General features: G+C 36.6%; 3 protein-coding genes and 3 long non-coding RNA genes across 11 annotated transcripts in view; 4 read left to right on the top strand and 2 right to left on the bottom strand.

Annotated features, from left to right (window-relative positions):
* The window catches only part of LOC125677473 (uncharacterized), a 14,694-nt gene extending 6,617 nt beyond the window's left edge, over positions 1–8,077 (top strand). For 2 of the 4 annotated variants that reach the window (XR_007371153.2, XR_007371152.2), the window contains 4 exons: positions 88–212; positions 1,545–1,622; positions 1,713–1,748; positions 7,139–7,235. This is a non-coding gene — a long non-coding RNA (uncharacterized LOC125677473). Of the gene's footprint in view, positions 1–87; positions 213–1,544; positions 1,623–1,712; positions 1,749–7,138; positions 7,236–7,999 lie in introns of those variants that run through there. The other 2 variants (XR_008801708.1, XR_008801707.1) reach the window with 1 other exon arrangement.
* A 15,560-nt stretch (positions 8,078–23,637) lies between these two features.
* LOC125675725 (ubiquitin carboxyl-terminal hydrolase 16-like) lies at positions 23,638–73,904 on the top strand. Its single transcript, XM_048913510.2, has 11 exons — positions 23,638–23,782; positions 23,895–23,942; positions 24,149–24,276; positions 24,370–24,463; positions 37,936–37,960; positions 38,054–38,142; positions 44,406–44,477; positions 44,797–44,929; positions 70,178–70,260; positions 70,395–70,484; positions 72,218–73,904. Exons 2-11 carry the CDS (start codon positions 23,919–23,921, stop codon positions 72,563–72,565), a joined length of 1,086 nt encoding a protein of 361 aa, XP_048769467.2. The 5' UTR covers positions 23,638–23,782; positions 23,895–23,918; the 3' UTR covers positions 72,566–73,904.
* Positions 73,905–76,980: 3,076 nt separating this feature from the next.
* LOC125677254 (uncharacterized) lies at positions 76,981–83,407 on the bottom strand. 3 transcript variants are annotated; one of them, XM_048915257.2, is made up of 9 exons: positions 82,953–83,407; positions 82,268–82,434; positions 82,094–82,161; positions 81,905–81,970; positions 80,994–81,192; positions 80,588–80,791; positions 79,484–79,676; positions 78,781–78,915; positions 76,981–78,628 (listed from the first exon to the last, which is right to left on the bottom strand). In XM_048915257.2, the coding sequence occupies exons 7-9, from the start codon at positions 79,524–79,526 to the stop codon at positions 77,808–77,810; spliced, it is 999 nt and encodes a 332-aa protein (XP_048771214.2). In that variant the 5' UTR covers positions 79,527–79,676; positions 80,588–80,791; positions 80,994–81,192; positions 81,905–81,970; positions 82,094–82,161; positions 82,268–82,434; positions 82,953–83,407; the 3' UTR covers positions 76,981–77,807. The 3 variants fall into 3 exon arrangements, with proteins under 3 accessions (XP_048771214.2, XP_056015872.1, XP_048771215.2); XM_056159897.1 differs by having other exon boundaries at positions 80,588–80,803; positions 82,953–83,401; XM_048915258.2 differs by lacking the exon at positions 82,953–83,407 and having other exon boundaries at positions 82,268–82,571.
* Positions 83,408–120,446: 37,039 nt separating this feature from the next.
* On the top strand, positions 120,447–130,174 carry LOC125674918 (uncharacterized). Its single transcript, XR_007370292.2, has 2 exons — positions 120,447–121,293; positions 127,400–130,174. It is a non-coding gene; the product is annotated as an uncharacterized LOC125674918 (long non-coding RNA).
* On the bottom strand, positions 126,389–129,443 carry LOC130053198 (uncharacterized). The gene is made up of 2 exons (XR_008801709.1): positions 129,317–129,443; positions 126,389–126,647 (listed from the first exon to the last, which is right to left on the bottom strand). It is a non-coding gene; the product is annotated as an uncharacterized LOC130053198 (long non-coding RNA).
* A 4,596-nt stretch (positions 130,175–134,770) lies between the features above and the next one.
* LOC125677672 (uncharacterized) overlaps positions 134,771–138,760 on the top strand; it is a 17,037-nt gene continuing 13,047 nt past the window's right edge. Inside the window, exons 1-2 of the mRNA XM_048915791.2 lie at positions 134,771–134,861; positions 134,947–135,006. Coding sequence (XP_048771748.2) covers positions 134,810–134,861; positions 134,947–135,006 — 112 coding nt within the window. The 5' untranslated portion in view covers positions 134,771–134,809. The remainder of the gene's footprint in view (positions 134,862–134,946; positions 135,007–138,760) is intronic.

Genomic DNA, 138,760 nt, shown 5'->3' with positions numbered 1-138,760 from the left:
CTATCCTTTACACTAGTATCGCAAATCATACTCCATACACCCATAATTCATCTTCTAGTATCATTGTTTGAAATGTATCAATTTCAGAAAGTCCCAGTTGCAGATAGGTGTGCACATATCTTAGGTGATACCTTGAAACATCCATTCTGTAATCTGACTTTGTGAAAACCATGGATCAACTGATCATAATACTGCAATGTACATGTATATTGGTAAGTATTCGTAATTTTTTACTTTAATGAGGTATTCATCTTCGCTATCAATCCAAATAAATGTGTGCGAAAAGTAAAGATATAACGTAAAGTTGTCAATCTCATAATTCCTAGAAAGAAAATTAGCAGTTCTCATAAGACAGTAATACCCACACGCAGGTGTTTTCCTTTAGATATACTCTCCGTGGTAGTTTTTTAACTCGTAAATATTTTATAATTCACTTGACTATACATGAAATTGCCAGAAATTACATTTCTCATTTCAATTTCAGATGTTGTACTGTATACATCCAGAAGGCGTTGCATATCGGTAGCCGTAATGTATACTGTTTAGACAGGGTAATGAGTATGCGGCGGTGATTTGGAAAACATAGCACCCATTTCGTAATTTCATGCAACTCGGCCTCTTTAGTTAGCATTTCATGTAGTTAATTCATAATTTAATAAAGAATAAATTCATAACTTAAATGATCATGTTTGAAAAGGAGTTGTGGAAGAGTATTTTGGTTTTTGAAAAACTTCCTACCACCATCACAAATATATTCTTGTTGCACATGACACAATGCGCTGATATTTGCCAACTCAAGATGAAAACAAAAATTCCGAAAACTTAAAGCATATATAAAGAACACCACCAATGATATCCCAAAAGATGATTTTGCGACTGCCTAAAGTGTAAGAGATGTTCTGGGAATCAAGTTTCTGTACAGAAAAAACTTCATTTTTCAAACAAAAATCGGTCCCAGGGAGAAAATAAAGATTCTGAAATCTTATTGCACATTTATATCAGACCACAAATCTGCTTCTACAAAATAATGTCGTTACTGCAATTCTAAGATGAGCTCTGGATGTTGCTTTTTTAAATATCGTTGTCGTCCCTCCCATGTAAGTCCAAGGGGAAAATGCAATTTCCGAAACCTTCTTGCAAATTTAAAAGACACCACTAACCAAATGTTTAAGGAGGTCTGGAATCATTTTTCATAATAGCGATATCATTCAATGATATAACTTGTAGGAATTATGAGATTGATCACTGTTCGTTATTTTCACTTTTCATAATAAAAAGAAATTATTCGTTTTAAGAGTTTGATTTAGGGTAGTATTTTTTTGGTTTCAATTCGCGCGAGACAATACCTTTGATGGAAAGCATTTAAAGCATAGACGTTTCTTTCTTCTAGATGCATGTACATGAATGTTAGATATACATTTCAATCGATGGTTGTTCATGCATAGACATACAAGTGCAACTTTACTGTTGATTATAGTTTGCTCGACGCTTTAGATTATATAATGACAATCTCAGATACCGTAGTGTTTTTATGATATTTACAGGTTGTCTTCCTAATTTCCCTGGCTGTGTGTATTCTTTGTATCGTAAGGAGACGGAAAAAGACGCGGAAAACAAAAACTGTAAGATCTGATTTATGCAGTTATCACATCATGCTTCTTCCTCAATGCAATGTGTTGATCTGTATACGGAGAATATAATTTTGTTTGTAGAATAAATCAAGGGGAAATAGGCACGACGTCGTGTTGGTAAGCATTGTGTGCTTTTAATGCAATTGTGTTCCTTTTTATCCAATATATTCCTTGCCAAACGCGTTGCAAATAATGCAATATTTTTTTTTTTCGACTTGTATGATGTTATCATTTACAGTCAAATATTGTTCGCATTTAAAGTAATAGAAGGTCATGGTCTAGGAAGGGGCATGTACCGCAACTCGAGTCATCACATGTAGAAACTGTATTTTTCAGGCGTTGAATTGTGAAATTTGGCTTTTCTTAATAATTCCGTCAAGTTAGACGATTGTCTTTGGCTGTGTAGTAGGTCAGATTTGGGAATAGTTTTCTAAAGGTCTAGGTCACGCTCTATGATTTCAAAATCCTTATCTTTGTAAGAGATATTTATGATTTCGGTTGTAAGTTGTCATAAATGATATTTATATATCTCAACTGATAGTGCTTGTTCTGCGTATAGTCAGTTTTTAAATCGAGGCAAGCTACTGACAAACAAGTTGATGGTACAGGAGTTTCAGCAGTATCGATTGAAGTCAGTATTTTGTAAATTCCATGGTCGTTATAACGATGTAGTCCGTCAATACAACCTACCATTGGGTCAAATGCTGATGTGTTTCATACCGATTGTTAAGTCGTTCTTGGCACACTGATTTTGGCTATGGATAACCTCGTTTATCCGATCGGGATATATAGTTCACGGCGGGTGTGACCGATCGACAGGGGATGCTTACTTCTCCTAGGCATCTGATCCCACCTCTGGTGTGTCCAGCGGACCTGCTTGCCCAACTATCTATTTTGTATTGCTTATGGGAGTTATGTTCGTTATTTTCACCTTTCATTAGGAAAGGATCTTTTTTCTTGTTGTTGTATATATCCATTGTACCCCATTACGTTTAAAAGTATATTATGATGCTCTTAATATCTATTTGTACAATGCAAAATGCTAATTTAGAAAAGCACATGCTTTGGAATCTTAGCTTCATTTATGGCTGAAAGAAAGAGTGTTTATAGAAAATTCTGTATATAAAGAAATATTATCTATTCCACTGGTCTTTTGTCTTTAATATTTTCATCTTTAATAATAGTGCAAATCCTTCTGGTCAAATTGTTCGGGATATTCCTTTGAGTGTGTGTAGTTTGACATGATTTGAAATTCAAATACTAGCGTGTTACTGTTATTTTGTAAAAATGCCAGTTAGGATGTTGGTTTCATGTTGTATTACTTTGACGTGCAAAGATGTAATCAACTATCGCGGTATTCCATGGTGACCTAGATTAAAGGTGAAGATAACGAGCAGTAATCAATCTCCTAACTCCAATAAGCAATGTAAAATAGAGAGTTGGACAAACACGGACTACTCGATACACCAGAGATGGGATCAGATGTCTAGGTCTAGTAAGCATCCCGCGCCGACCGGTTAAACTCGCCGCGAACCTTATATATGTATCAGGTAAGCACAGTTATCCGTAGTCAAAATCAATGTGCCATGAACTGCCTAACATTGGTATTAAACTCATCAGACAGCATTTTACTTAATGAAAGGTTGCATTGGCAAACTAGATCCTTAAAAGGACAATATGATTTGCGAAATGCTGACTTTAAACGAGATTGATTTACTATCAATATTCCAAAATTCGTGGAAATTTTTTATGTGCAATCATCTTCAGGAAGACAGAGAAGAAATCTTAAATGTGATAAACAATTAACACAAAAACCTAACATGAATTACAAATTTGAAAAGGTAACATAGTGCATAACCTGCCCTAGTGGTAATGAAAACTACATCGAACAAACCAATAAACGGAACGCCCGTGTGCGCGTCCATAAGCTGCAGATTATCGATCCAAGTATCAGAAATTTATTATATTTAGAAAATTTTGCTATCTGTTATCATGGCATTTTCAACATATTTCCATTTTATGAAATATATAATGACTGCGAAATTACCAGAGTTACAAAGGAGGACTATTATATAAAATTATTTAATCCAAGACTTGATAGAAATTAACTTTTTTTAAAAAGTGAAACGTTGTTTAACCGAAATCTATTATTTATTTGACAGTGTTGTCTTGTATTATGTGCATCACATATATCGTTGACGTTTTGTGTATCAACAATAATAGCTTTCATTCATATGTCGATTTGATATATCCCTGTGAGGTCGAAATGAAGGACACCACATAGTCGTCCACTTCTGCTTCATACTTAGATATTTTATTGAAAGTAGATATTAACGGCAAACTGACAACTCAACTGTATGACAAACGGGATGATTTCAGCTTCTCCATCGTCAACTTCCCATATTTATGTAGCAATATTTCATTATCACTTGCATATGGTGTTTATATATCTCAACTGATTCGATATGCAAGATGCTTGTTCTGCGTATTCAGCATTCCGTAAATTATCTGGTCGGTATAGTGATTTGTTTGCTAATAGTTAATAGAAAAAACGTCCTCGATATATCTAAATGTCGAATTGAAGACCACAGTAAGAATTTTTTTCTTCTCACGTAACAGTTTCTGAATACATTCTGCTTCATATGAATATAAAACAGATCAACTTACAAACCAGTGAACTTCGTAACATTGGCAATTCCAACGTAAGTTTGGGAGACCTGATCAATGAGGAAGTGTAACATATGTTTCTATTTCAACTTCGAGATACTTGTGTATGGAATCAGAGTGGTGTTTAACACGGTAAATGTTTGGATGACTGGTCACTAGTTACGAATATGTCCGTTTGCTGTATCAAATGCGGAATTTTTTCTACAACATAATTCAACATATAAGAACAATAATAATAATAATAATTTTATCATCTTATATCCTAGCTGTTTATATGTTTTTGGCAGTTTCAATAGGAAAACCAACAATGTGAAAGGCAACGTGAATATGAGTTAAGTTGTTTTTTTTTGTCCAGGCCATTAAAAGATGTAAATGAGTTAATATTTTATCCTTTTCGACAGATTTCGAAACCAAATGCAGAAAACATATATTAATTACTTCTTAAAAGCTGACTGTCGTGATGGATAGAGGGGGTTGTTGTTTTACGAATGTCATAAATCCTAGAATTATTCGTAAGACATACTTCGCTTAGGATATACGGCTGTTTGACGAGATTTGCAAGTTACGACGAAATTCGAGAGCACGTCTATGACCACTCGAGACGTTCATATTTTTTAAGCAAGTGCTCCATAAAATCTCCGTTACTATGATTATCTAAACCATTCAACATCACTGCATTTCTAATGTTCGATTTCATAAATTATCTCATAAAGCCTGTGCGTTGTAGGTGCTTCGCGATAGCAATAAGTTGTTGGTGTACCTCAATGTTGACGTAGCCTAGAGGTATCGTTTGCCCAGGTGGTTCTTATGCGATGTAATAGATTTAGTACGGGAAGATGTAAAACATCCGACTAATAGAAACAATTTTAATGATGTACATGGTGTTCTCAAGTACATACATTGATTTATTGTTTTCTTCATAAATAATATATGGTTATTAACGTACTTGTATACTTCCAACGACCGTGGGAATGAATGGAATGTATGGGCAGTACAGCTATTGAATAAAATTCAGTGTTCATTGTTTTACATTAGGAGATCAAAGACTTTTCAAGAGTGGCTTCAGATTGTTAAAGAATATATGTAAATATTGGCTGTAGTAGATCTGAGTATGATTTTATCGCAGGTCGCAGCTATGTTTGCAGAAAAGGGTTTCGCGCCTTAAGTCCATATGTATGATACACATAACCTGGAAATCCTTATCTAATTTCAAAGAAAGCAGCCCTCTTGTCTCGCTGATGATTTATTTATTATGTGCAATTATATGCCTGATTATCGCGGGGAAGGGGTGATGGGACCTATTCGCTCCTACTTTTGAAAGGGAGATAAGCGAATATCATTGTATCCATCTTTGTATCCATTTCACGTTTGTTTGGATGCATATACATGTATATGCCTGAGCCTCACCCTAACTCCCTTTACTCTCTCAAAGTTGTGACTATGCCCCTGAATGGCGATACACCAGTCTAGGAAATTGAATAATGCGTGTGTTGCTTGCTAGAGAACCTATATACTCGCCTATAAGTCGGATTTTTGTGAGTCAATTTTTGGCCCAAAACTCTATGTCCGACTTATAGGCGCGTCCTAAGAAGATTGGTATTTTTCTGGGCGGCGTAATGTAGTGTTATTAAACAACTCCGATGATTATCATGAACTACCACACAAATGATTATTGTTCACAAATGTCTAGACATATTGTATCGTTTTATGTATTTTAAAATTGTGTATCAAGTACAAGTATTTACATATTTTTATCTAGTTACTGTAACCAATACTTTCAATTTAATTAATCTATCGTTTATCAGTAAAATTGAACTACGAACCCGATTTAATATACGTTGTTTTTGATTTTGCTTTAATGTCTTTCCAAAATCTGGTTCCGTTTTCATTTTTCTATTGACATATAATAAACTGAATCTGCCTCATAACGTAGACGAAGTTGAAAATGGCATCGACAAAAAACAATTCAACTGATTTTTCTCGCAATTATATCATACACAACATGTACTTAGATATTTTATTGAAAGTAGACATTAACGGCAAACTGATAACTCAACTGTATGACAAACGGGATGATGGCAGCTTCTCCATCGTCAGCTTCCCATATTTATATAGCAATATTCCATTCTCACCTGCATATGGTGTTTATATCTCTCAACTGATTTGATATGCAACAGCTTGTTCTGCGTATAGTCAGTTTTTAAATCGAGGCAAGCTACTGAAAACATGTTGATGGTACAGGGGTTTCAACGGTCTCGATTGCAGTCAGCATTTCGCAAATTATCTGGTCGTTATAACGATGTAGTTCGTCAATACAACCTATTATTGGGTCAAATGCTGTCTGACGTGTTTCATACCGTTTGTTAAGCCGTTCTTGGCACACTGAGTTTGACTGCGGATAACTCCGTTTACCTGATCAGGATCTAGGGCTCACGGCGGGTATGACCGGTCGACAGGGGATTATTATTCCTCCTTGGCACATGATCCCATCTCTGGTGTGTTCAGGGGTCCGTGTTTGCCCAACTATTTATTTTAAATCGCTTCTAAGAGTTATGAGATTGATCATTGTTCGTTGTCTTCACCTTTCATCTTCAATTATTTCAGTTTTCTCGCAGTATATAGGGTATCTCTTTACTCCCGTGATAGATTTCTACTCGGACTTATGTCTTCAATTTATGACTTGCGACTTATGACTTACTGCTACGACATGCTTGATAAAACGGTTAAGAAAAATAAAGATTTCGACATTTTTGGAAAACAATGTCCTGGATGGTTAACTAGTTTCGGATGGTGCATATAGCTTAGATTTTATTATTTCCTATGTTATAGTATTTTTCCAGTTGCAGGATATGGAAGGAAATAAAGCAGTTGCTCAAGTAACGTCTTCGACTTTAGAAGGTTTTCCTAAAGAGAATGAGGCGAGCCATTATGTAAAAATTGAAACACAATTAACCTTCTATACTAAATATTGTTTTATCATCTTTGTCTTATATACATATGTTGTTGTTATATCTCAACTGATTAGATATGCAAGAGCTCGTTCTGTGTATTGTCAGCTTTTGATTCGAAGGAAGCTACTGACAAACAAGCTGATGGTACATGGGTTTCAACAGTCTCGATCTAAGTCAGCATTTCGCAAATTTTCTGGTCGTTATAACGATGTAGTTCGTCAATACAACCTATTATTGGGTCAAATGCTGTCTGACGTGTTTCATACCGTTTGTTAAGCCGTTCTTGTCATACTGATTTTGACTCCGGATAACTCCGTTTACCTGATCAGGATTTAGGGCTCACGACGGGTATGACTGGTCAACAGGGAATGATTATTCCTCCTAAGCACATGATACCACCACTGGTGTGTCCAGGGGTCCGTGTTTGCCCAACTATTTATTTTGAATCGCTTCTAAGAGTTATGAGATTGATCATTGTTCTTTGTCTTCACCTTTCATCTTCAATAACTTCAGTTTTTTCGCAGTATATAGGGTATCTCTTTACTCCCGTGATATATTTCTACTCGGACTTATGTCTTCAATTTATGACTTACGACTTATGCATTACTGCTACGACATGCTTGATAAAACGGTTAAGAAAAATAAAGATTTCGACATTTTTGGAAAACATTGTCCTGGATGGTTAACTAGTTTCGACTGGTGCATATAGCTTAGATTTTATCATTTCTTATGTTATAATGTTTTTTCCAGTTGCAGGATATGGAAGGAAATAAAGCAGTTGTTCAAGTAACGTCTTCGACTTTAGAAGGTTGTCCTAAAGAGAATGAGGCGAGTCATTATGTAAAAAATTGAAACACAATTAACCTTCTATACTAAATATTGTTTTATCATCTTTGTCTTATATAAGTATGCTGTTGTTATCTTTCAACTGATTCGATATGCAAGAGGTCGTTCTGCGTATGGTCAGCTTTTGATTCGAGGCAAGCTACTGACAAACAAGTTGATAGTACAAGGGTTTCAACAGTCTCGATTTAAGTCAGCACTTCGCAAATTTTCTGGTCGTTTTAGCAATGTAGTTCGTCAATAAAACCCGCCATTTGGTAAAATGCTGTCTGACATATTTCATACCGATTGTTAGGCCTTTCTTGACACACTGACCCCACCTTTGGTGTGTCCGGGAGTCCGTGTTTGCCCAACTATCTACATTGTATTGCTTATAAGAGTCATGAGATTGATCACTGTTCGTTATCTTCACATTTCATCTGCGCATCAATGACTTCAGTTTTCTCGCAGTAGATAGGGTATTTCTTTACTCCCGTGCTCGATTTCTACTCGGTCTTATGACTTCAATTTATGACTTGCAACATATGACTTACGGCTAGGATATGTTTGATAAAACGGTTAAGAAAAATAAAGCTTTTGATTTTTTGTAAAACACTGTCCTGGATGATTGACTAGTTTCGACTGGTGCATATAGCTTAGATTTTATTATTTGCTATGTTATTATGATTTTTTCCAGCTGCAGGATATGGACGGAAATATTGCAGTTCTCCCAGTAACTTCGTCGACTTTAGAAGGTTCTCCTTATGAGAAAAAGGCGAGTAATTATGTAAAAAAAAAAAACAACTTAACCTTGTATACTAAATAATGTTTTATCATCTTTGTCTTATATACATAAGTTGATTTCATTTCTCAACTGATTCGATATGCAAGAGCTCGTTCTGTGTAAGGTCAGCTTTTGGTTCGAGGCGAGCTACTGCCAAACAAGTTCATGGTACAGGGGTTTCAACAGTCTCGATTGAAGTCAACATTTCGCAAATTTTCTGATCGTTATAACGATGTAGTTCGTCAATACAACCTATCATTGTGTCAAATGCTGTCTGACGTGTTTCATACCGTTTGTTAAGCCGTTCGTGGCACACTGATTTTGACTGCTGATAACGCCGTTTAGCTAATCAGGATATAGAGCTCACGGCGGGTGTGACCGGTCGACAGGGGAAGAATGTTCCTCCTATGGTGTGTCCAGGGGTCCGTGTTTGCCCAACTATTTATTTTGTATTGCTAGTAGGCGTTGTGAGATTGATCATTGTTCGTTGTCTTCACCTCTCATCTGCGCAGCAATGACTTCGGTTTTCTCGCAGTATATAGGGTATCTATTTACTCCCGTGATAGATTTCTACTCGGACTTCTGACTTCAATTTATGACTTGCAACGTATGACTTACGACTACAACATGCTTGATAAAACGGTAAAGAAAAATAAAGATTTCGACATTTTTGGAAAACACTGTCCTGGATGGTTAACTAGTTTCGACTGGTGCATGCAAGGTGAAAATAACGAACAGTGATCAATTTCACAACTCCTACAAGCAATACAAAACAGATAGTTGGGCAAACACGGATCCCTGGACACAGCAAAGGTGGGATCAGGTGCCTAGGAAAAGTAAGCATCCCCTGTTGACCGGTCACACCGGCCTTCAGCCCAATATCCTGATCAGGTAAACGGAGTTATCCGCAGTCAAAATCAGTGTGCAAAGAACGGATTAACAATCGGTATGAAACACGTCAGACAGCATTTGACGCAATGCTTAAATTTTATTATTTCCTATGTTGAGTATCACTGAAGAGACATTATTTGTCGAAATGCGAATCTGGTGCATCAGAATTGATACCGTATAAGTTTTACATTATGACCCCTGGGTCGTGGCCTCTGCTGGTGGACTGTTAGTCCCCGAGGGTCTCTACAGCCCAGTACCTAAGTACTTCGTTACTACCTTGAAAATACGGATGTATATTTAATTGCTGTTATAAAATTTAGAAATTCATTTCAAAATTAAGGATTATCTCCCTTATACATAGCTCTTATCCTTGGACGAATTTGGCTCCACTTTTTGGTACGCTGTTTTTGGCTTTATTTGGCTCTAAAACTTCATAGTTATTTCGGATTTCAAACATTTCCGTTGAGCATCACTGAGGAGACATTATTTGTCGAAATGCACATCTGGTGCATCAAAATTGGTACCGTATAAATTTTACATGATAATGTTTTTTTCAGTTGCAGGATATGGTAGGAAATAAAGCAGTTGTTCAAGTAACGTCTTCGATTTTAGAAGGTTGTCCTAAAGAGAATGAGGCGAGTCATAATGTAAAAAATGAAACACAATTAACCTTATATACTATATATTGTTTTATCATCTTTGTCTTATATACATATGTTGTTATCTCTCAACTGATTCGATATGCAAGAGGTTGATCTGCGTATGGTCTGCTTTTGATTCGAGGCAAGCTACTGATAAACAAGTTGATAGTACAGGGGTTTCAACAGTCTCGATTGAAGTTAGCATTTTGCAAATTATCTGGTCGTTAAACCGAGTAGTTCGTAAATACAACCTATCATTGGGTCAAATGTTGTCTGACGTGTTTTATACCGTTTGTTAAGCTGTTCTTGGCACACTGATTTTGACTGCGGATAACGCCATTTAGCTGATCAGGATATAGAGCTCAAGGCGGGTGTGACCGGTCGACAGGGGATGATTAATCCTCATAGATATATGAACCCACCTCTGGTGTGTCCAGGGGTCGATGTTTGCTCAACTATTTATTTTGTATTGCTTGTAGGAGTTACCGGTATGCGATTAATCACTGTTTGTTATCTTCACCTTTCATCTGCGCATCAATGACTTCAGTTATATCGCAGTATATAGGGTATCTTTTTACTCCCGTGATAGATTTCTACTCGGACTTATGCCTTCAATTTATAACTAGCGATCTATAACTTACGGCTACGCCATGCTTGATAAAACAGTTAAGAAAAATAAAACTTTTGGCTTTTTGTAAAACACTGTCCTGGATGGTTAACTAGTTTCGACTGGTGCATATAGCTTAGATTTTATTATTTCCTATGTTATAATCATACTGATTGTTAGGCCTTTCTTAGAACACTGCTCCCACCCGCAGTTGTGTTAAGTAGGGCCATAGAAATATATCAGGAAAAAAGCATTAATAAACAGATCAATTTGTGACAAATTCTGTAAACACAGCCCTTTTATACAAAAACAATATGTATATATCATTAAGTGCATATTGACCTCTTACACATTTTTCACCAGATCGACAGCCTCAACATCAACTCTCTATCACGTGATCAAATATCAAGATAAAAACGTATCATGTATGTATAAATCGTAGAATTGGCACGATATCCAGATATCAATGCAAGTTGAAGTTAAAATAACTTCAAAGCATATTAATTTCTTAATTTGAAAAGTGCTGAGAGCAAGTTTATTGTGACTTGCAACATGTCTAATTTTTGCATTGAATATGCAAGATGCAGCGATTTTTGCACATACAAAGTTGAATCTAGCCTGAAAAACATATTTTCTGTTGAAGCCAGAACTTGCTCCCCTAACTTTCCTTTGGCACTGAAGTTCACATGTCACATAAATGAAACATCTTTCACTTAAAAACCTCGGGGTGTCGTGCCAATGATGATTTTTTTATGTACGGAAACCCTGTTTATGCAAATGAGTCCATTGTGAACGTAACTATACATGTAGATTAGGGGCGATATCAATATCACAATATAATATGGATATTACTTTGGCATGTATGCTAGATAAAGAAGAAATTGAAACTTTTTCAATATCAAAGAGAATTAATATAACCCATTTGACAGAAACTTTTACGCGATTGCAGTTTACCGTTTGACAGCGGTGGTAAATAACGAAACAATATTTTGACATTTCCAACCACAAAAGGACTGTAGATATGTACGTCATGACCTTCGTCATGACGTAATTTTCATTGTGACGTCGTGCAATGTGCCAGTGTGGTAAAGTATATTTATGTACAGCACTGGTATTAAAGATTTTATGGGGAAAGCCTTAACTCAACCGCGCACCTCTGGTTTGTCCGGGGTTCGCGTTAGCCCAACTATCTACTTTGTATTGCTGATAGGAGTTATAAGATTGATCGCTGTTCGTTATCTTCACCTTTCATATATATATATATATATATATATATATATATATATATATATATATATATGTGTGTGTGTGTGTGTGTGTGTGCGTGTGTGTGTGCGTGGGTGGTAAAATTGCCCAAAATGTCCATGGTATAGGTAATAAGGAGAAAAAATATATCGAAAGATGGCTAAGTACACATGATCCACATTTATATATATAAAGCACTAAATAATCACAACTAGGTACTGAAAATTTTCGCCCCAGCCCGGGGTCCAACCAGCGACGTAAGGTTGGGTGTTATAATTGTTTGTTTGTGCTTTATATATATATATATATATATATATATATATATATATATATACTCCTTGAATATGTTTTATCAAATCGTATGCTAGCTGTTTTAATGTTTTTCGCAGTTTCAATCTGAAAAGCAACACTGTAAAAGGCAAAGTGATGATGAGGTTAACATTTTTTATTCCTGCCATTTAAAGTTGTAAAATTTATCATTTTAATCTCTTCGACAGATACATAAAATATATACTAATTACTTCTGAAAAGCAGGTTGATTGGAGGGGTGCTTGTTTTACAAAAATCGTAAATCCTAGAGTTAAAGGTCATATAAAACGATATCCTGAAAAAATGAGTTATGTATGGAAATTCATTAATCAAGGTTTATTAAACAATAATTCATTTTTATTTTTTTATACAATTCATTATAACGTCATACATGTAACACCTGATCGAATGTACTCGATAACGAAAATTATTTTTGATGATCGCGGCTGATCTCCCTTGCTGATGACGTAAAAAGACCTACTGTGATGTAAACAACTAGGCTTATAACATAATATAACTAAATATTAACTGCATGGCTTTGAGATAAGCCACAGTGTGTTACATTTAATTGTAGTACATGTGTTAGGTCGTAGAAGAGGGTGCATATGTACCTCTTCCTAAGGGATACCAGATTTAGAAGGAAAAAGTATAGGGGTATACAAAATCTCCGACGCGATGGAGTTGTTGCCATGAACACTGCACTTCAGTACATTCGTCGGTACTAGACAAACAATGTACACACAAATAGATCAATTTAAAATCAGACGCTGTGCCAATCATTTTTTTAATTTTCCAAAGACTAAGTTAAATCAAAGTCAACCGCTTAGTCAACGCGAAGACACTGGTTCAGTATGTATTAAATACTAAATTACACAAAGCTTAAGGTTGGTTATCATTCTAATGGTAATAATCACAAAAACACATTCCATCAATGAACATGAACTTTGAATAAATCTACTCAAAATTATATTCTATTTTCATATTTCGTTTATGATTACAAACTCTATCAGTCAACGATATTCATATAGTTTCATGTTTATTAGGCCTATATACGTGTAATATAGCTAGACCTACACTTATCCCAAAAGTGTTTAATTTTCATTTTCTTATTATTAATTGTAACATTCAGTTGAATTAAAATTGTTAATAAATCTTTCATTCTGAAATTCAAAGAAGAAAATCATATAGTATTATTCAGGAATTATATAATTTATATTCCATATACTATATCACTACAGATAATTAAACATGCTTATCAAAAAAAAAATGAAATAATTTTTTTTCATTCAAATAATATTTGAACAGCGGGGATGTAAAGTGGGAAAGTAAATACCTGCTATAGAATATTAAACGCACTGAACAACTTTTACATATGTATATATGATTTACGATTGAAAAATACAGAAGCGCCCCCCCCCCCCCCCCTGCCCAGTATAACAGATAACATCCATGATGCATTTGCCACAGCTAGGGTACTCTACACCTACAAGAACATTTTAGCGCTATTTCAATATGGTGGTTATTCGTATCCCGTGGAGATCCGAGTTAGAATAGGTCCTCAGTGACAGTATCTTTTGTTTGTCGAAAGCAAAAACCGAGGTCCATGTCCAAGCAGGTGTGGCACGATATATATACCTCCCTGCTCAATGCCCATAAGCGCCGAGCATCTAGGGCTAAATTTCACAGCCCTTAACTGGCAGTGGTGACGCCTCCATTTGAGTGAAATATTCTCGGGAGGGGCGTAAAACAATTTCAATCAATCAATCAATCAATCTTATTAAAAGGAAAATGATGAGATTACCATTACCGATTTTTAAACTATTTTATTACGATAATTCATAAATGAAATGTTCATACGCCTTCTAATCTTTTTAAAATGATAGTTAAACATCGGTATCTTATGGGGCCTGAAATCCACAGGCATCTGAGGTATGGACTGGGAGCCCCTCTCCCCCCTTCTGATTTTTTTTTGCGGCGATAATCTCTCCAAAATATGTGGATTCTCTGTCTAACCCATCCCAATTTCGATTTATGTTTGACTTTCTCACTTTTTGTAAGATTTAGAGATTGGCCGTCTACCGGTTTTATTATTATTGGTAGAAGGCCAGTCTCTAAAGCTTACAAAAAGTGGGAGAGGATTACATAAATCGAAATTTACATGGTATAAACAAGGAATCCATACGGTTTGGAGGAGAAATTATCTCCGAAAAAAAATCAGAAAAGGAGGGGTAGTAATGACCATACTTCAGGTACCTGTACAGTGTCAGTTGACTTCTGAAGTCAATACCATCCTCTGTTGAAGAACTTAATTATTCGCTTCCCGTGCATCATTCCTGACTGGTTTAAACTGATATGGTTGAACCACAAAATCGGGCAGTTCATAAGAAAACAGAAATTAGTTCATATCTATTAAATCCAGTGAGATATTTCGTTGAATAAAACTATTTCCATTGTGGTGTTTACATCGATCGGTCATTGTGGCGTCACGAGCACACGGAATCAAGAACGATAAGTGGGTAACAAATGCATTCTATGTACAAGTTTATAGCTTTATTTCTTATCAATACAAAGACAATTATGTTTTATTAAACGCTATTTTACCTTCATTCATACCCATCTTTATGTTTTTAAAGTAAAATATCAATGTAAGAAATCGTTGCATATGACGTTTAATAGTAAGACATAATTGACTTATGATGTACCACCCTTTGAAGAAGAATTAGGATGCTCAAATCAAATCTTTGTTATTGTGGTTATCTAAATCATTCAACGTGGCTGCAGTTCTAACGTCCGATTTAATAAATCATTTCTTTACCCCCGTGAGAGGTGTCTACTCCGACTTATGACTTCGATTTAAGACATGCTACAACATGCTTGATAGAACGATCGTACTGTTTATCGTACGTTAAAATAGATAAGGCGTTAGCGTTACGCTCTCCTGGATGGTGTACTAGTTTCGACTGGTGCATTAAGTTTATATTTTATTATTTCCTATGTTGAAATGTTTTGTTTTCAGCCGCAGAGTATGGTACTAAACGAATCAGTTGCCCCAGTAACGTCGTCGACTTTAGAAGGTTCTCCTAAAGAGAATGGGGTGAGTCTTTATGTAAAAAACCACAACTTAACCTTCTATGCTAAATATCATTTTATCATCTTTGTCGTGTATAGGAAAGTTCACAAGAAGACCAACAGAATGGTAGTAGAATCAACATTGATGAATAATTCTTATCTCTAGAGTTCATATTAAGCTATATTTAAACCACTGCAGGTCATGCATGATAATCCTTCTTAATCATATTCCAAAACCAAAACAAAAACAACATTACCTTGCATTATCAAGACTTATATAGCGCCCTAATCAATTAAAATATCTAAAGCGCCAGATTGATCACTGTTCGTTATCTTCACCTTTCAGATATTCAGAACAGATATATGCCATTTAAAAAAAATAATGGCATAGATAATGAAAAACGTGTATCTGATGAATATACACATTTAAAGATTATAGCAACATCAGCTTTTTTTTTTCTCAGCCTAAGAATGATTATAAGTTCCACACTAAAAGATGAATAATAGTTGTCATGTTTTCTGATAACATCACTTGATTTCTGGAACTTTAAAAACGTCATCATCAAAATAATGTGTTCAAAATCAGTAACCATCAAACATTTTGTGAAAAATATGGAAAGTAGCATGAAATAGATATGGATGATACTTATATAAAATGTTAATGATGTATAGTCTAATAAACATATTCAACGAAAATATTTTTCTCATTGTTACAATGGAATTAAAACATGATTGTGACGTAAACCTTTTGTTTGAATTGTCCATTCTATAGGTTATTGTTGTACTAACTCCATAAACAGTCCATTAAATTACCTATAAGTGTCTATTCTTTTTTAATGAATGTCCATTCTTTTAAGAATGGACAGTTTTTTTCCCATTCAGAATGGAAAGTTACAACAAACAGAATGGACAGTGCCAGGTAAAGATTGGAATGTACCCAGGGGGAAAACAACAAATACATTAAATGCAACTTTTCATTTACGTGTTTTCAAAACTTGAACTCGAAGGAAACATTGCCAGATTTGATTTTGATTTCACTAGTGGTATTTCCAGTCCCTGATACTTTCACTTGTTTCTCTTCATCTGCATTTTGAGTGTCACTACTTTTAACATTCCCGTGAATACCGTAATCTTGCTGATGTCTCATTTATTTTCGAAATATCTTCTTGTAATGTAAATCCAAATGAATTCTATCAAAATATATTTTTCCTGTTTTGCTGCCAAGTTTCAAACAATGATATAACCCACCTCACCTTTCCTTATGTTTTCTTTGATAATCGTTTCTTTAGTAACTCGTCTAATTCCTCTTGATTTGAACAGCGGTTTAGGAAAGCGCTCAATATTTTCAATATCCTGGCCAGCATTTTAAGTTCCTCATCAGAAATATCCGAAAATAAAACCACCTTCAGGTCGAAGTTTGCCTCATTTTGTGTTTTACTATTTTCCGGTTCTACGTCCAAAATTTCACTTAATGTACCATCAGTATTTTGCGTAACTTCAGTTTCCTTGAATTTTGACTGAGTTAAAAAAAACACTTTCCCCATTATAGGAAGACATGCTTATCTTACATAGGAGAACTTTCAATTGATTCAGAAACATCACATACTTGTATAAATATTTACCAAATCCCACCTGTACGTGTCCATAGACAAAAGTTTTTGTTATGTAGCATAATGTAACACAATATACATTAAACAAAATGCTGATCACCCTTAACTTACCTGTGACTGTCTATTCTGTAAACAATGGACTTACTATTGCATGTATGTTACCTGGAACAATTCATTCTGAATACAAGTTTTCTACATGTTCTTTATTTGATTCCACCAACAAAAAGAAAATCATGTTTTAAGTAGGAGAAAGGCCTCAAACTGTCCATTCTGTGAGAGAAAGAACTAATCTAGAGCATACGGCTCTCGATCAGTTCTTTCTCTCACAGAATGGACAATTTCCGGCCTTTCTTCTTTACATAGCATACCTTTAAGAAATTGTTCTATATATTTAAGTATGACACTAGAATTTGTTTTACGTAAACACACGTATGTATTATCGTTTATCGTGAACCTCATTTGATTGGATTTTTAATTTGAAAATACACTAGTTTATTGTAATCAACATTTATAATTGAAATTCATCTAACCCGTTCATAATCATACTGATGTACTACAGTTAATTTTTCTTTTAAATTGAATATATTTTTTTAAAAATCTACAACCATATCAAGATCTATTAGCATATTTTACTTATGATATGGCGTTTATTCCACACTTATTAAGAAAAAAAGCATGGTAAGATTCACGTTTGTAAATGAAGTACAGTGTATTCCAGTGATATGTTGCCAGTTTTACTGTCAAATTACCTCCCTTGAAAGCTCTGTAGATCCAGGGGGTAAAACAGCATTGCTTACAATTTCTATATGTTCACAAAGAAGAAGGCTATATACCACCGAGATTGTTTTCATTTTTTCACCTTTCATACCATGCTTAATTACTCTTTTTATTTACACAACTAGGATGTTCTTCTAATCCCACCCTTACATTAAAATGACATAATATTTAATTATGAAGTCATGAATATACGCTAAAGATGAGTAGTTTAGTGTAATGTGTTGATTTAAAATAAAATATGAATAACCTTTAGCAAAAAACAAACAATTTTGCATGCAACAACCAGCTTTATATTTTGCATGTTTAATTATCCATTGATATTCTTCTTTCAATATCATTATGGTGTCGGTTGTTGGCCGAAAATAATATGGATTTTAAAAAAGAATGAATGCGGAAATCGGCTGTTTTCGATACGCAAAGTCAATATTTTGCATGTTATAGAACTGAAGCAAACTGTTCCTTCACTTAATATCATAAACATTTATTTACTTTGCGATCTAATATGTATATCCAGTCAAACAATTAATGTTTTCCAAGTTTACCATAAAAATATGCACACAATAAAGGCAGACGATATCTGCCTTTTGAGTCATGGAGGCGGATCAAAACTCCACCGCATGATGAATGGGGATTACTTTACTTTCGTTTTAAAGGTCACGGGAATATAGTTTTCAAAACAAAATTATTTAAAGATTAAATTGAATAAAAATTCAAATCATAGACATGCATAGACCTTTAACAACCCGAATTTATTTTCGTTTTGCACAAATCGGATCAAAATTCGTTCATATTCGTCAAAAATGGGTACTGATACGTTTAGAGTTAGGTAGTTGGGATGTTTGTTGCTTTTTTCGTTAAACTATCTTCAACACAAGTATATCAAATATAAAAAAAAAACGTATTGCTAATAATATTGACGTTGATGCGTTTAAAAAAAAAGCATTTTTCTTACATCAATTTTAACATATATATATATGATACATGTTGAAATTAGATATTACTATATCAATAATAAGACATTATTAACGGCAAACTGACAACTCAACTGTATGACAAACGGGATAATTTCAGCTTCTCCATCGTCAACTTCCCATATTTATGTAGCAATATTCCATTATCACCTGCATATGGTGTTTATGTATCACAACTGATTTGATATGCAACAGCGTGTTCTACATAGAGTCAGTTTTAAATCGAGGTAAACTAATGACAAACAAGTTGATGGTACAGGGGTTTCAACAGTCTCGATTGAAGTCAGCATTTCGCAAATTCTATGGTCGTTATAACGATCTAGTTCGTCAATACAACCTTGTATTGGGTCAAATGCTGTCTGACGTGTTTCATACCGTTCTTGGCACACTGATTTTGACTACGGATAACTCCGTTTACCTGATCAGGATATAGAGCTCACGGCGGATGTGACCTGTCAACAGGGGATGCTTACTCCTCCTAGGCACCTGATACATACACACACACACATATATATATATATATATATATATATATATATATATATATATATACTTAATCTTCCTAGGCACATGATAGCACATCTGGTATGTCCAGGGCCGGTGCTTACCCAACTGTCTCTTTTTTTATTGATTATAGGAGTTATGAAATTGATCACTGTTCGTTATGTTCATATTGCATATATATGTTTATATTTTTTCCTAGAATATCAGGAAAAGAAGGAAAACAAGGCCCAACGAAGATCTGAAAGAACCTAAGGTTATTTAATGACATTGGTTTAGATATTTTGAACTAACGTTTGTTGTACACATTTGATGGTTACTTTAGAGATTATTGAATATAATTGAGTTCAATTCTCGAAATTGGAATTTATCTTTTATAATTATATTATCATGTGATAAATCAATGGTTGCAATTTAAGCATTTTTCTCCTTTTCTTTCTGGTTGCAATTTAAGTATAATATTATTCTTTAGGGATGAGCGTTTAGTGCTTATATGAATTTTGAGATTGATCACTGTTCAGTATCTTCACCTTTCATGTGATAAACATGTAATGGTGTCTGAAATATTCGTCTCAGAAAGATGTAAAACTTAAACGGTACCAATTTGAAAGACATGTATGAAAAGGGCATATAGTGTATATTCAGTTCACTTAATTTAGCTGCGATTATATTGATTACTATATGACGCAGTTGTGTTAAGTAGGGCCATAGAAATATGTCAGGAAAAAAGCGTTAATAAACAGATCAATTTGTGACAAATTCTGTAAACACAACCCTTTTATACAAAAACAATATGTATATATCATTAAGTGCATATTGACCTCTTATACATTTTTCACCAGACCGACAGTCTCTACATCAACTCTGTATCACGTGATCAAACAACAAGATGAAAACGTATCGTGTATGTATAAATCGTTGAATTGGCACAATATCCAGATATCAATGCAAGTTGAAGTTAATATAACTTCAAAACATATTAATTTCTTAATTTGAAAAGTGCTGAGAGCAAGTTTATTGTGACTTGTAACATGTCTAATATGTGTATTGAATATGCAAGATGCAGCGATTTTTGCACATACAAAGTTGAATCTAGCCTGAAAAACATATTTTCTGTTGAAGCCAGAACTTGCTCTCCTAACTTTCCATTGGCACTGAAGTTCACATGTCACATAAATCAAACATCTTTCACTTAAAAACCTCGGGGTGTCGTGACAATAATGAATTTTGTATGTACGGAAACCCTGTTTATGCAAATGAGTCCATTGTGAAAGTAACTATACATGTAGATTAGGGGCGATATCAAGATCACAATATGATATGGATATTACTTTAGCGTGTATGCTATATAAAGAAGAAATCGAAACTTTTTCAATATCAAAGAGAATTAATATAACCCATTTGACAGAAACTTTTACGCGATTGCAGTTTACCGTTTGACAGCGGTGGTAAATAACGAAACAATATTTTGACATTTCCAACCATAAAAGGACTGTAGATATGTATGTCATGACCTTCGTCATGACGTAATTTTCATTGTGACGTCGTGCAATATGCCAGTGCGGTAAAGTATATTTATGTAAAGCACTGGTATTAAAACTTTTATGGAGAAAGCCTTAACTCAACCGCGGAGTGGGTTTTTTCAGTCACAGACTTTGACAAGAAATAGAGCAGTTGTTACAGAAACGTCGTCGAGTTTACAGCGATCTTGAAAGGCGAAGATTGCCAACAGTGATCAATCTCAAAACTCCAATAAGCACTAAACGATAATTCCTGAAGAACAATATTATGTTTAAATTGCAACTAGAAAGGAAAAAGAAAGAGGTTGATTTCAGTATCAAATTTTCATTTTAGTCGCGACGATCATTATTTTTTAAAACTCCAAACTTTCTATGTCAATGACTATTTACCATCTATGTCTTATATAGAAAAGTTCACAAACAAATACACATAATATTAACCCAATGAATAATTTTACTCAGACTGTATATGGTGTAAAAACACCAACGTGCAGACGGAGGAGGCAATGCATAATTGTATTTAGACAATATTGATGAAAATGTGAATACAATTGATTTTTTTATACCAAAAAGATAGTTGACGTTATAGGAAATTAATCTTAGACAACGGTTGACCCATTCGAATTGTTTGATAAATAATTCTTATCTCTAGTGAAAACAAATATACGTCATACATTCATAATGTTTATGTTGTTCTAGAGTAAAGGGAAAAGAAGAAGGAAAACATCTGATGCAAGACATACCGTTGGTGTAAGAGAAGCTAAAACTGCATAGTGACATCATAGTTTAGATATTTTGAACTTAAATTTATTTTGCACACTTGATAATACATGGCTATATGACTGATGCATGTTCTTTTAACCCTTTAAAGGAGTGGGCATTGAATAGCGTGGAATTCAGTCATCCGAAGGCAAGTTATTTTTTTCTTTCATAATGATTGAATGATGTGTTATGTAAATGGTTGCAATTCATGCTTAATAGTATCATTCAGTAATGATGAATTGATGTATATAAAGGATATCTAATAATGTTTGGGAAAGAGACATTTTCAAGAAATATATAAAAAAAAAATATAGTGTACTTATACGTGCTTCTTTATTTCGTCCCCTACAATTACCTTGAATTATTTAGAACAAACTTTACTTCAACTTCAAGAAGGATATATTCCGAACTAATACATGTCATTTAAACAAGATAACAATGCAGGTCCTTGGATGAATTTGGTTCCAGTTCTTGGCACTCTATTTTTCCTTTTAGCTCTTACAAGTTTTTCGTCATTTCGAATTTCCGAACTTTCGGCATGAGCATTACTAAAGAGATATTATTTGTCGAAATTCGCAGTTGGTGCATCAAAATTGGTACCGTATAAGTTTTATATATAGCATAAATATACACATGGAAAAACTGTACCAACATCAGCTTTTTCCTTAGCCTACGAGCAATGGTGCAATTTCCAATCTGTTTTTTTTTTAATTGGTGTACCTCCACTCAACGAAAAAATAATAAATTAATTTGCTAATTCACATGCTTCTAAATATTTCAATTCACAAAACATTATGAATTCAATGATACATGTGGCATTTATAATGAATTATCGACGACGTTTTGTCTATTATCAACAATAACTACAACATTCCATAATCCATTACTATTGACGTCGAATAACGTCAATTTTAGTACACCTGAGAGACACTGGTATTCGAACTTGAATTAACAAAGTTAATAACGCGTGTGGTCACGATTTGCATTCACGCATTCTTGACAACGGTGCCTCATTGATGCCACTAAAGTGTTCTAAACTGCTTGGGGATGTTGTTCCAGACGTTGTTTAAAGCCTGGCCTAAATCAGTCAAAGTCACCAGCTGATTTGACAAACGGCGTAGACGTCGTTCCACTTCATCCCAGACGTGCTCAATCGGCGATAAATCAGAGAAACAGCTCGTCAAGACAAGCCATCGACATTCTGTTGAACAAAAAAGTATCTGACTGCATGTGCATTATGTGGACTTGCGTTGTCTTGCTGCAGAGTGATGCGATTTTGCTGTCTCTGTATGAAGGGTATCACATGGAGCTGAATATTTTCGTCTTGATAACGTACGCCGGTGAGATTTCCATTGACAATTTGAAGAGGGGCCTTCCACGTACTATTATTCCAACTCACACCATAACGCTACCTCCACCGAATCATTGACGTTGCAACACTAGCGTCCTGGTATCGCTCCTGAACGCGACGATACACTTTACAACTGCCGTCACCGCTATCCGAATGAAATCTGGAATCATCAGTATTCTAACAATATCGGGTACTATCCGATATTGTTAAAAAAACAGCACTTTTATCGATTGTTTAGATTTTAAAAATATAAACAATAAATATAGAAGAACTCTACTAAATTGTATAATGCACAGTTTCTTTTTCCCGCTAGTATACATATATGATGGATATGTCTCAATATGGATAACATTCTCAGAGGGACATAAGAAAGATCAACACATACACAGATTGTCGAACTTCCCTTACAACATGCTATGCACTATAACTAAGGGAAAATCGTCGTGTTAAACAAATCCAATAATACAAGTTTTGATATTAGTTCTGTTCTTTATGATATTAGAGGCAATATGTATGACCAAAGGAAAAACGAAAACAAAATACAGAAGACAAATTGCAGAGACTGTTATAGTAAGAGTTGTTCCGCGTCTTGGAATTCTCTCATAAGATTTTCTTGCATCTTTAGGGAAATGAAAATCTTGGGAACACTTGTTTTTTCAACTCCGCATTGCAGGTAATGTAAGCTATCTTTATATTCATGTTTTAAACATGGTTGTTTTGCATACTAATACTCTACATGCATCTATTAATGTAGTTATTGATCCTATGTTATCAATCTTTACTAGGCGTTGTATTTCACAAAATCGTTCATGGAAACTCTTCTCTGCCTGGAGGTAATACATTTGTACACATATATTATAAGGGATTGTGAATGTTTTTGACGAAAACTGACATCAAATGTACTATAGACCTGAGTTCACGTGTATATAGTTGAATACTTTTTTTTAAAAATGATATCAAGTTAAGTTACACATTTTGTACTATGAAATATTGTATCAATGTGATTGATTTAAAGTTGTCTTTATATATCTTATTAAAGCGACCATCGGCATATTTTGATAGTATGGAATTAACGAAGAAGGTATTGGAACTCCTTAAAAAGCAACGTATCCAGCATGGAAGCCATACTAGTGAACTTAGAGGCGTTTTAAATGCTGTAACACGCATGTAAGTATGATACTGAAAACAGGAAAAGAATGTAAAAAAAAAATGAGTGCATAGGATTATCCAAAAATTCTGATTTCGAATTCCTTGCTTCAGAAATAATCAGTTTGGTCATGGAACACAAGAAGACAGTTACGAGTTGTTAAATACTCTGCTCGGGGGAATATTTGATGAGCTTAAATCATATGATGTGAGTACTACATGGATTGCTTTTTTGATGGTGATTTACATAACAGGTACCACTTGATCTTATGTCTCGTTGACACGAAGAATTTAATTCGCATTAAACATACGTTAATTAGAATTAAATCTGAACCGCGTTTACACGGAAAATGAAATGCACATTAATTTGCTTCGTGTTGCATTTTACGTCGCGATTTAATGCGAATTAAATCTACTTCGAATTAGCTCCGTGTGAACGCAAAGCGAAGCTAATTCGTATCAAATATAAGCATATGTATAATGGAAAATTTGGGTCATATGCATAATACCTGTGATCAGCTATATGTGTTTATTTTATGTTTGAGCGAAAAACTAATTAAATTGATAATAATGAATTTGAAAACATACACAAACAGATAAAGTCGGGGATAAATATGTGCTCTGCATAGTAACTGGTACAAACTTAATCGATGGAAGTAATTTATTTTTTTTAAAAAGAGGACAATGTATTCCTGTTACGTTTTTTTTTTTTTTTTTTTTTTTTTTTTTTTTTTTTGACAAAAATACCGCTCTTTTGTTAAATGTTGTACTGCCTGACGTCATCGTAGACTTACAATACGCAATTCGTAAAATAATACATAATGACGTTAGTTGGCGTAATGCCGAAAGAGAGGATAAGAGGGATAAACTGGTCGTATGAAGAAAATGTTGCTCTCCTAGAATGCTGGTCATCAGCGGAAGTAGCGAGCGATTTTGCAGTGACTCGTAGGAACAAACATATCTACGTGAAAATTGCCATTGGTATGCATTTTCAAATTTAATCTAGAAGTGTTTTAAGAATGCCTAACATACATTAATCCATACACTTATATGTATATGACCATAAGTAACTTTTACTGTATACCGGTATTCCTTAAACGAAAAAGGTTTTTAACATTTATACTGTGGTCAGTTTATTCCGTCCTCCGAACTTTCTTTAATTAATCATACAAAAGAACAAGGTACGTTTTTGGATGAAATATGCCGTGTTTTAAACCCCACAAAACTTTACTGGGTTAAAAACCTAAGATCTGCTCCATTCAATGGTATAGCGTCATTTTTTCTAACGAGGCATTATAAACTGAGTGGCCAAAAGTATTGCAGCAAACATGGCTGACGTCATCACAATGTAAATATCAGCTACATGGAAAAGGAACAACTTTAAATGAAATAAACATTATGTACTTACCATTTTTTTGTATTTTGTTGCAATACCTTTCTGGATGATATATTACTTGTCGTAGTCTTGAAGATATCGAAACACGGATGTTTAAGAGAGGGCATTCCAAATTCTTGTCACCGCAGCCACTAGGTCATCCCGGTTTTTAATATCATCAATTACATGGGACAGTTTGATTTTGATACAACGCCAGACATTTTCAATGACATTAAGGTCTGTAAACTGTACAGACCAGTTGAATTTTGGAATACCGTTTCCGTGTTTCCCAGTATTGGTCTGTCTAGAGGAGTGGGATATGGCATTATTGCTGATTACCAAAAACTTTGACAACAACAGGCCATAAGTGATTATTCAACAATTCAATATACTTTGCAGAGTTTAGATTCCCATTAACAGGTAAAAGAACACCAATACCATCATAGGTAATACACCCCTTAAAACATACAACTTACTCTCAGGGGCGTTTTGTGTTGGTTCAGACACTAAGGTTTTCACTTCTCGGACGATTTTGTTCACAAACGTACAAAGTTATTTTGTCCAATAACTATCTATGCTTCGTCTGAGAAAATAACATTCTGCCACTGTTCAGGTTTTCAATGTCTTTGCCGTCGGCACCACATAATTCGGCTTTGTCTGTTGACTATAGCTACTGTAAGCGTTTTCTGAATGTTGCCCCTCCTGTATCATTCCTGGTGTAACTTACGACGAACAGTTCTCCTTAACACATTTGCACTTTCATTCCTATTAAAAGTTTATGTAATGTCTTGAAGAGACTGTCTTTTATTAGTTTTCAGATTGCGATAAAGTTTCCGATAAAATAAAATAGATCATATAGACTCACGACAATAATTTATACAACATTGCTTAAAGCGGATTTTCTTGAAAAGTCTGATTTATCTTGGAGCTAAAACAGAAGAAAAAGAAAAGAACTTTCGACAACATTTTTTCTGTTTATCCTGAACTAATGAAGGTTGAAGCATTACTACTATAAATTTTACAATTATTATTATATCCCTTTAAGAGACGTGGCCAGGCATAGACTTGTGTAAAATCCTGCAATATGTGCATTTCCTGGCACTTCCTTTTTACTTTCAAATTGTCTATTTACTAAACCAAAATTATATGTTAGATACTCGTATACTTTTTAAGAATTCTTAATTGAATCTTGTATGTGATGAAAATATCGTAAATATATATCAGTGGCCTTATTTATCCTAGAATTAAACGATATACTGGTGTTGATAAAGTTTGATTAATGTAACTCGTTAAAATTGAATAACTCTTAAACTGAGGGGGGGGGGGGGGGGGTCGGACCCCCTGCACCTCCTCCCTTTGGATCCGCCCTTGTATATATTTTTAAACGTAATCAAAATGCATGTTATTGAAGTTTGCATCTTCATTTTCTCGTAAGCGAACATGAATAACCCTTTGGCCATCTAGTTCAATTAAAGTATTTAACACAGAGCAGACTGTGATAGCATCTACAAAAAAACGGTAGTTTTCCATCAAAGTATTTAATAAGTTTTCTCCATGTAGATTCTAATCGTGCAAAGGTATTTTCAATCACCATTCGTGCACTTGAATGTTTGTAATCGTAACGAGCTTGTACTTGATTAAGATTTACTTTAAACGTAGTTATCAGAAAATGAGATAGTGGGTATGCAACATCCCCAATTAGATATAAAAGTAAGTTCACAGCATTGACAAAAGTTGTAAGTTGCGGTAAATAATTTGATAATCTGTTACAAATAGAAGAATGTTTGAATATTTTAGCATCATGAGACTTTCCATTTCAATCAATATGCACGTCAAGAAATCTGTATTGAGTATCTGAAATATCCTGTAAAACAATTGAATAGAAACCCGCGCGATTGTAGACCAGCAGAATTTGCAAATGAGTATCATCAACGGCGCCTATTGTTTGAGGGAAACCTCTGTGATCAAAACCATGAACTATACGTGTCTCCTTTTCTTCGGTTCTGAGGAATCGAATAATTTTTGAAGACATATTTTTCTCACATTATCACCAGTGTGAGATCGACTTTACTCATGTGAGATTTTTCTGTCTCACACTGCTGAGACGTCATTTGATTGTGACGTCATATATTTTCTATGATTTACGTTACACGGTGAAGATTTACGTTACACGGTGAAGTAAAATTATTGTGCTTTGTTATCTTTAAATTTTAATGTGTATAGCTTTCTGTTGGACAGCCTTGGGTTTTTTAGTTTACACTTAAAGTGTAAACCATTTTCGGGTATGCTCTTTCTGTCTATCTAATTAATTTTTGCATCGAAGTTGAAATGAGGATTTTGATAATTTAGAATTTTCTCAAAGCTCCCAAATTTATGCACTAAACTGTAGGAAAATGTGAGAAAAATAATCCTTCATTATTTACTCGTGTGGAATAGGGAAATTCCACCTCTGGAACAAGATTCGCTGTCTAGGACTCGGCAAAGCCTCGTCCTAGACTGCGAATCTTGTCCCCTCGGTGGAATTTCCCTATCCCACACTCGTACTAATGAAGGATTCTATTATTCTCACATTATCATCAGTGTGAGATAGACTTTACCCATGTGAGACAACCATGTGAGATTTTTCTGTCTCACACTGCTGTGACGTCATTTGATTGTGACGTCATATATTGTCTATGATTTACGTTACACGGTGAAGATTTACGTTACACGGTGAAGCAAAAATGCTTTGTATTGTTATTTGTAAATTTTAATGTATATAGCTTTATGTTGGACAACTCTAGGTTTTTTAGTTTACACTTAAAGTGTAAACCATTTTCGAGTATGCTCTTTCTGCCTATCTAATTAGTTTTTGCATCGAAGTTCAAATGAGGATTTTGATAATTTAGAATTTTCTCAAAGATCCTAAATTTATGCACTAAACTGTAGGTAAAATGTGAGAAAAATAATCCTTCATTATTTACTCGTGTGGAATAGGGAAATTCCACCTCTGGAACAAAATTCGCTGTCTAGGACTCGGCAAAGCCTCGTCCTAGACTGCGAATCTTGCCCCCTCGGTGGAATTTCCCTATCCCACACTCGTACTAATGAAGGATTCTATTATTCAACCCAGAAACTACGTTATGTATGTGTTGATTTCCCACATGTAAAGGTGACCGAGAGTGCTCGTAAATCAATAGGTGACACAAGGTACCACAAGACGATCAATGTTTTCTTTCGCAATGGAGGCATATTTGTGTCTTTTGTTTTAATATTGTCTAATTCTTAAACAATGTGATTAAAGGCATGTTGATACATCCTTAAATGACTTTTGAATTCGATGTCGTTCCAAAGCAATGAATCTGCATATAGATCACTGTGTCTATTTAATTTCCAGGTAGATCTTTTCATCTAATGTTTGTTGTACCAATCGAAAATAAAACAAATAAGCAAGAAAATGATTCGTTTACGATTTCTGTGATATCCTTTTAGACGTTCCCATCTTGAATTTTTGCTTCATCCTCAAGTGTCTCCGTTTTCTTAGTTGATTAATAATCTGATGATGCAATGATAAGAGTTGGAAAAAGTAAAGTAGAAGAAGGGAACATTTTCAAAGCGTTGTTATCTCCATTTTTATTACTTTAAAAGTGACGTAATCTTAAGAATGACGTCATAATGACGTTAGAATTGAATGTCATAAAAATAAACGTCTACTTTCAACGTAGGTCGCAGGTTTGCTTACGTCGTCGTTTTCGGGTACGCAAATTCTACGACTCGACGTCTTTCTACTTGCACATTCAATACGGAAGTTCCGAGTTCTGCGAGAGTTACTTTCGTAAATGCGACTCGCACGTTTGGAGGCGAATAAGTGTAGCGTCATTTACTACGGTGGGTACAATTTACGTCTGCTGACCGTCTGTAACAATGCCATACTTTAGCTGTTGTGTACCAGGATGTACCTTGTCAAAACAAAAATTACATCAACTGGAGAAATATGCTTGGATGACAGGTGTTACATTCATTTCGTTGTTTGACAAACGTAAACACAAATGAGAATATTTGAAGTGGTTGAGGCTCTTCCGACATGAAGGCAGTTGGAAGACAACGAAATATACAAGAATTTGTTCCCTTCATTTCGCCAAATGTAAAAGTGTGCCCACTCTTTTTCCATATAACAACTTTAAAACATGTGGAGTAAGGTAATCATTACGTGTTTATTTATTTTTTGATTTATTTATTTTGTTGGATTTGGGTACGGGTTTCAATCAACAAGTCATTGCATTGTGTTATAAATATGTTTGAATATAATAATTATTAAATAATTACAATTACCTAAGTATGATAACTTGATAGATATATATAGATATATATATATATCATATATTTCCCAGGAATGCTACACTGAATTGAGTATTTTATCCTCTCAAAGGTAGTACCTAGGGTACATGTCCTAGATTACTAAAAGCGTGAAAGTTGTCTATGAATTTAGTAACAAAACCTATTCAAAAGTATGCATGTATGAATCGGAGTTCAGTAATCACTTGTAAGCACGCATGAATATAGGGAATGAACATGTACACATTTATGATTTATATAGGACAGTATTACCAGTTATGCATAACAAAAATATATTTCAAGTTTGTTTTTAAAATATGCTGCTAACAATAGTGGAAATATATCTTTAACAATTGATTTGATCTTTTATCACAGATCCACAACAAATTCTGTTAGTGACTTTAGCTATGTCAACATAACCTCCAAACAACACTGTCAGAAAATGTTGTTTATAACCATTTATATGAAGAGGACAATGTGACATATTTGGTTGGTGAAGTTGATGCACAGGAAATAGATCCAAGTCTGCCAGTTTAGTTAATCATGTCACTATATACAGGTATGGGATAATTTAAAAATGTAATTGTAATTAGCTGCATTTAAATTCATTTTTATAAAGTAATAGGATGTATTTGTAATTGATTTTGCTTTCAATTACAAGTAATTGAATAAATACATTTTAAAAAAGTCAAGTATTTTCAATTACATTGCAATTACATTATTCAAACTTAAATGTTTGAAAATGAGGGAATGAAAGTGTCTGATAATAATGGTGGTATACAGTTTCACTCTTTGTCAACGGGGTGTTTATGCAATCAAAGCAGACTTCGTGGTCAAGTCTCCCAAGACATTTTGAAATAAACTTCAATTAAATAATTGAAATGTATTTAATTACATTCTTCAATTAAAAGTAATTAATTAGATTGGTTAAAATCAATGTAATTGTAATTGCAAGTAAGTGACAAAATCACCAATGTAATTGATACTATTTAATTACCTTTTCAACGTAATTGATCCCATCCCTGACTATATATTATGTATTTTTCATATTATTCTTCAATAATTAACATTTTACATCTATAAGTCACTGAACACTTTCAGAAACAAAATAATCAAGACATTGTAAGTCTGAATAGCAATTTTAAGTCCAATGAAAATTTAGAATTATATTTAATTCATTACAGACACACACGGGACTCCTCAGATGCTGAATGGTACTGACTACTGGGTGGCTCTTGAAGACCATCAATACTGTGACGCTGGAAGTAAATAGCCGGTCACCATTTCTACTGATTGTCAAACCGACATTCCCATGAACCAGGTGGATTACATGGAGAGATGTGTAAATGACAAAGATTCATTTTTCAGAGAGGTGTTCGTGGAGAAGGTCACAAGGTATGATGCATTAGTGAGGCATTATTGTTTGGTCTGTTTAATATTATCTATTCAAAATGTACAGACTTGAAATATTGGAATGGTCCCAAGAGTGCAGATGAAAAAAAATATCAGCAAGGAGCTAAGAAAAAACCTGGACCTGCTCGTAAATTAACCATGTTTCATGAATTTATACTGACACTTTACGTTTAAGACTAGGCATATTAAGATTTGTTTTATCTGGTATATTTGGAGAAGCAACTTCACGTGTTTCACAAATTTGTTATGACGGATAACGTTTCTTTCTAGATGTTTTAAGATGTTGATGAAATGACCCAGTAGAAACCAAGTGCAGAAGTATATGCCAAAATCATTTAGTAGTCTCTATCTCAGACCTAGTGTGATAATTGATTGTACAGAGTTTTTCTTTTTTCAACGACCAAGATCCCCTTCTGCCCAGTCTGATACATACAGTACTTATAAAGCTAAAAACACTGGTAAATGTTTGCTTGTGATTTCACCTTCAGGTACTTTTACTTTTGTTTCAGATGTCTATGGTGGTAATGTTTCTGACAGGTATATTACAGAACATTCTAATTTTCTTGAATTTGTTGAGGAAGGAGATGATGTCATGGCTGATAGGGGGTATACAATCAGAGATTTGTTAACAAAAAAGAAAGCCACTTTTAATATGCCTCCATTTACTAGAAAATGTACATGGGGTAAAAAGAAAAGATTAAATGTGAATGAAATAAAGCAGACCAGGACAATTGCAAAGCTGTGAATACATATTGAGCGAGCTATTCAACGCTTAAAACAGTTCAAGCTTTTGGGTACAACAATACCATGGCATCTGAAACCAGTTGTAAATCAGATTATAAAAGTTGGTGTGTTTTTTGTGTAACTTGATGCCAAAATTAGTTCGAAAATGAATAAATTCATGGCTGCATCATTAATTTACATGTTGAAATGACTGAAAAGTTATAAGACAGTTTTACATTTTCTGAATCGTTTTTATTACTAGTACATGTTTTTGTATACATGTACATGTAAATCAAACATCAATGACACCATGAATCAAAGCAATTATCAAAATTAGACATGTCAGAGTTTAATAACTGGATAAACTACTTGTGATATTTACAAACTTCAATGCACATGCACACATTACAAATGCACAAATCTGTAAATCATATCATGTACAAAATCTGCTATAGCATATATTGATTTATTGTTTAACAAATGTGCTTTTAAAACCAACTGCATTGACATCATTTTCACACTTGTTGATTGACAATCAAGTTATCAAAAATCATATTAGATAGTGAATTACTTTGATATGTATTTTGTGAATTTTAGGTATAGAAATTTAAAAGAAGATCAAGATTGAATAGTATGATCAATAAAAACAATACAATTCAACTGCATCAAAAATGTGTTTTTTCCTCTGTTCTATTCTGAGAATAGTCTTGGGATCACAAGTTTCTCATAAAAAGATTTAATATCTTCCAAACATTTCTCCCTGAACTCTCTATCAAATTCATTTCTTTCAACATGAATATGGCGTTTACGAGCTACCATGCCCTCTAAGTACATCACAAAATTACAATGTAACAAATCTGCAACAGCTAATTGACACTGAATTTGAAAATACCAAGGAGAGGAGTGCTTAAGCCTCATTTCATTATTTGAATCTAAATAAATATGATAATTTTCCTTACAAATTTGATCCACAGTGCAATATCTATACTTATAAGGGTATTTGATTTCTAACAATATGTCTTTACAATACTTGCAAGTAACAACACCATCTGGGCTTGCAGCAATATGAGGAAATGTTGGGTTTATTAAAAGACCCGGCATTTTCAAAGTGTGTCTCTCATGCTCCATTTTACAATGAATATCAAACAATTTTCTAGCTAAGGATTCTCTCTTTTTCCCATATAAAATGGCAGGAGTTGAAAGATCTACTTTGTCAGCAATTTTTTTTAACAATAGAATTATTCTCACAGTCTCCTCTGTATTTTACAACACTATGCACAACTGATGCTGTAGCCCTGCCTACTCTATATTTATACCAGTTGACATTATCACTCTGACCCTTGGTTAAAGTGTTAATCTCGTCACAATCTGACTTTCTAACACTGGTTTGCATAAATTTGACAAATGGTATATTACATTTGCTTTGTTTGTATAATAAAGCAAGCGATGCTACAGTAGGAGGTTCATTATTGTTTGTACAAGCTTCGTCTAAAACTTCAATTATTTGTGTGTCATGATTGTTAACAAGCTCATAAATCTCAATCTCAAACTCATTATTTACGATATTGTTCTCATACACAGGATGAAAGTTATGGGTGTAAGGCTGTATCCTACTAGTGTCAGATTTACTTATTTCATCCAGTTTCCTTGGCTTCGACTCCCTTCGTGGCCTGTCCCACAAACATTGGACATCGGTGCATGCTGATGTGTTTCGGTCTGTGTGCCTCTCACACCACTCTAATAAACTGAACAGGAGAGGGACCACGTGTTTACAACCACCATCATCCCTAAAACATTGAGACTCACTGTAGATTTTGCATTTGGAATATATATACACATGTGCAAATTAACTTTTATATATGAGTAAATCTACTCCTGATCAGTATAATTTTAGTACCCAGGACTCAAAATAATTGATGGTCTGGGGTAGTGAATTATGGATTTAAGAGCATGTGCCCTTGTCAATTTGAATATATATCAGAATTCTTCAATGATCAATCTAGTAAATTAGATGCGTGTGCATCCAGGTTTTTATCGAATACAAAATATTTTTCAATCATTTTTTTAAAGTGACCAGTGTTTAAAAATGATAATTTTTAATCCTGAGTACTCTTGCTCAGTGGTATATTTTTAACCAAGTGAATGCATAGCAAAATTTACACATGTGATGACAAAAATTATGCGTAGTGACCTTCTGCTGTGTCAGTAATTAAGTTCAAATACAAGACCGCTAGGGCATGTTAAGGCATTGAAGAATACATAATATTATAATTACATACTAGGAGTAAAATTTGCATGTAAAATGTGTACACCTATGAGTAAAACAGTGAATGTAAGTGCATGGGGCTTAAGTTTCATGTCTAGAATACAGAATTAAAATAAACAAATAAAAAACTACATACGCTGTGCATTCACATCCTGCTGATCTGATTGAGCCATTGTTGTCTGTCATACACCAAACCAGATATGGTTTCTCACTTTGAACAGTTTCCCGAATACACTTAGCTCGGATATATATGTGTTCCTCAGGTAATGGATGATATTGTACTGCACTGACGTGATGACACTTAAATAGCATATATCTCCGATCTTGTTTATAACACTGCAGATGATCTGCTGACCACTGGGCATTAGAAAGTAAATGAGCAAATACATATGCACAAATGATATCCGGTAAATTCCACAAATTGCCTGTCCACCTCTTTAAACTTTCATCACTAACAAATGGAAAGTTTATCCTTCGATATATCACAACAATCGTTGTTCGCTTCTTGAGTGACTCTTTACTGTCATATCGCGCCGATATTACCGGTAACTTCATTTCGAATGCTTTGATGGTCAGTTCCATTGTAGTCGGTCACCGTGATTCCTCTCGCTAAAAGGAAGGACCTAAGTTCAGGTTTAATCATGTTTTTAATACCGGTTACGTCTGCTGTTTCCGCCATTGTCGTTAGATTCTGTACCAACCGACGCGTTGACAACGGTATTAAATTTGCCTTCTTTCGTAGAGAGCGGGTATCTCGGAACATCTGTATTGTGGCGTAACAGTTGTCTGAATAAAGTACACATGGGTCATTGACTGAATATAAAGAACGTAATACTTTACCGATATCACATAAATATTACCAACAATTATTATCAAAGTAGAACATGTTTCGTTTGATTTTGTTAAGTCTTCCTTTCGTTTCCGGTACAAACTTTCGGCTATTAATATGTTTTATATTGTTACTGTATAAAATTTAGCAGCGGACAGCTTGGGGAGGTGAGACAGCTGGCGATGTTGGGAATGCTTTTATAAGCGTTTTTAGAACCCGAGAAAAATTGGACGGGAGTTTCCTAGTTAATGAAAGTTTTATTCAGAGATTTGACGCGTTTATGGCGGACATTTGAAAATGGGGAGTTCATAATTTTATTCCTACCCCACCATACGTGAAGATCGGACAGCATTGAATAATTAAAAGCGTTGGGCAGAGATATCCTATAAAGAAATGTTTCCAGAGCCCTGAAAAAAATTGAGTAAGAGTTGCCTATAAGCGTACAAGAGAGAGAGAGAGAGAGAGAGAGAGAGAGAGAGAGAGAGAGAGAGATTTGATCGTATTTACAAATGAATACCGGTATTGGAGAACAGCAAACTAGCAATACATGTATTCTAGCAAAGTTGAACCTTACAACTACCCACCTCAAGGAGTGTTTGAAACTCGCTGTAAAATTACATAGACATGCTGACTGCTTGTAAAAATTGTTAGCCCTGCCAAAGACATATTTGTCCTGCATGTTTTTGAATTACTTTTTAATACATGTGTTACTACATGTATCTATCTTCTAATGAAGTACAATGGACCTAATTCGTTTCTAGTACATTATTTTGTATTGATTTTTTTTATATACGGTAGGATATGCAGTAAAATGTACTAAAATGACGAGGTCTGTCCATTTAGTTACAGGTACAATAATGAAGTTGATTCATCTAAAGTTTATTTAGCAGAAATTTCATCACGTCCGATCAGGCGACTATACTAAGAAATTTATTCGCCCGTGGTAATTACATGCGTCTCGGGCGGTCAGGTGCACGGTTATTTCAAACAATGTATAAATACTCAGTCGGAAATTAGAAAAAATAGCCGTCGTTTCAAGTGAATCTGCAATAGAAGTTAAAAATAATTATAATTTTAAACCGCGTTCATGTTTTCGAAGGGTTATTTGGCTTGGAAAAGTGAGCATTTCTATGTGTTTGTGAGGTTTTTTTTTTTTTTAGATAAACATAAATATATCGTAAAATAGAAACAACTTTAGTTGTTTTTCTGGTTAGAATATTAAGACATAATTAAAGTACATGCATATGAAATTCAGAATTTAACCTTAATGGGATTCAAAAATAAAAGTACACTATTGCATGTAGGCTATATTAGTTTATTCATTGTTAATGCGAGCATGCGATCGCAAAAGAAGAAAAGAATTTCAATTATTAGCCGCCCAACACAATTTAGATATATAGCGTAATATACCGGTATGTACACATTTATATATATTAAGACATTTTGCGATGGACATTTTGTGAATAATTGATAATTTTGTCCATACATATTTGATTTTCCCTTCAAAACCATGAGTCAATAACGTTGTTTTGAGTTCTTTTTGAAGTGATGCATGAAAAGTAAATGAATAACGTTGTTGAATGACGTCGCGAATATTTGTAACGTTATTTGTTAAAAACTGTTCCTTTGATGGTTTTTATCAAACGTTGACATCTTTTTCTTTAAAAAACGAATTCGAATACCCCATAATTGTTTTTTTCGTAAATATTTTTCATATTAATTTTGTTTCGCTTTGATATTAATATTATCAAGATGAACAGCACCGAATTATGTCTATTTTAAGTTGAATTATGCAATGAATAAAGTCAAGCACTATCATTTTCTATATAATTCAATGGAAAACAGTGTCGCTACCGTTAAAACAATGGTATGTTGAAGACGTAATTACCAAAAAACTGTGCTGTTGAATGAAAAGCAATTTTCACAGAGTAGTATATACATTGTCAAGATACATCGGCCAAATTTCCAGACGGGGTTTTTGAGTGAGAAAAAAAGGTCTGTAAACCCGCGACCTACGTTAAAGCACATTCAAAATGTAGTTTTCATTTCTCAATTGATCTTTTAATGTTATAATGATCTCCATAATTTCCCCAATAAACGTTTTGCGTGGAGATCATTTTTATTTTACATACATGTACATATACAGCAATATATTGTATTTGGAACGAATAATTCTCTATGTACACACTGTATATGACCTATATACAACGCCATCAATAAGATATACATGTTTAAACAATCATTTATTTGATCCGTGTTTGATTACGGGCACCTGTTAATTTATAAAATGCATAGGAATTTAATGCGCATTAGTTTACTTCGCATTAAATATTACCGCCGTGTTAACGCTATTCAATTCAAATTAATTTAATGCGCATTATTCTACTTCACATCAAATCCAATGCTGCAGTAGGATTTCTTTATAGTCCTAACACATTCCGTGATATCAGAGGACACTAGTTCTAAGGTATATGCCTGCTGATGAGGGCGATTAATGAGGCAGTCGTCCATACTTATCTTAACGATGTCCTTCGCCGTGCAGGATCGAACCCTGATCTCCTTAGAAAGAAAACCACGTATAACGGTCATTAATATTGAGAAATACCAAGGAACATAAAACACTGCTTCAGAGCCATGTATACCTGTACATCGATGCACATATATTTTTTGGATTGATCAGAAATTATAATTTTTATTGTCATACATTTATATGTACATGCATATGCATTTTTAAGTGTGGTTCTTCATGTATTTTAACAGGAGAAAAGACAGTTGCATGCGACAGGTAATATAAGTGACAAAAATAATTCAAAGTGCACCAGCATTGTACACGTATGTAATCATTTGTATTTAATTGATATATACCGCTGTTTGATAGATGCTGATACCGATGAAAAGTCGATTGATGCCAGGAAGCTGTTTGCTGGGTTGTTTGTGACGATCTACGTCTATGACTCATGCGACGATGTAAGTCATTTGTTTCTGCATCCAAAGATCTAAGTATTGGATAAAGTTTGGTTTCTAAACTTCGACATATATAATTAAACTGCACGTACTTTTCAATCAACTTTGAAAGACATTCGAAACTCTGATCTATCATATTCTCGACGAAATATAATCCAAACAAACAGTCAGTCTATCTCAGAAATACGGGCATTGTGTTATGAGTTCATTTCTGCACGGTTCCGTCACAAACAAAAATATTTGGAATCCCATTACTCTATGTATATTTAGCTTAAAGAGCAAATCAAATGATAACCCTTTTTGTGACAGTAATTTTAACTATTAAAAGGACTGGCTCATGTTTTTTTAATTTATTTTTCTTTTTTTCTTTTTGGATGCTAAACATTAAATCAAAGTACTGAAAGTACTGAAAAGCGCTAAGCTGACTTCATGGATCCTGTATGTGATGTTAATGAGCAGGAACAACAGAAAAAAAGTTCATGCATTATTCTTCATTTTTGCATAACTAAATAATACATTTTTATGTAAGGAAATAACAAATATGGATTGTAAACAATGTCCTTAAACTTTCCAACATGCTAAAATATAAATTTTTTATGATGTTGTTAAAAAACAATGGTCACTATAATAATTTTTGTCCCACCCGGAACTAAAACCCTGACCTTGGATCGTGAAATTTACAATTTTGGTAAAGGATACTTGCTCTTTTTAAATATCTATAATCAGAATGTAGTGTCAATAGTATTACCACCGCCGCGGTGGTCTAGAGGTAAAGTGTTCGCCCTATATGCAGACGGTCGGGGTTCGAATCCCGGCCGCGACAGACCTAGGTCGTTAAAACAGGTAGTGACATTTCCATCGCCAAACTCTCGGCATCAGGTGTGAATATCACGGGTCCTCTGAGATGGCCTTAAAAACGGATGTCCCGTGTCACAGTAGGTGTGGCACACTAAAGAACCTTCATTGCTCAATGGCCGTATGCGCCAAACAAAGTCTAAATTTTGCAGCCCTTCACCGGTCTTGGTGACGTCTCCATATGAATTAAAAGTTATCGAGAGGAACGTTAAACAATATACAATCAATCAATGGCATTAAAGGCTATGTTATTCAAATATTTAACACATAAACACGTTATACCCAGTTTGGCCCCCACCCATCTCCCCAAGTCAGGGTTTCTGATCCGCTCTGCCCCGGTCCCTGGATCATGAAATGCTCTACATGACTATGCAAATTTTGTTTACAGATGTGATGTTGTAGAGAATTTTTTTTTTTTTGAAATTTGTCAAGTTTTGGTAGAAAATGTGAAAACATTTGTAATGGTAGTTTTCGGTAAAAAGTGTTCAATTGTTATTACGCAACTAACTTACTGTTGTGTTCCAGTTTAATAGTGTATGAAATACTTTTAGAATACAACTAAAATGAAGCAAATCAATAGTTTGACACATACATGTATGTTAAATAATAATAGAAAGGAACAACAAACAACTGGACAGAAAAGAAAAATACACATAACCACATACACTAACTAACAAGTGCCACATATATTCATGTCAAAACACACCAATAATGGAGGTCTATGAAACACATTACATCCATTTCATCACCTCGCCAGAAAGCATTTAAATGCATACATAAACATGCATCTGTTTGACTCGTACTACATAATCCAGTGCATAGTTATCTGTATATAGCATTGGAACCATGAAAGTAGAATTATTCTTTGTAGTCAATAATGAAGTTGATTTCAATTCAAAATGAGGTTGAAGAGAATATGAATACAAATAAGTCAGATAAATAAATGTATAACTGAAAAAAAAATTAGGAAATTATTTTAAAAAAATAATAACTTTGAAACCGAATGCTGCGTTTTCAACAAGAGTGGAAAGACCTCATTTTTAACATGAAAGTTAGTGCAAGAGAATATACTAAATCGAATATGATAAATTAGACTAACATATATGCATGGATTTACATTTAGGCATTGTAGTGATTGCTAGTTATACGCAAATCTAAAAAAAAAACAAAAGAAAAACTCCTAGAGTTTGTATGTGAGTATTGCACTACTTGTGTAAAAGCTCATATTTATATTGTAAAGGAAGCTCACCTGTTTGTCTGAATGAGACATAATACACATCGTAATTATTCTAATTTCATAAAACAGTTCTTTATATGAAAATGCAAATAACCTTGGCAAAAAAAGAAAAAAAGCTTAAGATTAGCAGCTTGTGTAGGCGTTCTAATATGAAAAGAAAACGTAACAGAAGTGACCCGCAATACATATATAATATTTACAATATGTAAATGTATAACTCAATGGGAATCCCAAGCTAGGCACTTGCAAGTTACAAAAGTAATTTTCAAACGGTAATGTTTAAATCGCTATTAGAAATACTGATAAGGCATCTCGCCGAAAAACTAAGTGCATTTTTATATGAAGATATCGATCAGCGAAAACAAAATGTGGGGACAGGGAACAACGACAGTGAAACCATGCCCCCTTCCCCTCATTCATCCTTTGTACGTTCGGAAATACATGTAACATATGCATGTCATTGTCGATTGTTTGTTTGAAGTATAAACAAATTGAAAACACAATTACTTTTCATTGTGTATAGCGTGATGTGGACCGCAAACCATTTTACATTCTTGCTTCAATGACACAATGGCAATGTTTATCTAATACTTGTTCTAACCATATGTATTTCAGTAAACAACCCTCGTAAAATTACAGGCGGTGTTTTGAAGACTTGAAACCGGGACATTGTCTTCCGTAAACGCAGACTTATAATTTTGTACCTTTTCAAATTTGTCTTTTCCCTTCCCCCAAATCAATATGTTCAGTCTCATTTTTGAAACTAAATAACGAAATAAAATTTGATTGTGTTGACGATGATTATGAAGAATATCTTGGTCGTTTAGAAATAGTAAGGTAAGCCGAAGTTACACTGTTGCATCCTCGAAATTCCTGCATGACCTACTTACATATATGATCGGGGGAGGTGTAATCAGTTACGCAATATCGTCCCTCTGGACACCGATCTCTGTCCTTCGCTGTGAAATCAAAATCGTTCACAAGTTCTTTCCCGTTCACGATCGACGCGGATCAGTTATTTTTTTACTGTGTTGCACATATTTCTGCTGTGTCGGACAAAATTTTTAATGAGTCGGAACAGCAGTCAAAACACAAGTGGAATACCAGCATGACTCGTGTATAGCTTAATGACGTGGCTTCTAATTATATATTCCACCATGCAAAAGTATTGATTTTCTTGACCTCTAAGCGCTATGCGAAGGTAACAATGCAAAGACACTCTAGTCAAAACGGTTTCATGTACAGATTCTAATTCATTTTTAGATTTTGAATTACTTAATAATCACTTTAATTATTACAGACGCAGATTCAAACAGGAATTTTAACTGAAGAATGACCTGCATCTGTGTTTCACTTTCCCCCAGAAGGAGGACAAAAATGTCACCTTTTAAATACATATTTGATCCACTGTTCAACGAGCTGTATTTCCGGGGGGAAATGTCCCTGCGAATATGAATGTTATCCCCGTACATGTACTAGATCGGTTGCAAAATTACGACTACTTTAAACACGACTTGTTTACTACAGCGATGCATAAATTTGCTTATAGGTGGCGATAAACCGGAAAAGTGATTACGAAACAAAATCCAACTTGCAACAATAAAACGCTAAGCGTAGCTACGCTTAGCGCTTTAAAAATGACTCATTTGAAGAGGTTCGCACCTGAGATTTGTAGTAATGTCATTTTTTTTTTTTTTTTTTTTTTGGAAAGTGTATGTTTAATTTCCACATTGGAGGATAATTTGGAAACTAGAGAAATTATTATTATTGACCTACAGTGTTCTAAGCATGACCTTTTCGTACTTATGATTTATTCAGTTAAACTTGATTTGTATGTTGGTGTCAACACAACATAAGCAACACAAATCAATTATTTCATAAAACGAATACATAATCATTGCTTTTTAATACTATAGATAAACACGTTTAATGCGAGTAATGAAAATAAATATTTAACTTTTTTCACTTGATGCACAAAAAATTCATGATATCAAATCAGAGAGTCTAAAAGACATATCAGTAGTAATATTAAATTCTAAAATTTCGCATAAATTCCAACATCTTGTCTTAAATGGAGCTTTAAAATGGGGTTATAAACCATCTTTTTTAAATTATTGGCGAAAATACTACATTTGTGAATTTTATACAAAATTCAAGTACATTAACTTAAGCGTTTTAAAGAATTGGTTTGGAAAAATAGACCAACCAAATTCATAAATTACAACATTGAACTAGCTTTATGTCGTAACTACTTGTGTCATTATTCATAAAACTCAAAAACACGTTTAGGTGTATAAATATAGAAGATATATTGAATGAAACAGAAACTTTAATATTATGCAAATTTAGAACATTTTCATTAATCGTTAAAAATATGGTCTCTTTAAAACCCTTTCAAAATTTGAAATGACACAGTTTCTTCGCCTGGATAGTATTCATTAATAGATATGCAATATGTTTCACCAATGGGATCAGTATTGAACCAGTAAATACTTAGTTGTAGCATCCTAAGCAGCTGTGCTCAAAAGCTCGGGAGCTAATTTCCTTAAAGCTGACAGCCAAAATTTTGACCTTCTGAATGCAAGAATGAAAATAATAGTTTAGTCTTACCTCTGTGCTATGTAAACAAAGACTGAGGTCTTTATTTGTTTACAAACAAACCAGTGAAATGTTATTTTTTTTTAATTTAAAGCATCTTAATTTCGCAGTCATAAATTTTACTTTGGCCGATAGGGCTTGCTTTCTCCTCCTATGTACGTCATCCCACCTCTGGTGTGTCCAGCGGTACGTGTTTGTTCAACTATTTATCTAGTATTACTTATAGAAGTTATGAGATTGACCTCTGTTCGTTATCGTCACCAAGAATTATACATGAAATGTGATATATATAATAGATTTAGATCGATATCCATTTCTTTGGAAAATTTCATACACCATAACATACCTAAATCTTTGTCTATAAAGCATTTGATAAACTCCCTGTAGTAACATATAGTAGTATATAAACACCAGATTTAGTAAAACTCCATTGGCTTCCAGTACATTTCAGGGTTCAGTTCAAACTGTTAATGTACACATTTAAAGCTCTTCACGATCTTGCACCTGTCTACCTTGAAGAACTGGTCAGTCCATACAATCCATCAAGGTCTTTACGATCCGAAAACGCCATGCTTATTCAAACACCAAGAGTTAAGACCAAAACGTATGGCGACAGAAGGTTTGACAAAGCAACCGCCACATTCTGGAATAACCTTCCAAGTTACATCCGCAACGAAAATTCTTTCGAACTTTTCAAGAAAACTTTAAAAACTTCTTCAGACTTGCTTATCACGATTTTATGTAAGCCATTTCCAGTGACAGTATTAATATTCTTTTTTTATGAAAACTTTTTTGTATGTATTTTTCGTAGTTTAATCACGATTTTGTGGAAGTCAGTGCTATAATTCATATTCTTTTAATGCAACGAATATTTTTTTTACACTGTTTTAGATATGTTCAATTCTTAATTGTAGTTTATTGTTGTTTTAATATAAAGCGCTTGGAGTATATTTTTTATTATATAATGCGCTGTATAAATACTGTAAATAATGATAATAAAAATAATAATAACATAGTGAGCTTCTGTCATAATGTATAACCTTATTTTTTGTGAAACTTTTCAAACACATTAGACAGTAGAATTTGATCATTCAAAGTGAAAACATAAATCATCTCCTTAAAGGTTGAAGTCAAATATCTTCCTATGGGTTCAACGGAATAAAATGTCTCAACCAAACTGTTTTGTCCTGACATGACCTTAATTATCATAAAAATTGCAAAAACTGGAATTGCTGGCAAAACGTTTATGCTTTAAAGATTTTCACAGCACAACTAGAATATTGGTTTGAATGCATATACCATCAACATGATGCTGTAGACATGTTTGTTTTCATCCTATGTGTTTTCGCCTTTCTCCAACTGCAAATGGTATCGCCCTGTCTGAGTTCGTCTCGACCCAGTTGTGTTAAAGTAGAGCTTACTTGGTGTAATATATATTCACCCAGTCTTAAATTCATCAACTGACTAAGGGGTGAAAGTAAAACGAGGCTGAGTATTTCTCCCAATATATTATGTTCATTGTTTGAGTGATACACATCGATACCCAGATGCACGAATTCAGCTTTTTTCACCCTAGGTTGAAGTTGTTTTAGAGGAATTTACAAGCTTGAGCATCCCCGTGGTAGAAGAATTGGAACCCGAATCTCATGTAAGCTTACAAACGTTTGAGAATTACTGTGAAATTATCATTGTTCGTGGGGGTTTGATGTTCGCGGATTTCGTAGGTCACTCTTACCCACGAATTTATGTTTCCTTCAACATTTTTAAAACCAAGTAGAGTTATCTCTCCTAGAGACATCGTATTGCTTACCCACGCAATTACCTCCCCACGAACCAGCAATGTTTTGCCTACCCATGAACTTTGGCCCCCACGAATGAAAATGATCCCACAGTGATCATTAATAAATTCAATCATATTAAACCTGATATAATTTGTATGATTTCCGTCTAAATCTGTATCACTATAGAAATTATATCATCGCGGTTTACAAACGCTTTCACTGGACAAACCAGAGCTGGACATTGAGAAAGGTCTCGCCGTCTTAACACAGACAGAGGATTTCGAAGAGAGTGACTTACCCTGTCGAAAGTGCAATACAAGTAAGATATTCTTCAATTCATATACCAAGGACCCAAATCTCTTTGTGGAAGGATTCATAAGAATCACAAATAATACATTGTTTAGAATTCCTCTCTCACGTACTGTACTGAACATGAGCATATTTTAGTATCATAACAAATGGGTTTTTAGTGTAATTGTATGTTTCTTACAGAATACATGTGCAATTACACCAATATGATAAGCTTTCGTCTTGATCAGGTAAACGGAGTAATCGGTAGCCAAATCAGTGTGTGCCAATAACGACCTAACGATCGACATGAAATACGTCAGACACCATTTGACGCAATGATAAGCTAATATAGACCAATTAGATCATTATTACGATCATAGAATTTGCAAAGTGCTGACCTTATACGAGACGGTTGAAACCCTTATAATATCTACTTGTTTGTCATTAGCCTGTCTCGATTTACAAATTGATCGTACGTAGAACAAGCTCTTGTGTATCAAATCAGCTGAAAGATATAAACACCATATGCAGGTGAGAATGAAATAATGCTACATATACATGTAACATTGGAAATCCACGATGGGAAAGCTGAAATCATCCCGTTTGTCACAAAACTGTTATGTTTATTGTTAAAGGAAAAGGCAACCCATTTTTTTTAAAGAAAATAAATGATAAGACTAATTCACGACGGGTGTGATCGGTCGACAGGGGATGCTTACTCCTCCTAGGCACCTGATCCCACCTCTGGTGTGTCCAGGGGTCCGTGTTTGCCCAGCTATATATTTTTGTATTGTTTATAGGAGTTATTGATTGATCACTGTTCGTTATCTTCACCTTGCATGATAAAGATTTGTCATATCATTTTGTTGATACATGGCCTAGATAAGCCTCAGTACTAATTTAAAAACGTTAAAAATTGAAATTCCCGCCATCGATAGAGGTTGCCATGAAGCGGAACTCTTTTGTATTGAAGACAACAAAAATCAATAATTTTGACGTCACACCGTCTATTCCGGTTTGGATAAAATTCTAAAGTCATCAAAGATGTGCTTGTGGTAGATTTTAAGAATACATTGTAAATAGTTGGTTGCCTTCCTGTCAAGCAGTTAATTGCACTAGTGCGAAGGGGAGATGTGTAAAAAGGTTTTTACCGAAATTCCTGACTCAACAAGGTTATTTGAAAAGAAAATCTTATGTAAACTGTGTATCTGTCATTTGCATAATGACAAGTTGAGGTTTAACACATGTACATCTGCGGCTCGACTAAACGTTTTCTTTTCTTAAATTCCTCTTGTGAAAGAACAGGCTCAAATATATACGACTCCAGACTTAACTGTTTGTGACTCGTCATGTTTACAGTGCTGCTGCTAAAATAGATCGGAACGGACGGTGTGACGTAATGAATTAATCTTCAATGACCGCTCTCTTAGCGGCGGGTAATTTGAATTATTATATAGCTAATAAATAGTCTATTATAAAATCTAAAATCTAGAGAATGTTAGCGTTCAATATCCTGAGAATTTATTGAACTCTAACTTCGCAGTGCGTAAATTGTATGCGCCCGAAACATTCCGAGTATGGGCGTTCAATAATGTCGTTACTGTAACGACGTAAACAAGCCAAAATGGCTGACGACGGTCCTCCGAATCTGACAGAGCCGGTATTTCATTTTGATATTTACCTAAGCAAAATGTTTTACTGTACATAAATTATGATGTCTCCATTTACAAAATCAGTTTGCTTCATGCATTAATGACGGGTGCTGTTATTGCACACCTTCACCTTAGATGCCAATATTGGTGAATTTTCGTCTATTTTGGAGTAGTTTCAATGAAAAGGGATATAATTTAACAACTAAATACTTTAGCTAAATAATAAAAGGGTTATTGAACTTCTATAGGTGAATATTGGCACTCGTTGGCTGTCAAAATGCACTCGCAAGCTCGTGCATTTTCACAGCCAACTCGTGCCAATATTCACCAATAAAAGTTCAATAACCCTCTAATATAAGATAGATAAATGTTGATTTAATTGTTAAGCAAGGATTTTTGTTGTTAAAGACTATCTTTTACGATACCAGTAAGTAATACTTTAGTCAAAAAGGCAATAATGTGGTAAGGGTTTCCTTTCCCTTTGATATCCATTTTCAATAAAATGTATAAGTACATGTACGAAGCAGATTTGGGAGATTGTATTATATGTTATATATCGAGTTCACAGGGATATATCGAATCGACAAAGGAATTAAAATAATTATTGTTAAGAGCCTGTGCAGCAAAAATTCATGCAATATTGTCCAAATCGTAGATTACCACATCATGATGAAATGTGGTGGGTAGGTAGACATCCAAAATAGTAATTGAAAACTTGTTATTTACGAACATGGCCGCCATATGCAGCGCCATTTGTATTTTGCATAGTTCATCAATATCAGATGTAAAAATCCAGAAAAGAGGTATATATCAAATGTAATTTATTTCACTAAAAGATTTTTTTTTTCAAAAGTACATGTATTTCAAAGTAAGAGCAGGCATCCCTCTTCCAAAAACGGCATAAGTCATACTCAAACATGAAACAAATCAAAGGGCAGACAACTCCTAGGAATTGGCATATTGCTAATTTTTCATAATGAAGAAAAATGAGCAATTGAAAGGATCAAATCTTCCATGAGCAGGCTAGGAAATAATTCATTTTCATACTATTGTCAAAATAGACTACTAAATATCATTAAATCATATTATTGAGCTTGACATTTAAAAATCAAATGAGATATTAGGGTTTAGATAATGCCTGTTTAAAAAAACATGTAGAAAAAGGTTATGTGTATATCTATATTTTTAAGCCAAAATTAAATTTAAACATCATGAAATGAATTACATAACAATAGCAGACAATAGCCTTCCAAAATTGATTTTAGTCATAATCAAACATACAACATATCAAAGGGCAGACAATGAAGAAAAAGTACATATTCAAAGGAACAAATCGTCCAAAAGGAGGCTAGGTAATAATCATAGTTTACACTTATATCAAAATAGGCTACTAAACATCATTACAGCATATTATTGAGGTTGGTTTTTAAAAATTAAATGAGACACTAGGCTTTAGATAATGTCTTCTTTTTTTTTTTTAAAGTATTCAAAAATGTCATGTGTACATTTATGTTATTAAACTAAAATTAAAGTTATACATCATGAAATGAATTTCATAGTTACAACTGACGATAACCGTCTAAAATGACAGAAGTTATAATCAAACGTACAACACATCAAGTGGGAAGACAACTCTTAAAAATTGGCAACATGCCAATCTTTCAGAAATTAAGAAAAAGTACATATTGGAAGGGTTAAATCTTCCAAGAGCAGGCTAGGAAATCATTCATTTTCACACTACTGTCGAAATAGACTACTAAACATCATTAAAGCATATTAATGAGCTTGGGATCTAAAAATCAGTTGAGATATTAAGGGTTGAAATAATGCCTTTTTCTTCAATAATACCTGCAGGTTAAATGTACCTATACATTTAGGTTATTGGACTACAATTAAACTATTCATGCTTCATTCAATGAATTCCATAGCTACAAATGACAATGGTCTTCCAAAAGTAACATTAGTCAGTATTAAACATACAAGACAATATAATACAAATGGCAGAAAGTCTTAAAAATTGGCAATTTTGTACAATGACTGTACTTCACATTAACGGCCAATGTTTTTTCGATTGCAAGCTGTGAAATAATTTTTTCATATAGTACTTTTATTATGATACATTTAATATTACAGATACAATTAGTAAGTTTGGCTTTTAAAGATCAAGTGATATGTTAGATCTTTTTTACTCTTCAAAATTGTTGAATGCACATAAATTCATTGACTACAATTATATTCATAATTTTTCAACATATTTTAAAGTTATAACTGACAATGATCTTAGATATTGACAAGTCGAAATTAAATTTGCAAAATATAAATGGGTAGTCAACTTCCTCATACTTTAATACAGTTCTCTATGTTCGCCGTATCTAGGTCGCTTATTTTACAAAACACAAACTTCTGACTCTAACTGCCATTTTGAGAAACGCACTAAAGACCCAAAATACCTAAAACTTTAAAGAAGGAGGAAATGGGCAAAAATAATCTAAATGAAATAAAATGAACAAAAACAAAAAAATTAAGAAAGCCAAAAAATAATGTTCAATTTCTTCTCTAGCTGCAACATCACAAGAATAATGTTTTGATCAATTTTAAGGTATTTGAGATTTTAAATCTATCGGGTATTTAGTGCTTTCATTAAAATGGCAGATTGTGTCAACAGTTAATGCTGCTGAGGAACAATAAGTCGTGTAACGTCTTCACAAAGAACATTATTAAAGTATGAGGAAGTAAGTAGCATATAATTGGTGTGAAATTTTAATTGACAGGTCCGAAATCTTCCACACTAGTCTGAATTTCGTTGTTGTCATAGGTGAGAAACGACTCCGTGACCTGAACCGGTAAATGTCCTAGTAAAAATGTACAAGTGAAATCGAGAGAACAATGACGTATATCTTTGTTATTTTAAGAACCCGTGACTTGCAATTCGGCATGTAAGTAGTTAAAGGTTTCATCTATCCAGGGAAACGACAAATTACGCATAGCATACCTAGTTTAAATTGTTTAGGCATTTGAAGCGAGTGGTTAGTTTTTTTTTATCTGGATCAGAGTTAGACCCCTTTCTATATTTATGGCATCACATAGTTCAGGCCCAAAACGGGTTTAGTCCCTGTGAGTAAATATAGATATGGCGTGACATACATCCTGATAAGTAAGAGTGCGCAAACACGTATACAAATATACATGAGCACACAGAGTGAAATACAAAGGAAGTACTATAGTACTACCATTTGTCATGGTTAGATAAGAAAATGAAATCTTTGAATTCGACATAAACAACACTGCGTGCAGTTTTAATTTAGTGAACATTATATTCATGAACATCTCGTTACATATACCACTGACCATGTTAAGTTATTGTAAATTAAATCCATCAGTGGTATCATGATAAACAAAATTAGAAAATAGGAAATTAAGTCAACTACTGTACTAGCGATAAGCATGAAAGTAAAATGTACGAAATAGCTACAAAATTGGAACGTTTACAAAGTACACATCAAATTGAACAAGTGGGGTAAGGAAATCTATAAAACTGCAACTTCATAGATATGAAGCGTTTTTTATACATAAAATGGGCTCTTTTAAAATAGAGCCATTATTTTTTAAAGTAATTAACACAAACACAGTCTTTCCCATTGTTATTGAATTTGGTGTGGAAGAGAGAGAGAGAGAGAGAGAGAGAGAGAGAGAGAGAGAGAGAGAGAGACTGTATATGTGGTTACGTGAGTGAAAGAAAGATTACATGGGGTGATTGGAGGGCAGTGTAGGGGTAGCTCTGACTTGTCTGACTAGATGAGGCATCTATAGAGGAATACTACAGTTTTTTGGGGTGTACCCATGTCATGTTTTGTGCACGCTCCCCTCTTGTAGGCCTACCCTTTTACGCAAAAATTATTAAATGGAAGAATAGGCCTATTCTCTGCACACTTAAAACATGTCGAAGGTTTGAAGAGCTGTTTCGAATCGGAATAAGATGTGCTGTGATTTTTATAGGGGCGTCCATTATCATTTGATTGTTAATTGAAGGCTACTAAAAGTGTCACATTTTCCTTATCTATTATCCGCCAATACGCAAGATCGTAAATACTGAGTTAGCGGAACTTTCTTGTAAAGAAGTCCGGAAAAGCGTGTCGATCCTGGGCATTTTTTGTTTATTCAAAACATGGCATCGGAAGACGATTTAACATCCATGTGCTTTCCACAATTAAAAGTATTTTTAAATGTGTGTAAAAACATTTGGATACAGGAGAAATGAACTTCTAAATTTAGCTCGCGAACCTATATATTTTGACGCAAGTTCTACTCAGCTTTGGGAATTCCCTGGCTGACAACAGTGGGAAAAATCGACCACATTTCCATTAAAATATATCAGTTGTGGATATTTCTGGGTATTATGTTTCTTTCTTGATTCATTACTACAGTCTACTGCAATGCAATAATAGTACACCATTGTTAAAATCGGGTAAATCGATCACGACAAAAGTTGCAGAACTGGTATTATTTACCAACATGCCCAAATTCTCGCATACTCTGGGTCTCGAGAGACTTTGAAAGGGGAAAGTAAAATTTAAAACCAAGACGGAAAAAGTAGTCGCGATCTTGCGTATTCAAAAGGCTCGTTCGGTTTGATCAAACCGGAAGAAATTGAAGAATAATTTGGAAATGACGAGGGAGGAGGATTACAAGGCAGTAAGAGAAGGAAGAGGAGTACGTGCTGGAGGAGGAGGAGAGAAGCAAAGCTCGGGTTTGGGAATGGGAGCTGGGTCTGCGACCACTCGTGCTCGAGTATATGCAAGGTGAAGATAACGAACAGTGATCAATCTCACGTTTTGTCGCCGGCGACCAATTGTGCAACACGTATCGTCGCCGGGCGACCGAATGTGCCATGAGGGTGGACACGATTGGTCGCCAATATTAGTATGTTCTGGGTATAGTCAGTTTTTAAATCGAGGTAAGCTACTGACAAACAAGTTGATGGTACAGGGGCTTCAACAGTCTCGATTGAAGTCAGCATTTCGCAAATTCTATGGTCGTTATATATAACGATCAAGTTCGTCAATACAACCTCGCATTAAGTCAAATGCTGTCTGACGTGTTTCATATCGATTGTTAAGCCGTTCTTGGCACACTGATTTTGACTGCAGATAACTCCATTTACCTGATCAGGATATAGGGCTCACGGCGGGTGTGACCGGTCAACAGGGGATGCTTACTCCTCCTAGGCACCTGATCCCACCATTGGTGTGTCCAGGGGTCCGTGTTTGCCCAACTGTCTCTTTTGTATTGCTAGTGGGAGTTGTGAGATTGATTACTGTTCGTTATCTTCGCCTTGCATTCATATTATATTCTGACCTTGAATTCGCCCTTAATTTGAATGCGTTTAAAAATTCCTTCCTGTACATAAATAATCTCATACTACAGAAACAGTGACAAAGCTCAGGTTCATCTGCTATGAAAAAACGAATATGATTTTTTTCTGATATATAATCTTGATATATATATGCGTTTGAGAAGTTCTGGGCCCAATTTCTATATTGTATATCAACGGTATGATATGTATAAGAATGTGGACAACCCCGGTAATTCGCTGATGATTGTTGAGGTGTTGTTAAATTATAGCATGTTTAATTTGAGTATGTATTTGTTCCAAATACTTTCCAGGTTAAGGATATTTATTTTTCTTCTGAGTATATCTATGAAAATTCAGATGGTTACCCGCATGAACCTGAACCTTTTTTCACAAATAGCGCCTTTTGCTGTTTTCCAAAAATAATGTGTTTAGTGATATTCAACTGACGTCACGGGAAATTACCATGAGGGGAATTTACGGTAGCTCAGTCTGTGATGACCTTTCAGTAAACTACAAGGATTGTGTTTCCTATTTCTCATTACACACAGTTTCTAAAGTCAAATGGCCCAAAATATCGATGATTTCACTTGGAGCTCAAACCCTAGCATTCAAATAAGGAATAGATTAACAAACCCAAAATTCACTCAGTTTGATCAGCAAAATGATTTGTGTCATATGACAAGAGCTTGAAGTTGGCATAAAATTGCAAAAATGCCATTTTCAATCAAAATTCCCCCAATTCAGGTAGTTTTCCTTCCAGAAAACATACAGCACATGCATTCAGCAAATTCATATTCAAGAATGTTTTTTATCTTAAGATTATACACAATATATATAATTTTCATTTTGCTCGACAAATGCGCACATGTTGTCCTGAGCAATAATCTGTATCCATTTAGGAATATCATTCTGATTTTGTTGACATAGTATACCTGGCATATATTTTACTTTCCTAAAACGCTGATTATAAGGTTAATTCTAGACACATTTTATAAAGAGAAATTTTTTGGTCCTTGTTATGTATACAATCGTACCTTGTTATACTAATTTATAGGAGTGATAATGAAATTCCTTACTGTTTTGAAACTGAAATACCATTGAGTAGACTTAGCGGTAAAAACAATAGAATATAAACCATTGTTATCATGGAGATATAACTGAATTGAACATACTTTATTGACATGAACACAATGTTATTTACTATTGACTGACTGATGTAGACTGGTAAAATACAATTCTCAAGATGTTGTGCAAAAAGTGATGTATGATATAACAAAACAAATCGATGTTATATGATGTAATAATATCAAATATGTAGCCCTAACAAATATTTCAATATCCCACCTCTGGTGTGTCCAGGGGTCCGTGTTTGCCCAACTATCTATTTTGTATTGTTTGTAGGAGTTATGAGATTGATCACTGTTCGTTATCTTCACCTTACATATGTAAGAGTTGAAATGTCAGGTTGTGACAGTATTTTGGTTCAGTGTGAGCCCTGCTGTTAACAATTGTAACATAATCCAACCCTTTCTATTGTCGAAAATATATGAGGTTTATAACATGAGTACTATAATTATTTATCAGAGACCTGCAATGTAAATGACATGAATGCATATTTCACTTGTAAATAAACATGCAGCCTATCAATTCGTACTATATCTAAAGTGCAACTTTAATGATATTAGCATTTTCTGTAAAAGTCTGTCTTTATCTCTTACCCACTGTAATGAGTTGTCTTTTATACAGTCAGTATTCCTTGCATGGCTGTGTACCTCTGCCGGCTTTCGTTTTTAATACTGGTTTTGCGATGCCCGTCACATTGGCATGTTATTGTGTTGCATCTCAAGTAAATACCGAAGTCATCACGACGCCTAGTGTCTAACTGTCTATCGTAAATAGTCCATTTTGGTACTGTACACAAGAAATGCCATGTCGCCGATATTTCCAGACCTGTTTGAGCGTCTTAAATGAGTTGTAGTTTCTTTAGAACACTCATGTATCTCATATGTAATAGAAGACAAAGACACATATTTACTTGAAAAATTTATTTGTGTTTGGCGTAATTGGTCGCGGTGAATTCAATTGGACAATAAGTATATGGGGCGGCCGCCGGGGCCCCCAACAATGTACACACAAGTGGTGACCCCAAGTGGGCTAAGTTGTGCATTGGGTAAAGCGAGTTCTCAAATGTACAACGCCACGCACAACGGAAATGTACAATGGGCCAATATCCCATTAACAATGTCACATCAATGCAATATGATTGATCAATGGGCCAATATCCCATCAATATAAATGCCCAATGTTGAGTTCAATGGGCCAATATCCAATACACATGTTGGTTGAAAGTCGAAAAAATTAATGTTTAAAAGATAGGTGAAAATGCGCTATTTGCGCAACAGCAAATATAGAAGTTTCAAATCACAAAATTGATCCATTTGAGGTGGGGTTTGACGACAATGCCACATGCACGCAAGTGCATCCGCCACCAATAAGTGACCCCAATATTGGTGACGGCGTCACAACTCCACCTCAAACAGTCACCGCTCACCAGCGCCATAGTAATTATTATTATTATGTTTATTCAGATAAAAGCACGTTAGACAAAGATTAACAATTGACATGACACAATATCACATAAAATAACACATTCTATAAATAATATCACATTTTGCATTTACAGTCACAGATTGGACTTTAAAATTGTCCCAGCACTAGGCTCACTTAATAAACATAACATAAATACTGCCCTTTATCTTGGATAACACAAAAAAGCCAACAGACTTATTTCCATTGCATGGGGTCCATTATAGGATATCGACAAAAAATGTACCAAAAAAAAATATATATATATATACATGGTTAAATAATCTTAAAGCATCAATGACTAATTGACTAGTTTAATGAAGAGCATTTAGGTACATGTAATTGCACTAGGTAGCATTGAAAATAGCTCATTATTATACATGTTAGACTTAAAATACAAAATGTGAAGTTCAGTAGTAAAAGAATTCATCGTCCTCGAGTCTTTTCATTTCTTCCAGAAGGTGTAGTTTGACCATTCTTTTAAAGGTAAACTTATTGTTGGCAAGTTTGATGTCAATAGGAAGGGCATTCCAGTCTTTAACCCCTATATAATAGAACGAAGAGGGCTCTACCCGAGCAATCCTAGGGACCACAAAGTTTGACTCGCTAGAACGTGTTCTATATGTACCAGAATTTTTCGTGAACATATTGTTTAGATAGTGAGGAGCTTTCCCATGAAATATGTTATACATGTGATTGAGTCTGAGCTGCTTAACCCTATGAGAAATATTCAAAAAATTCAAAGCATCAAATTCTCTGAATGACAAATTATGTCTTGGATTAAAGGTCAAGTGTAATAAAAATAGATTTGAAAATAAAGTTATAATTCATTAAAAACCGTTTTGAAAAGTTTATTGATGTGTTTATGTTTTTTTTAAATCCAGGTAAATGCGCAAAATACCTATTCCAAAATCGTTGTTTATAGAGACGAATGAAGGGATTGTCACCCTTTCTTATGAGTCATCTGAGACAATTGTAGTTGTTTACGCCTGTATATCATCGTTTTAATTTCTGTGAGAAATTGCCAGTTTTAGCAACACCATGGATAGTGACGATCACGGGGGCTAAGCCCGTTTTGGGCCCGAACTCTGTGATACCATAAATATAGAAAGGGGTCTAACTCTGACACAGATAAAAAAAAAAACTAACCACTCGCATCAAATGCCTAAAAAATCTTAAACTAGGTAAGCTATGCGTAATTTGTCGTTTTCCTTGCAAAGATGAATGTTTTAACTACTTGCATGCCAAATTTCAAGTCACTGGTTCTTAAAATAACAAAGATATACGTCATCGTTCTCTCGATTTCACTTCTTTATTTTTCCTAGGACATTTACCGGTCCAGGTCACGGAGTCGTTTCTCGCCTATGACAGCAGCGAAATTCAGACTAGTATGGAATATTTCGGACCTGTCAATTAAAATTTCACATCAATTATACGCTACTTACTTCCTCATATTTTAATAATGTTCTGCGTGTAGACGTTACACGACTTATTTTTCCTTAGCAGCATCAACTGTTGACAAGATCTGCCATTTTAAGGAATACACTAAATACCCGAAATGTCTAAAACTTTAAAGAAGGAGGGAGTGGGTAATAATAATCTAAATGAAATAGAATAAACAAAAACAAAAAATTAAAAAAGCAAAGAAATAATGTTCAATTTCCTTCTCTAAGTGCAATATCACAAGAATAATGTTTTGATCAGTTTTAAGGTATTTGAGAATTTAAAGGACATAGGAGACGGTTTTTAACAATACGTTTTCTCTCCATAATTATCAACTTTGTTTCATATACTCCTCATAAAAAGACTTTTTAAAGATTAAAAACGATATTAACTCGAAGAAATTGAAGTGCAAAGGTAGTCGGAATAGAAAATCGTTACACGATTATCGTTCCTGATTTCCTGAATTTGTGACGTCATAAGAGACCACACTCAGATTTGCGAATCAAAACAAAAGCACATCCATAGACGATTTATTCGCAACTGGAGGAGTTTTTTAATGGGGAACCATAGTTTGTTATACAAGGATATCACTTTGAACTCATAATCAATGTAAATGCCAGCCACATCGACGATTTTTCATCGGAGGACGAACAAGAAGATCGATCAAGATCCTATTTATTCCGAATTGGTTGAAACAATACTGACTGGTTAATGATAAATGTATGATAATTTCAGAGTACATTCTCTGGTGACAATAAGAGAAATATAGATAGTTATTACTTGCGCTTTCTAATCCCATGCAGACACAGCGACACAGCATCGGGTTTTTTTTTTCCAAGGGGGTGGGGGGGTGAAGGTTGACTGACAAAAAAGGTGGGCACCCCCTCATCCCCCTTTGGTTGTATGTGCCCAAGTTCCACCCTGACTCGGATATATTTTATAGCCAGATCGAAATTTCCTTTACACACATCGTGAGCGCCGTTTTTAATTAATTTATTTTCATAGGATTTTTACAAGTATCGTGTACAGCTATTTTAGTTTAACAGGTGAATCTAATAAATATAAATGGCTTTAACATTCTTTTACAATAAAATTTGCGACATTAAGGGCTATATGAAGAATAAATTACCATAACATTAGACGCTATAAGGGCTCTTTCTTGCGTATAATGGTTGGAACTGGAAGCCAGAAGAAGAACGAAATCTTCGTCTGGACCAGTTATTGAAGGAACTGTCGAAAAATCCGAATGTCCTGACTGTTTTTGTAGGCCATGCGTTATGGACGAGTCACACAGACAACTTTAGGTAGCCAAAGAATTTTGGAATATGTTGAGTCATCGTGGGGTGTGGGACGATGATCGGTTCATAAGCTGTACATAGCCAGAAAATCTCCACAGTATGCAGGAACTCACGTCGGAAACTGTATGTTTGGCTGTCATACATCGTTGGATACTGGGTATCCGACGAAGGCAGTCAAATGGATACAAGAAAACGTAGAAAAAAGAATAATCTGCTTAATTTATCAATGGCTAACGTTCTCATTTATACAAAATAAATTTATCGAGCTTTAATTCTTACATGTTGATTCATTCAACCGACAGGTTGTTCAAAATCCTCGGCCTTTAACGTTATTATTTGTTTAATTTTTTTACCCTAATAAGGAAACCAACATGCAAATTAGTGCTTCATTTAAAAAAAAAAACATCCCCCAACTCTTGCATGACCGTAAAAATTGGTTTATTTCACCCGATACAAAAACTTGTAATTTCAATATGTTCCACCATTTGCTTTGAACATTCTTTTTCAAACAGAAAAGAGGGGGGGGGGGGGGGGTCTGATAATGCAACTTTCAATATATAAAGTTAGACCTATTCATCTTCAATTTATTTACTTATGTATTCAGAGAGAAAAATTCTGATCAGAAGAGCTTCATATAACTATTTCATAGTCAGATTTCATTTCTAAACTAATCAGATCATGCATGTTTATACTAAATTATGAATATCTGTACTACATGTAGTCTACCGTCATTATATACAGTCAACGTTTTCCAGGATTTTCTCGTCTTCGCCGTGCTTGCCGTTGGTTTGTAGCCTAGTCGAAAATAGTTAGAAATGCATCTGGTCGAAGATTTAATTTCATAAACCTATTAGTTTTTGCCAAAGTAGAGTGAATACAATAACGAAACTGATCCTCATCAACCCCCGTAATCGCGTAAAATGATTGTCAAACAACTTCAAGTTCTGTGTTCTCGGTGTAGATTTCACACCCAAGTCTTTCTGAACGTTGGATCATTTAGACAAAAGTATATAGAAATACCTGACTTGCTAAATTACTCTTGAATGTAAGCACATTGAACATTTTGACGGCTAAAACCCGCAGTTGTTAGTATAAACAAATACACATTTGCGTCAGGCTGGTCTCTTTTGACGTCATCAAGCAAGGGGGATAAGTCATCTTACTATTTTGATACTTCACACCACGGCAACATTTGACGGTCTGTAGCGCCTGTTACCTTACGATTTTTTTCTGAATGACTTCTTTACATATGTTAAGTAATTAAAGAAGAACATATTTTCATGCAAATCAAATTTTTTTTGAAAATCATCTCCTATGACCTTTAAGTCTATCGGGTATTTAGTATATTCATTAAAATGGCAGATCTTGTCAACAGTTGATGCCGCTGAGGAAAAATAAGTTGTGTAACGTCTACACGAAGAACATTATTAAAATATGAGGAAGTAAGTAGCGTATAATTGATGTGAAATTTTAATTGACAGGTCCGAAATCTTCCATACTAGTCTGAATTTCGCTGCTGCCATAGGCGAAAATCGACTCCGTGACCTGGACCGGAAAATATCCTAGTAAAAATAAAGAAGTAAAATCGAGAGAACGATAACGTATATCTTTGTTATTTTAAGAACCAGTGACTTGAAATTTGGCATGCAAGTAGTTAAAACATTAATCTATGCAAGGAAAACGACAAATTACGCATAGCTTACCTAGTTTAAGATTTTTTAGGCATTTGATGCGAGTGGTTAGTTTTTTGTTTTCTTTATCTGTGTCAGAGTTAGACCCCTTTCTATATTTATGGTATCACAGAGTTCGGGCCCAAAACGGGCTTAGCCCCTGTGGTGACGATGAAATACTGTAGATATACTTGAGTTTAGGGATTCAATGTTTGTACTTACACCCGTTTCGAAACCATCAGATAGTAATATTTATATGATATATACATTTATATGTTCGACAAATATCTCATTGGAATCTCATTTAGAAATTATTTACCGGGCCAGTCCATCGAAAATTGGGAATAATATTGGAAAAAAATGTTCTATCAAAAGATAACCTTTGTATTTTACAAAATCGAGGCTAATCAAAATCAGACTTCATAGATACTCGCCGTATACTCTATTGTAACGATTGTGAGCGTATTTAACTAGATTGACGCTCACGTTTGTATTTTTTTATTATGGGATTTATTTGTATGAGATTGATCAGAATCAAATTATAATGAGTTTAGTTAGATATATATTTTACTGAAAAATGCCTTTTTGAAAAAAAAAAAAAGAAAAAAAAAAACTTATTGTGCACAACGTTATTTGTACCCCCCCCCCCCTTTTTTTAAAAAAAACCATCTACATGTAGATACAATATCATAAAATGTAAATTAGGCCTATTAGTAAATGTAATTTCTTCACAACACACGTCAAATGCGAAATTGATATATTACGGCACAAAGTTAACGAATTGTAGCATTTTCAGGTGTGAAATTTTGCCTTAATGATTGATGATATATATGTAGCACATTAGGAATGTAGCATATTAGGAAAAGGAAACAATTGTACCTTGTTTTCATAATGAACATGAAAAAAAAAGCTTTGGAAATTGGACTGACCTCGTAATAAATAAGGTTTTATCAAAATGGGTTTTTAAAATTAAATTCATTTCCATCTTTACTATATTTTATTTTTTCAATATATATATAGTGAAGAAATGAAATGATGACGATGAGTCCCTTACAAATATTGTATGAGTACGACAATATTGGAAAGATACTTCATTTAATAAAAGAAATAAAATCAATTCGAACTAGGTAATGGGTGACATTAATTTTTATGTGCAATCGCAAACCCTATCAATGCAGTCGAAAGTTGTCTCAGATGACGTCATAAGCTACGAGCGATAACTCACGTCACAACACATTTATAGATCGCTTAGGTAAAAGTTTGATAGCGCCGTGTAATTCACGCCAAGTGATTTTTATCAAAATTGCCATGGAAATTAATCCATAAGTGTACGACAGACATTTTTCTGTATAAAACTCAAGTTTTAGGAAACTCACCGTACTTGACCTTTAAGATTTAAGATAAAACGAATCATTTTGTTTTGTGAAATTTGTAGTTTCTTTTTTAAACACTTTGTGAGACCCTCAAACCAGCTGGCACATGCATAATCTAAATGACATTCATTTGGAGTAAAGCTGTACACATGGATTTTCTTGATGATAAAGAAAGGCAACCTCTATTTCCATATTAAAAATTCAATCTTTGATTCACCTTTCTAACAATAGAGTTAACAATGCTTTCTCCACTTAGTTTATTATCTATAAAAATACCTAAATATTTTATACAATTTTGAGCACCAATAGTGTGATTGTTACATATAACACAAAAATCTTCAGCTACTCTTGGGTCCAAAAAATAAAATCTCTGTTTTGCCCAAATGATGGGACAATTTGTTATCAACTAGCCAGTCATGGCACGACTCCATAACAGAAGACAATTGATTTGAAATTACTTTAGAGTCTTTATGTGAATAGATAATGACCGAGTCGTCTGCATATAATAAAACCTTGCAATCTGCATCAATACTATTTTTCATGTAATTTACATAAATAAGAAACAAAAGTGGCCCTAATAAGCTTCCCTGAGGGACCCCGCAGGTGACATCACAAACTTCTGAATTAACTCCATTAATGTTAACAGTAATAGTAGTACGAACATGGATGGTTTACACTGGGTACCTATTGCCATGACCACCCATTAAGTGCTCAATTGTCCCCTGCAAATTATTCAAGAACAAATCATTTCCTAGTTGAGATAAGTGGACCCCGTCATTGTCAAACAACTGAGTAAAACTGGCATTGAATTGGGAGTGTTTGATGAATGTCCCTCCCAGTGCTTCCACTGATCTAATTGCCACCCGATCTAACCGGGCTCTAGCTTTATTCATTGATCTAATATTAGTGGAATATCTCCATGACCTCCTTGGGAGGGTGCAAGACCAAAGAAGCTTGGAATCAGGAAGCAAATCCTTACACTCTGATAAAATGTGTCTAATGACATATAACAGGCGCTTTATGTGCATGGCACCTATATTGTTAGCCCCACAATGAATGATGACAATTTTAGGTGTATTATCTAGATTCAATTTTTTCAGGTATTTCAATTTCGGAACAAGATCTAAAAGTATCATACCACTGTACCCTTGCCACCAAATATTTACATTTGGGATAGTGAGGCTCAGGCCCCCTGTCCTGCAGGTAGCAGCAACTGTTGCTCGCTTGATGATAGAAGACCCCACTATCCACACATTAACTGGATCTGAAACCACTTGATTGGTGTTAGTAATGGAGCGAATAAAACCAATATTGACACCCTACAAGTTGCTGTGTCACCCACATGCACAATTAAGGAGGTTCCGCAAATGTAAAGGGCAGCTAATTTATTTAGCCGTTCAAATGTAACATTTAAAAGCATTAGATATCCAGCGACCAGAGGCTTGTATAGCTTGCTCGGAGTGCCCCTGTTGAGCCATCATTGTAGCTGCGCCAATTCGGAAAGAATGTGATTTATACAGTTTACTATCAAAGCCTAGTACATTGAGGATTTTATACAACACTGAGGAGAATTGATAACGAGTCAATGTTTTGTCGGAATAATGACAAAACAGGGGACCTTTGATATTTGGACGTACTTGTAACTATTTGGTCATCGCCATGACCGGACAGGAGACTTGTCTAGTGGCTTTAATAGATAGGGTGGTACGTAACCCACATTGGTCAGTCTTAGAATACTTGATAAACAAGTTAATTGCTGAATCCTGGACGGAAATGTGCTGTATTTGAATAATTTTATTAGATGAATTCCCTTTTGAGAGGGCCAGTTCCTCAACCCTTAATAAGGCGTGATAAGCCAAGGTAAAAGCAGCGCCAAATAAACTTGTCTCCTATGAGTTATGACATACCAAATGCAACTTGGGAACCATTTGATTTAAGATTGCTAAAGTAATGGGAAGGCGTAGGGCTGCTTCCTGGTTTGATTATTCCATACCCTCCAAAAGTTTACCTATCAGGAAATGTTTCGTGGTATCACTACATCCCAACACTTTGCATTAAAATGCAATAGCAGACGTATAGGCTCGTGTAGTGGATTGTTTGCACCCTCGAATTGACAAGTGAGCTATAAACAGGAGTATCTGCTCAAATGGTGGTGGCCATACTATACTCAATTGCTGTAGTAGTCTATTTTAAACTTTAAGATGTTTCAAATATACAACCTACCGATTTGATCGGCTGCTAGAATAGAAAGGAGGATATGACGCCACTGAGGTTATTTATATGCTGGAGGGATTATTTAGAGCCGGATATGCTAAGCGCTAAATATTCCGGAAAGCACCTTTAATCAAGCAATGAATTATCCCCGAGATAAATCGGCATATTCTTAGACTTAGCTCAAATACGCGCTAATATCTTTAACAATCCATTTTCACTTTCATAGTGCAGCGATATTCCATAATAACTCCTGTAAGTTGAGAAATAACATGAAATATTGAGATTACCTCAATGCATTGTTTGTACTACCACCTTTTTAACCAAACAATGTTGAAGAGTTCTAACAAAAAGACCTAACAATATCCGAACCATCAATAATATAATTTGTAGAATGTTCAAAATAGCGATTTACAAAATCCAAACATCAATTATATTTTCATGTGAAAAACTTTATAACCCGATCAGGTAAACGGGGTTACCCATAGTCAAAATCAGTGTGCCAAGAACGGCTTAACAATTGATATGAAACACTTCAGACAGCATTTGACCCAATGCTAGGTTGTATTGACGAACTACATCGTTATAATGATATATAATTTGCGAAATGCTGACTTCAATCGAGACTGTTGAAACCTCTGTACTGTCAACTAATTTGTCAGTAGCTTGTCTCATTTAAAAACTCATTATATGCAGAACAAGCTCTTGCGTATCGAATCAGTCGAGAGATATAAACATCATATGCAGATGATAATGGAATATTGCTACCTAAATATGGGAAGTTGACGATGGAGAAGCTGAAATCACCCCATTTGTAATACAGTTGAGTTGTAAGTTTGCCGTTAATGTCTACTTTCAATAAAATTCCAACAAGCTGTTGGAAGACCTGATCACCAATATTTCCTTTTTAAATTACTGTAACATATATATTAAGTAACTGGCTGTATCAAACATTCTAGTTTTTAATTTTTCGCGAGGAATGGTCGTGTAAAGGTTAGAAAAGCCATATGTTTCGATGTTGTTGATTTATGAAAAGTTTTGCAATTTCAAAGAACCTGATTCACAAACCCCATATTATGGCCCTTAAAATATATAAAAATGAAAGTAAGTGTTGAATAGGAGTATTGGTGTTATAAATATGTATCAGAATCCTGGGCTTAAAAACAACATGTTAGATTTTAAAAATAGGAGCACAACTAAAGCTGTATATATACTAGAACCGGATATGGTACCGTATTTTTGTCATTTTCCACCAAAAACTGCTTATTTTGTAAAGGTTTTGTCATACTGGTTTCATCTCGCCCAAACTATTTAAAGTATTTTTATAATATACACCTTTTCAATTGACCATAAATGCAAAAATAGTTTAGGGCGAACTAGGAGCACTATTTTTATTTTTCAAAAAAAAACGATATTCCGGATTGCTGAAAAATATCACGGTTATTATTGCGCTGGTGGTGGTAAACTTGAATTTTACAGATAATATGGCTAATTTAAGTATCTTATGGAGAAAGAAACTACGTTTTTTATTTCGTGTCGTGTATATAGGTCATTTTAGTTCGATATTTATTTTTAAAGCAATGGAAATTCCCTCACCTAATAATAGTTTTCGGTTGCAGCTTGTTTTGCCCTTTTACTAGGTTATAGATGTTCAATTTCAATACCTAGTTGTTTTCATCTTTTAAAATCGTTCACAAAGCATCTTCATTGCATCGTTGCTTAAAAAAACTGTGTACAATTTTGGTAGTTTTACATTAATATGTATACGATGTGACCGTTGGACCAAGCGAAGCATGTACGTAACTCCGTTTCCCGAGTGGTAATCATAATTCCGTTAAGTACGGTAGATTATGATTCATTTAAAAATATATATTTTGAATGAAATTTCCTTGCGCTAAACACCCAGTAACATCTCATTAAAGGAGTTTATATGGGGACAACAGTTTTACATGATCCGCCTATTCATTGAACGCGGGAAATAAAACGCAAGGCGACGTAAACTGTGCATTGTGACGTCACACTTAGCCTCGACTTTTTTCTTTTTTTCAAAGCAAACAATTATAAACAACAATAATACAGTCCGTATGCAATGAAAAAGGCCGTTAAAACTAAACAAAATTAACCAATAAATTCAAAATGGTAAAAAAGTAACCGTAATTTTATCGTATATTCTTATTCAAAGAAACTCATGAACTCGTTCATCTATTTAGTCGTATTACGGTTTTATATGTATTTATTTTTGCTAAAACCTGTTACAATGATAATTGTACTATTCATTTTGAACAAACTGAGTGTTTAAATTACGAATTGCACGTCAGAGTCTTCTATTATTGGCATTCAAAACAAAACACGAATAACTGTTGAAGCAGGTAATGAAAAAATAAATGGCGGCGCCCATATGGATCACGAAAATTTCAGTGAACGTATATAGAGATTATCTCTTTTTCTTTTGCTGATTTTGACTTTTTTCTTTTACATACGTGTTACCTTTAGAGCCTTGCTTCGCGGACGGGCCTTCGGCCCGTCCGAGCTTCGCTCGGTATTATCATAAACATTATCATTGAACGAAACGAGTTACCGAAACTGTTAGGCCTAGTGACTGAAATGTACATGGCGTCTTCTGTCACTTTGGGATATATCGGAAAATATTCAGGCTTCACGCAAGTATTCTTGTATGGTACTGATATCATATCGACTAATGTTTGCTTTATTTATTTTACAAAATTGTTACTACGCAGCTTTAGACTGTCAACATTCGAAATAACTGTTTTATTTAACCTAACTTTACGTACATTGGTAGCGAGTCCTTCTTTGATTTACAGTACATCAAAGTTTCGGACTGAATATTAGCATGATCTGGTCAGGCAAAAGGGAATTCAAAATAACAGAGATTTAAACTACAATATGACTTACCATAAATCCGACACAGTAAATTATGTAAGCAATTCATAGATAGCAATCCACATGTTATCGATGAGACATGACGTCATCTGTTGTAAGACATTCATGACGCATTTTATGGTTCGATAGGCGGATCAAGTAACCCCCATATGAAAATACTCGATATACCGTGGTTTGTTTTTTTTTTTTTAATTTCACATATGCTATCGTCGTACATGTCGAGAGTTATTTTTATTTTTTATTTTTATGTAACTTTATTTGTAAACAATTTAAAGACTGCGTTTTGTTGTGGTTTTTGTTTATTTGTTTTTTTTAGGGGGGGGGGGGGTAAGACAATACAGTATTTATTGTGCATGTTTAATTTCGTTGATTTTCTATTTCATAGGCCTAGTTCGAAGGCCTATCAACGCATCAGTGTTTCATTGTCCAATGTAAAATTAGAAAAGGAAAAGTAGTGTCGTCTTGGTTGTCAAGGTGTGTCCCCATACCAAGTTACATTTATCCAATATAAACAATTTTTTTTTCCAGCGTGCTCAACAAGTCAAATTGCGTGATACAAGTAAAATTAAATTATGACAGACGAGCTGAATGCTATAGTATATATGTTTTGTCAATTAATAAACTGGACATGTGTTTTGCCAATAAATATATTTTAATTTAATAATCCAGCCTACAATAGCAACAGGAAATTGTTCTTAAATTGTCCAATCTTCAAAACCTTAAATTGTGTACATGTGTGTGGTGGCGGTGGTGGATAGTGGTCTTCATCCACTCAAAATGTCCCAATCACCCTCCCGAATTCAATTTCTTTAAGTGTGCAGTGGATAGATCGCCACATGGACCTATGCAAGTCTACTGTAAGGATGTTTTGAAATATCGGTGTCAAATGGAACTAGTTTACACAAAAAATTTACAGACAAAATGATTTGACGATTTGCATTTTAGTTGTGTCTATTCATACACGCTATACAACTGTACTGAATCTATAACTTCGATCGATCGAGAGAGAGAGAGAGAGAGAGAGATCTGTAATTGTATACAGGTACGGAAAGTTTAATCAAATCTTAAAATGAACAATATTTTTCTTATTATTAACCATTCCACTTCATTCTGATATATTTAATTTCCCTTTTTCCGTGTTAAATTATTCGGCTAGCGCAAACTCTTTTTTAAACTGATGTTACGTGCCTAGCTATCAAACGTTTGTTCATTTTTAAAGTCAAATGATCCTGAAAGTCTCTTATTTGGTGAACTCGTGCTGCTCGTGCTGTGAAACAATGTGCCGACTAACACGTACGGGATGTCGAGAATTTGGGCGTTTCATAAAGGTGTGAACGTCTGCGGGGAAGTCTGCATAGGGATATGTATCAATATTTTGATATATCTATATACAAGAAATAATCCCGATTTACAAACATGTTGAGGTTTCTATTTAGAGATAATTAAAATCCATTTAGCGACACTGTTCACTCTATTTCTGGGGTTTTTAAAAACAATTTATCTGCTTCAAACATATAGACGTGAAAAATCAATACATAACGAACGTCATAAGTTAAGAGTAATTAAGATGAATTGTTTCGAATAGCAAACTCCAACATGTAAACAATTTAAGTAAGTTATCAAATCAGTATGATAATCCTTTAAAGATAGACAGTGAAGGTAATTTTTTTTCAAATTACTATTCTAAATTTACAATAATATATATCATTAAATATATGAATATATACAAGTCACCGTTTTATACGTTTTAATTTTCACCCACTAATATTTCTCTTAGTATTTATTATCTTTTTTAGGTAAAGGTCTACCTCGCTCAGAAAATTAAGACCAGAAGTCCACCGTGTTTTATTTTCAAAATTTTAGTTTACGAGGTGGATGTTCAAAAAATCCATTTTTCTAATTAGTTACTATAATTACTCAAGTTTAACCAAAATTATACAGTGGTCTCTCTTTTTTTTTATAGTCAATTAATATCAATTTTAATGGAAATTGATACGAATAGATATATGCAACTTGAAAATATAAACTCGTCTTTGAGATATACGGTAAAACAATACTATTTGCTGTGGTCTTTTCACTGAAAGGAATTTTAATTTTTGATCACGATTTTTCAATTATGTCCAATATAGCGGGGAAAATTTTAACAATTGTGATTTACAACCAGAATAAGCCCAAAAAATATATATTAACCTATGCGTCCATTTTTTGTGTATTACACTGTGATTCTCATAACGTCAACACCATGACGTTATATAGTTTTTCTGTTGAAAAACAACACAAAGTTTAAACGACTGTAAAACGAAAACTAGGAAAGATATAGTTGTAAAATAAATTGTTTTATAACCTATAAATCCTAGAGCATCAACTGTGAAAGTCTCATTTATTTTGGCGAAAGGGCCAATTTTAGTACTTTGTGGCTCTAGTTCTTTACTAAAACCTCTTTAGAATTTTTTAGAACCCACATTGATCTACACCAATAGGGGATATTCGAGTTCTTCCGTTTCGTGCATATTTTGTGTTTTAGAATCTACCTAAGTCACGTGATTTTGGCGATTTTTTAAGGCATGCTTTCTTCCGGTTTAGCTGTCAATCAGACGATTTCGTTCATTTATTTTACTCGCTGGTTTTGATACCGAATTAAAAAAAAACCAGTGTCATTGGTGTGTGGCAGAGGGATTTAATACGGATTTACGTAAGAGGGGAAAACAGGCACGTTGCATCGTTTTTTCAGGGAGGGAGAGGGGTAGCCAGAGAGGATGCCTTCACACTATTTTGTCTAAAATTCTTGACAAGAATAAATAAATAAATATATATAAAAAAAAAAAAAAAAAAAAAACCTAACATGTTCTTTTGACTAATATTCAAATTTAAAATACATGTATGAAGGTTAAGTAGTAACATACGACTTATTATACCTCAATATATATTTTTTCACACCTTTTAAAATTCAGGAGAAGGGGGGTGGGGTGATTGATTCATTGTTTTTAAGACTCGTCGAGATGTTTTCACTCATATTGAGACACCACCAGCTTAAGGTGAAATACCGCAAATTTAGATATATGCTTAGCGCTCAGGGTCGTAGCAGTGAGGGTTCTTTATCGTGCCAACGCCGGGGGTAGGGTAGTAACGTATCATATATATTGCCTAAATTGAGAAAACCTTTCCCAAACTATGATTACTTCAATCGCAGGGAGAATGCAAATGGAATCAATTCATAAATTGCATTCGTACCATTCACTTCTGCCGCCATAAAAACTCCGGGGGGGGGGGGGGGGGGGGGGGGGCTTAATTGGTGGTTGTGTCACGAAATCTTTATTTGTATATATAAATAATAGAAATTTATGGTTGTTAAAATGGGGAACATTCCTTCCCCTTCACTCATTCTACGTGCATACTTCAAAAGTACCGATATATCCATTAGCGGATTAGCAATGCCGAAGTCCCGTTCATTCCAATGGTGCCCAATATTTGTAAAGATAAATCAATAACTTTCAATAGCTGGTATGTCTTCATTTTTCCGACAATTCAATCATTTTTCTCTACCGATGGATTTTCAAGAGCTTGAGATCATTTGTTTATATATCTACACTGATATTTTGGAAAGGATTTCCAAAATACTTAAAAATCGCAAGCTTGCATAGCCATTGTACGTAACTTTTACATTAAAAGGAACAAGAAACTTACACTTATCTGTAACAAACATTTCTTCAGTTCGATTATACTTGCATAGAACCAACGTCCATTTTAATAGGCTATACACTTACACAGAACTTAGTGTGTTTACATAACTAAGATAAATGATGTGTGTACTTTATGTGAATTTGTACGGTACAGGGTTACCATGTTCTCTCGATAGGCTTTTTATTTCAGGTATTATGTCCATCAATTCCCAGAATTAGCTTTTTCTTTATATTGAAAGTATAAATCTTTATCTTTCAACTCTGATTTATGTTTTAAACTGTTATTAACCCAGCCAATGAGACCTTTGTGCAAACACGGACACCAATTGATAATAAAAATTGTAATTTATCATGAACATTTAAATGACGCTATAAACGAACATACAGAAAGAGATATGTCGACTAATAAACATTTGACCTATCGATCTGGCATCACATTATGCAAGCTGATCCCATATTCCAATAAAATATTACTATATAAGTAATAAAAACATGTCAAGTGACCCAAAGTATCTGCCTTTCCACAAAAAGGTGGTAGCAACCAACAACAAATGCCACAATTCAAATACAATTGGATTCTCTCAGCCCTTTCTGGTTCTGTGGCTTCTGCAATTCAATTGCTGGTGCTGCGTCTTCAGGTGTGGTGACTGTAAGTGTGGTCAAGGGTTGTGGTACGGACAAATCTTAGTGATGTGTTACAATATATACGTCATTCGAAATATATTCGAACAGGGATTAATTTGTTATTGACTTTATAAAAAGACACAATCAGAAAGTATAGTAACTGGTAATGACATATACGTAGGAATGAGCACATCAATAGATTAGTATCCACTATCATGTAACTTGATATGAATCTAATTTTGTGGACCCAGCCAAAATTATTGTGTTTCTTTCATTAACAATATTGGTATTACCTATAATCCTAGTTATGATAAGCTATCGTGTACATGGAATAACGACTGGTTACAAAATTGTTCATGTTATATACAGTATGTATTTTGGCATTGAACAAAGCAACATGTCCCTATTACGGATATACTAAAACTATAATAAAACAGGTATATAAAATTAGTTGTGTTGATGTATTCAATCGTGTTCATTTGTAGGGGGATCACGCAAGGCTTACCGACGGCTGTTAATTTTTCAGCCCCCTCCTGTTCTTGTGATACACATCGATAGATTCAAGATGGTATATTTAGTAATTGTCTCAGAACATTAAAAATATGTTATAGCTACTTGGTGATATTTAATACCCTACACTTTTCATATGGTAATTTGTATTGAAATGTGATCTTCAATATGTATATTCTTCACTGATTACAGAATAATGTCAACAATCTTGAGAAGAACACAAAATGTGTCAAATATCCACGGATGCTTAACATAGCGAAATTTTGCTCATCTGCAAACACAGTATGTATGCATTGCGTTTACAATATATAATTATTTCTCACATGTTTACTCCTTTATCCAGGGGTTATTACTCATTACATAGATTCCATTTATTACACTGTTTCCCTACGCCGCGTGTGACGTCCTAACTGTTCGTCGATTTTAGACAGTTTGTTAACCATCATGTCAGAAAGCAAATTTCCTAACAATAGGGTTGTAATGATATATTAGGGTCTATCTAATCCGAGATTCCTCTGACTCTTACCCCCGCTTTTATATTTGACATGTGCGGGGGAGAGTCAGAGCGGACTCCATATTGAAAAGTGGGAATTCAGCGACACCAGCTGGTGTCGCTGCTTTACCTACCTCTTACAACTTTATTTCACGGATCTATCTTCCAAGACGCGAGGATTCAGTTATCGGAAGATTATTCTACAAATACATCATGATTAATACGATGCTATCGCCGTTTAAACGATGAAATTTTGTGTTTATATGTGCTGACGTCATGCGCAAAGAAATCAAATGGCGAGGCGGCGACCTAATTCAAGTGATGCTCCATTTGTCGGTGTTAGGGCCGTTTAAACGGCGATAGCATCGTATTAATCATGATCTATTTATAGATTTATCTTCCGATAACTGAATTCTCACGTCTTGGAAGATAGATCCGTGAAATAAAGTTGTAAGAGGTAGGTAAAGCAGCGACACCAGCTGGTGTCGCTGAATTCCCACTTTTCAATATGGAGTCCGCTCTGACTCTCCCCCGCACATGTCAAATATAAAAGCGGGGGTAAGAGTCAAAGGAATCTCGGATTAGGGTCTATCGTGAAAAGAATGACAGCTGCAGCGGGAATTATTGGGAGCAAATATTAACAATCCACAGTGCTCGTAAATACTAAGTGAAATTAATATGCCTGCCAACCGAATCGTGCAGATAACTGGTCAGACAAATATCCAATCAATCAAAATCTACTTTCAAATTCAACAACGTCACAACAATCCGGACGGTCAGACCGCTAGTCAATTCCAATGCACTCAATATAAATATATGAAATGTGAAGATAACGAACAGCGATCAATCTCATAACTCCCATAGGCAATACAAAACAGAGAGTTGGGCAAACATGGATCCCTGGATATAACAGAGGTGGGATTACGTGGCTAGGAGGAGTAATCATCCCCTGCCGACCGGTCGCACCCACAATGATCACTATATCTTAATAAGGTAGACAGAGTTATCTGTAGTCAAAATCAGTGTGCCAAGAACGGCTAACAATCCGCATGAAACACATCAGACAGCATTTGACACAATGATAGCTTGTATTGACGAACTAGATCGTTGTAACGACCATATAGTTTGCGAGATGCTGATTTCAAACGAGACTATTGGAACTTCTGCCCCATCAACTTGTTTGTCAGTAGCCTGTGTATAATATTCATAATGATAATAGAATACATATTACTTATGACGCCCCCGTTTTAATTTATAATGACGTCACTTGGAACAATTAATCATGCTATGTTGACGTTACTTAGGAACTGTATTTCACTCAATTTCATTATATAACTGTCTGATGAAGCATTAAAGCTGTAAGCGTTAGCAGTAAAATGATATTCGTGTTTTTTTTTTCTTTCTTGACTGTTATTATTATTGGAAATATTGACTGTATCTAATTTTGGAATCTTATATATATATATATATATATATATATATATATATATATATATATATATATATATTCGATATTTTCTAGGAGATATCTGCAAATGAGTTAGTCTACGAACTTTATGCTGTGATAGTCCATACAGGTGCGATTTATCATGGTCACTATTTTGCTTACGTCAACACCACGAGGCGACATGACGCAGTTAGATGGCAAAAATATCTCAGAAGGACTATGGGAAATTTAGAAAAATTACAATGCGAGATAGAAACCTTCTTGGAGCAAAAACGTGATAAAAGAACTAATACACAATGCGACGAGCTTCTCGAGGTGAAAGATACATGGTTTTTTATAAGCGATCAAACCGTTCGCTCAGTAGATAGAGCCAAAGTTTTAGGTCTTGAGGATGCATATATTCTCTTTTATGAAGAACAATAATTAGAACAAACGAGCTTACACAAATGGTTCATGAAATTATTATTTCTATGTCAGGCAGGTGAAATATGACTTGCATACAATGAAGGTATTCAATATGTAAAACGTATACGGTACCAATTTTAATGCACCAGATGCGCATTTCGACAAGTAATGTATCTTCAGTGATGCTCAACCAAAATGTTTGAAATCCGAAATAACTATGAAGTCTTAGAGCTAAATATAGCCAAAAACAGCGTGCCAAAAAAGTGGAGCCAAATTCGTCCAAGGATAAGAGCTATGTATAAGGGAGATAATCCTTAATTTTGGAATGGATTTCTAACTAACAGCAAGTAAATTTACATCCGTATTTTCAAGCTAGTAACGAAGTACTTAACTACTGGGCTGTAGAGACCCTCGGGGACGATTTTTAAGGATTTAAAACAAACAAAATGTTTATTGCTAAATAATGATGAAAGTGAAGTACATGGAATTCACATGACTGGTTAGACCCTGACCTTTTTGCACTTAAGTTTTTTAAGTTATCCGACCTTTATGAAAATAAGAAAAATCTAATTTTCTAAAATTGAGTATCATAAATGATCAATTTTATTTCATCTTTTCATAAAGAGAAATTGTATGTCACTTTCTACCAAGAAATTTGTATGAACATGATTTTTTTTTAAATGTTCAATAAGATATGCACATTCCATTGACTTCAGTCTAGGTGAAATAGATGAAGTAGTAAGCAAAATTTTGAAAATTCCTGCGGTGGATTATTTTTATTTGATGAATCCTTCAAAATGATGATATAATTACCAAAATACCGCAATCGATATATTAGATGAAATATGGTCATTATACAGTGTCCGGAAATTCATTTCAAAATTATGGATTATCTCCCTAATGCATAGCTCTTATCCTTAGATGAATTTGACTCCAGTTTTTGGCACTCTGTTTTTCCCTAAAATAGCTCTTTCAAATTTATTAAAATTTCAGTTAATCATCACTGAAAATACATTATTTGTGGAAATGAGCATCTGGTGCATCAAAATTTGTACCGTGTAAGTTTTCCATTATGGGAGTTATGAGATTGATCACTGTTTGTTATCTTCACCTTTCATTAAATACATTAATCAAATGCATGTGTAATAAATGATATGTTTTCAGTCATAATGATAGTTATCTTCAGTCTTGTTTGTTATCAAATGCCTACTGTTATTTTCTTTGCACCGTGTATGTACAGTAATAACGACATGTTAATGATTAATAATTCAGACAGGAACATAAGCTAATCAGTGATCCGTTACTTTAGTTTGTTGTTAACATCTATGTTCAATAAAATATTTACATACAAATCTGAGGCAGATATGGATTCCTCTGTGGTGTCGTTTATTTTATGTTCACTTTGTTATATCGAATGCACGTGTACATAATATGCAGATGAATGAAAATAAGTATTTTCAATAGATATAATATCGTTGGTATAATGTAAATGCCGATTTGAAGGTTACCATAAAAAATCTTTTCTCTCATCAATTAGATGCTTTAAATCTGGTGTAGTAATAATTCATGAATCCGTGTAGATTAATGTTGAAAAATACCTGTGCTTGGAAATAGGTTAGCCAACAGAGGATTTGACCTGACGCAAAGACTTCGAATATTAAAGAATTTGACAACACTTCAGTTTAATTTGAACCTCTACAATTTTTGACAAGTTAAAAGTAAAAGCAAAAAACCCCAGTAAAATAGATAAACAACGTAAAGAACAAGAATATAAAGGGAATAGTTCCGCTTAAAATATCTCAAATTCACCCATTGTAAGAAACAGCCAATTAAAGATTTTCTAAAGATATATTTCATCGCGTTGATCCTTCGGTTTACGGATTCATCATTTCCAATTCCATTCACTACTAATAAATTGATAATGCTAACAGGGCGAACGTTTCCTAAGAGAACTCAAAATCTTTTCCAGCGGAGGAGGGTCGCTACATGTAACTTTTCCTAATCTATTATCGGGAATAACACATACTATTTTGAAGGTGCATAGGAATAGGCAAACATATATATTTTATCTATCAAAAACGTGGGGGTGGGGGTCGTTGTGTGTGTGTATGGGGGGGGGGGGTCGAATGTATAGTGACATGTAACCGATCTAAAGGAAATAAAGATGCTGATTGAGAAGAAAAACAACAGATATTATATGGTAAAAACCTGACGTTTGTATTTTCTGTTACACAACACAAAACACGTTTTTGTGGTTGACTCTAAATGTTTACATCTGCAACCATACTGAATATTTAGGGGCAAAACCAGGAATTGAAGTTAGGGGCACAACTTCATGAGGCAGGGGGTCTGGGGGCACTTTAAGGCCCCCATTGAGTGCAGGACAAAGACATAGTGGGGGCGAAGACCTCAGAAGCTCCTTGATTATTTAGATTATATATGTCTCTTGTGTATTGATTATTGTTATTTTCTGCCATTTTCGTGAAATGAAATTTTGATAAAACTAACAATAAATTTAAAGATCTTCTCAATCATTTCTCTGAGAGTGAACGAAAGAACGATTTCCTGTTTTGTTTTGGGTTTTTAATTTTTTATTTTTTATCAACAAGAGACCTTGATATACCTTCAATTAAAAATTTTAATAGGGCTGCAAAACCGCGAGCAGGGCCGACGCCATTTTGAATTAGGTAGCGTTAGGTCCAATGTTTAGTTGATCGTGTTGATGCTGGTAGGTTAGTAGATGCAAAACTGTAGTTCTCTGAAAAAATAGTTTGACATAACAGAGAGCTACAGAGCCACCCCTTATAAAAACCTTCGATTTACGGCGCACAAAAAGCTGCGCACAGTTGAGGCCTTATATCCTTGTATTCTTGAGTTGCTGTCTCATAAATTAAAGTTGAAGCCCCGGAAATGTAAACTGTTTAAGCAACGTGTGGAGTTTCTTTGCTGTACAGTGAGCCAAAAAGGAGTTGAGTACATAGACGCGGCTAAGGATAAGCCAATTCCTCAGTGGAACGATTCTTATGATTTGTAAATTATCATCGTAGCTATATTCCTGGGTTTTCCAAGATTGCTGAGCTCTTGTACTCCTTGACTGGTAAGAAGCCAAAATGATGAAATTATAAAGAGGGATTATGATGTCAAAGTACACGGAAAAGCCTCGAAGGTTGAATATTTAGTTGATTGGAAGAGGGATGTCGGAATGAAAGTTGAATCCAAATGGATTGATTCGACACTACGTATGCTGTTCGAAAGCAAATTAAAAACATTCACTTTGACCAATGGGAGATTTGTATGGCATGCCAGATACCACAGTGGATAAAGAATTTCCAGACTAAAGATAGTCCTAGAGATGAAAGTAGGGTGACCACAAGGGAATCTACAATGCAGTCCCATCCCGATCCTAGTCCAATCCCTAATCAGTTCTTAGATTAGTTCTTAGATACTAGTAATACTACATCTAAACATCCCAGTAAAAACCCACTAAAGGTGAGCGTTCTGTGGCCACTTCTTGTGACAGCCAGGGTCAGATTAAGCTATCCCCATATTTCACCAGGAGTAAGGCTAAAGGAATTATGTCAAGCAGTAAGCCCAAGGCTAAAACGTCAGTTGCTTCTGTAACGACCCTTTAATGCCGTTAATCTAGTATGAGTTCGAAAAGAACCTCTTTGCTTAACTAACGTATACTTTTCCTCAATCACTGATTGGATATATATTTATTTATTTGAATGTCCCTACCTTGGGTTGAAATCAAGAAATAAATCAATAATAAAAGGAAGACTTGAAGAAAGTAAATAGTATGTTTTCTTAACTAAATAGACTAGTACCAGGAACAGATCGGCTCTATTCGGGCCACTATCCCCAGCACTAGCTATTTTCCCTGACTTACTGTCAGTGCTATGATCGGTCACAATGGACAACCACTCCAGAAAACAATAAGGCGAGTAAACAACCAAAACAGCTTCAGCTCTATTCGGGCCACTGAATTGATTGTCTCTTACCTTTCCTTATTCTAAAAACTTTATTTAGCCTTACTTCTTTAAGGTATCTGATGTACAATTGACGAAAAAATTATGCCTGGTAAGGTATATATTTCATATCATCATTAGATAGGCAGGGGTGTGTAGTTTCTAAAAATAGCATTTTTTCCCGCCAAAACACTAAAGGGAGGTAACTCTACCCATTTGAAAATAACATGGAAAAACGCATTTATTCTTTAAAAATGAGCAAAAAGTCAGCTTGAAATTAATATTTGGAAAAATATATTGGACTAGAATGATGAGCAAAATATTTCAGGCATAAAATGAATTATATGTTGTTTCATTTATTGCATTCAATTATGAAATCAAATAGAAAAAATTACCCCCCCCCCCCTCCTTTACAGTCACACACGACCCCTCACACACATTTTTAAAAACAAGAAAAGTCGAGATGTGTCAATTGTATTGTATGATGAATTTCATGATTTTCTGGTTAAGGAAACACATGTACATTATGCACAAAATGAATACCAGTATTTATGACAATTTGGTTACATGCACATGTAATAAACAAGTGGCCCACAGGCCTTAACGATCACCTGAGTACCATACCCCATACGTAGACCACGCAATTATTTTATCCACACACTTGTCTGAAAATAAAGATTTTATAGAATTTGATTCAATATAATAATAAAATTATGAAATATAATACATTTTCATTCCACAGCCCTATTGGTAACATTAGCCTAGTCTATGTTTTCAAGAGAAAATGAAAAATGTAAAAATGTTAGCCGACAACACATGGCGACAAACAAAGACCAACAACACTAGTTCATCTGAGAGTGACTAGGGTGACCTAAACATTCGTGGTCAGTAGCATGCTTTGAACAGATAAAAAATGGCACAATTTAGGCATCTAATCATATAAAACATACTTTAAAATAATTCCAATGTTATTTATTACAATTGTTTTGATTGGACAAAAATAAAGCTGAACAAGAGTTTACACATCAATAAATCCGAAAACTCAATGTATTCATACACACCTGAAAACAAATAACATAGTGCGGGGAAACTATTCAAATTTTTGCAATTGTTAATAAAGTGAATGAACTGGAATTATAAGAATCAAACATTCTTTTTGAAGAATTTATCGATGTGTAACCTCCGGGCATTTTACTCACAAACTTAACATAAAAGTGGTCTGAGTCTAAGACACATCATTGCACTGTACAAGTTTGTATAAAGTAACTTCTAAGTAATAGAATACAACATTTCTATTGTGACAAAAACTGACATAATTTAGGTACTACATAATCCAAAACCTTACAATCACTCGTAACTCGTGGTTTACCACGAGAGGTTTGGGAACAAAAAATATTGCGCAGACCATCTTCACCAGAATGCTTATGTATTAGTTTCAGATGATGCAGACCAAGTCCGGAGCCTGCAACATTCTCTGCCATGTTCATTTTCATAACACCATTACCAACCAGAATATTCAATGATGGCAGATATAATGTTTTTGCGGAATTATACTTATGTTGAAGAAAGGGGGTTTCTGCATCATATGCAGCTTTTGACAATTCACTTTGTGAAACAGCAACTGATAAAAATTTTGAGAGCATTTTCACATCTTCCACTGCATCATGTGCAGAATAAGTCTCATTACAGAAGTGCTTAGCTAAAAAAATCTGTGAATACTTTTCAAGTTTCTTATGTTTTGAACGAATCAAAGACAATGAGTCAGTAAAACCAGACACTATTTCTAGAAAGTCTTCATGTAATCCAATACAGTCAATGGCATGGGAAAGGACACGGAAATCGAACACACGGCCATTGTGAGCAACCAGTGTAATTCCATATTTGCCAAATGTACCTAGCCACTTGAGGAAGTTCAATATCGCTTCACGTATGGGGACTGCAGTAACTTTGGATCCATGTGCAAATACAGAGGTCCCATCACAGACTATTCCTGTTGTTTCTTCTGTTCCGGGCTCTATTGGAATCTTTGGCTGAACATAAGTTGAAAACACATTTCCAGATTCTATCTCCACTGCGCCAATTTCAGTTATGTGAGGCATAGCTCCTTGTCTGACTTTTAAAAAGAAAAACACATTTATTTTGATTCATGATCATGATTTAGAAAGCAAAAGTACATATACCGGGTATATAGATAATCATTTTAGTATCTGTAATATCCGCAATCACATTTTGTCTGAAAAAAGGGAAAATTATTAAAGAACTTACTAAGGCTTGTAGTTTCAAGATCAAATAGAATGTACTTTGCCTCCATGTTCTTCAGCTTTTGGACAGCACCATAATTTGGCTTGGGAATGGGATTCGGAATCTGCTCAATGTCAGCCTCTGTACCTAAACCAATCTCTATAAATACAAATACTGTGTATTTAGTTATTATGTAATGATTATTTGTCCTGATTTCTATCTAAGATATAAACTAATTAACTCCAGGAGGTTAATGCAGAAAACAAGAGGCCCATGGGCCACATTGCTCACTAGAGCCCATATCTAAATATTTTCCATTGTATTCATGTAATACTTTGGTGCCTATTTTGGCCCCAACATACCCTCCGGGGGGCGGGGGCGGGCATGATTTTTACAAATTTGAATCTGCACTGTGGCAGGATGTAAACTTCTTTGGCCCAGTGGTTTTTGAGAAGATGGTTTTAAATGACCGCATCCTATTTTTTATTATCTCCCCTTCGAATGGGGCATGACCCTTCATTTGAACAAGCTTGAAAGACCTTCCACAAGGATGATTTGTGCTAAGTTTGGTTGATATTGGCCCAGTGGTTCTGGAGAAGATGAAAATGTGAAAAGTTTATGCGACGACACCAGACAACGGACAAATTTTGATCAGAAAAGCTCACTTGGGCCTTCCGCTCAGGTAAGCGAAAATCATTTTGCAGGGAAAAAATAGTGAATAGTGAACCTGATTGATAGGTGGGCCCCTCAGATGCCTCGGATGCATTCATTTACATTGCTCTTTCTTGTTTTAGGATAAGGCGTCTGCGTTTTGTCCCTGGCAATTTCATCTTCTCCCTTCGTTTCACCATGTATTCATCCACTTTGTTGGAGAACTTCATGTTGAAGTGACCAGGGGAAAGCCCAATTTTACTGAAAACCTGAAATCATTAAAATAAAGATATAGATTTCCATTATAGTTTTTTTTTTCCCAATTAGTCATTAGAAAATGTCACATTCATAATACAGCTTTAAGAATATTTTTAAAAGACAATCCATGTGTATTTACATTGTATATACATGTATTAATAAAATTTACTTTTGAATAATAAAATGTGTTAAAATAAAAAAAAACCCACAAAGTTAGTAATAATTTGAAAAGAGTAAGCAAACTCAAATGAAATGAACTTACAACTCAAAACCCAAAACAGAAGCATCATTGGAACTAAAACTTCAATGCTAAAGTAGACCTCTGAGAGATATTTCCTTCCAATATTTATGCTGGCTGCTGTTGCATGAATGCGGAAATCTAGGCTTTCACTCTCTCTATAATGTAAATGTTTAGGGGCCTTCAGCATCGCTGCACGATTTGCATACTCGCATGCTTGACTGGAGCCAAGGTCAACATACATGGCAGACTTAACAATAACTGGTTCAAAAAGTAAATCAAGTTTTTCACGTAGTAAAGGGTCACTAAGTGGTGCTTTGTATGGCAAACTTCTGTGTGCATATTTCTGTGTGTTTCCTACTCGCTTGTAAGCACAGAAGCGAGCATGACAATTGTTGTGATCTCCAAACTGGTGAGGTATAAGTGCCTGTAGGTTCTCACGCATCCCATCTACATTACCTTGGTTTTTACTAAATACATACTTTATGAACTTATGGAGATGCTGAATTACCATATTACTGATTTTAACATCCTTCCTATTGCGAAGATCATAGAGAAGTTTGACTATGTTTTTTATGCAATGATTCCTGTCAATTTGTTTCTTAACAGTCACTCCAAGACTCTTATGTATACGAGCCACAAGAGTATTATCACCATCACCCTCTATTACATCTACAGGCGTACCTTCTTGGATCATATCCTTGATGGCTTTCAGGCCTGCTTCACTCTCCATGGCCCTGGCAGATCCTCTGTGATTCCACACACAACGATGTTCCCGAACTTTTACTCCTGATCTATTTCTCTTCCACCATTTGAATACTCCACAAGTGCGGTGTGTTACAACTGCCTTCAAAACCTTATTTTCTTTGCTCATCATGAATGTATGCCCTGGGAGAAAAACTATATTTATTTATTACTTTGGGATTTAATTAAATTAGTGGTGCTACGTGTTTTTAGAAATTCTGCATAACTTGACATTAGCTTGAAGTAATGTCATAATCATTTCACAAGGTACACAGACAATCAACCCTTAGACTTACATTCATTATTTTTTGATAATAAAAAAATCAAAACTTTGTCAAATATATACCTGTTAAACTGTCAAACCCCCTTTTTGCCATCAATGGTCGATGCAAACTGTCATGCCTTTACGTGACTTAGGAGGAATAGAGAGTTTTTTGACTGCTGGATGCGTTTTCTTTGATCTGTGGGCATCATAAGAAGCGACATCTTTATTGGGATTCAGAATCATTTCATAAGTAGCCTGCTCAAGTTTGGATCCTTTAGAGCTAAAACGTTATGTTATAAAAATATTATATAACCAATCACCCCTCATCATGTCAACATGGAAAAATGAGAACCCTGGATAAAAAAAAAACAACCTAAAGTGATATATATCCTGCATTACTCCAACAAGTTAGAGCCTCGGTCAACGTCCCTTATATACGCGGCACCAGGTCAAAAGTATCTCATCATGAACCTCTAGCAGGCTGGAATAATCCTGCATTTGTAACATGCATTTACATTTCTACACTCTGTGTGTCATTTTTGAGATTACTGTGAACATAGGATTGTGCACTGAATTCAAAATTTAAAAGATAATTCGAATGATCCTGACATATTAGAAATTGAAAATTGTTCTATCACAATAATTCAGTATAATTCTATGTCTAATAAAAATCCTACCTCTGTAACATTACATGTATAAAGACACCCACGCTATCTCGGTGATATATTGTTTACAAAACAGATCCAGACATGATGCAAATTGTGCACAAAAAATGATGATGTAGTGTCTGCATGTTAAGCAAAGGGGCAGTTGGAAGTTTAGATGTAAGATTGGAATTTAATATTCACTCGACATAATCGGTTATCATTGCTTTTACAATGTTATTTCCAATCGATTCGTTCACTATCATATTTCAGTTGTCATTGATAATAATGGCTGTCAATATAATGCATGTGCAATTTTAAAAAAGTAGTAATGAAAATAATCTTTACCTGTTTCCATCACCTGGAGAATCAAAAGAGGTGCATGTACTTGGGTCTGCCAGTCTAGACACATCTCTGTGCAGAATTAAAATTAAAATGTTACAATATTCATAATACTAATACACATGGTGTTAATCATTTTACATGTACTAAAATACACTTATCATAAACATCAGAATAGATATATAATAAATTTACCCATGAAATTCATCTGAAATAACAGCAACCCCTAAGTCTCTAAACTCCTCCTTGACATCCTCTTCTTTCTGTGTTTAAAGATTTACATGATCAATATTTATAAACATTTCTATATCAAATTGAATGAACATAATTATTTTTTAAAAGAAAAAATAGCAATGAAATTTGTATTACATCATTTCTTTCTCATAGGCCATGACACTTTTCTTCTGCATATTTCTCGATGAACTGGCCCGCTCTTCTCTCCATTGTTTTCAAACTTCTATTGTTTATGAAGGGAAGGTCAAGGGTGGTAAGCAGGTTGTTCATCCGCTGGGGTCCACCAACACTGTCTATCATTGCTTCAATATAACATGGTACTGTGTGGTGATTAATTCTTCTTTTTTTATGTTTCACTTTTGTATTTTTAACACATTTATACATACAAACTGTAATCTACACTCGCTCATTCACACTTGCAATTACTCTGTGCATCTTCTGTATCAACAATAACAGTGAATTGTATATATGATATATACATGTATAATATATACATACACACACATGAATATATATACACACATAAACATACATATGTACACATTCAAAGATAACAGTAATCATTTTATTTTTCATATACCTGTAAATGTATTGTAATTTGGTTTTTTTTTTACAAACTACTTGTCCATTATATTATGATACAATGCCCATTTACCAAGCATTTTGGATTTGCTATGAAATACATTTTGACAATATTGTTCAAAATTTCTATAGTATAAAATAATTCTTGCTAAACTTTATGACAATGTAATGCTACATGTATTTCATAAGATATAATTTGTTTAGAGATAAATTATATTTTTAAAAAACTACAACATACCTGCGCCGACTTTAGTATTTATGCAAAAACTTGGCATCCCCTTGTCGTTTTGTTTCTCACTTCTGTGGGTCTTCCCATACGGTATCCTGTTCAGCCGGAGACAGAGTGTACACTGGATATAGAGATATCCACCTAGTCCCAGTTTCATCTCGCCCTTAACTGTGTATTTAGTTAAATAAAGATGCCTGCATTTACAATGTTGACAACTGGAAAGTGTGTCTATAATTGACGACCGCTCAATTATTCGTCGACCGTTCTTCCACGCCGTAGAACTGAATTTTCTACTGTTTATCAACGTTTTCATACCGTGAAAACACACCTCACAACATTCCCCTTCAAAATAATGTCCTGACACATAATTATGATCCAGAGTAAGTTCATTAACATTTACTGACCGTGCTGTACCGTTTCTTTTTAAATCGACCTTTCTTGTTTCGTTTCACGGCGGCCGCCATTTTTGAAAACTGTTTATATTAACGACGTCGCGTCATACAAGTCATACAATGAGATTTTAATTTAAACGATTACAACTTTTATCAAAGCACAAAATCAAACATTTATTTGATAGTTTTGACTATCCAAAATGTTAGATTTGTTCATAATGTTTATTTTAAAGATTTATACTCGTTTCCGAATATTACCGAGGTCATTCCGGAAAATACCGAGCTCTCGTGCTCAATTGTACATCAGATACCTTAAGCTCCCTCTCTCTCCGATCAGTTTGGAAGAAATGATACAGAATCACAGCACCCCGGGTTTATATACACACAGGTTGTTCTAATTATAAGGGGTGTCAGGTCATTCCATGCTATCATGACAAACGTAGTCATTAAAACGTTTGATTGACTAGAACAAAAACACTACATTACCCACGCCTCTGGGTACATTCGTCCCGAATGAAAACACATTTTTCTTGTTTTTTGTTTTTGTTTTTTTTTTATTATTATTAATTTTCCATTAACCACAATAAACTAGGACACAGAATGATTACTACCTGTGTCAACGCTTTCAAATGTTCCGAAACCCAAGAAAGATATTTACAAAATCATGAACTTTTCTGTCGTGACCTCTTTAATGTCAATTTCACCCTCTCGACATATTTTGATTGTTTTCTTTACAACCTCTGTTGCAAATTCTGTTTGCGAAAAAGCATTGCATTTCAAAGGTGCGTTATCACTGTCATTTTCAGTTTGTGTAGTTGTCGAGGCACTAGAATGTACTGTATCAAGACTCAGGGAACGCTTTCCTGGTAGAATTGGAGACGTCTTCTTCCTGAAAACGCATCCTTCCAAAAGATTAACGGTTGTATCTCGCACAGCATCGTCATCTCCATCATCTTTATCCACAGAAGGTTTATCCAGCTTGAGGTCGTCGCCTGGATCCTGGAATAACCAATCCTCAATTTCTGAGCCCGAGTCACTGTCCACTTTGCTTGACACATCCTCCATTTTCTTTGCACTGGCAGGATGATCTGTGTCTGGTTTCATTCCTAACGGAAAAGGATCTTTTAGCAATCCCTTGTGGGCTCTTCTCATGTGTCTCTTTACATTACATTCCCTTTGTGAAAAACCAGTAGTTTCATGAGTTGTGGACCTGTATGCCATCATGACGTAAGGAAAGTACTCGTCCCAATCTGAACGGTTGTCATTTACAAAATTGCTCAACATCGTGGTGAGTGTACGATTAAATCATTCCACCATACCATCAGATTGTGGATGGTATGGTGTTGTATGTGTCTTTTTAATGCCTAACAAATAACACATTTCCGTAAACAGTTTACTTTCAAACTGTCTACCCTGGTCTGAATGGATGATTGCCGGTACACCCAAGCGACAGATAACCTCTTCCACAATAATTTTCGCTTCCATATTTGGCATTGCAAAACTTTCCGTCCATTTAGTGTAGTAGTCAGCTACCACCAAAATGTACTTATTACCACTTTTTGTCATTGGCAACTCGCCCAAAATGTCTGTTGCTCTCCTTTCTATAGGGTAACCTGTATGTACAATTTTCATTGGTGCATACTTGGTCACTGTATCACTCTTTATTTTGGAGCATAATTCGCAGCCTGCAATATACTGGCGTACATCGCGTTGCAAACCTGGACAGTAATACATTGACCGTACTTTTGATAATGTTTTCTTGATGCCAAGATGTCCTGATGTTTTCTCATCATGATATTGTCGAAGTAAATTGCGACGTTCCGAGTAGGGGACTACATACTGGTAATCTACCTTATTTAATTCCAAATATTCCCACTTTCGACACACAAGATTATCTTTGATACAAAGTCTGTCAAACTGAGAGACTAGAGACTTAAGAAAGTGGTTTTCAGACGAAATTGTTTTAGAATGAAGGCAGGAGCCAGCCTCTATCCATGATCGAAGCTTTTGTAAGTCACCATCTGCTTGCTGTGCAGACAGCAATGATTCACCTTTTGACATCTGACTACAGCCAGGCAAGTATGTTTGTTTTTCCATATCCAAATGATATCCACACTGTCTGCAAGGAAGTCTACTCATAGCGTCTGCATTTGCATGCAATCGACCTGGTCGAAGTTCGATCCTAAAATTGTATGTAGAGAGTACATCGATCCATCGTGCAAACTGCCCATCTGGATTTTTAAAACTCATGAGCCAACGAAGAGAACTATGGTCAGTACGTACAAGAAACGGTTTACCATACAAATAATGCCTAAAATACTTAACAAAATGTGTCATTGCCAATAGCTCCTTTCTTGTTACACAATATCGTCGTTCAGACTTTGATAAGCATCGGCTTGCATAAGCACACACTCTTTCTTTTCCATTTATCACTTGAGATAGAACTGCGTCTATTGCCTTATCACTTGCATCTGTATCAAGAATAAATTCCTTGTTGAAATCAGGATGAGCAAGAATTGGTTCGGAAGTGAGAGCTTGTTTGAGCATGTCAAAAGAAATTTGACATTCTTCTGACCATTTGAATGATTTGTCCTTTGCTGTCAAATTGTGTAATGGTTTTGCTATGGATGCAAAATATTCTGTAATAACTACAGAGGCCAAGAAATGATCTTACTTCCGTTATGTTACCAGGTGCACCCCAACGCTCTACTGTCTTTGTCTTATCCGAGCTTGTTGAAATACCTTCGGGTGGCACAATATGACCCAAAAATTCAACTTGTCGAGCAAAAAGAACTCATTTTTGGGTTTCAATTTCAATCCAGCTGTCTCAAGACGATCAAAACCTTTGGAAAGATTGTCAAACATTTCCTCAAAGGGTTTTCCAAAGACAATGTTGTCATCAAGATAAATCAGGCATGTCTCAAATTGCAAGCCTCTGAGTACCGTTTCCATTAAACGCTCAAAGGTAGCTGGAGCGTTGCAAAGGCCGAAAGGCATAACTGAGAATTCGTATAGTCCACGCCTCGTCGTAAAAGCTGTTTTCTGTCTGTCGTTTGGGTCGACGGCTACTTGCCAATATCCAGAACACAAGTCCAATGTCGAAAACCATTTGGCACTTCTTAACTGATCTAGGGAACCATCTATTCTCGGGAGAGGATAGGCATCATGAAGAGTAATGTTGTTCACTTTTCGATAATCTATACAAAATCTCGTCGAATCATCTTTCTTTTTGACTAATACAATATTTGATGCCCATGGGCTACACGAAGGTTCTATGACATTTCGCTGTAACATGTCATCAATATGCGAGTCAACTTCTTTCTGCATGTGCACAGGAATGCGTCTGGGTGTCTGCTTTATTGGTCTACTGTTCCCCGTCTCAATTTTGTGTTGAATAATATCTGTCCTTCCTAAATTTCTGTCTGATTTTGAAAAGGATGATTGATAATGGAGAAGTAGCTTCCCAACAACCTCGTTTTGTTCAGGGGAAATATGTGCAATGCACCTCTCAAACAAATCTTGCAAATGGTCTGGCAATTCTGCAATGCTAACTCTCTGGTTACCATTATGTGCGTTATCTTCGTTCAAGTTGTAAACATCATCTATAGGGCTGATATTGGCAATAAACGTATCTTTACCAAACTTGTAGCCTCATTGTGTAAATTCATCAATCGTATCGGAAGGTTGTTTTCGGGGTTTCTGGCAACAAGAGTACGTGCAACTAGTGCCCTGTCAGAGCCCTGAAACTGCTCATATGACTATATTATACCAGCCTTGGGAATATGTACATTTTCCTTATTGTTTATGACTTCTACGTTGACGTATGCTATTATTTCACTCATTGGTGATATGGATACGTTCTCACACAGAGTGATTCTGAAACAACCTTTCTTTCCCTTGTAATTGCAAGTAATTGGTTTTTCCACTTTTGCCAGTCAAAATGCCCTCTGACAAGTCTAGGCTACAAACGTTCGTCCTCAAGAAATCTAATTCAAGAATTCCCTCAACACTCAAATCAGCAATAACAACTTTCTGTGTGAATCGTATCCCTTGTAGAGAAAATTCCAAAAGTTGTGTTCCAGGTACCTTCAATGATGTACCATCAGCAATCAAAATTTCTGACCTTAACTGCTCCAAAGGCTTATCGGGCATTAGTTTGTCTATTGCAGATTTTGACACCAAGGTAACCGTTGCTCCCGTGTCAACCAAGAATTTTAATACCTTACCTCCTGCTGTTATTTCGACGAACATTCCTTACTCGCTTGTCTTGTGAAGAATTTCAGACGTCCAATAACTCAAATGTGCAACTTTACCATCCTTCGAATTCTTAGATTTGTTGTCATCTGTTGCTACAGATTTTCTCCCAAACTGTGACTCTTTCGGATTATCTTTGGTTGCCAAAAAATGTTTGCACTTATTTTTAAAATGACCCAGCTTTCCACAAAAATAATATTTATGCCGTTTGCTTTGAATCTGATCCCCTTGCTTAGAACTGCAGTTTGATGACAAACTCTGGCTCTGGCTGCCCTTAATTGCTTTTACTTCTTTTTGAAGCGATGCTACAGTGTCTGTTATTTCCCTCAAAACTTTGTCAGTTTTGAATTCTTTTGCATTTACTGCATCATTTTCCATAGCTCTTACAAATCCTTGACTTTCCTGCATTTTCTTGTCATCGATCTTAAATGCTTGTAACTCAACGGCATGACGTACAGCATCATTCACATCCGTCGGACGTGCCTGTTTAATTCGCAGTCTCATGTCGGAATCTCTGATCGCATCTATGAATTGTTCCTTCGCCAGAATTTCCTTTAGATCAACAGTGGCTGTTGGATATGCCAAATTCGTGAGTCTTCTAATATCCTGGCCTAGCTCAGGCAAAGTCTCTACTGCTCTTTGCTTCCTTTCCCGGAGTTGAGCTCTGTATAACTCAGTCTGGTTTGTTGGTGCAAAGCGCTGTTCCAGAGCAGTACACAGTACTTTATAGTCACGTTGGTCAGCTCCTGGCAGATTCCCCAACACACCCTGTCCATTTCCTCTGAGCAATACTGCTAAATACATGCCTTTTTCTTGAGGTGACCAACAATTAAGCTCTGCACAAACTTCAAAATGCGATTTAAAATCAGCCCAAGACGTACTTCCATCAAACGTCGCAGGTTTAATGAAATTATGCTTTTGGTCCACCATGCGAGATTGTGAAGTTTGATGTACATTACTGGCGTGTGATGAATACTTATTGCTGTCCGCAGAAACTTGATCTGTTGATTGTACTTGTACACTTATTTGCGGCTGAAACAGACTGCTAGTACCCTGATTGCTAGGTCTACTATGGCATGCCATACTATTTCTTGAATCAGAATGATCCGTTGTATCACCCTGGCTTGCCAAATGATTTGTCGAGTTTCTTTGGCGCACCAAGTGACTACACAGTGCATTTGGGCTTACACCAGGGCTTGCCATTTGGTTGATTATTGTATTATGACAGGGTGCATGTTGTGTCAAACCTGACTGACCTGCGTGTCGTACTATCATGGGAGTTGAGTGTCTTGTAGAATCTAATTCTAGTTCTAACCTTTGTATTTCTTCCTCAAGGAATGATATTTCACGCGTAATTATATCATCAACATTTGACCCCATGGTTAACAATTTGACAAACAAAATTCAAACAAAGAAACGTACACCGCTATCACCAAATAATGTAACGACCCTCTATTGCCGTTATTCTAGTATGAGTTCGAAAAGAACTTCTGTGCTTAACTAACGTATACTTTTCCTCAATCACTGATTGGATATATATTTATTTATTTGAATGTCCCTACTTGGGTTGAAATCAAGAAGTAAATCAATAATAAATGGAAGACTTGAAGAAAGTAAATAGTATGTTTTCTTAACTAAATAGACTAGTACCAGGAACAGGTCGGCTCTATTCAGGCCACTATCCCCAGCACTAGCTATTTTCCCTGACTTACTGTCAGTGCTATGGTCGGTCACAATGGACAACCACTCCAGAAAACAATAAGGCGAGTAAACAACCAAAACAGTTTCAGCTCTATTCGGGCCACTGAATTGATTGTCTCTTACCTTTCGTTATTCTAAAACCTTTACTTAGCCTTGCTTCTTTAAGCTCCCTCTCTCTCCGATCAGTTTGGAAGAAATGATACAGAATCACAACACCCCGGGTTTATATACACACAGGTTGTTCTAATTATAAGGGGTGTCAGGTCATTCCATGTTATCATGACAAACGTAGTCATTAAAACGTTTGATTGACTAGAACAAAAACACTACACTTCAAAGAGCAAGGCACAGAGGGGCAAAACTCAAAAAAAAGTATTATCTTTGTACGAAAGCTAATCCCAAGGGTTTAATGGTTAAGTGCAGTGGGTGTAATGATTAATTCCACCTTCACTGGGTTGGCATCACTGAAGAGGTTGTGAAGAGGGTACCTGTGTTTATCTATCCTGAATGTAAGTTATATTAAGGGGTTCGTATGTGACGTTCGTTCCTCATTGGTGCTCTGTATTCATCAGGTACTTATCATTTAAGACAGAGTTTCCAGTCGGTTCATTTTTATTAGCTCACCTGAGCTAAAGGCTCAAGTGAGCTTTTCTGATCAAAATATGTCCGTTGCATGTCGGCATCGTCGTCGTTGTAAACTTTTCACATGTGCATCTTCTCCAGAACCACTGAGTCAATTTCAACCAAACCTGACCAAAAGCACCCTTGGGTGAAGGACTTTCAAGTTGGTTTAAATGAAGGGTCATGTCCCTTCAAAGGGGATATAATTATATAAATGCAAAATTAGGATAGGGTCATTTAAAAATCTTCTTCTTAAGAACCACTGGGCCAGAGGAGCTTACATTTACATAATTGCTGCCAGACATAGTGCAGATTCAAGTTTGTTCAGATCATGTCCCCGGGGGTAGGATGGGAAAACGATAGCGGATCAATTTTTTTTTTTTTTTTACATAGAAATAGGAAAAATCTTTTTATCAAGAACCACTGAGGCAGATGAGCTAAGATTTACATTAAAGTTTCCTGACAAAGTGCAAATTTAAGTTTGTTCAAACCATGGCCTCCGCTGTGGTCTATGGGCCTCTTCTTCTCAAGAATCATTGGACCACAGAAGTTGACATTCCCCTGAAAGCTTTTTGACATAGTGCAGATTGAAGTACTTCCCTTGGTTTAGAAGATATAAACCAGGTTAAGGTGTTTCCTTTGAGTGGCGACGACGCCAACACTGGGGTCATTACAATACATGTAGCTCTCCGGATAGTCGTCCCGGTGAGCTAAAAGGAATGTGCATGTTCTTTTCTTGTCTTTCTTTTGTTTTTTATTCTTACATGTAGCATATTATTCTACATTCTAAATCCATGCAAAGGGGTTCGAAGCAGCCATATTCAATACCGGAAATAAATGATTATAAACATTATATTGAGAGGAGAGGGGTGGTATTGATAAAACGATCTTAGATAGCGAATGATCTTGTTAAAATCACAAAATAATCAATGATGTTGAATATATCTAAATACAGAAATATTTTTTGCATTCGCACTCCATTCCTAACACCATTACACGTAAAAATGACATATAGCTTAAATACTAACTGACAGTAATCACATAAATTGCACCGAAGATGAAAGTCAGATAATAATAACGTCCGAATTTGCACAAAAGTAAAGAAGTTCGCTTGTAATAATTGGAAATATAATTTGTAATGAAATGTATTGTTTATACCTGACCCGACTGGTATAGTCTGTCCTGTCTAAACACATACAGTGTAGATAGGTGGAGATGCCCCGTAGTTAACACTTATCACAAGGGCGGAGGGTATGGGTGGGTGGTAAATTTTTATAGAACCCCCAACCTCCCTAAAATTACTTTTAACACAACCCGAAGCTCAAAATCCTTGATAATGATAATAATGGGGGGGGGTTGTTCCAAGGATTTAATTCATCAGTTCAAGCTTCCATTTCAATTGTTTATTGACTGCCATAAAAAAAGTAGAGGGGGGGGGGGGGGGGCGCTGATTTAGCTAAAGAGACCTGACCGAAATAATCTTCGGTTTCCCTGTCAGATAAATGATTTTTCCAAATTTTTCCCCGATCAATTTCTAATGATGAACAAAGTATAGTGACGATCCAAACTCTACCTACATCAATGACTTTAAGAAACTACATTAGCATAAACATATACGCAATACCATCAGTTTACAATATCTATATATTTGTTGTTGGTAAAATAGAGAAAGGTGTAAATTTTTGCATGTTGAATGGTAACCTATGATTAAACATTGAGTATGTCTTACTGTTACACTGAGCACTGGAGTAGAAAGATACCGAGCAAACTGTTACAGTATACATTCTTAATTGAGAACACGTTATGCATTTTTATTTCACAATTTTGTTATTTTGTCCGGTCCTCATTACTTAGTGCATATATGTAAACTAATAACAATTGTTTTCATCAACCATGATGGTAAATACATTTTGCAAATTCGGGGAGGGGGGGGGGGAGGGGCTGCACTAGATCCTCACATGCTCCATCTGGACTGACTATAGATGCATTTTTTTTTTATTTCCTCCATATAACTTCTAAGCATTCTCGATTAATGCATGAATTATCAAAGAAAGAGCTAGGACTTTCAATTCTTAAATGATAAAATGCCTACCCATGCACTGGTATGACGAAGTACCGGATACTTTTCAAACCCTGCCAATCTTTAGAAATTTCTGGATTACATTCACAGATACTGTTATGTCTTTCACTGATATCACATCAACATGATGCACAAATTCTCAAATCCCATTTCAAGTTGGAATCATGACATTCCATAATATTGCTATCATTTTGTACCTTCTACGTATGAAGAGTGCATCAAAGGGGAGGTAATTCCAGCAACAGGTCTATTTCATTAAAAGACTCCCTTTTTCATATAAAATAGTAGATTACTGGGATTTATTTATTAGAAATTGTTAAATCTATAAATAAAATTAAATTTCCAAACAATTTATGCATCTAATATCACAAATTTTAAATCTTTAATCTTTTAAAAGATAATTTTAAATGCTTACAAATATTCATTTTTGTCAGTTTTTTTTAAATTTTAATTGCAAATGAACGGCCAAAAGTCCAAAGTACATTATTTTTATATTTTACAGACAAGGATTTGATATTTAAGTATTATACACTTTTAAAGAAATTTAAGCGTTACTTTTGCAGCAACACCTATTAAAATTGACCATATAACACAAAATGAATAAGTTTGGCACAATGCCAAATTACAGGCTCCATGCAATCTCTATATGGACACTTATGATGTCAAACATGATTTCTCCATAAATAGTTTACATAGAAATATCATAAAAAATCCATTCTTTTCATAAGTCTTCAGAATTGATTTGCATTTTAAAAAAAACCCTAATATTTCAGGATTTGTCTTGTGTTCAAAAACTAATCCACGTGTAAATACAGAATGCGCTGTTACTAAAAATAGAAACGACCTATCATTAAATTGACCTCAAATTATAATTATTCCAACCATATACTCCAATGATATAAATGATTAGAAATATTGATGACCACCATTTCCTTCATTTTTATATATTTGCATGGTTTTCTCGTATACAAGCTCTTAAGATAATTAAAGGGCAAGGTGACTCAGATGAGGGGTGTGGACCATTGGCCTCTTGTATTTATGGTAAATATCTTGGTGTGGATCTTTATGAAAGTGTAGGGCAAGTTCAGAATTTAATTAGTGTTGTGCTCATGCTGCATGGTTTAGTTTTTGGTTGGTTTGGGTCTCGGAAGACGCCCGTGGTCCCCTTCCACGGAAACGGCTGGGATTCTAGGAGGTGTTGTCTGTCGAGGAGGAAGCAAGGTTAGAGCCAGGGACAACCAGGAACAGAAGTATACATACGACGGGCTGAGATGAGGGACGACTGGGATGTGCTAGTGATGCATTGAACTGTGTCAAACTATGTGCCAAGTTATGTGTTTTTCACTTGGATGGTAATTGTTAGACACACGTAATTCGTTACAGGTAAAAATTGATTGCATGGTGTATATTCTTTGATTAGTCTGGTTATTTTGCCGTCGACATGTTTATTCATTAATCTTATAAAATTGGGGGGAGTGCAGTGTTTGTTAAATAATATGATCCGCGTCTCGCACACAGTTTATATATTCATGTGACGCCATGGTGGCAAGAAGAGAGCGTCTTGTTATTATTGTATGCGTGCATGATGCGAGTTGATGTTTACAGACATGCCTACTTTGACATCATCAGGAAAAAACACCCGTAGTAATGAAGGCCTTAAACTTATGCTGTAAAATGTTTGGTGTAAATTTTTTAATCACTCTGTAATTGTCATGTATTGATGGAAATGTTTTCCTTTGGCTAATTATGTTTGTAAATTTCTATAGGAATTTTTCATTTTCTAGTAACATGAATTTGTTTTTGTACTGTATTTACTGGTACATGTGTATACAATATTACTTACTGAGGTTGATGACAGGCACTTGAAGGATGGATATTACTCCCCCCCCCCCCCGTTTTATATATTTTTTTGGTAACAATAATTTCTCTGAAATGTGTGAATTCGCAGTTTATCTCACCCCTCTTTCAATTCATGTAATCGCTTCACGCGTTTTGTAAGCTTTAGAGATTTTGGTCTATATATTTTGGTAAATTTAGAAGGCCAATCTCTAAAGCTTATAAAAAGTTGGACATTTATCATAATAATAATAATAATCCGAATAAGCCCATCTTACAGACCTTATATAAACCACGGAAATAGCAATGCACTCTTAAATGAACATAACTGCCCTAAGTAAAGAAATTTTTAATATAAAGCACAGGAAATTTCACTATATATATATATATATATATATATATATATATATATATATATATATATGTATGTATGTATGTATGTATGTATGTGTGTGTGTGTGTGTATTGGTACATGTATATATATATATATATATATATATATATATGTGTGTGTGTGTGTGTGTGTGTGTGTGTGTGTGTGTGTGTGTGTGTGTTTGTAAGCCCTGTCAATTGAACCAGTGAATAAGAAGGCACACGTGTAAATCAACACGGGGTCGGTCAAAGGAACACGAAAATGGTGGTGTTCAGTTGGATTTTTATAAAAATCAGCATAAAATCATTAAATAGTTCATCTACCATCAAAATCCTGAAGTGTTTACTTAACAGGATTTATGAGATGTGTGTAACAGGTGTGTAAAGATTTAGCACTCGTCCATCTTTTTTCCTTGCGAGCATGGCTTACACACTTTCGAAGTGCGCATGCTCTGTTTTGAATGACGTAATTTGTGATGTCATCATAATGGAGTTTTCCAGGGAAAGAAGTTGGCCAATCTGAGGTAAGTAAACGGTTATGACTAGATGGTATCCCTCAAAAGCAGGTGACCCACGAGTTACTTGCCCCTGATCATAGATAGAAAGATAAGTCGTACGTCGAATAATTTCGTAAAGAAATGTGTTTACGATAAAGAAGGCAAAGAAAATTGTTGGGATTTTTTTTACTAATTAAGATTACTAATTAAACCCTAATTAGCTGAACTATTAAAAATGTAAGAAATAAATAAAGCAATGAACGCAATATGGAGAGAAATACGATTTGATAGAAAGTATACAGAGTATTATTTAATTAACATAATTAATCAAACCCTAATTCTCTCAGATGTTAAAAACAGTAAGAAATTTGATATAAAAAACTGTAAGGGACGAGATCAACAGATTGGTTTCGGATAAAAATCTAAATTCAAATAGTTAGGGGGAGGAGGGGGGGGGGGGGGTGTTAAAACTTCTGTAAGTTTCTCTCATCCGACATCGATTACACATTAGTCGAAAAAGGAGAAAGACAAGTGACTGTTAAAACTACATGACGATATTACATTTTAATGAACATTTGATAGTTTTAATCTACACTTTCATTTGTGAATAAACAGAAGATAGGGTATACAGAGTTATTTATACTCGTTTGTTCTTACTTGTTAATCGATTATAGTTTAAACACTCATCATATCTAGTTTAGGGGGTCGTTGTGGGGGCGGATAGGGAGGGGGGGACGTAAAAATTATGTGAATTTAGTTTTTTTTGTCAGACATTGAACTTTCGATCTCGCCCCTAGGAAGTAGATAAAACAGCGAATGCAACATGGAAAAAAATAATATTTAATAAGAAGTCTTATTAAAAGCAAAACTGATGATATCTAGCGGTGGTCAAAGTAACATATCTTTAGAAATTATTTTTGAAAGTACAGAAGGGTATTTTTGATCAAAAGTTAATCATAGAAATTATTTTAATTACCCCCCCCCCCCCTCATTCAGTACACAAAATCAACTCAAAACTTTCATTCAACATTATAACTCACTAAAAAGACCATTCCTCAAAACCTCCTTTTGGATATCGAGTTAATTATTAAGACCAAACTAACTCAAGATCCAGGGCGATATAAACACCTACTTTAGAGGGATACCAGATAAGCTTTGCCACCCAGCGAGGCCTATGTTAGCCCTGCCTTCACCTACTTTTGAGGGATACCAGATAAGCTTTGCCACCCAGCGAGCCCTATGCTAGACCTGCCTTTCAGGGATACCGAGTTAATTATCAAGGCTCAACTAGCCCGGGTTCCCGGGCCCTAAAGTCACCTACTTTTGATGGATACCAGATAAGCTTTACCACCCAGCGAGCCCTATGCTAGACCTGCCTTTCAGGGATACCGAGTTAATTATCAAGGCTCAACTAGCCCGGGTAACCGGGCGATCTACACACCTACTTTTGATGGTTACCAGATAAGCTTTACCACCCAGCGAGCCCTATGCTAGACCTGCCTTTCAGGGATACCGAGTTAATTATAAAGGCTCAACTAGCCCGGGTTCCTGGGCCCTAAAATCACCTACTTTTGAGGGATACCAGATAAACTTTACCATCCAGCGAGCCCTATGCTAGACCTGCCTTTCAGGGATACCGAGTTAATTATCAAGGCTCAACTAGCCCGGGTAACCAGGCTTTAAAGTCACCTACTTTTGAGAGATACCAGATACGCTTTCCACCCAGCGAGACCTATGCTAGACCTGCCTTTCAGGGATACCAAGTTAATTATCAAGGCTCAACTAGCCCGGGTAACCGGGCGATCTAAACACCTACTTTTGAGGGATACCAGATAAGCTTTACCACCCAGCGAGACTTATGCTAGACCTTCCTTTCAGGGATACCAAGTTAATTATCAAGGATCAACTAGCCCGGGTTCCTGAGCCCTAAAATCACCTACTTTTGAGGGATACCACATAAGCTTTACCACCCAGCGAGCCCTATGCTAGACCTTCCTTTCAGGGATACCAAGTTTATTATCAAGAATCAACTAGCCCGGGTTCCTGAGCCCTAAAATCACCTCTTTTGAGGGATACCAGATAAGCTTTACCACACAGCGAGCCCTATGCTAGACCTGCCTTTCAGGGATACCGAGTTAATTATCAAGGTTCAACTAGCCCGGGTAACCGGGCCCTAAAGTCACCTACTTTTGAGGGATACCAGATAAGCTTTACAACCCAGCGAGCCCTATGCTAGACCTGCCTTTCAGGGATACCAAGTTAATTATCAAGGCTCAACTAGCCCGGGTAACCGGGCGATCTAAACACCTACTTTTGAGGGATACCAGATAAGCTTTACCACCCAGCGAGACCTATGCTAGACCTGCCTTTCAGGGATACCAAGTTAATTATCAAGGCTCAACTAGCCCGGGTAACCGGGCAATCTAAACACCTACTTTTGAGGGATACCAGATAAGCTTTACCATCCAGCGAGCCCTATGCTAGACCTGCCTTTCAGGGATACCAAGTTAATTATCAAGGCTCAACTAGCCCGGGTTCCCGGGCGATCTAAACACCTACTTTTGAGGGATACCAGGTAAGCTTTACCACCCAGCGAGCCCTATCCCAGACCTGCCTTTCAGGGATACTAAGTTCATTAATAGGGCTCAACTAGCCCGGGTTCCCGGGCGATCTAAACACCTACTTTTGAGGGATACCAGATAAGCTTTCCCACCCAGCGAGCCCTATGCTAGACCTGCCTTTCAGGGATACCAAGTTAATTATCAAGGCTCAACTAGCCCGGGTAACCGGGCGATCTACACATCTACTTTTGATGGATACCAGATAAGCTTTACCACCCAGCGAGCCCTATGCTAGACCTGCCTTTCAGGGATACCGAGTTAATTATCAAGGCTCAACTAGCCCGGGTAACCGGACGATCTAAACACTTACTTTTGAGGGATACCAAATAAGCTTTACCACCCAGCGAACCCTATGCTAGACCTGCCTTTCAGGGATACCGAGTTAATTATCAAGGCTCAACTAGCCCGGGTAACCGGGCCCTAAAATCACCTACTTTTGAGGGATACCAGATAAGCTTTACCACCCAGCGAGCCCTATGCTAGACCTGCCTTTCAGGGATACTAAGTTAATTATCAAGGCTCAACTAGCCCGGGTTCCCGGGCGATCTAAACACCTACTTTTGAGGGATACCAGATAAGCTTTACCACCCAGCGAGACCTATGCTAGACCTGCCTTTCAGGGATACCGAGTTAATTATCAAGGCTCAACTAGCCCGGGTTCCTGGGCGATCTAAACACCTACTTTTGAGGGATACCAGATAAGCTTTACCACCCAGCGAGACCTATGCTAGACCTGCCTTTCAGTGATACCGAGTTAATTATCAAGGATCAACTAGCCCGGGTAACCGGGCCCTAAAATCACCTACTTTTGAGGGATACCAGATAAGCTTTACCACCCAGCGAGCCCTATGCTAGACCTGCCTTTCAGGGATACCAAGTTAATTATCAAGGCTCAACTAGCCCGGGTTCCCGGGCGATCTAAACACCTACTTTTGAGGGATACCAGATAAGCTTTACCACCCAGCGAGACCTATGCTAGACCTGCCTTTCAGGGATACCAAGTTAATTATGAAGGCTCAACTAGCCCGGGTTCCTGGGCGATCTAAACACCTACTTTTGAGGGATACCAGATAAGCTTTACCACCCAGCGAGACCTATGCTAGACCTGCCTTTCAGGGATACCGAGTTAATTATCAAGGCTCAACTAGCCCGGGTTCCTGGGCCCTAAAATCACCTACTTTTGAGGGATACCAGATAAACTTTACCATCCAGCGAGCCCTATGCTAGACCTGCCTTTCAGGGATACCGAGTTAATTATCAAGGCTCAACTAGCCCGGGTAACCAGGCTTTAAAGTCACCTACTTTTGAGAGATACCAGATAAGCTTTCCACCCAGCGAGACCTATGCTAGACCTGCCTTTCAGGGATACCAAGTTAATTATCAAGGCTCAACTAGCCCGGGTAACCCGGCGATCTAAACACCTACTTTTGAGGGATACCAGATAAGCTTTACCACCCAGCGAGACTTATGCTAGACCTTCCTTTCAGGGATACCAAATTAATTATCAAGGATCAACTAGCCCGGGTTCCTGAGCCCTAAAATCACCTACTTTTGAGGGATACCACATAAGCTTTACCACCCAGCGAGCCCTATGCTAGACTTGCCTTTCAGGGATACCGAGTTAATTATCAAGGCTCAACTAGCCCGGGTTCCCGGGCCCTAAAGTCACCTACTTTTGAGGGATACCAGATAAACTTTACCACCCAGCGAGCCCTATGCTAGACCTGCCTTTCAGGGATACCAAGTTTATTATCAAGAATCAACTAGCCCGGGTTCCTGAGCCCTAAAATCACCTCTTTTGAGGGATACCAGATAAGCTTTACCACCCAGCGAGCCCTATGCTAGACCTGCCTTTCAGGGATACCAAGTTAATTATCAAGGCTCAACTAGCCCGGGTAACCGGGCCCTAAAGTCACCTACTTTTGAGGGATACCAGATAAGCTTTACAACCCAGCGAGCCCTATGCTAGACCTGCCTTTCAGGGATACCAAGTTAATTATCAAGGCTCAACTAGCCCGGGTAACCGGGCGATCTAAACACCTACTTTTGAGGGATACCAGATAAGCTTTACCACCCAGCGAGACCTATGCTAGACCTGCCTTTCAGGGATACCAAGTTAATTATCAAGGCTCAACTAGCCCGGGTAACCGGGCAATCTAAACACCTACTTTTGAGGGATACCAGATAAGCTTTACCATCCAGCGAGCCCTATGCTAGACCTGCCTTTCAGGGATACCAAGTTAATTATCAAGGCTCAACTAGCCCGGGTTCCCGGGCGATCTAAACACCTACTTTTGAGGGATACCAGGTAAGCTTTACCACCCAGCGAGCCCTATCCCAGACCTGCCTTTCAGGGATACTAAGTTCATTAATAGGGCTCAACTAGCCCGGGTTCCCGGGCGATCTAAACACCTACTTTTGAGGGATACCAGATAAGCTTTACCACCCAGCGAGCCCTATGCTAGACCTGCCTTTCAGGGATACCAAGTTAATTATCAAGGCTCAACTAGCCCGGGTAACCGGGCGATCTACACATCTACTTTTGATGGATACCAGATAAGCTTTACCACCCAGCGAGCCCTATGCTAGACCTGCCTTTCAGGGATACCGAGTTAATTATCAAGGATCAACTAGCCCGGGTAACCGGGCCCTAAAGTCACCTACTTTTGAGGGATACCAGATAAGCTTTACCACCCAGCGAGCCCTATGCTAGACCTGCCTTTCAGGGATACCAAGTTAATTATCAAGGCTCAACTAGCCCGGGTAACCGGGCGATCTAAACACCTACTTTTGAGGGATACCAGATAAGCTTTACCACCCAGCGAGACCTATGCTAGACCTGCCTTTCAGGGATACCAAGTTAATTATCAAGGCTCAACTAGCCCGGGTAACCGGGGAATCTAAACACCTACTTTTGAGGGATACCAGATAAGCTTTACCATCCAGCGAGCCCTATGCTAGACCTGCCTTTCAGGGATACCAAGTTAATTATCAAGGCTCAACTAGCCCGGGTTCCCGGGCGATCTAAACACCTACTTTTGAGGTATACCAGATAAGCTTTACCACCCAGCGAGACCTATGCTAGACCTGCCTTTCAAGGATACCAAGTTAATTATGAAGGCTCAACTAGCCCGGGTTCCTGAGCCCTAAAATCACCTACTTTTGAGAGATACCAGATAAGCTTTACCACCCAGCGAGCCCTATGCTAGACCTGCCTTTCAGGGATACCGAGTTAATTATGAAGGCTCAACTAGCCCGGGTTCCCGGGAGATCTAAACACCTACTTTTGATGGATACCAGATAAGCTTTACCACCCAGCGAGCCCTATCCCAGACCTGCCTTTCAGGGATACTAAGTTCATTAATAGGGCTCAACTAGCCCGGGTTCCCGGGCAATCTAAACACCTACTTTTGAGGGATACCAGATAAGCTTTACCACCCAGCGAGACCTATGCTAGACCTGCCTTTCAAGGATACCAAGTTAATTATCAAGGCTCAACTAGCCCGGGTTCCTGAGCCCTAAAATCACCTACTTTTGAGGGATACCAGATAAGCTTTACCACCCAGCGAACCCTATGCTAGACCTGCCTTTCAGGGATACCAAGTTAATTATGAAGGCTCAACTAGCCCGGGTTCCTGAGCCCTAAAATCACCTACTTTTGAGGGATACCAGATAAGCTTTACCACCCAGCGAGCCCTATGCTAGACCTGCCTTTCAGGGATACCGAGTTAATTATTAAGGATCAACTAGCCCGGGTAACCGGTCGATCTAAACACCTACTTTTGAGGGATACCAGATAAGCTCTACCCTAATTATGGTGTTCTTAAACCTAACCCTAGTTGCCCGCCTAATTAAAATATCAAGTCTCGTGGGTAGAGTAATTAAGGTGTGGGCACGGCGTGGGTGTTAGATCCTGCGGAAATCGCCAAGTTTTAACGTGCCCCAACCCCCGGGACGCTAGGGTTTTTTTTTGGACAAAGTTATGGCAAAATCCCTAAAAAGGCGAAAAATGCCCTTAAACTCTGATTTCCCATAAAGGATTAGATAAAACTAACTAGGGGTTGAATAGGGGGTCAAAATTAAGGGCTAACCCTGTGGGAAGGGATAGCCCAGCACCCCTAGAAATATGGCTCCAAGGGACCCAGGAACGAGGATGGTCTGAGGGGTATAACCAACTTACCATATAATAATGTCTAAGTACAAAAGTACTTCATTTTTTTGGGTTAATAGTATGTTTTTCTTTTTCCTTGGATTTTTACCCTGGTCCGAGGGACAATGGTTGAAAACCTACCCTCCCAAAATTGCAGCCCGATACCCAACTTGGGGGCTGGGGATGGACTTTGAAGTTGTTTTTTTTTTAAGCCAAGACTGGCCCTAACATCTCATATCGGTGGCCAGTTCGAGCCTTTTTTCAACCCCCACCCCGGGTGCTAAGCGCCCCCTCAGAGATTTTTTCTGGGTGGGGTAATAAAGAGTGGACCCTGCCCTACGGATCTGGCAAGTTTCGCGCCTGAAATCAGCCTGGAAAGGGGATAGGATGATGTTTTACTAAGGTAGCCACTTGCCCTTAAAGTGCAGGGCTCGCTCTAAAAGGGTTTTTCAGGGTTGTGCCCCTTTAGAAAAGGGGGTTAGACCCCTTCTTTCAACCCCAAAGGACCCCCAACATTTCAGATCGGCTCCTAAAAGGATATTACAGAAGAAGTCAAAGGCGACGGGTGACACTCCAGTTACTTCCCGGAGGCCTTGGGGTTGGTCTTGGCCCCTAGCCCCTATTTTCAACCATGGGGCAATAGAGTGGGGCCAGGTCATGTTTGGGTGCTAAGGGGTCTTCGGTAGCCCCAAAGACTTGGGCTCAGTGAAGAATCAAAGTCGCCGACTCGCCCCAAAAGGGTGGGGCTAGGGTGGGGGTCAGACAGATCCTTTGCCCTTGACCCAGGCACCTGATTTTTGGGTCCCGAATTGCACAATCCTTTCTATGTTGGCCCTGTAAAGGGCAACAAGATCCCTCAACGGATCTTGGAGATAGCGTCTTTCAAAAATTGCCCATTTTCACCAGTTTGGCCATTGGGGGACTTCAGTCCTGACCCCATATCTCCGCTACCCTCTACGACGCTGTTCTTTTGGGATCTCATAGGGGAGGTTTGGGGTCCCATCTCACGTGAATGTTGATTCCCTAGCACTAAGGCTTCTAGGACTTCCGGCCCTTCAAAAAAGTAGAAAAAAGTGAAAAAATCGACTTGGGCCCCACTTGACCCCTGATTTCAAGGGGCCAAATTTCCCCCGTGGGAGTCGAGGGCTGTCCCTTAAGAGGTTCCTCGCGAAAATTGGAACCCTCCAACCCCTCGACCTTAGGGCCACGACTCTTAGAAAAAAGGTCGAAAATGGAAACATGGGGTCCATTGGGGAGTTGTTGTCAACAAACCTTTTGAGGATAGACAATGCCTCTCTAGGATTGGGTAAAACATAGATGGGGCTCAAACGCACTCAAAAATGACCCAAAATTCGAAGGTTACCATATGGGCCCTTCGACCCCAAGGGGCAACAGACCCCATGAGGGGCGACTACCATCCCTATTAAGGGTCCTCCGGTAATTTGAGCTCTCTAGCCCCATCAGTTCCGGACCCGCGAAAAAATGATTTTGAGGTGATGACCGGGAAGGGACAAAATTCCGACTTTTAAAAAAAAAGGGGGGGGGGGCTCACTGGCCCCGGACCTGTTGGGGTCGCGTCCCTGAAGGGCCCTTCAGCTCATACTAGACCCGGAAGCCCAAACACCCCCAAAAAGTTATTCAAAAAGGAAAATCACTCGTGCGAACAATGCTTGCATGGGGCATATTGGCCCCATGGGGTCCGAGAGGCACCCCATGGAAGGGGCCTCGAACCGATTGGGGGCCCATTGCCCCATCCGTTCCAGAGCACCAAACCTTAAAAGAAAAGGAGTACTCCCCATGGGATTCCCGATGACCGGAGGGGCCATGTCACCCCATGAGGATTTCGGATCGCCCCCTTCCGAGGGTCCCTCTGTCGAATTGGGGACCCTTTGCCTCACTTCTGTCAGGTAGCCATTTTGGCCCTAAAACACTTAGACAATTTTCCAGGACCCAGTAGCCATTTCTGCCCTCCAAGTAGCCAAGTAGCCCTATAAAAATCACCCCTCTTTCCAGCAAGCACGGTGACCATACCTCGGGACCTAGGGACCCCATTTTCCGCACAGGAACTCCCAGAAAGGGGCTCTGTTGACCCCTAGAAGGGTCGAAAGTGGATTGGGGTCACCCCTTTAGAAGGGTGTGGTCATGGTGGGTATTTAGCCCTCTAGCCCCAATACGGCCCCATGGGGCCACAGAGTGCGACCCCAACATTTCTCGCACAGAAAGGGGTCTGGTTTGGCCCCATCCAGTAGGTCTCAGTCCTGACTATAAAAATGTTGGCCCCATCCCTGATGGCCCCTGACCCCACTGGGGCTCTGGGACCCCACAGGGATCGAGATCGCCCCCTTCCAAGGACCCTTTCCAAATTGGGGTATCCTAGCCTCATCGACCCCGGACCTACAGGTCTTGCACTAGAGGGTGATCACTCAGGAAAATCCTGCCCCAGGGGGCAAACTGGACCCATGGGGCATCAAGGGGGCCCCATCCAAGGTCCTTGTCCCAATTTCAGTTCCGTAGCCCCTTCCACTCCGGAGCTACAAAATTTGCAAAAAGGGTCCAAAAGAGAAAAAGGGGCTATTTCGGAGGGTTCATATCTCGGTACCCGAAGTACTGGGGGACCCTATTTTTTGCCCCCCCCGACCCCTCGAGGGGTTCTCTTACGATCCCTGGAAAGGCAGGTCCCTAAAGGGACCCACAATAGTTTGGGGCCACCCTCTTAAAAGGGTCATGTCAGGTAACATTTATGGCCCTTAGCCCCAAATGGATCCCACGTTGGCACAGAGTTGGGCCCCACTAATCTTCAAAACAAATAGGGTTAGGTCTGACCCCATCATGAGGGGCTTGACCGGTGGTTAAAAAATTCTAGCCCCACCCATGGGGACTGATGACCCCAAGGGGACCCATTTGCCCCACAGGGACCGAGAACGGACCTCTCTTAAGCCCCATCCTAAATTGGGGCCCGCTAGCCCATCGATCCCAGCGCTACACGTCTACCAGTGAAGGGTGACCCATTTTTCAACTCCGGCCACAAGGGGCAAACTGACCCCCAGAACCCTCGAAGGTGACCCCTCTCAAGGTCTCTCCCGAACTTTGAGTCTTCTGGCCCCACAAGTTTGGCAGTGACCCCTCTTTTAAAAAGGCTGTTATTCAGGTAGCGAAAATGGCCCTAAAAGGTAGTCAAAATGGCACTTAAACAAAAACGTAAACAATCCCAGAAGTTTGAGAGTGAGCCATTTTTTCAGATTGCGGATCTTCCGGTTGCCAAAACGGTTATTAAAAAACGTTTAAAATCCCCAACTTTCGATTGGTCATATCTCAGGACCGAAAGTACCTAGGAACCCCATTTTTTGACCCTGGATCCCTCGAAGGGTTCTTGGTTGATCCCCGGAAGAATAGATCCCTAAAGGGGCCGGCAATAGTTTGGGGCCACCCTCTTCAAAGGGTCATGTCGGGATAAGGTTTTTAGCTCTTTGCCCAAACTCGACCCCATGGGGCCATACAGTTGGGCCCAATAATATTAGCCCCTTAAAAATATGGGGCTGATCCCATCAAGTGGGGCTCAGTCAGCAGTCTAAAAATTCTTAACCACCCTTTGGTGACCCCTGACCCCAAGGGGGCAAATTTGCCCCACAAGATTAGGAAACGGACCCCTCTTATCCCCCAGTCCCAAATGGGGTCCTCTAGCCCCATCGACCCCAGAGCTACAAGTCCTCGAGTAAAGGGTGTCACCCTGAAACACTTGGGTCCCAAGGGGGCAAATGAGCCCCATGGGGCTCCAAGCCGCTCTCCTTGAATGCCCCTGCCCAAATTTGGGTCCCCTAGCTCCACCCACTCTCGAGCCCCATAACTTGCAAAGAGGGTCGAAATCGGCAAAGTGGGGCTCTGTTGGAGGGTTTATATCTCGGGACAGGAAGTAGCTAGGGATCCCATTTTTTGGCCCTGAACCCCATGAAGGGGTTCTGTCGACACCCTGAAGAACAGGTCCTTTGAGGGGCCGGCAAAAGTTTGGAGTCACCCTCTTAAAAGGGTCATGTCGGGGTAGGGTTTTTAGCCCTTTGCCCCAAATCGACCTCATGGGGCAATACAGTGGGGCCCCATGATATTAGCCACTCAAAAAATTGGGGGCTGACTCCATCAAATGGGGCTCAGTCGGCAGTCTAAAAGTTCTTAACCCCCCTTTGGACACCCCTGACCCGAAGGGGAAAAATTTGCCCCCACGGGTGCCTAGACCGAACCCCTCGTAGGCCCCATCCCAAATTAGGGTCCCCTAGCCCAATCAACTTTAGAGCTAGAAGTCCTCCAGTAAAGGGTGTCACTAAAAAACATTGGCCTTAAGGGGAAAATGAACCCCAGGGGGCTCGAAGACGTTCCCTTTGAAGGCCCCTGCCTAAATTTGGGTCCCCTAGCCCCATCCAATCTCGAGACCCAACACTTCGAAATCGGCAAAAGGGGGCAAATTTCTAGTCTCATATCTCGGGACCGGAAGTACCTAGGGACTCAATTTTTTAGCCCTGGACCCCTCGAAGGACTTTCTGTCGACACCCGGAAGGGCAGGACCAAAAGGGGGCTTTACAATAGTTTGAGGTCACCCTCTTCAAAGGGTCATGCCGGGGTAGGGTTTTTAGCCCTTTGCCCCAAATCGACCCCAAGTGGGCACAGAATGGGGCCCCACTAGTTCTGAAAACGAATAGGGTTAGGTCTGGCCCCATTATGAGGGGCTCGACCAGTGGTTAAAAAATTCTGGGAACTGCTGACCCCAAGGGGGCCAATTTACCCAACAGGGGCCGAGAACGGACCCTTCTTACGCCCCATTCCAAATTGGGGTGCTCTAGCCCCATCGACCCCAGAGCTACACGTTTTCCAGTAAAAAGTGACCTTTCTAAAACTTTTGCCTCATTGGGGCAAACTGGCCCCAGGGGGCTCGAGAGAGACAACACGGAAGGCCCCTCTCTAATCTTGAGTCCTCTGGCCCCACCCATTTGGCAGTGACGGGTCTTTGAAAAAAGCCATAATTCCGGTAGCCAAACCTGCCCTTAAAAGTAACCAAAATTGCCCTTAAAATGTAAAATTCTCCATTTCTCCAATGGGCCATAATTCGGTACCGGAAGTACCTAGGGACCCCATCTTCTCAAAAACTGACCCCAAATGGGGCCCTCTGATGACTCAGGGAAGGCCAGACCTCATGAGGGGACCAGAGTGGATTGGCATGACAACTTTAGAAAGGTAGGGTCGTGATAGGTGTTTTGCCCCTTAGGACCCCATGGGGCAACAGAGTGGGGCCAGTCCTTTTGCCACTCGGGAAAAGTCCGGTCTGGCCCCATCAACTTCGGCCCAGTCGGAATTCAAAAAATGTTGGCCCCACTTTTAAGGACCCCTGACCCCAAAAGGGCCGATTTGTCCCAAAGCGACCGAGAACGGACCCCTTTTAGGCCCCATCCCAAATTGGGGTCCTCTAGCCCCATCGACCCCAGACCTACAAGTCCTCCAGTAAAGGGTGTCACCCACTTTGGCCCCACTGGGGCAAATAAGTTCCATGGGGCTCCAAGGCGCTCATCACGAAGGCCCCTCCCCAAATTTGGGTCCCCTAGCCCCACCCATTCTCGAGCCCCAAAACTTGCAAAAAGGGTCGAAATCGGCCAAGGGGGCTCTCTTTGAGGGCTCATATCTCGGTACCGGAAATACCTAGGGACCCCAGTTTTTAATCCTGGACCCCACGAAGGGTCTTCGGACGACCCCTATAAGGGCAGGTTCTTAAATGGTCTCACAATAGTTTGGGGTCACCCTCTTAAAAGGGTCATGTCGGAGTAGGGTTTTTCTTATGTATAGCAACCATTGGTGTAGCACCAATCATCGGGGAACCAGTTTAGGTTGAGACCCAATCGGAATTCCTTGAATGTCTCGCGCACTATCATTCTCTCAACAAAGGGGGCGTTACGCAAGATTCTCTTACCAGAGGTGGCGTTACGCAAGCGTCGCTTATACCTCTGTCAACGTTTGGAATCACGTGATAATATAATCACATGATATAAACAATTATTCTCGTTTCCTTTCCCTTTAAAAGTAGCGCACAGAACACTGGGTAGAGAATGGCGCACTATGTCGAGTGCACGAGACATTCGAGGCGTTCCGATTGGGTTGGGACCTAGGTAAACTGGTACCCTGTTGATCTCGCTTCTCTCGTGTGAAGCACCAATCAGTAGGGAACCAGTTTAGGACCTAAGGTAGTCTCGTGCAACCAGACGCTCGGCTGTCTCCAGAAATCTCCGACGAGCAGAGATTTTCGTTGCAGATTTGCCGAGACAGCCGAGTGTCTGGTTGAACGAGACTAGACCTAGGTCGGGTATGACGTAACAATGGAAGCCGGGAGCGGTATGACGTAGGAATGCAAAAGCGTACAAACTCCCCGTCGAGGCCTCACTGCGTCACCTATGTATAGACATCTCCTATGTGACGCAGTACAATATACAGATTTGTATATTGTGAGTCCGCGATTATCACGCGGGCAAATAACACTAAAGAAGTAGTTCGTAGTTAAAGCTTGAAAATATTGACATTAAGAGCATATATATAAAAGTATGGATTTTATTTTAAATATAAAATGATCAAAAGATCATTAAAGAGAAGGGAGACTGTTCAAATTATAGTGTAAAGTAATAAACTTGTTGTTTACGTTCTTGATTTGAACTATTTACGTTTGACATTATGGTTCTTTTTTCGTCATTCTACAGTGACGTCACACAGTATACAATCGCTATCCCATAATGCCTAACTGGAAGAATTTGGTTTGTGAGCAAACGAACTCTGGCGGAAGTTTGAAGAGCGATATGACGTTAAGTCGAGCATGACGTAACAATGGGAGTTATTAGCTTTACGTCGGGAAAATAACGTTAAAAAAATTGAAATAGCAGAGAACACAATGACGTAACAATTGCAGTAATATGTGATATAGGTGTAATGGTATTTTGTAGTATGGGTGGTGGTATGTGGAGTATGGGCAGTGTAATAGTATGTGGTGTATAGGTTGTAGTTGATAGTGTATGGGTGGTATACACCACATACCACCACCCATACAATCACCTATATCACCTCCTATACATACATGGTACCACTGGCACACTTATTATTAACACCTTTAAATACTACGCCGACTTGATCGATTTTCCCTTGTCATTGCTACGTCATAGCGCTCTTGGCTTTCTCAATTTTTTCTGCGTTATCATTACAACATAGCGCTCCCAACTTCTATTGTTACGTCATATCCGACTTGACGTCACAGGTCTCTTGTATTTTTATATCATACCCTAAACTGGTTCCCCGCTGATTTGCAAGAGAAGCGAGGTCAACAGGGTACCATTTCATATCATACCCGACCTAGTTCATCCCAATCGTAACTACTCGGCTATTTCCGCAACCGCAAATGAACCTCATATGTGGATCGACGCCATCATAGTCTATTACCATGTGTACAGAAATGCAACTATGACGTCACAGGCGTACGTTACAATATGAAACGCGAGCTTTCAAATGCATTTAAGATATCATACATGTCTAAGGTATTCTACCACTATTATTTTTTACTTTTATGTTTATGTATTGGAGTGAATAAGACGTTAATGATACCAAAACTGAATCTCTGGTGAAAATATAAATAATACATTATACAAGGATTCGGTTTTGGCCTTTTAACCTAATCCACAGGCGCGCTTCCGGCGAAGAAATGCATCAATTTGATGCAATTCTTGCGCCGATCCACGTCCGAGTCTTTTTACCGGTTACGGAAAAAGGCGAGCGCGTGATCCGATTGAGTCCATCCTAATCCTACGTCATTGACATTTTACGTTATAGCGCTAATGGCTTATATTGTTACATCATCACTTGACCTTTGACCCACCTATCAATGCTGTTTATACTTACAAGGAATGTGATATTGCAGAAAAGAAGGATCAATTATACGCGTAACTCTCAATTAGATTTTTCACCCAAGATTTATAATAAATCATTTCTTTTTATGGTAATGTTGGTATATCAGTAACAATTCTGATTACATATACATGTAGTTGCAATGTCTCAAGCTCTCTCAATGCAATGACACATGCTTTTGCCCAAAATATGATGATATATCTTGAGTATATATTTGAATACAGATAAAAATATTATTATCTTACCTTCACTCAGTGGACTTATTGATTAAACTGCAAAATCAAAATAAATGAGGAGCCTTTCTTTTATACTGCAGTCGGAGAGAGAGGGGGAGAAAAAGAAAGGGAGAGAGAGAGGGATGAATAGAGAGATAAAGAGGTGAGAATGAGAGAGGGAGATAAAGAGGAGAGGGTAGAGAGTGAAGGGAGAGAGGGGAAGGGTGGTACAGAGAGAGGAGGAAGAAGACAGGAGACATGGAGAGAGAGGAGGAGGAAGGGTGGGGAGAGAGAGGGGCAAGAGAGAAAGGGAAAGACAGGCATGGAGGCATTGAGTAGGGAGAGATAGATTAGACCGAGAGTGAGTGAGAGGAAAGGTGGGAGGAGGTAGACAGACAAGAGAGCGAGAGAAAGAAAGACAAGAGAGCGAGAGAAAGAAAAACTAACAACTAACACCCAATATAATATGTGCACACATTCATTTACAAACTATCATAGCTGATGAGCTTAATCAGTCTATCAAAAATTAAAATTCCGTACTAAATGTTGTTTTAATTTGATCTAGTCAATGCAACATGGTGATTATTTCATAACGTTTAAGGATGTCCATGGAGATTTTTTTATCATTACAGTGTAACGTCATTTCCATTACAGTACGAAGTGTTTCTCATTTACTAGTATTATACATCTTAGTTCCATAGTAATAACTATGCTAGGCGCGAAATACGTTATTGTAATAGCTTCATTTGTGCACAATAGTCCCCAAAGGCAGCTTAGCAAAACACCATAGGAATTGGCTTAGCTGTCCAAGGATTACTAACTCTGTATCTCTAAAAGGCAGATCTTATGAATCGATCTTTGTATAGGAAATCAAAAATACTATCCTTAAAAGGCAGATTAGTACCGTAGCCTACAAATCGTACTACACTCGTCGTTATGCGTTGCTGATTAACTCAGTATCCCTGAAAGGCAGGTTTGCCATAGGGCTCGCTGGGTGGCAAAGCTTATCTGGTATCCCTCAAAAGTAGGTGTTTAGATCGCCCGGGAACCCGGGCTAGTTGAGCCTTGATAATTAAATCGGAATCCCTGAAAGGCAGGGTCTAGCATAGGGCTCGCTGGGTGGTAAAGCTTATCTGGTATCCCTCAAAAGTAGGTGATTTTAGGGCCCAGGAACCCGGGCTAGTTGAGCCTTGATAATTAACTTGGTATCCTTGAAAGGCAGGTCTAGCATAGGGCTCGCAGGGTGGTAAAGCTTATCTGGTATCCCTCAAAAGTAGGTGTTTAGATCGCCCGGGAACCCGGGCTAGTTGAGCCCTATTAATGAACTTAGTATCCCTGAAAGGCAGGTCTGGGATAGGGCTCGCTGAGTGGTAGAGCTTATCTGGTATCCCTCAAAAGTAGGTGTTTAGATCGCCCGGGAACCCGGGCTAGTTGAGCCTTGATAATTAACTCGGTATCCCTGAAAGGCAGGTCTAGTATAGGGCTCGCTGGGTGGTAAAGCTTATCTGGTATCCCTCAAAAGTAGGTGACTTTAGGGCCCGGGAACCCGGGCTAGTTGAGCCTTGATAATTAACTCGGTATCCCTGAAAGGCAAGTCTAGCATAGGGCTCGCTGGGTGGGAAAGCTTATCTGGTATCCCTCAAAAGTAGGTGATTTTAGGGCTCAGGAACCCGGGCTAGTTGAGTCTTGATAATTAACTCGGAATCCCTGAAAGGCAGGTCTAGCATAGGTCTCGCTGGGTGGTAAAGCTTATCTGGTATCCCTCAAAAGTAGGTGATTTTTGGGCCCAGGAACCCGGGCTAGTTGAGCCTTGATAATTAACTTGGTATCCTTGAAAGGCAGGTCTAGCATAGGGCTCGCTGGGTGATAAAGCTTATCTGGTATCCCTCAAAAGTAGGTGATTTTAGGGCCCAGGAACCCGGGCTAGTTGAGCCTTGATAATTAACTTGGTATCCTTGAAAGGCAGGTCTAGCATAGGGCTCGCAGGGTGGTAAAGCTTATCTGGTATCCCTCAAAAGTAGGTGTTTAGATCGCCCGGGAACCCGGGCTAGTTGAGCCTTATTAATGAACTTAGTATCCCTGAAAGGCAGGTCTGGGATAGGGCTCGCTGGGTGGTAAAGCTTATCTGGTATCCCTCAAAAGTAGGTGTTTAGATCGCCCGGTTACCCGGGCTAGTTGAGCCTTGATAATTAACTCGGTATCCCTGAAAGGCAGGTCTAGCATAGGGCTCAATGGGTGGTAAAGCTTATCTGGTATCCCTCAAAAGTAGGTGACTTTAGGGCCCGGGAACCCGGGCTAGTTGAGCCTTGATAATTAACTCGGTATCCCTGAAAGGCAGGTCTAGCATAGGGCTCGCTGGGTGGGAAAGCTTATCTGGTATCCCTCAAAAGTAGGTGATTTTAGGGCTCAGGAACCCGGGCTAGTTGAGTCTTAATAATTAACTCGGAATCCCTGAAAGGCAGGTCTAGCATAGGTCTCGCTGGGTGGTAAAGCTTATCTGGTATCCCTCAAAAGTAGGTGATTTTTGGGCCCAGGAACCCGGGCTAGTTGAGCCTTGATAATTAACTTGGTATCCTTGAAAGGTAGGTCTAGCATAGGGCTCGCTGGGTGATAAAGCTTATCTGGTATCCCTCAAAAGTAGGTGATTTTAGGGCCCAGGAACCCGGGCTAGTTGAGCCTTGATAATTAACTTGGTATCCTTGAAAGGCAGGTCTAGCATAGGGCTCGCAGGGTGGTAAAGCTTATCTGGTATCCCTCAAAAGTAGGTGTTTAGATCGCCCGGGAACCCGGGCTAGTTGAGCCCTATTAATGAACTTAGTATCCCTGAAAGGCAGGTCTGGGATAGGGCTCGCTGGGTGGTAAAGCTTATCTGGTATCCCTCAAAAGTAGGTGTTTAGATCGCCCGGGAACCCGGGCTAGTTGAGCCTTGATAATTAACTCGGTATCCCTGAAAGGCAGGTCTAGCATAGGGCTCGCTGGGTGGTAAAGCTTATCTGGTATCCCTCAAAAGTAGGTGACTTTAGGGCCCGGGAACCCGGGCTAGTTGAGCCTTGATAATTAACTCGGTATCCCTGAAAGGCAGGTCTAGCATAGGGCTCGCTGGGTGGGAAAGCTTATCTGGTATCCCTCAAAAGTAGGTGATTTTAGGGCTCAGGAACCCGGGCTAGTTGAGTCTTGATAATTAACTCGGAATCCCTGAAAGGCAGGTCTAGCATAGGTCTCGCTGGGTGGTAAAGCTTATCTGGTATCCCTCAAAAGTAGGTGATTTTAGGGCCCAGGAACCCGGGCTAGTTGAGTCTTGATAATTAACTTGGTATCCTTGAAAGGCAGGTCTAGCATAGGGCTCGCAGGGTGGTAAAGCTTATCTGGTATCCCTCAAAAGTAGGTGTTTAGATCGACCGGGAACCCGGGCTAGTTGAGCCCTATTAATGAACTTAGTATCCCTGAAAGGCAGGTCTGGGATAGGGCTCGCTGAGTGGTAAAGCTTATCTGGTATCCCTCAAAAGTAGATGTTTAGATCTCCCGGGAACCCGGGCTAGTTGAGCCTTGATAATTAACTCGGTATCCCTGAAAGGCAGGTCTAGCATAGGTCTCGCTGGGTGGTAAACCTTATCTGGTATCTCTCAAAAGTAGGTGACTTTAGGGCCCGGGAACCCGGGCTAGTTGAGCCTTGATAATTAACTCGGTATCCCTGAAAGGCAGGTCTAGCATAGGGCTCGCTGGGTGGCAAAGCTTATCTGGTATCCCTCAAAAGTAGGTGTTTAGATCTCCCGGGAACCTGGGCTAGTTGAGCCTTATTAAGTAACTTGGTATCCCTGAAAGGCAGGGCTAGCATAGGCCTCGCTGGGTGGCAAAGCTTATCTGGTATCCCTCAAAAGTAGGTGTTTCTATCGCCCTGGATCTTGAGTTAGTTTGGTCTTAATAATTAAATCGATATCCAAAAGCAGGTTTTGAGGAATGGTCTTTTTAGTGAGTTATAATGTTGAATGAAAGTTTTGAGTTGATTTTGTGTACTGAATGAGGGGGGGGGGGGGGGGGGGGGGGGGGGCGGGGGGGGGGGGGGTAATTAAAATAATTTCTATGATTAACTTTTGATCAAAAATACCCTTCTGTACTTTCAAAAATAATTTCTAAAGATATGTTACTTTGACCACCGCTAGATATCATCAGTTTTGCTTTTAATAAGACTTCTTATTAAATATTATTTTTTTTCCATGTTGCATTCGCTGTTTTATCTACTTCCTAGGGGCGAGATCGAAAGTTCAATGTCTGACAAAAAAACTAAATTCACATAGTTTTTACGTCCCCCCCCCTATCCGCCCCCACAACGACCCCCTAAACTAGATATGATGAGTGTTTAAACTATAATCGATTAACAAGTAAGAACAAACGAGTATAAATAACTCTGTATACCCTATCTTCTGTTTATTCACAAATGAAAGTGTAGATTAAAACTATCAAATGTTCATTAAAATGTAATATCGTCAAGTAGTTTTAACAGTCACTTGTCTTTCTCCTTTTTCGACTAATGTGTAATCGATGTCGGATGAGAGAAACTTACAGAAGTTTTAACACCCCCCCCCCCTCCTCCCCCTAACTATTTGAATTTAGATTTTTATCCGAAACCAATCTGTTGATCTCGCCCCTTACAGTTTTTTATATCAAATTTCTTACTGTTTTTAACATCTGAGAGAATTAGGGTTTGATTAATTATGTTAATTAAATAATACTCTGTATACTTTCTATCAAATCGTATTTCTCTCCATATTGCGTTCATTGCTTTATTTATTTCTTACATTTTTAATAGTTCAGCTAATTAGGGTTTAATTAGTAATCTTAATTAGTAAAAAAAATCCCAACAATTTTCTTTGCCTTCTTTATCGTAAACACATTTCTTTACGAAATTATTCGACGTACGACTTATCTTTCTATCTATGATCAGGGGCAAGTAACTCGTGGGTCACCTGCTTTTGAGGGATACCATTCAAGGTATCACACCGGTAATTGTACCCCTGATTAGGAAATTTTGTGTAATTTGTAGAAATAATCAAGTGTATACAAAGGAACTATTTGCTGTTGGTAGCTGAGGCTACTTCCTGAGGTGCACTCCGGCTGTTTACACACATGTGAAAAACACGTGGATTTGAGGGTAGTCTTGTTTGCGGGTAATTTTTTTTCGAAAATGCCGCGTAGGGTGTTGTTTTTCTGGTGTCGGCAGACGAGATAGGTAACACAGAACGTGTCTGACTGCGTTATTCGGCATCAATTTTGTAAACTGATTTTTAATGATTTTTTCCTCTCTATAGTAATATATAGTGAAAATAATTACCGGTGTGATACCTTGAAGGAAGTCGTGAATTTCAGAATTTCCCGTTTTTCTCAGTCCTTTCCCTTTTCATCGGCTCAAAATCAGCACTGGATATCAAAACAAGAGGTTTGAAAAACAAAACGGTGTTTTAATAGGTCATTCAAGAAACATGACGCAATACACAATGCGAAATTTCAATTACATCTAAATACGTATCAACAACGTATTTTTTGTCTTATACAGCTAGAAAATCGTAAATATTTGTATAAACACCCATCTACATAGCATACACCGGCGGTTTTAACACTTAACACATCCAAAAGACGTATCAAAATTTCACATCGATTTTACAATACGCATATTGCACAATAACCCCACCCCCCTCCTCCTGCCTTGCGCAACTGTTAGATGGACTTTCCTTGACATTCATAAGCATCATACATAACTCTATGACTTCTTGATTCAATGTCCTTATTGTAAATTAACCCAATTAAGAGATTTCGTATTTCTGCGTAGAGTTTAGAAATTTTATTTTATTTTTAATTTTATGTCATAAAGAGAAATTCAGATAATTCATGGTAAATGCCCGTCAAGGTCACTCATATGAACATCAAAATGTCTCCTTAACACAGAAAATATCAAATTATTCGTTTTAAGGGCCCAACACGCGAGGTAATATTTCTGGCACGATTTACGACAGTCCCCTCCGTAGCAGGATATCAAGACTCTGACGACGTAGGCCATAATTCTATTGCCGGCTTCTAAAGCGTTGACCAAAAATGTGTGTTCTGTCCTGCATATCAAGTTTGTCACTAGATATTCTTACCGTTTTGAGCATTTTGAACACTTGCAATTCAACGTCACTATACCTAGCGCCCTTGATATTTGACCTACATCTTCTTTAGAACCAAAATTTAGGACATGTTTTAGCTTAAATTTTTTGTAATGAACAGTTACATCGATGAGTTCTGTATGATTTGTGTACACGTTTAAAAACGTCATATTATCCAGTCAGACTTTAGTCTTATTTATTTGTTTTAATCAGTATTTAGTCTTCTTAATGTGTTACCCCTGCTTTGAAGAAAGGCTAAATACGCACAACCCCTGCCAGATTAGGGGGCCATTATCTGAAAGACTAATCACCCGTGAGTATCAACTTGGTTTAATCTGTTAAGCGTAATTAATGGGCTCTTCTAGGATACCAAATTGACCAGATGCAGATTCCATTATAGTACCGAAAATTGAATATTTTCACAAAACCAAAGATCTCACTCATATGAAATTTGAAATAATTAGCAATTTAAAAAAATGTATAAATAAATTTAGGATTAATAAGTGATTGAAATAGCAAATGTCATCATTCTTCTTTCCAATGAAACCATTTTTGCGGAAATATCTTGATTTTATACAAAGTTATTTCAATTTAAAAAGTACCACACGCGCCTCATATTTCACTGATGAAACAGGCAGAAATCACGATAGTCCCCAGGGGAAGTAAATCACCAGTTACGTCAGTTATCTTGCTCCGATCGCTGTGTGCATGGGGTATACTATTGATGAATGAAACGAGCACCTGCTGTGCAAATTTGACATTTTTTGATGAAGATTTAGTTGTCTTCAAGGTATCACACCGGTAATTGTCCAATCAAAATGAACTTAGTCAATATTGTAGTTCCATATATTTAAAGAAATATTTTTTTTCCTTGCGCGATTTTTCTCATTTCCTCTTCTTCTTTTCTCTTAATTTTTGTACCCCTGATTAGGAAATTTTGTGTAATTTGTAGAAATAATCAAGTGTATACAAAGGAACTATTTGCTGTTGGTAGCTGAGGCTACTTCCTGAGGTGCACTCCGGCTGTTTACACACATGTGAAAAACACGTGGATTTGAGGGTAGTCTTGTTTGCGGGTAATTTTTTTTTCGAAAATGCCGCGTAGGGTGTTGTTTTTCTGGTGTCGGCAGACGAGATAGGTAACACAGAACGTGTCTGACTGCGTTATTCGGCATCAATTTTGTAAACTGATTTTTAATGATTTTTTCCTCTCTATAGTAATATATAGTGAAAATAATTACCGGTGTGATACCTCTAGTCATAACCTAATAAGTAAACACGGTTGAAAGAAAATTTTTGCATATTAACAATGAGTTTTTTATTAGATAGACTGATTAAATGGTGTTTCATACCGATCGTGTTATGTACAAACGACAGAGTACCCGAGTTACTGAAAATTCCGATGATGAAAGTGATATATCTAGTACGTGAACTGTTTGGGTTTTTTCTAAAATTTAGTCTTTGCAGTTAATGTACTCTGTATACTAAAAATTCATATTGATTTTGGATAGAATTTCACATTTAAAAACAAATAGATATGCGCCAAGTCCTTAGGAATCAACCCCACCCCCACCCCTCCACACGGGACTTTTTTTTGGATGATTGGACCGTATCCCCCTTTTCATCTGTCTCCCTACTTTGAAGTTTTTTTCCCAACGCCATGACATAAATAGATAAATAAATAAAATGCAAAAATAAAAACGAAAGATATATATGTATTCGGATTGGCATGTTCCACTTTGTCCGGGTTGAAATCCCCGAGGATGCAAATGTACATTACGCCGCACTGTTTGCAGTACGTACATGGTACAGGTGTACCGCATAGGTATGTAGCTACTAAGACTATAAACCAAACAGAATATCATATGTAAAACTATTACTCTGAATGCATTTTACTTGTTTACAATGTAGCCTGTCGGGGTGTGGTGCATGTCACACGCGTTGTTTACACGTGCACTTTAGGTGGCAGTGGAGGAAATTCGAACCATGTATGGATTATTGTCTGCTGATAACTTTGGCAGTTAACTTTTGATTTCAATCTACTTTTTAAGAATAATATAACCCTCGCTAATCATTGCCAAGCTGCATTTCGATCTTGGCAGAATGATCTTCAGCTACAATTCAAAATTAAGGGGTGATGTTGTGTACTGAGTTTTTCTTGATTGTTTACATCTGTGACTGTTTATGTGATGTATCAACTGATCAAGCTGTACAGTGTCATGACATATAGTGGCATAGCTTCCATTTATGTACTTGCGCATCATTTTGTCAGAAGAAGAAAATTCTAAAATGATAATTAAGATTTTTAACATGTATATGAATATACATGTATGTGTATGTTTGATTTTAGTATAATACCTGTAGAGAATATTTCAGTAGTATGAAGTGCCACACATTTAGACGCATGCATGTGGTGTTTAAAGGTCTCATCTGAAAGACCAGCAACTTTCTCTTTTGAATGCTAAATATGATGATGGAGCATTCACCTCACTACCTACATTTTCACCCTAAATAAAGTACAAGCATGGCTCGAAACCATGATTTCTTGATCCTGTTACCAGTCTTCACGAAAAACTTTGTAAAGCACAGGCCCTTCGGGCCTCCCAGTATAATAATTGTGCAAGCCCGAACAATATTTTGCAGGCCCAAAATGTTTATTTTCTAATTTGATCTCTTGTTATTTGCTGATTCTACTCTATAGACACATGCACAGTTCTTTTACTGTAGGAAAATACAGGTCAAGATGATCATAGTTAAAGAACAACTGACATTAAAAGGATTATATTATTTTTCAACATATTAATCCAGTATAATGCGAAAGTTTTTGGACCACACAGGACATTCGGTCCAGTGTAATCAATGAACACACCGGACCGAACCAAATTTTGTCAGACTGAAAAACCTAATGTAAAAAAGTGAAACACGTGAAAATGCAAAACCAAGGGAATCTTATTTATTATACTAGTAATACTATTCCAGGAATCCTTCCCGTATAATACTTTAGACAGTCCATGCGGTTTTAATCAATTCATTTACGTATTTGGATGGGTGCTATTTTTTTTACTTATAACAAACTCCGCATCAAGATAGTAAAGCTCAAAACCGAACATTGAGACATCTGACATTCCGGTCCGGTGTAAAAAATGATGCATCGGATCTGAGGCACTGCACATCGGTCAGGTCCGATGTCTTTCGCATAGACTGATTAATCTCGCAGATACAACAGCAGCTCATGTTCAACTCTGTTTTGTATACACCACGTACAAAACATTTTTTAAATGTTAGCCAAGGCCTACCCTTGCAGTGTTCGAAATTGGTTTAAAACTTGGTATAGACCACAGGTCTATGCCAAAATAAGATGACTTAGACCTCATCGATTTGGCATAGACCACAACATTGAAAAAATAATAACACAAATTTAAAACATTTTCATTTACTTCTAATATACTTAGAAAGTGTATTTTCTTTCCATTTCTGTAATATCATCCTTTCCTCATAATGATTATCAGACGTCGACTGACCATGCAAGGCCCTCTTGGATAACTTTATTGCTTTAAATCTAGAAAATTGGCATAGACAATTTGGTCTATCTCAATTACAGTTGGCATAGACCAGTGCCATTTGACATATACTCGGTCTATGGTTAATTTTGAACACTGCCCTCGGTCCAATGGGGCATGAATTTTCGTTTTTTTCTCCTCGTACGACAGTTTTTTTTGGGTTTTTTTATCGGATGGTTGTGATTGTGAAATACGCTTGGGTGGTTTTGAATTTCCCGGACGAGCCCCCTCCCTATACTTCAGAAAAGGCAGCATGGTTGATAATTTTTCTATGCGAAATTTGACTACTAAGTCATGACATTTAGTCTGAGTCAATCTCACGCTTTATTTGTAATATATACAGAACATATAAGAAAACATTTACAGGCCCATCGGACTCCAGGGTTTAATATTTTAAGAAGCCCGATCCCGATTTTACTGGCCTCAGGCATCAGGCCACTGGTTAATGTCGAAGACTGTGTTACCACTGAGCTACCATGACCAATTTTTATACGCCCGTCTTAAGACGGGACGTATTATGGTATGGCGTGTCTGTCCGTCCGTCTGTTAGCTTTTTAGTGTCCGACCCGTAACTTAAATACTACAAGGCCTAGAATCATCAAACTTTGTCTGTAGATACATCTTGGGTAGAAGGTGTGTCGCACATTAAAACCAGGTCACTGTGACTTTTCATTAAGAAGATATGGCCATATATGACAAAAACTTGTCTGTCTGTTAGCTTTTTCGTGTCCGACTCGTAACTTAAATACTACAAGGCCTAGAATCATCAAACTTTGTCTGTAGATACATCTTGGGTAGAAGGTGTGTCGCACATTAAAACCAGGTCACTGTGACTTTTCATTAAGAAGATATGGCCATATATGGCAAAAACTTGTCCGGCTCATAACTTGAAAACTATTAGACCTAGAATCACCAAAATTGGTCAACTAATGCATCTTAGGTAGAAGGTGTGTCGCATCCTACTTTAAGGTCACTGTGACATTTAATTAAGGTGATATAAAAAAAAAATGTTTTAATGGGTACTATCTATACTGTTAACAATATGTGACGGGCGTATCATGTGCCATGGCGGTGCACTTTATTTAACATGAATTCATAGCTAAAAAAAAATTGTTACTAATTTTTTGGTTAATTCCATAAATATATTATTCCGCTCTCTAGACACAATTCTGGGTTACCCCCCTGCCTTTGGGGGTATAAGCATCTCATTTCTTTCAGAATGGCACAATGTCAGGAGAGCTTTTGTTATTTGTTATACTCTTAATGTTGATGGCATGCATCTATGAACAACAGGATAATTTTTTAGATTATTATTTCTGATATCATATTTGTAAATTGTTTATGAGGGGTTGTTAAAAGTTTGTGGACAAAAGGACGCACTTATTAAAAATTCAGAGTTATCGTAAGTGAAAAATATAGGAGATGTGTAACAAGATTGTATATTTGAAGATTTTAATTTTAATTAATTTTTATAAGTATTGATTTCAGATACATGTATGACATTGCATGCTTGGTGGGGTGGGGGGGGGGGGTGGGGGGGGGGCTACAGTTAGATAATATTCTGGTCAGCACATTCGATAAACTACATGGAATTCATTAAATCACTTCTTTTTCTTTCAGTGGTCTTCAACTTTTAATCTCCAAGAAGGAAATGTAATTAAAAGATGAATAAAGTATCCCTAAGAATACCAGAAGAAAGGCTATGTGTTGAGAAAAACAGCCCTTCCTCAGTACCTCAGAACTAGATGATAGCCCTTAATTGTTACTTTATGCTGAATATGACACAGTATAGAAGATCTGATCATGAAGAAGTAACACCATTGATACACTTGCCAACTGCCAAAATTACTTTCTGATAGTATGACGAGATTAGAAGATATCATGGTGTAGTCATGACACAAACTGCAAATCAAAGAATTAATTGTCTTCCCCAGAGGATGAACAGAGCACGATGGCTTCACATGGATAACATTTCCTTTCGAGTTTTGAAATTAGTAAGTATACAAAATATTTTAGGCCACATAGGGCCAAAAAAAAATGTTTGTTTTAGGTCGCCTCTGATTTTTAAAAAAAAAAGGTTGGTAGGTAGGTTTATTTTATTTTTTTTTAAATATTTTTTTTTATAAAAATAAATAAGTGCCTTCGAATCAATGAAAATTTTATAGTTAAAGTTGTTTAAAATAATGTGTTTAACAGATAAAAAATGGGTTCAGAGCACAATGTTTAATTGACAAAATACACAGTATGTGATGGAGTTTTAATATTACAATTATAGATGTCTTGGCATTTCGGGTAATAGTTCGTATATCGATGAATTGAAATCGGAAAATTGAAAAAAATTAATAGGGTCGGTGGATATATTTAGGGTCGGGCAGGCGACCTGAAACAAACCCATTTTTAGCTCTTCTGAGCCAAAGGCTCAAAGAGCTAATGCTATGGCCATTTGTGCGGTGTGCGGTGTGCGTAAACTTTTTAGAAAAAGGGCTATAACTCAAGAACCCCTTGGCCAATTTTTTTCAAATTTGTTACAGAGTATCATTGGCCCAAGGGCTTTCATGCATACTAATTAGAGGGATGTGACCCTTTAACAAGGGGAGATAATCAGGAAAATACAAAAAAAAGTAGTGGTTGCTAAAAAATCTTCTTCTCAAGAACCACAGGGCAGATTATCACCAAACTTACACATAAGGATGAGGATATGTTGTAGATTAAAAATTGTTCAAGGCATTACCCTGGGGCAAAGGGCGTGGTCTCAAGGTCACTTCAAAGTTGACCTAAATTTAAATTTTTTTTAAATTCCTTAAATCTTAGATATTTTAGTCATTATAAGGACTAGGATCATCAAATTTTGACAGTTAATGCATCTTAGGACCTTGTGTCAAGTTGTCTCAAAAGTAGGTCACGGTGACCTACTTTTTGAATTTTGCAGGTATTTATTTTAAAATTAATTTTGATGCATATCTTGGACACTTTGAAGCCTATGATCATCAAAACTTGTCAGTTGGTGGATCATGGGACCTTGAAATGCGTCAACTGAAAAATAGGTCACCGTGACCTACTTTCTGAATTTTATGGCTTATCATTTATAGATATATTTTAAGTTGTTATTTCAAATACCGAGAGGTTTAGAATCATCAAATCTTGTAAGTTGATGCATCTTGAGGCCTTGAAACATATATATAAAAAAAGTAGGTCACAGTGACCTACTTTTTGAATTTTGCAGATATTTAAATTTCACATTTTCAATTTTAGATGCATATTTTGGGCACTGTAAAACCTATACCGAGAGGTTTAGAATCATCAAATCTTGTAAGTTGATGCATCTTGAGGCCTTGAAACATATTTATAAAAAAGTAGGTCACAGTGACCTACTTTTTGAATTTTGCAGATATTCAAATTTCACATTTTCAATTTTAGATGCATATTTTGGGCACTGTAAAACCTAGGATCATCAAACTTTGTCAGTTGATGCGTCTTCAGTCTTCGGTTTGTGTCGACCAAAAAGTAGGTCACCGTGACCTACTTTTGGTATTTGACAGCTAAATTACTATATTTCAAACACTATTTGACCTACAATCATCAAACTTTGTCAGTTGATGCATCTTGAGTCTTCGGAGTGTATTGACCAAAAAGTAGGTCACTGTGACCTACTTTTGGCATTTGACAGTTATATTTATATATTTCAGTCACTAATTGCCCTACAATCATCAAACTTTGACAGTTGATGCATCTTGAGTCAACGGAGTGTGTCGACCAAAAGTAGGTCACCTTGACCTACTTTTGGAATTTGACGGCTATATTTATATATTTCAGATACTATTTGACCTACAGTCATCAAACTTTGTCAGTTGATGGGTCTTGCATGTTCGAAGGGTTTCAACCAAAACGTAGGTCAACTTGACCTACTTTTGGAATTGGACACCTATATTTATATATTTCAGATACTATTTGACCTACAGTCATCAAACTTTGTCAGTTGATGCGTCTTGCATGTTCAAAGGGTGTTGACCAAAAAGTAGGTCACCTTGACCTACTTTTGGAATTGGACGGCTTATTTATATAATTCAGATACTATTTGACCTACAGTCATCAAACTTTTTCAGTTGTTGGGTCTTGCATGTTTGAAGGGTGTTGACGAAAAAGTAGGTCACCTTCACCTACTTTTGGAATTGGACGGCTATATTTATATATTTCAGATAGTATTTGACCTACAGTCATCAAACTTTGTCAGTTGATGGGTCTTGCATGTTTGGAGTTCGCTGACCAAAAAGTAGGTCACCATGACCTACAATTGGAATTTGACAGCTATATTTCAATATTCAGTTACTAATTGGCTTAAAATCATCAAACTTTGTCAGTTGATATGTCTTGAGTTCTCAAAATGTGTAAACCAAAAAGTAGGTCACATTGACCTACTTTTTTTTAATTCTTAGGATTTAACTAAAGATTTAGAATACTAAGAGGCTAAGAATAGAAATGGTGGGGTTGTACAATTTATCAGAAGAGCGATTCTAGGCCCTTGGGCCTCTTGTTTATTTTGGCCTAGTCATAAAATTATTTTTTAGATTTTCATCTTTGTTTGGAAATAAAAATGGGCAGGTGGTTGGAGTTTATTTTTATGCCCCCCTTTGAAAAAGAGGGGGCATATTGTTTTGCACCTGTTGGTCGGTCGGTCTGTAGACCATGTGTTGTCCGCTCAATATCTTGAGAACCATTCACTTGATGATAATGATATTTCATATGTGGGTTAGCAGGGTTTGACATTTACTTTCTTGAGCACTAGACCAGTCGGGCTACTTCAAATAATATTTACTAGACCTGACCTTACATCCACTAGCCCTGACCAACTTTCCAGAGAAAAGAAACCCTGATGGTTTCTCCATATTTAAGTACTTAATTCAAATGACAAACGTTGAGTTTAAACTAAAACGTACTTAATTGTCTCAAAAACATCTTTAGTCTCGTCATTCAATTTGGTGCTTTTATTTTCAAACTTCCCAATCTACTCCTTTTTTTTTCTCGGAACATCCTTCCTTGAGGATGAGAAGTCGAGACATTCCCGCACATGTGTCAACAACGAAAAATGGCTATTTACGATTTAATTTATTCATTTGATACAGGCAACGAAATTAAGGGGAAATACTCGCTAAATGCGAGTTAAAAATTGAATTTGCGAGTAAAAAATCACAAGTGATCGCAACTTTTTGCGAGTGAAAAAACCCCAATCTTTTTCCCGGATTTCCTCGGTTTATTGGCTGTACTTTGAAGTTTACAATAATCTTGTCTTGTGCATAGAAACTCTTTACAGAATGAATATACAAGTATTGAAAAAGTAAACGTGGATCGAATAAATAACTAAGGCCAAGGTCATCTCAGTCGATGGCCTACTTCATACACACTTCGGATGTCTCAGAGACGTCTGATTTAAATACCAAGCATATTGATCTCGTCCGTGTCTATATAAAACAACACATGACAGTGTGTCACCATTTCACGCGGTGTCCTTCTGTACTCTATAGTCAAACACTTCGAGTTCGCGGGGTTTTCTTTTCAACTAGAATTTTTTTAGATGAAATTTCCAAAAGTTTTGAACATATAGTTTAAATTGGCGCAAACAGTCTTCAAGATTTCAATCCACATGATGCTGTTAATAGGTGGTAGATCTCTGGACAGCGAGTACGCCGCACAAGTGTACCATATGACCCGCACCATGTATGTTGTCTGATAATTCATTGAATTTTAAATGAAAGAATTCGCAATCTTATTTTTATTATTGCACTTTAAAGGAGATTTTAAAAGATTTTCCCAAAATTTTGATAAAGCGACATGCTTGTTTTCTTAAATTCATGTAAAACAGTAATCGATTGAAAAATGCTAGTAAAAGCTCAATTTTGCTAGTTGGAAAATAATCCACTAGCTAAAATTTGCTAGTGGTGAAAAAAGTTAATTTCGATCCCTGTGATAGACACTTTCTTATATTCAATTAAAATAAACTGGGTTTTTTTTCAAATGAAAATAAATTCAGTTTATATATATTTATCCGAAATATAACTTTACACCCATTAACAAAGAGTAAATGTCGTAAAACATCACTTCCGACAGCGACTATGTATTCGAACTAAAAATAGAGATTTTGTCATCACGCGGTTCAAAATTGCTCGCAAACTCTTTACAGTTATTTTTTAAAGTTAAAAATAAGATATCTTATGGTTTAAAATAAAGTTTCTTGTTTATTTTTTCAACATGACCAGTCGGACTAGTAAATCGACATTTTACCCGACCGGACCTATCATTTAGTAGACTCGGTCGGTCGGACGTGCCTTAGTGTCAAACCCTGGTTAGTTATGAGTAGAAGAGGATCCTTATTGTTTTTCAGGTCAAAAGGTCAAAGGTCAAGGGTCAATCTACTCTGGACATAGGAATATAATGTCCGTTCAATATCTTGAGAACCCTTTGCTTGACAGACATCAAACTTGGTACACTGGTACATCTTCAGGAGAAGATGATCCCTATTGATTTTGAGGTCACATGTTTAAAGATCAAGGGTCAACCTGGACATTGGAATATACTGTCTGCTCAATATCTTCAGAACCCTTTGCTTGACAGACATCAAACTTTAAATAGTACACTGGTGTATATTCAGGAGAAGATGACTCCTATTGATTTTGAGGTCACATGGTCAAAGGTCAAGGGTCAAACTGGACATAGTAATATACTGTCCACTCAATATCTTGATAACCCTTTTACTTGACAGACATCAAACTTAGTACACTGGTACATGTTCAGGAGAGGATGACCCATATTGATTTTGAGGTCAAAAGTTGAACTGGACATAGTAGTATATTGTCTCCTATATTTTAAGAATTATTTGTTTGATTGACACGTACCAAACTTGGTACACTGGTACAGCATAAGGAGTAGATGACCCCTATTGAATTTTAGGTCACATGGTCAATTCACTCTTGACATAGGAAGATATTGTCTGCTCAATATTTTGAATTGATGATAATACTATCAATTAAATGAGGTGTGTGTATAACCCTTTTCAATTTTGCACCATGGGGGGCATATGTGTTTTACAAACATCTCTTGTTTTTTTTTTCAGAATATATATTTCACGTTCATTATTCTCACATGTTGCTGTAGAGTGTAGATTACATCATTTTTTTTACATTGTTTTCTTTGGACAGAAAATTTCCATACAGCAATATTATAATTGTTGTTGAGTGATTTTGAAGTACATTTTCATGTAACACTGAAGTTGAACATTCTTTTTCCCTGTTGTCCGTCTGTCTGTAAACTTTCACATTTCTGACTTCTTCTCAAGAACCACTGGGCCAATTTCAACCTAACTTGACAAAAAGCATCCTTGGTGAAGGGCTTTCAAGTTTGTTCAAATAAAGGGCCACACCCCCTTTCAAAGGGAAGATCTAATTACAAAATTGCAAAAATAGGGTGGGGTCATTTAAAAATCTTCTTCTAAAGAACCACTGGGCCAGATGATGTGAAAGTTACATGAAAGCTTCCGGACAAGTGTAGATTGAAGTTTGTTCAAATCATGACCCCCTGGGGTAGAATAGGGCCACACTAGGTGATCAAAGTTTTACATGTACAAATATATAGGGAAAATCTTCACAAGAAGTAGGAAAATAACAAGGCCAGTAAAATACAAATTTACGGAAAGGCTTCCTGAAATAGTGCAGATTCAAGTTTGTCATAATCATGCCTCCCAGGGAAGGTTGGCCGAGGCCACAATAGGAGATCAAAGTTTTACATTCAAATAAGTATAGAGAATTTTCAAGAACCATTAGGCCAGAGCAGTTTACATTTACATGAAAGCTTCCTGACATACAGCTCTGTAGTGCAGATTCAAGTTTGTAAAAATAAAATTTCCAAAAGGTGTCGCTGTGTTTGGTGTAATTTTTGTTTGTTCTGCACAAACTTGCTCACTCAGCTTGACACAGCCTAGGTAATTTACAGCTGATCATTTGATAAACACTTACTTTGTAGAAATAGAAATTATGATTTTTATCTATTTATACATTTATTGCTATTTCTATGAAGACCTTTTACTAATCACTTCTCTAAATATTTTTGCAGATTTGTCAGAATGTTATGCATCGTTATCAACAGAAAAGAACTTCATAGGTAGACCAAAGCTGACATGGGATGAGATCCTAGAACAAGACCTAGAGTTTACAGGATTGGATAGGATCAATCCACTGGGTCGCCAAGTGTGGAAGTACAAACTTCAACCTCGACAGGACAGCCAGGCCTCACCCTTGCAAAAAGATTAATTTGGCCTGGATAGTCAAAATGAGTGATGATGATTGATATCAAGGTCTGACAGTGGAAGCTCAGTAAGGGTAGATGCTGGCAATGGAGCTGTTTAGCAATAAAACAAACAAGTTTAACATTAAACATGTTTGTATACTTTTTTGGCTCACCTGAGCCAAAGGCTCAAGTGAGCTTTTCTGATCACCTTTGCCTGTCGTCTGTGTGTTTATAAACTTTTCACATTTTCATTTTCTTCTCCAGAGTGAACCACTGGACCAGTTTCAATCAAACTTGGTATGCATCATCAATAGATAAAGGGTATTCAAGTTTGTTCATATAAAGGGTCATGCACCCTTCAAAAAGGAAATAATCATGGAAATGCAAAAATAGGGTGGGGTCATTTAAAAAACCTTTTCAAGAACCACTGGACCAGGAAAGTTGAATTCACACGAAAGGTTCCTGTTTTGTGCAAATCATGGTCTCTGGGGGTAGGGTGGGGTCACAATAGAGAATCAAAGTTTTACATTCATATATAGTGCATATTCAAGTTTGTAAAAAGCTCACAGGGGTAGGGTGGGGGTCACAATAGGGGATTTAAGTTTTACATGTGAAATATATACAAGGAAAATCTTTTAAAATCTTCTCCTCAAAAACTAGATGCAGAACCGTAGCTCTTTGAAAAGAGAGCTTCAGATGAACCCCTTATAAAAAAAACTTCAATTTATGGCAGAGAAAAAAAGTGCATGTTTAAGTCCCTCTATCACTGCATTCCTGCATCGCTGTCTCATGAATTTAATATTAAATAATTCCCAACATATTTTTCCACTATACTTGTTTCCAAACATACTTTCAAATATTTTCTAAACCCACATATAACCCCAAAACAGCTTCAAGTGATTTCAATTTCTTTGTTGATGTAGCCATGTTAAGTAGCCAGTCAATTTGAACCCCAGTTCATTTCCATACTCATACTCATTTTGAAACATAATGTCTGTGTGAACTAATATCCTCACAAATATTTTTAGTGAAATATTTTGGATGAAATCATCCCAGTTGGGTTAAATACTTATTATTCAAATACTGTAGGTTTGAATATTGAACTAATCTCACAGCTTTCTTAAGTTTGGTCCCCATCCCCACCAGTCTGTTTTTACGCTTAACTATTGAAATGGGGTGTAAGGGATCAGACTAGGCTTTTATAGCATTATCAATTTTCAAAAGCTTTAGAAAAATTATACAATTTTAGGTCACTTGAGTAAACTCAGATGACATATTGCTATTGATCTGCATCTGTTGTAGTCCGTCGACATTAACAATTGAACATTTTTAACTAAATTCTATAACTGAAAGATGAAGATACCGCACAGCGATCAATCTACGATTCAAATAACGGAATTCTTTTCAAATTTAGTATGAAGCACACAAATTTACATTAAACCTTCTTGACATAGTGCATATTCAAGTTTGTTAAAATCATTTCCCCGGGAGTTATGGTGTGGTAACAATAGGGGGTCAAAGTTTTATATGCTAGCTGATATAAAGGAAAATTCTTTAAAGATATCTCTTGAACTATTTAAGCTAGGGCTTTCATATCTTGTATATACAATTTTTATGGCAAAACAAATCTGACCTATTCAGTATGTCCTGAACTACATTGTGTTTAAGGTAGATCTTTCATATATATTATATATTATGAATTTCTTATGATAAAACCTTTCATCTTGTTGAGGAGCCTCTCACCTCTGGTTGGCACGGGTTTGAATCCTGCTCGCACCGGTAATTGAGAAAGTTTCCCAGTTTACTCTCGGAAGGTCGGTGGTCTCTTCCCAGGTACATTGTATCTGGGTTCTCTCTTCCACCAATAAAAACTGGGCACCACCAGATAACTGAAAAATTGTTGAGTGTGGCGGAAAACAGTTAAAACAATCAATCATATTATGTTATTTGACCTTGTGACCCTGAACTCTGAGTTTGACATACTTTTAAGAAAGTATAACGTATTAAGTATATCCAGGACTATTTTAGATAGGGCTTTTATGTTTTGTATATTGATTACTTATGGCAAGGTCTTTCATATCATACCAAGACCTACGACTTTTTACCTTGGTCTTATCCAGAACAGCAATATCATGCTAGTCATATCTTTGTCTTATATGATTTCATTTTAGTAATGTTGTGTTCTTTAGAGCTAGGTTTGGGTCACATTATTCATGAGAATAAAGATTGATAAAATAGCATTTAAAAATCAAAACAGCAGGGCCAAGATGACTCAGGTGAGCGATGTGGCCCATGGGCCTCTTGTTGATTTTGATATTTCTACCTATATCATTTGTATGAGAAATGGAACTCCTTTTTTTCTTTTACAAATACATGTATTATCATATGGATCCATCTTTGTTGATTATTTAATCAAAGGACATATTCAATTCATTCAATGTATTAAATGTAAATTTATGGATATGTCTGTGGTTGAATTACTTATGTATGTATGTATACATTTTTCTCGCACATGCAATTACATATATGATGTATATATATTTACTAATTGTACATGTAATATCCCCTGTTATATAATAAAATATATGACTGAGAATAAAAGACCTGCTGTTTTCATTGCTACCATGAAACATTAAAAGATTAGAATAATTCAAATATCTTAATGAATTCTATAATATATGAATTTGATATTTGTATATGATTGCCTCACTGGTGTTCAATGTGAACTTTGGTTTATTGTTTCAGTTTGCTCGATCTTTATATCAAATTAAAATTTAAGACAAATAAGGAATTATTTCCGAAATTGGTTAATATGGTACATTGTAGTAAAATAATCAAGAGTTTATTCATATGAGATAGCTAAATTTCACATGAATAACCAGTGACTGATTCTTGATTGTCAACATTTTCACCGAACAGTTCAGAAATTACCATGGTACATGTACATACTATTAGGGGATCATAAAATTCCTTAAAGAGTGACAAATTTTTAAATATCACCTTTTCAAGGAGAAAAATCCTCTTGCGTATATGAATACTATGAAGAGATTAAAAGAGAGGTGGCTAGATCACTTGTATGGTGAGATTCATTTGTGGCAAGTCTTGAGTCAGAAAGCACTGGAATCCACTAGGAATAGTTTTAGGTCTATGGAGCGCCAAAATAACAAACTCAGATATTTGAAGATATCTTTAATTATTTGAAGATATTATTAATTCATTTCATGCACGCAACATTGCAATCAAAGATCTCTTCAAATAATTAATGATATCTTCATTTGAATTGAATTATTGATATCATTATTTATTCCGCTGAATTGATGCACACAATAATTTAATTGTTGCTCTCCTCAAATGAATTATAATTTAATGATACCAACAATAGAATTAATGCATGCTACAATTCAATTGAAGAGAGCAATAATTCATTAATGCTAACATCACTTAATGTGCGCAATAAATGGATTATTGCTCGCTTCTATTGAATTAATGATATCATTAATTAAATTGATGCGTGCAATAATTATGTTAGTGAGAGTAATTATCTAATTGAGATATAATCCTTAATTAATTCGACATATCCACAACTGAATGAATGATTTCTTTAATTGAATTGTTGCTCTCTTTTTAAAAACAAAACAACGATGTGCGCATTAATTACTTATGAAATAGCCCTGCATATATAATTAAAAAGATCTATTGAATTAAAAGAGATAATCAAGTCATTCATACAGAGCTCTAAATTAATTTTTGCAAGCAATATTTCCACCACATGGATATTATTGGACTTCAATTATTTGAGCTTATGTAAAACATTAAGATTTTAAAAATCATCCTGGTAAATTTGTATTACAAAAGTCATGAGAGGACACGTCCAGTTTTTGAACAAAAACAGAAAGTAATATATTCCCTTGAATTTGGTCATCCCTGTCCTCAGTGTGTTTCAGACGTGTTTAGTGGGAGGGGGGGGGGGGGGGGGGTCCAACACGTTTAGCGGATATTTAGTTGTTGGCATGTGGCGGGAGCGAAACCAGGAATTATCCAAGGGGAGGACGTAATGAGTGCCTAAAGCACGAAATCTCTAAACAAAAATATCTAAGATGAAGGAAAATCGTGATTTTTGGGGGTTTTCTATTACAATTTTGTCCTCATATTTCAAAGTGAGATGATAGTCAAAATTGACATAATTTCCATGTACATATCATAAACATGTAGATATTTTTGTAACAGTATATGAAGGAATCTGGAGCAAATCCTGATTCTGAAGTTATATAAACTGGTGTTATACACCGGATTTTCAAACAATTTATGGTTTTTGCAACGTTTGATTAAAGTTTTCTGTAAGGCCACATCTATGTAGTTACATTTACACAGAATGTTCATGAAAATGTTACCTTTTGGAGTGGAATTAAGATATCGCGTAACATTTTTTTTTTTACAAAGATATCTAATTTTTATCTATATCAAAAGTCAACAAAAAACTTAAAAGTAATACAAAAAATGTATATAATTATTAATACTTGTTTTAGATCTTTTAGGCACTGCATTATACAGAATTTTGATTTTATTTATCATACTTTTTGGTTGAATTACTACCGAGTCTGGCCCGTACAGCATGTATTGACAAACGAGGGAGTCTATAATCATAGAAGTATATATATATATATATATATATATATATATATATATATATATATATATTTATTTATCAGGGAAGTCGTTGTGGCTGAGTGGACTTACGCACTGGTTTGACAATCTTGCTTGGCGGTGGGTGCCGTACGTCGCTGGTTCGACCCCGGGCTGGGGCGAAAATTTTCAGTACCTAGTTGTGATTATTTAGTGCTTTATATATATATTTTATATATATATATATATATATATATATATATATAATTAAAGTTATCATTATGGACACTACTACCCCTCCCCCGACCGGTCGCGGTAGCTCAATGGTAGAGAGTTCGCTTCGTAACCGGGAGGTCGTGAGTTCAAGCACCGTTCATCCGCAAACCCAATTTTAAGACGTTGAAATTGGTAGTGATTGCTCCTTCGCCAAACGCTCGACATTTAGAAGTGAGAATCGCGGATCTTTTAGATGTGACCTTATAAACGTAGATCCCTGGTCGTACATGTAGTAGGTGTTCGCACGATATTTCAAAGAACCCTAATTTCAACGAAATGTGTGGATTCTCTGTCTATCCCATCCCAATTTCCATTTATGTAATCGTTTCACACTTTTTTGTAAGTTTTAGAGATTGGCCTTATGTATTTAGCGTGGTGAGAATGATTGTTTGGATGTTTCAAAGTGTTTGATTGCCCGTGTGTATCAGAGTGTTTAACTGGCCGCGTGTGTCAGAGTGTTCAATTGCCTGTGTGTAAAGGAAAGTGTTCAATTGACCGTGTGTAAAGGAAAGTGTTCAATTGACCGTGTGTAAAAGAAAGTGTTCAATCCCCTGTGTGTAAAGGAAAGTGTTCAATTGCCTGTGTGTAAAGGAAAGTGTTCAATTGACCGTGTGTAAAGGAAAGTGTTCAATAGCTGCAGAACTGTAGCTCTCTGAAAAAATATTTTGACATAACAGAGAGCTACAGAGCCACCCCTTATAAAAACCTTCGATTTACGGCGCACAAAAAGCTGCGCACGGTTGAGGCCTTATATCGTTGTATTCTTGAGTTACTGTCTCATAAATTTAATATCAAAAAATTCTTAACATATTTTCCTACTATACTTGTGTCTAAACATACCTTCAAATATTCATTAAAGCCCCACACGACCTGAAAACTCCCAGCTTCAAATGATTTCGTTTGTTGACGTAGCCATGTTAGGTAGCCGGGTCAGTTCGTACCCTGTTGTTGTTGGTATATATTCATAAAATTCGTTATATGGTATGTATTCGCTTTTCATTTATTATCAATACGAATAATTTATAGAAATTAAAAAAATAAAGTTTTTCTAAAGGTAAAATAAGCTCTTGATTCATGAAAATGCTACTAAAGTCCTTAACACTCGTGTAGCGGGGACGGAGACCGGACCAGACTAATGAAAGCCGCATTGCCGTGAGTTTAGCTATTTGAATAATTATTATTTAAAGGCACTGGGATGATATATTATTTAAAATATTTAGCTAAAATACTTGTGGGGATATTAGTTCACATCTAGACGTTATTGTGCAAGTATGGAAATTAACCAGGATTCGAATTGACCGGCTACCTAACATGGCTACGTCAACAAACGAAATCATTTGAAGCTGGGAGTTTTCAGGTCGTGTGGGGCTTTAATGAATATTTGAAGGTATGTTTAGACACAAGTATAGTAGGAAAATATGTTAAGAATTTTTTGATATTAAATTTATGAGACAGTAACTCAAGAATACAACGATATAAGGCCTCAACCGTGCGCAGCTTTTTGTGCGCCGTAAATCGAAGGTTTTTATAAGGGGTGGCTCTGTAGCTCTCTGTTATGTCAAAATATTTTTTCAGAGAGCTACAGTTCTGCAGCTAAGTGTTCAATTGCCTGTGTGTAAAGGAAAGTGTTCAATTGACCGTGTGTAAAGAAAAGTGTTCAATTGCCTGTGTGTAAAGGAAAGTGTTCAATTGACAGTGTGTAAAGGAAAGTGTTCACTTGATAAGCAAAAATTCAAGGAGTGAATAAAACTATATTTCACAAATTTCGACCGCAGCAATGTCTGCTATGTTGTTTTTAGTACCAAATAGTAAATTTTCGTACTAAAATACCAATAACTGTAGAAGTGTTCAGTTGCAGGTGGGGAGTTAAGGTGTTCATTTGACACGCGTTACACGTATGTGTGTGTGTGTGTGTGTGTGTGTGTGTGTGTATGTGTGTGTGTGTGTGTACTGGTACATGTATATATATATATATATATATATATATATATATATATATATATATATATATATTGCTTCATTAATGGACTAAAATGCAACTTTATAAATGAATTTATATCAGTGGTGGTGCTTGGAACTACTTAGCTTCACTTAAGCAGACACACTTACTGACCTACATGGACCTTGTTGCCCTTTTCTGAGATGCTTAGGGCGTCAGCTGGGGCGGGGGCTCTTATATGGAGACCTCTGAAGAGATTTGTTTCCATCTACTTGTTTGGTTTATCAGTAGAAGCCGGCTTGTAAATTGATCCGCGATGTTTGGTATCCAAACATCCCTACAGGTAACAAACACTCCGATAATAGGAACTATTTTTCTTATCAGTGATATGAATCACAATGGCTGCCATAAATTTCTACATTTGGTTTTTGTTTTTCATCTCTTATAAAGGTAATTATATTTTTTTTAAAATTTGAATTTGAATCGATGGGATATGAGTAGAAGGAACATTTCATCGTTTATCTTTTTTTTCCAGTTTGTAGTGGCACTTCTCACGACTGCTATAAAGTGGATGGAAACAATGATGGACTTAAAGGTATTGTTATCCTCCATTTAAATGATAATGAGGTGCTTAATCTACATAATTACTTGTTCATATTCGAAATTCGATTCAGTTAAGAAGATAACCAGATCTATGATAAAAAAAAAAAACACCGGAGATTTGACTTCTTAGTGAAATCCTTATAACTGTTTTTAAAATGTTTAAATTGCTCTCGAAATATGTTAAAATTATTGAAGTATTGTGTAACAAGCGTGAACACGATACACACCTTGACCTTCACCGTGCTCTGTATGACAGAGCTGACCGTTCAGTTTCTGTCTTGTCTCTCAGACATACTACATACTACAGGGTTTATACTTCTTTGTGTCCGGTACATGTACATACCATGTGCATGTAAAACAAGCGTTGAAATCTATAAAATTTATTTCATAGCAGTCTTAATAATAATTAAGGTGTAAGGTATACAAAAATAAATCTTTTAACAATTTAGAATTGCAGTCAGTGCAAAAATGTATCGGGGCATATGTGGAATAATATCCCAGTTTTCTACAGAAAAACAATCTGAATTTTCTGACCTTTTGAATCCCATTTTCTTTTTAACATATAGGTAGAGGTATATGGATGTATGCTATCAAAAAAGAGTCAAAGCTTCATGTTTGGTTCTGATATTGAAATTAAAAGGAAATTATTTACATAAGAAACCGGTATGGGTAGCTTGTTGATTAAGGACTGGCTTTGAAACCTAAAATTCCGGGTTAGTTCTACATGCATATCTTGGTACCGCTTCAAAGCTAAGACGGTACGTGACGGTTCCTTCGCCAAACGGTCAGCAGTAAATGTGAATGTCAAAGAATATGACCTATAAAAGCGTAGGTGAGGGTATTGAGTCCCACTGCTAATGTCATAAGAACCCGGTCAAGGACGACATCCTGGTGGGGGCAGCCCCCGGGAGATCCTGGATTTTACATATTCTATAGGGCTTGATGTATTTCTCCTATGTGTAGTCACTGTTACTATTTTCTGTTATTTTAATAGGGTGAAATTAAAAAGACGAACATTTTGAGGGTTTTAGGGGAAAATGTAAGTTCTCCCAATAAATTCCATGAATCAAAAGATTTTGTCATTTTTCCCCCAAAAGTGAAAGAAATTATTGCTTCTTTTATCGTTTACATTTTTCTAAACACGATACCACGATTTACCTTAATTTTGAAAACTGCAGCGACTGCGACCCCCGTTAAATCCGCCACTGGGAATTAAACAACATATAATCACAAAGCGTATAAAAATAAGTATTGAATAGGGGCATATCTTAATGCTTCGAGATCTGTAATGAGTACACAATCTACCACATGCGTATTGAATGAGAACTTGTGTGTAGCAAAACACAAATACATCATTTTCAAAACACGACGAGCAAAGGACCTATGACATGTAAGTAGAACCCTAAAGGTGTCTACATAGCCTTTCGCTGTAAACAATTCTCAATATCAAAGTATAGTTTCATAATAATTGATCTACACATATTTTGGAGTGTCATTTGTGGGTAATACTATAGAGACATGAAGTAAGGGTTAGCAAAGGCGAATCCAGGAATTTGTGAAAGGGGAGGGTCTAGCACTTCGTCTATTAGGCACTTTTTCACAATTTGGGAGTCCGGGTAGCTCAATGGTAGCGCTCTCACTTTTCACCTCTGCGACCCGAGTTCAAATCCTGTGACCGCCAATGGCTCGGACATGTGGATTTCCTCCGGGTACTCCGGTTTCCTCCCACATAATGACCCCCCCCCCCCCCCGAAGCGCCAATACCCGTCCATCAAACGACCCAATGGAAACAGCTTTCAAACTTTTATGAGTTTTCTTTATTTAGATAAAAAGTATGTTGCACCGATGCGGGAATTTTCCCTAATCGGAGCTCCGTGCCAGCACTCGTGACGTAGAACTGACCTTCATTCATATCTATACTCTTTTTGCGTATACCTGTTGGATTCACCAGTACTAAGGGCAAGCCTAATACATTTTATGTGTCAATACATTATACATGTAGTCTAAACATAATTTTTGAAATCCTGAAAATTGAATTGTCTTTTTTTCTGAGTATCAGATACAATGTTCATTGTATACGTTTGCATGTTATGGGTGCATTAGATACCTTATATTCTATACTACCACAGTTTGAAAGCTCTTATACTCTATATATACTTTTTTACAACCAACAGTTGGCAACTGTACATACCTCTGATCACAAAACAAAATATGGGAAGTTTAATATGCATTAATAAAAGTTCAGCATAATTCGAAGTACATGCATCTGAAAACATTGATTCGCCATTACAGCAATTTGCTACTGGAATACATATCATATTATCCACTTAAACTGTTTAACGGTTATTTACCTTGTTTGGCCTTAAAGTTTTTCTTTCAGAGCTTTGCAAAGTTCACAACGGTTTTTCATAAAAGGCAACATGCCTTTGTCAACACCTTTCACTCAGAAAAACTTACAACCTTGACTATTAAAACACAGGTATTGCATGCTGTATTCGGTGTGTTCGTTGCGAGTCCTCTTCCCAAACTAAACAGTATCCAGGTTGGAAGATTATTTCAAATTCGGCACTTTGTAATAAACAGAGATTTGACAAGAAAAAATTTATAAAATCTAGAAGTGTGTTTCAATTAAGAAAAACATCTAGATGGAAAACGTAATTATGAAAAAAGAACTGTTCGTGAGGGGATTCGAACCCGGTCGTTTTAAATAAGAAAACATCGTTACCTATAAAAGTCGATGACCTTTTTTCCCCTCTCTTTTATTCCACTGAACTACGCAGTAGACCCTACATTCGTTATCAAAACTAACGTACAGCTGAAGTTGAAAATAATATCAGTGAAGTTGTTTCGATTTTTTGAAATTTACAACAACAAAAAAATGCCCTAATGAAACAAAATTTCAAAGCGACAATTTTTTTTAGTGAAAAACTTGGAAGAACGTATTTTGTTTCACAGAGGCAATTTTTCTGAAATTCGAGAATACTCTCCGTTTTAACGCTACAAATCACATAAATCGCTTATTTCTTGATTTAAACCCGAATTATCTAGGCTAACTTTTTGTCAATACACGTCTTTTAAACTTATTTTCACAAATGTTTGAATCAACACATAAGTTCTAATTGGTTCTATCGTATATTTGCATAACTTAATTTTATCAATCTTTCATGCAACACCTTAACGGAAATTAACATGAGACGTGCAACACCTTTGTATGTACTTGTATACAGAATTCACATCTATTGCTTTATTTGTCTCCCTCCATATAAAATACATTCTAAAAATATTGATATGGTAGACTGAGAAATAAGACGGATAAGACGGATAATGGTGTTATCGTTGGTAATAGACCAGACCGAGATCCGTCGTACTTACTTATCCTATTCGTGTTACATGTACGTAACACATAAGGCTTCCAACAGGGTCCGCCAACCAGCTCTGTCCTTTGCCTTTCTTTCGTAGTGGGCCCCGTAAATCTAGAGTGAGGTGCTCTATCAACGGAGCCAATTTGTTTTCTATTTCTTTATTTTTTTTTTAGCCAACTGGCTCATCAGAGTAACAATTGAATACAATAACAATTGTAGGTAATTCAGAGAGAGAGAGAGAGAGAGAGAGAGATCTAGAGAGAGAGAGAGAGAGAGAGAGAGAGAGAGAGAGAGAGAGAGAGAGAGAGAGAGAGAGAGAACGTACAAAGTAAACTGGTAAAAATATACATGGAGTATAGCAGTAAACTAGCTAGTACACAATTA

This window comes from Ostrea edulis, chromosome 3 (assembly GCF_947568905.1).
Source record: "Ostrea edulis chromosome 3, xbOstEdul1.1, whole genome shotgun sequence".
In the NCBI taxonomy this organism is placed as follows: domain Eukaryota; kingdom Metazoa; phylum Mollusca; class Bivalvia; order Ostreida; family Ostreidae; genus Ostrea; species Ostrea edulis.
The sequence above is the reverse complement of the archived record's forward strand: the minus strand, read 5'-3'. Positions and strand labels throughout refer to the sequence as shown.

Bases quoted from the DNA above. Each gene is read 5' to 3' on its own strand.
- LOC125675725 (XM_048913510.2), top strand. From the start codon at position 23,919: ATGGAAACTCTTCTCTGCCTGGAG. The intron at 24,464-37,935 runs GTGAGTACTACA...GTATTTTAACAG, and splicing joins ATGAGCTTAAATCATATGAT to GAGAAAAGACAGTTGCATGC. The intron at 38,143-44,405 runs GTAAGTCATTTG...TTTTCACCCTAG, and splicing joins TCTATGACTCATGCGACGAT to GTTGAAGTTGTTTTAGAGGA.
- LOC125677254 (XM_048915257.2), bottom strand. From the start codon at position 79,526: ATGAATGCATCCGAGGCATCTGAGGGGCCCACCTATCAATCAG. The intron at 78,916-79,483 runs GTTCACTATTCA...TTGTATTTATAG, and splicing joins GGGGCCCACCTATCAATCAG to AGATTGGTTTAGGTACAGAG. The intron at 78,629-78,780 runs GTAAGTTCTTTA...TCTTTTTAAAAG, and splicing joins TCTTGAAACTACAAGCCTTA to TCAGACAAGGAGCTATGCCT.